This window comes from Atractosteus spatula, chromosome 4 (genome assembly GCF_055471065.1).
Source record: "Atractosteus spatula isolate fAtrSpa1 chromosome 4, fAtrSpa1.hap1, whole genome shotgun sequence".
NCBI classification, from domain to species: domain Eukaryota; kingdom Metazoa; phylum Chordata; class Actinopteri; order Semionotiformes; family Lepisosteidae; genus Atractosteus; species Atractosteus spatula.
In genome coordinates, this window is record NC_142709.1 from 46,546,622 (window position 1) to 46,690,800 (window position 144,179).

Below are 144,179 nucleotides of genomic sequence, written 5' to 3' on the forward strand. Positions count from 1 at the left end.
TAGTATTTGTGTCACAGCATCTTAAAGCACAAAATGCAGTAATGTTTATTACATGTATTATTGTTTCATAATTTTAATGTAATGTTTCTATACAGAAACACAGATAAATAACTATTTCTGACATATCTCAAGTGAAATTTTTAATAATACTTATCATATTTAATAATAATAATAAGTGTGTAAAATAAAAGCAGTCCGCTGAAACCAGGCTCCACACCAGGAGCAATACATTCACATATCACAGCATCCATTGTTGAGATTGCTACTCGACAATATACTCGCTACTATAATGTCATTGACATGCACATTATTCATATTACTAATCCCTTGCATTTTCAATTAATTTGAGAAATGTTATGTATATTCTTCTATTTTGTAAATAGTGTGGAAATATTAGAAATAGAAATATACAACATCTTTGAAGTATTCTAAATCTTCTAGGTGTTCAGAAACCTCAACTTCTAAAGAGATTCACTCAAAACTCTATTTCCGATTGCTTTCATCATGCTTGGAAGGGATCACACAGGATGTGAACAAATCTCGCCTCAGAGAGCCTCAGTGACTTAAATATTTTTCTTGACCTACCTCTCTTGTCTAGTTTGATAATGAGATGGAATATACTTTGCCTTTTGAGTTGTGCATTTTTGTAGATAATTATCCCATCATCACAACAATAATAGCACTGATACCTCTACTACTGCATATAACAATGGTCGTATTTATAACAGTATAGCAATGGTCATAATTAATTGGTTCTGAGAGTGTGAAACAAGATACCCAACCATGTTGTTGGATCCAGTGCTCTGGCTTCTTTAAAGAAACAGTGGGAAGAGATAAATTGTACTTGAATTAATGAGGGCTGGATGGGCTGATTTTGTTCATAACCTTTACTATGTTAACATCCTTGTCATCATCATTATCAATGTAATAATTATAGTAATGCTGCTGATACTACTGATACTTTTACAAGTGCTTTTAACATTAACCATCATTTTGAAATACTGTATTAAAACAGTTGAGCATGCAACTATGTAAGCAGAAAAAAGAAAGTAGACGACATTTAAAGACGTCTTTTTAAAGGGCCTTTTCATAGCAAAACAACATTCAGCTCAACTGCTTTTCTTACACTGCAGAACAAGTGATTCGTTGCTTTCCAGCTCACCTGAGACTCAAGCTGAGGCAAAACTGAAACATCAGTACTTACTGCTGTGACTTGATATCCTTAACACCCAATTTACAGTAAAAACTGCCACTTCCATCCCATTCTATTTATGTGTTTTTCATATTAGATATCCCCTAATTTACGTGAACAGCAAAATAAAATACAAATTTAAAAATAAGCTTAATTTATAAAAACTTAAGTGATTGTGGATTGTTTCATTTTTTATTATTATTTTCAGTTTTCAGGTTATTCACCTCATAACTGTAGTTATGGCTTTTAAATCATTAGTATAGAAGTCACCTGCATTATATATTGTGTAGATTTTAGCAAAAAAAACTGAAAGTCTTAAATGCTTAAATGTGAGCATTTCTTACTGAAATAAAGCATGTGAGGAAAAAAATCTAAAGCTGAAATATACACGAAGACAGGTTAACAAATAACCTTAGCAATGTATGTGTTCCATTAGAACATAATTTTAAGAGGAACTAAACTTGTTTCAAAATGATTACATTTTGTATATTTAATAATCAAACTAAATTACCTTACCATAATTTTAAAAGGTCAAAAATGACCAAAAATGGACACTGAAAACACATTGTTAATGTAACTCCTTCCAGGCTCGCCTCTTCTGTCAAATTCTCTGAGCTTCTGAGTCATGAGCAACTCCAATGTAACCCTGCACTTTGAGTTCATCATCGTGGGAATGCCAGGCCTGCAGGAGCACTATACTGCACTCTTCATCATCTTCTTTATCCTCTTTTTGGCCACATTCCTGGGTAATCTGCTAATCCTGGTGTTAGTGGCCACGGACCACCGACTCCACATGCCCATGTACTTCTTCTTGTGGAACTTGGCTCTCTTAGATATATTGATGACAACATCCATCATTCCCAAGATGCTAGCAGTGTTTCTACACCATGACAGAACTATCTCTTTCACAGGCTGTTTTGTACAGATGTACTTTATAATTTCACTTGGTGCTGCTGAATTATTCCTTGTTGCAGCCATGGCTTATGACAGATATGTTGCTGTAGTGAAACCGCTGCATTACAACACCATCATGAGCCCCAGGGTCTGTATTACAATGACGTCCTCAGTCTGGGTTCTGGGCTACCTTGCACCAGTTTTGTCTGTGGCACTGGCAAGCACTGTGCCATACTGTGGCTCTAATTATGTCCTCCACTGTTTCTGTGATTACCCCACTATAATGTCATTAGCATGTGGTGAGATTACAAGACAAGTCAATTTTACCCTGTTATTTGCTATGTTTGTTGTGTATGTACCTTTTTCATTTGTCCTGTGGTCCTACTTCAGAATTGTGTGGGCAGTGATAAAAATGAAATCTGTGGAAAGCCGTAAGAAGGCTTTCTCAATGTGTTCCTCACATATGACTGTGGTCTTCCTGTACTATGTGTCCTCTGCCATGGTTTATATTGGAATGAGAGTGGAGAGTATCCCCCCTGATGGACGCATCTTCATTGGTGGGCTGAATTACTTCCTCACCCCTTTGGTCAACCCCATCATTTACTGCTTAAGGAATGGAGATATCAAGGCAGCAGTTTACAGATACTTTAGGCTCCAATCTGTTTCTCACCACATTGTAAATAATTTTGTTAGCACAACAAAATGAGCCTCCTTTTCAGGAATTTAAATGTTCAGTTTCCTTAATGGGTTGAGCCAATATCTCCATACTACTGGTCTAAAATTAATTCCTATAAGACATTTTTGGGGGGTTTCATATCTCAAAACATATATTAAATTACAGCTGTGGCCTGCACTATCAGCATCCATCAGTCTAATGATAATCTGACTAATTGATGCTAATACCTATGAAAACATAAGATCTTTAATGTTCCATTCCTAATGCTGTTTTCTTTGTTGTAGGTAAAACTCATTAACCCAACTGATTTTTGCAAATATACAGTATATCATTAATAAAATAAAGAATTGCACCTGAGGAGATTAAAGAACAAAAATAATAGTTTCTTTCCAAAATAAGCACTTTGTTAATAAATCTTAATAAGAAATATTCTCATTATTTTCTGTACAAGTTGTTGCATGGCACCTTTGATAACTTAAGAGTCTGCACTGCTGTACAGCTAACCACTGGATAGGTAAATATACGACTAATTTGGGAATGGAAAAGGAAAAGTCACACAAAAGCATCTCCCTCTTCAATCTTAAAAGAAAAATATCAGTTTGTTCTAAGAGCTGCAGATAACTTTAACTTGACCCCTGGTTAACGTTACTTTTCCTATATGAACTGCAAGCATCTATTAATTTGTACTATTTTTCAAAATAATTTGAATAAAAACACAGAATGAAGTCTGTGTATTATTCTTTAAAGTGATATTTAAACTAATATATGCTCTTCTTAAGAAAATGTCTCATGACTGTTCAAAAAAGAACCCTTCCAAAAAAAGTTCAAAAAGGAATTGTACGGTAAGTACCCATGTATTTCATATGTTTATGATATGATATAAAACATAATGGTTTCATTATTGACAACAAAGTAGAATTGCATACAAACAAGCTTGTACAGTGTAGTTGATTCACCATGGGATATCAATGACCATACTCAGCTGCATGGAACATCAATGAAGTTCTAGTTTTTACTGTATTGTTTGAGAGTGGAGAATGAAGAACTGTGTAAAATTGGCTCACAGAGACAATTACACATCCTTCTGTTTCTCAGATATAGAAATATTATCAACTCTGCAATCGGCAGGCTAGGTACGGCTGAGCACTGAAACACCACAGACCATACTTCCTTTAGTTACGTCAAATATCAAAAGCCCATGCTAAAAAGACTTATATTCAAAACTAACACTATCTTATTTTGCTTTGTGGGTTACTTGTATTTTTTTTTATTATACACATTTCTTAAGGTAAGATCTACACCAAACTTATGAGAGGGGTGGATTTGATAGATTTTCTGCTAGCACTGATGATGCTATTTCCCTGGCTCTTCAGTGTCCTGGGTCATTTGGATGATACACATACTGTACGTCAAAATGCTATTCATTGATTACATCAGGAATCTTAATGACCTGGGCATCAACACCTCTTTGTGCAGCTGGATTATGGATTTCCTGACTGGCAGACCACAGACTGTGATGGTCGATGGAAAACTTTCTTCCTCGCTGACCGTCAATATAGTTGCCTGTCAGGGCTGTGTCCTTAGCCACCTACTGTTTTCCTTGCTTACTCAGGATTGTGTTGCCAGACACAGATCCAACTCCATTTACAAATATGATGATGACACTACCATCATTGGCTAAATCACCAGTAATGATGAGACAGCCTACAGGGATGAGCTCAGGAACCTGGTGGAGTGGTGCTTTGACAATAATCTCTCCTTCAATGTCAGAAAAGACCTGGTTATCAATTTTCGAAAGCAGGGTGGGGACCACACCCCTATTCATATCAATGAGGTGGCTGTAGAGATGGTTAGCAACTTCAAGTTCCTGTATAACTTCATTACTAATGATTTAACGTGGTCCCAGCATGTAACTGGAGCTACAAGGAAGGCACAACAGCTCCTTTACTTCCTCCAGCAGTTGAAAAAATTTGGTCTATCTTCAACTATCCTTACTACATTTTACTGGTGCACTATTGAAAGTGAGCTCACGTGGTATTACAGTGTGGTTTGGCAGCAACGCTTTGTCTGACCAAAAGGCATTACAGGGGGTGATCAGGTCAGCCTGTTCCATTATTGGTATACAGCTCCACTCTGTTGTGGACATTATTACTCAGGAAGGCTGGGAGTATTGTTAAGGATAACAAACATCCTGGTTTCTCACTTTTCTTTCCTCTTCCCTCTGGTAAGGATTAAAGAAGCATAAAAGCACATGCCTTCAGATTCAGAGACAGTTTTTTCCTGAACTCTACCCCAACCACTGGCTCACACTGATGTTTTTTTTTTTTAGGTTGTTTGTTGTTTAGCTTGTTGTTGTTGCTGGTGCTGTTCTGTGTTTATGATTTTGGTGATTCCTTTGGTAAGTTGGAACATGCATGCAAACGGGCATTTCATTGCACTTGATGACAAATCTGAACTAAACTGTACTTTTTATATTTAGGTACCACTACCATCTACTGTATGTACAATATGTATGTATTATGTTATACTTATACTGTTTTTAATTTTCCACTACCACAATTTACCTTTATTGTTTTCCAACCTATGGTAAAGGGACAAGGGTTATTATTTCACTTAGAATTAAGTTATATTAAGTATTTCTAAAAAATATCTGTGAGCCTGTACAGTCACAGGAATGTAGCGAAGGAGGCCCTTCTCTGTAGTCAGCCGCATGGTCTTTGCATGTGAGCAAATGAGGAAGATGAGCTTATCGTTTGGATAACTATCTTTCCCCGGTTCAGTTCAGATACTACCTTATGATGGATGTCCACTGCTGGAGTCTGGATATTTGGCAGAGGAACATACAGATGCAGCCATTCAAAACGAGTGGGGTATTTCGCGGTATACCCCGGTGGGCGTGTCGCATCAAAACGCAGTTTCACGCAGTAGCACGCGGTGTATCGCGTCATTTGACGTCATACCGGAAAGTATCCGGAATCACCTTGTAAAACCGCCAGGAGGAGCCAATAAAGCTTAACCTCTCATGCATAGCATTTGAGCTTTTAAGTTTAAACTGTGTATTACAGCATGTTAATCATCAGTCATTAAAAAGTTGGTATATTTTATGAAAGCAAGATTGTTCAGTTGGGCAAAAGTACACAACCTACCTTTATCATAAATATTTTAATTATGCAGAAATATTTTATGCATCAAAGCCTTTACCGAAGATATTACTCATATTATTAATAATGAATGACCTTGGACAAGCTGTAAACTCAAAGTATTACGCTGGTCCACATTATTTGTAACCGTCATTTTAAATGAAAAGACTTTATTTTGTCATCGACAAAAAGTAACAATACAGCATTTCGTTGATCTAACTAACAAGGACGGGACATTAGCTAGCCAATATGATAAAGGAATAAATTACTTTTTTTGTTTATTTCTTTAGCACATTTATTTGAACATTTCCATCGATTGTACAAGCACTGAAAAACTGTCCAATCCCTAGTTCGTCGGGCATTTTCTTTTAGTATAACAGACATAAAAACTCCCTTGCTTTTAACAGAGCGTTTCATAATTTCTAACAATGAAAATTATTTAAACTGCAACACTTATCATTTAACCAGAGCTCAAAATATCACAAGGATCCTCAAGAGCACAACAAAGACTGTTTTAAAAGATACTTGTACCAGATACATGAGAATCCAAACTTTTTTATCTACGTCTTTAAAATTTATCACACAGTAACAAGTCAAATTTCAGGGTCGTCCGTATACCAGAGATTATGGTACCGCTTCAGAAGGGTGTCAGCCAGTCAGATTCCAGGACCGGAATTATCTGTTTTATAATCCAGAATATGTAATCACGTATCTAAATAAATTAATAATGATATTAATTTAAGGATCTAAATATCTAAATCTATGTATCTATATAGCTGGTAGTATTACTGTATTTCACTTTCTTTGTAAACACGTTTTGTTCACACCCGAATCGCAGGTGGATTCTGTTTTTTGGTCTGTAATGGTCTGTAGCTTAAATCCTGCTTAACTAAAAATTAGACACGAGAAGAGTATTATTGGACAATGTTGTGAGGCTCTGGCGGAAGTTCTCTGTAAACTGAAGAGTTATAGAGGAGACAGGTTGTGTATCGCTTCTTTTGACACTTGTAAAAAAAACATTCCAATGTTAATGCGACACGGAAGATAATGTGGTGTACTGGTCGTTAGTGAAAAGATTTAATAATTTAATCTCTTTACTGTGCACATTTTAATCCGCTTAGTATTGAATATTTATATGGCATTTTACCACTAAAGGGAAATTTTAGTAGCTAAGCATAAAACGCAGAGGAGCATAACGAAGGTCATAAAGGTCATAAACGATATTAATTTAGGAACATAAACATATTATGTAAACTGTATGTTGCTGTTATTGGTATTTTAAAGAAAAAATACACACCAATACTCAATTTCTCCTACAGTATATTGACATTTTTTATATTTCAAAATAACACATGTTCGTACTGTGTGTACAGTACACAGCGGTACCGCAGGTTGAACTGTAGGGCGCAAATCCACCCGAGCCCAAAATCCCAAAATATTAATGTGCATTCGCCTGACGCTGCACGGTTTTCATCACTCTCTGCGGGAGTGCTGGCTGTGACGAATTAAACCGGTTTCACAGGTATTTTCAAAGTAGAAGGGGGCAAGACATCCCCCCCAAACCCCTTTTTTTTGCTTACAGTAGTAGTACTTACTGTACAGTACTTACTTACGGTAGTACTTCTCGCATTAAGAAAGCTAGGTGTTAGCATAAACTATTAGTAATCGATAATATTAAATCTAGCACTGTAATAAATTGTGCTAATAATAAATTCTATTCTACTCTGAGAATGTAGGGGGGAGGAAGAATACCCATGGTCTTTTCATTGATAAACTTGTGTCAAGCTATCAACAAAAACCAGCTGTCCAGCTGTCCATTTTCCATGTAAATAGTTCCCTGGTTCCCTGGTTCTGCACCCCTTGGTGTCTCTCTCTCTCTCTCTCTCTCTCTCTGTCTCTCTCTCTTGCTCTGTCTCTCTCGGGCAAGCGCTCTTGGCGGGCTTGTCTTGTGTTTCTCTCTTGTCTGGGCGTGGGAGTGCTGCTGGCGGGTGGTGACGTAGAAGAAATAAAGTGCAGTTTTTAACTCCACAGGTTTGAGTATTTGTGTTCGTCCTCAACGAACCCAAATTCATTACATTGGTGTCAGAAGCGGGAGGATTGACAGTTAACGGCCAATGATGTCGGACTCAGAGAAGCGCCGGTTCCCTCATCAGCCGAGTGACCCCCTAAAGCGCCTTTTGGGGGCGAGCAGCAGCTGCCAGGGGCCGGGACGACCCCTCAGCACCGCCAGTGGCCACAGCCCTTATCAGGGCTACCCCACGGTGACCTACTCAGCGGAAGGGGGGCCCTTTCCCGGGTCACCTCAGGCCATGTGGCAGGAAAGAGACGCCAGACCAGCGGGGTCCAGCCTGCCACCCCTGCTCCAGCCTGCGCCGGTGAGACCGAGCCGCTATAATGGGGAGATCCCATGGCAAATGTTTGAGGCCCAGTTCCAGATGGCGGCCTGGGCAAACAGCTGGTCTCAGGTGGAGATGGTGGGCCACCTCGCCGCCGTCCTGGAGGGGAAGCCCTGCCAGGCGTTGCTGGATGTACCTGGGGACCAGTGGTACAACTACACGGCGTTGGCAGCGGCCTTCCGGAGTCGTTTTGGCAGGAGAGGGGAGGCGCCGGTACTGCTCCGGGCAAGGTTGGCCCAACGCTGCTGCCTAGCGGGAGAGCCACAGTGTCCAGTCGCCGCAGACGTGGTCTACTTAGCCCGCCAGGGTTACCGTACTCTCCCGGAGGAGGCCCACCAGGAGATAGCTGAGGTGCAGCGCCACGTGATGCAACCAGTCCAGCCCAGGATACAGTCCTCGCGGACTGGGGCAAGGTAGAAGGGTTGTTTCACCCTCGCAGCCCCAAAGTGCACGGTGAGCGCCCTGGGGGTCCGGCTGCCTCGGTGCCCGGCAGGACACCAGGCCTCAGCAGGGTGATGGTTGAACTGGTGTCGACGAGGGCCTGGCAGGGTCTGCCCTCGATGAGGCAGGGAAGAAATAAGCCCCGGCTCTGGCCAACCCTTCCCACAGCAGGCAGGGTGAAGCACTCTTTCTGGCTTTCCGGAGCGGGGGTAGCGTCGCTCAAGGGTGGCCTTCCCCCCTTTAGGCCGCCCCGCTCCCGTTTCCCAACGGCGTCCAGAGTCCCCGGGGATCCAGCGCCTGGCACTCCCGGGCGATGTGCCCCCTCTCCCCACAGTGGTGGCAGATGACCAGCCGTCGTCGCTCCCCCAGCATTGCCGCGCTAGCCGTCTCCCCCTCCCCATCTGATTCCCCGTGCACTCCTCCGTTGGTGCCCACCAGTCTCCTCGAATTCGGCTTTAGCCTGCTCAGTCAGAGCCAGGGCCTGCTCCAAGAGGACCGGCGCGGCCAGCATCACGTGGCGCTGCACCTCAGTCGGCACCAGGGCCCAGAGAAACGCCTGGAGCGCTATCTCCCGGTGGGCATCTGCCTGGACACAGTAGCTCTCCCGCTAGGCAGCAGCGTTGGGCCAACCTTGCCCGCAGCAGTCCCAGCGCCTCCCCTCTCCTGCCAAAAAGCCCACCATCTCCACCTGAGACCAGCTGTTTGCCCAGGCCGCCATCTGGAACTGGGCCTCAAACATTTGCCATGGGATCTCCCCATTATAACGGCTCGGTCTCACCAGCGCAGGCTGGAGCAGGGGTGGCGGGCTGGACCCCGCTGGTCTGGCGTCTCTTTCCTGCCACATGGCTTGAGGCGACCCGGGAAAGGGCCCCCCTTCCGCTGAGTAGGTCACCGTGGGGTAGCCCTGATAAGGGCTGTGGCCAAGGAGGGTGCTGAGAGAGACAGAGAGAGAGACAGAGAGAGAGAGAGACACCAAGGGGTGCGGAACCAGGAAACTATTTATATGGAAAACGGGCGATCTCCCCAGACTGTACGCCCGTTTCACTGTTACCTGGATACCTCTTGGGGGATATCCTCTATATCCTCTTGGGGGGAATATCCTCTTGGGGGATATTCTAACAACAAGTGATTATAAGACGATCTGTCAAAGTGCAATGAAATACAATATGCTGGACAGTATGCTTCTCAAAGCGCTTTACAGGATAACAACAATAACAACAACAATTTTACAAGTCCTGGGAGGAAGAATATCATCAATATTAATAATAAACTTTATTTTATATAGCGCCTTTAAAGGTGGCTTTTAAAAAAAAAAGTTTTTTAAATGCATTTGCATTTGCACACAGAGCAGTGTTTACTTGAACATGGAGATGCCATACTGAAAAATTCCTGCACACAACCATTGCAGCAGAATTTGCATCATTTGGCAGGGCTATGATTCATACAAGTGGTGGTGGATTTGGAGACAAAATGTATTTACATTGGGTTGCTGTAAGTGGAGCACTAATAAGCCCAAAGCTCTACTTATTATTTTACAAAAGAATGCACCTGACAAGCTGGACAGTATGCTTCTCAAAGCGCTTTACCGGATAACAACAACAATAACCACAACAATTTACAAGTTCTGGGAGGAAAAATATGATCAATATTAATAATAATAATAAACTTTATTTTATATAGCGCCTTTAAAGGTGGATCCTCAAAGCGCTTTACAGGATAACAACAGATGAAACAACAGTGGCTGGGGGTTGAAAATACCTGTGAAACCAGTTTAGTTCGTCACAGCCAGCTCTTCCGCAGAGAGTGATGAAAACCGTGCAGCGTCAGGCGAATGCACATTAATATGTTGTGCTTTTGGGTTCGGGTGGATTTGCGCCCTACAGTTCAACCTGCGGTACCGCTGTGTACTGTACATACAGTACGAACATGTGTTATTTTGAAATATAAAAAATGTCAATATACTTTAGGAGAAATTGAGTATTGGTGTGTATTTTTTCTTTAAAATACCAATAACAGCAACATACAGTTTACATAATATGTTTATGTTCCTAAATTAATATCGTTTATGACCTTTATGACCTTCGTTATGCTCCTCTGCGTTTTATGCTTAGCTACTAAAATTTCCCTTTAGTGGTAAAATGCCATATAAATATTCAATACTAAGCGGATTAAAATGTGCACAGTAAAGAGATTAAATTATTAAATCTTTTCACTAACGACCAATACACCACATTATCTTCCGTGTCGCATTAACATTGGAATGTTTTTTTTACAAGTGTCAAAAGAAGTGATACACAACCTGTCTCCTCTATAACTCTTCAGTTTACAGAGAAATTCCGCCAGAGCCTCACAACATTGTCCAATAATACTCTTCTCGTGTCTAATTTTTAGTTAAGCAGGATTTGAGCTACAGACCATAACAGACCAAAAAACAGAATCCACCTGCGATTCGGGTGTTAACAAAACGTGTTTACAAAGAAAGTGATACAGTAATACTACCAGCTATATACAGATGCAGCCATTCAAAGTGCGCGGTACAGACACGTACCGGAGGTAATTGGCTACGGCGTCGCGCACTGTGACGCACGATGACGCGCGGTACCGCGGTACATGATTGGTTGACCGACAGGGGCACTCGTGGTCCGTTGGTCTGTCGTAGAAAGATTTACAGTAAACGTCTTTACTGTACCCGTTGTAGTATTGAATATTTATATGGAATTTTACTACTGAAGGGAAATCGTAGTAGCTGAGCATAAAAAGAATAGGAGCATACTGTAACGCGTGTGAAGGCCATAAACGATATTAATTTTGGAACATAAACATTCAGTATATGGCTGGTCTTGGTACTTTAAAGAAAAAATACACACCAGTATTCCATTTCTCCCTAAACATTTTAAGCATCGAAGTCTTTAACTAACGAGATACCGGAGTCAACAAGCATACTTTTAGAATTTGATTAAAAGGGAATATAATATGGAATCGCGTATCTAAAGAAATTAATAACAATATAATTATATTCATGTACCACAACACAAGAATAGTACACGCTGTACATTGTCTGTTGATAATGTTTCTGTAGTGCTTTTTCAGCACTCTGCATGTGACCTTGCCGGTGGCGCTGTGGGTTAGGTTCCTGACTCCCACATCACACGGTCTGTGATCAAATCCCATTGGAGCCATGAGTTCTTTTTTTAACAAACATTTCTTTGAAAAAATGAAACGTTTCCCTTGGTCAGAGATTAAATAAAACCTCACTCGCACCAAACAAATTTATATTTCTAAATATCATAACATGATCGAATTTAAGTCATTTTAATAACAATGAATAGTCACCTATGCGTTACAATATAAACATTTATATTGATTTGAATTTGATTGATTTGTTTAAATATGTGTTTTTTGATTCACAATCAGACAAATGCAACATAAATTGATATCTCTGTCTTCTAAGTATCTTAATAAACTTTCAGCATAACTTTCTCCCCGTTTAGATTTATTTTTCTTGGGATCTTGGGATCAAACGTGGAAAGATTAGATTGTAATCGTTTTTATTTTTTAAATACATTTTATAAAAGTGTAATCTATGCTAAAAAGTTGTACACCACCTGCTATAAAGATACATATTGTAATACTTTCGGGTTCGGATAGGACAGACACGAGAACTCAGACTTGCGGAGTTAAAGCAAGTTAAAGCCTTGATTTTATATATCACCTTTAAAAGTGGAATCTCAAAGCAAAGTAAATACCCAACACTGATTATACCCATCTGTCATGCTAATAAAGCACCTTGAATTGAATTGAATTGAGGGAGAGAGGGGGGGAGGGCGAGCGAGAGAGCCAGGACAGACAGGCAAATAAGATACACTCCACAGACATTCACAACAGCGACATATCATAAAACGTTTGCACATATAGTTAAGTTATTACTTGGTTTTCAAAGTGCAATGAAATACAATATTGTTGTTGTTGCTGTTATTGTTGTTTTTATCCTGTAAAGCGTTTTGAGAAGCCACCTTTAAAGGCGATATATAAAAGCGCTGATTCTTATGGAATGTGTTCCGCGGGGATTCAAAAAAATATTTTTTTTAATCGCGTATCTAAGGAAATAGCAGTATAACTTTGTTCATGCACAAACAGTGGCATGTTACATTATTGATTTGGGTGTCTCCTCTTACCAGAAAGCTCTAAATTGCATTTTGAGTGCAGTTTTTGACTTTTTCTAAATTGCAACCCATAAATAAAGCTGATACAGTTTAGACTTATTTTAAACTGTATTACAGCAGCACAATGGACAATGCAATGTAAATTGCAAAAATGCACTTGGAATCTGTCCAAGCACTACTTTGTCAGGCATTTTCTTTTACTGCAACGGACATAAAAACTCCCTTGCTTTTAACAGAGCGTTTCATAATTTCTAACTACAAAAATTATTTAAACTGCGACACTTATCATTCATTCCATTCCATTCCATTATTAGTCTTCCATTTCTCCCTAAACATTTTAAGCATGAAAGTTTTATGAAACGGTAACCAAATATGTGATTGCTGTATAGAATGAATTTTAATTTTGAAAAATTATTTAACACGAAAATTAAGCTGTTTACATCTTCCGCCTGAGAACAGTCACCCGTTGCTACACAACGCAGAAACACAGCCACTAACTAGCAAAGAGAGGACATTAGCTAGCCAATATGATAAAGAAATAAATGATTATTTTGTTTATTTCTTTTGCACATTTATTTGAACATTTCCATCGATTGTACAAGCACTTGGAAACTGTCCAATCCCTAGTTCATCAGGCATTTTCTTTTACGCTGCAGGCATTCTCCCGGTCTGGCGCCGGTCTGTGTCTTCTAGGATGCTTTTAACCGAGCATCTAACCCCTCTGATTGGAGAAAAAAAACGTGCTGGTTTGCTATACATACTGTACCAGGAAGATGATTTCTTTCTATTCGAAACGTGTATTTTAAAAGTTTAAGAAGTAAAAACCTTTCAGCGTACACAGATTTCTAAACTGATCAGGATCGTTATCTTTGTCTTATCCATAATAGTGTTCACCGCTCTGTCCAGCAAATTAATAATAAACTTTATTTTATAAAGCGTTTTAAATGAATAAGTAATTAGATTGCTCATAAACCTAATCACTTTTTCTACATAAACACAGCGTGATTGCTCTCTGAAAATGCTTTTTCTTTTTTTTAGGCTCAGATTTCAACTATAGATCGTATTATTATAAACTTTCTTGGAAAAATGTCTTTTATGTAAACCATGTTTGCTATTAATTCATTTAGGGCTAGAATATGTTCATTGTCTTCCAATCGAGTCGAGTTGACATTAGAAGCTTGCCACGCCCGGACTGTTACACCAACGCATTAGCATGTTAAAGCGATTTCATTGAGGAGCCTAGCTTTCTTAACTAGTAAGTACTGTACTTCCTTGGCTTTGGAGTGGGAAGGTGTCTTTCGCTGGAAATCTCGCCCCCTTCTACTTTGAAAATACCTGTGAAACCGGTTTAATTCGTCACAGCCAGCACTCCCGCAGAGAGGGGGGTTGTACTCGTTAATGTCTTAGCCGGAACACATCATTATATCTCATTTTGTATTTCTATAAAAATATCGTTTGCCCAGCTTAACACTATTGCTGTTATTGTTTTTATCCTGTAAAGCGCTTTGAGGAGCACAGCTTTCTCACCACTTAGATTACTTTTTGATACCATCCTTACACAAAGCAGAAACTTCTTGTATTTTCCGATGACATACAAGTGGAAAGATTACAGATTTTAATCGTCTTTTTTTCTGAACCAGGGAAAATCTGATCAAGTTTCTCTATAACAATAATAAAAAACTTCATTTTACATATCACCTTTAAAAGTGGCATCTCAAAGCAATACAGTAGATGTAAACCACAGATTACAAAGTAAATACCCAGACAAACGCAAACGTGTTTTTAATAAAATGCTTTTATTCATTCAGCAGAGAGAGAGCGTAAAACCTGGGCGTAACAGCTGTTCCTTTTTCTGATCACTCGCTCTCTGGATAAACGTCTCACCTGTCCTGTTCTCTGTTTTCCTAATTTGCTGATTATGCCTTCTGCGATCCACTCCTGCCCTCACACCTAAAGAAGACTATTTTAAATTTCTTTGCGCGGTCCATTGTGCAATTAACCCTTGTATGTGCTGTCCTTAAGGTGATATCACATAAAGGTGATATGTAAAATAATGTTTTTTATTATTGTTATAGAGAAACATGATCAGATTTTCCCCGGTTCAGAAAAAAAGATCTAAAGTATACTAGTTTGTCACTAGTATACTTTTAATACAGTCTTTGCTGTGCTCTAGAGGATCCCTGTGATATTTCGAGCTCTGGTTGAATGATAAGTGTTGCAATTTAAATAATTTTTGTAGTTAGAAATTATGGAACGCTCTGTTAAAAGAAAGGGAGTTTTTATGTCCATTGCAGTTTTTTTGCAACATGAGTATAATTACTGCGTGAAACTGCGTTTTGATGCGACACACCCACCGGGGTATACCGCGAAATACCCCACCCATTTTGAATGGCTTCATCTGTATTTGGCATTTAAGTTATAGAGGCGGAAAGACGCCCCCCGGGTGCCTGAGTTGTCTCCATCTTTAACCATTTCGTGTCCGAGTCGCAGTAGGTAGAGACACGTTCGAAAAAAAGTTCATCCCAGCTACAATATATTATTTTTAATATTTTTGTGGTAAGAGGGAGCAAAACATCAGTATTTACTGCTAGTAATTAGTGTACGATCTATAGTTGAAATCTGAGCCTAAATAAAAAGAAAAAGAGCATTTTCAGAGAGCAATTACGCTGTGTTTATGTAGAATAATTGATTAGGTTTATGAGCAATCTAATTACTTATTCATTTAAAACGCTATATAAAATAAAGTATTAATTTGCTGGACAGAGTGGTGAACATTATTATGCAGAAGACGAAGATAACAATTTACGTTAAAAAACATTTAATTAAACACGGGTTTGCGATTTAAATGGAAATGGGGGTGACGGGAACTCTTAATCTAAATAAAAATAAAATAAATAAAACAGGTTTCAATAGTTAATAACCACTTTTTATGCACGAAACACGGGTGATTTTTCTTCCTCCTATTCAGCTTAGAAATCTGTGTACGCTGAAAGGTTTTTACTTCTTAATTAAACTTTTAAAAAAAAAACTTTTACGCGTTTCGAATAGAAACAACATATGTTGTTGACTTCCTGGTGTGTAGAGCAGATCAGCACGTCTTTTTTCCCCAATCAGAGGGGTGTCAGATGGTGTCAGCCAATCACCATTCTGAAGCCCTACCATAATCTCTGGTATAGGGAGACCCCATAATTCTGTCCCATAGTTTAGATAGATACTTTATTGATCCGTTGAGGGAAATAAAGTAAATCATTTTCATTTTAGGAAATTATGAAACGCTCGGTTAAAAGCAAGGGAGATTGTCTGTTATAGTGGACATAAAAACAAGAGTTTGCTGCGGCGTTATTGGAAACCCAAATTTAACAAAAAATCACTGGCATTATATCCTAGAAGACACAGACCGGCGCCAGACCGGGAGAATGCCCGCAGCGTAAAAGAAAATGCCTGATGAACTAGGGATTGGACAGTTTCCAAGTGCTTGAACAATCGATGGAAATGTTCAAATAAATCTGCAAAAGAAATAAACTAAATAATCATTTATTTCTTTATCATATTGGCTAGCTAATGTCCTCTCTTTGCTTGTCAGTGGCTGTGTTTCTGCGTTGGGTAGCAACGGGTGACTATATTCTCAGGCGGAAGATGTAAACAGCTTAATTTTCGTGTTAAATAATTTTTTTAAATTAAAATTCATTCTATACAGCAATCGCATATTTGGTTACCGTTTCATAAAACTTTCATGCTTAAAATGTTAAGGGAGAAATGGTGTGTATTTTTTCTTTAAACTACCAAGATGTAAACTGTACTACACAGTACAGCTTACATACAGTAATATGTTTATGTGTCCTAAATTAATATCGTTTATGACCTTCAGATGCGTTATGCTCCTCTTCTTTTTATGCTCAGCTACTAAAATTTCCCTTTAGTGGTAAAATTTCATATAAATATTCAAAACTAAGCGGATTAAAATGTGCACAGTAAAGTGATTAAATTATTAAATCTTTTCACTACCGACCAATGCACCACGAGTGCCCCTGTCGGTCATTTTGGCCAGCCAATCACTTACCGCGGTGCACTGCGGTGGCTTGCGGGTAGTTGCGTGCGGTATGGGTTTTCTACCGTGCATTTTGAATGGCTGCATCTGTAGGTACATCTGGAGATTCTCCTAAAAGTCACAGGGCATGGTCAATCATCCAACACGATGACCAACCAATCAGTGACCAGGGGAGTATTGGATCAGCATTCACATCACGCTCCCTGTCAGCATTGACTTGGCCTCCAACCTTGGTTCAGGTGTTGTGAATGATCCAGCTAGCAGACTGAAATCCAGTAATGAACAACCAATAATGATCTCATATTGACCCCAAGCAATGTGGGATCTTCCACTCGGCAAGATGGCAGAAGGAATACTCAGCAGACTTCAGCTTGATCACCACTATTGGTAACCATCCTCAGCCAGTGAGCCAAAGAGTGTTAGACGACTTCCCCCACAGCCAACACAGACCATTGCTCATTCACATTGGGCTTCAATAGTCTCTCATACATAGCTCAGCAAAGAAGTGTTAGAATTTTCGCAAGGCTGATTGGGAGTTATACAGCAACACATTGGAATGAAATATAGTCACTATTCCTTCATGCTGTATCCCAATCAAAGAAGCTTACCAACACTTCCAGGGAGCAATCATCAAGGCAGCTAGCATGTCAATTCCACATGGTTGTAGACGTGTCTTCACACCCTGTTTGAATGAAGAGTCCAAGTCTCTTCTTGAAGAGCATGAAGCATCTGGAGACCAAGTTATTGCCGATCATCTCATTGAATCCATGGATTCCACCAGACAAAGTCATTGGGAGAAGCTCAACTTCACTCATTTAAGCCAGAAATGCTGGAGCCTAATTTGTCGACTGGGAGCTGCTCAAGAACCACCAGTTCAAGCTCGATCAGCTGTCAGCCATAATGCTAATCATCTCCTTCAGGTGGCGAAAGCACCTTTAAAGAAGAAACACCAAAGTCAAGTGCGAGACGAGTGGCGGCAGTACTGCCTCCTGTAACGTTGCCAAAGCCAAAATGTAATGTAGTGGCTCTCTGAAGGCACCAGTTCTGTAGGGTTTGGGCATTTACTGGGACAATTATTAATTGTAGCAGTAAATCACAAAATTGATTCTTGCGATGGCTTTAGAATCCAACCATGCGACATAACTCAAACAACGCACACACACAGGTACTAATACACGAGGATACATTTATTAATACATAGAATATGCATATAAACCTAACAGATCTTATCGAGAGGGTTATCAGAATACAAAAGATATATATTCATTCAGTTACAAAGAGTTACATATATCAAGAGGACATACGTTCAGTATATCATTCATTTAGACCGTTTCATAAATGAACTTGATTATAACTTCTACATTAGATACTTGAAACAAGTATATAACTCTTAGGAATTAAATTGATATCAACTGGTTGGGATAACAATTGAATTCTCGAGCTGTAATGCATTGAAGTTGAATACTCATCCAATTTCTGGAGATTCATATCTCCTGCAGGCACAAACAATCAGCTGCAGGCTTGTTGCTGTCCAATCCGCGCTCTCTGGCTCCGTGCCAGGCTGTGCTGTGCGGCTTGCGATGGTGCGCTGCTGATGCTCACTGACCGGCTAGTTAGTGTTGGCTTTAACTAGCAAAGTTTGTGCACAGGAGAAAAGATGACTGTGGGTCCCAGCAGGTCAGGAAGAGGACCGGTTCGTTCCTGATGAAGCGCTAGTTCTGAATAGTGATTCAGCTGTCCACAGTTCCGACCTGTTCACGAGGCTTGCTGCTGATGCTAACCTTGGGTGGATCCTCTGGTTACTCTCTGGCAACCTCCGCTCTAGACTCTTAGAACAAAGGAAAGTGCTGGCACTCGGACACACTGGCCGTTCCGTGGTTGTCCGGGCTGAGTCTCAGGATGGTCAGGAGGCGCGCTGCGAGAATGTCCTGCCCTTGGGAGCCTTCTGCTCCTGGGCTGTCCTGCCCTGGAATTCTCCTTTAGAATTCCCTTCGAAAAAGTTCACAGAATTCTCCCCGAAGTCTCTTCTGAATCTCTCTGAATCTCTCAGGCTCTCTGTGTTGCCTGTTTTTACCTGGAGGAACTTCAGCTCGTTGATTGGCTGAAAGTTCCATGGGCATCAGAGTCCCACGTGGGTTACTCGGCCCTACCAGTCCCTGATTGGTTGATCAAGGTGAGATATGAGTCACTTACTCCTGACACTTAGGAATGCAGTCCAGATGTCCATCTGGCACTCCCTAGACAGATAGGCGCCAATGGATGACCATTGATCATGATAGCCAGGCTTAGCTAAGTGCATCCCCCTTTGGGAGCTGTCCTAGGAAACCTTAAATCAGCCTGCATGAATAGTTTCTCTGTGGCTGCACCACAGAGATGAACAGAGAGATGAGGCCTAATTTGGGAAAGCTCAGAAACACTTAATTCTTTCTTATTAATAAGCCTCGCCGCTACACTCCAAAAGACAGGTGGACTAAATGGTGCCATCCCAGAGGCATTCAAGGAATCATAGCTCTACTCTGTGTTATGCAGTGTCAACTCAGGCAGTGCTGCAGGGTATGACAACATCCTGCCTGAGATCCTGAAACATTTAGGCCCGAAGATATGTCTCACTACTTTCTACACACAGATCATGCAGGAAAAGAATATCCCACGAGTATGGCACCAGGCAAAGGTAATTGCCATCCTGAAACCTGGCAAGGATACAAACAGTGCGGCTATCTACTGGCTGATTTCCTTGCTCTCCGTGTGTTTTAACTTACTGGAGCATTTGATTCTCCAGAGGATCAGCCCGTTTTTGGAAAATTCCATCATAGTTGAGAAGGCATGTTTCCGACAAGGATTTAGCACTTGTGAAGTCTTTTCTCTGACCACGTTCATTGAGAACGGATTCTAGTAAAACCTTAGAACTGGAACAGTTTTCCTTGAGCTAAAGGAAGCATGTGATTTTCCTCCAAGACAAAAGATTCTGGATTCACATGGGAGACAAATGCAGCTCTTGGAGGAAACAAACGAACGGACTACCACAAGGTTGGGTATTATCTCCAACCTGCTTCAACGTCTACATCAATGATCTACCAGTGACCAGGTCTCACAAATTCATCTATGCCGAGGATATTTGCCTCAGAACCCAAGGTCACACATTCAATGAGATAGAGAGTGTGTTGAACAAAGAAATGGAGACTATGGTGGAGTACCTCACTAGGTGGCATCTTCAGCCAAGTGTGAGCAAAACTGTCTCCAGTGTCTTCCATCTGCACAGTGGAAAGGCTATCCAGAAACTCAATATCTACGTGAAGGGTCGACGTATTAAGCACGACCCAAATCCGGTTTACCCGGGTGTGACCTTGGATAGATTGTTGACTTACCAAAAACACTTGAAGAGGACAGCAACTAAAGTCAGTACTCTGCTTAGTAAACTGGCAGGTACAGATCATCCCACACCAAGCTGGTTGACGTACAACTTAACATGTCTATGCGTACCATCACTAGATACCTGCATCCTACTTCATTTCCATGGCTGCCGATACTCAGTAACATCCCACCACCACACTTACATCAACAGGACGTTACTGCCAAGGTGTTGGCCAAAGTTTGCGCGAATAATAGGTTACCGCTTCGCGCAGACATTGTGTTTCATTCAATAGCACGCCTGTCCTCGAGACCCCCAGTCTGGTTGGATCCGCCTCCAGAGGATATGAGAGCTGATTTGGCTTGGAATGCTGAGTGATCAACAACAGAAGTCGTGAACCACTCCCTTGTGGCCAAGCCATCTGTTTATCTGCCATCTGTCCTTCTGGCTTCGACCTACCGCGACAGCTGTGGACAATGATGAACTGATTCCGGACAAGTCAGGGTCGCTGTGCAGTCAATCTTGTTCGATGGGGTCAGGAAACTGACCCAAAATGCAGCTGTTGTGCACTACAGACTATGGTGGACTTACACCTAGCTGATAATGATGCTGTATGCTGGTTCGGCACGCCGTGCAAATGCTAAAGAAAGAAAGAAGTGACCTGCAGGGTGAGGTTACCCACTCCACCTGGTAGCTTCTTGACCAATCACCGATGCAATACAGTTGGACTTTTTTGCCGACACACCTGAATAAAGAATTATTCAGAAGTAGTCGCTATGCCTGGAGTGGCACCGAGCCAGCAGAGAGGATTGGACACCACTGTGACAGACCCAGTCTACTGTTCCCCATCCTTCTGCACAGGAGTTATGAATCCACAGTCATAGATGAGTATAATTCAATATTTACCCTCTCAAGAATAAAATTGTTATACATATGTTAATATCTATTTAATTCATTTAAGTACCCATGGTTACTTAAAAGCGCCTGAATGCTGATTTTTTTTAATGAGTCTGATGAGGAAGTTAGTGTAACCAAAGATATACTAACATAAACAGTCTGTTTTTATGTATCTGTTTTTATGTATCTTTTCTGTATCAGCTTGATATTTTGAATATTTTAAGTACACAGTGCTTCTATGTGTCATTAAATGTATTCTGTGTGTTGTAAATCCTTGTGAAGACTCCTTGTTGTTCTGTAGATTGATTCCTAATAGCCAAAGTAAACTCACGCAATTTACTGTTAAATGAACTAAATAGTGTTCCAGTAAATTCACAAACCCCAACAATGGTAAAGACATAATGTAATGCAACAAATTAATTCTTAATAATTAAATAACATTGAATTATCCATTTCCAACATGTTTTATCCAATACAGTGTCACACAGGAGCTACTGTAGAGCCTTTCCCGGAAAGCAAAAGACACAGAGCAGGATACACCCTGCCCGGACAGGACGTCAGTCAATCACTGGGCACACACAGGCCTGCACCAGGTCCAATTTTCCCAAAAGCCAACTAACCTACCAGTATGTCTTTGGAACTTTGTGCCTGAAATTAAATGTAACATGAGAATCAGCATTGATATGGAGTAACCAGGGGCTGTTAGGCACAGTCTTATAGTCTTTGTGGCTAAGGATCGGTGCCTGTGGCTGGAAGGTTGCCGGTTTATATCCCATGGCCAGCAGAGGAATCCTACTCCTTTGGGCCCCTTAAGGCAAGGCCCTTAACCCCAACTGCTCCAGGGGTGCCGTATAAATGGCTGACCCTGCGCTCTGACCCCAAGCTTCTCTCCCTGTCTGTGTGTCTCATGAAGAGCAAGTTGGGGTATGCAAAAAGACAAATTCCTAATACAAGAAAATGTATATGGCCAATAAAGTGATCTTATCTTACTCACATCTGACTGCACATAAACACATTCAGAAGCGCTCTATGACAGACCCAACTTGTTCTACTCTAAATAGGTTCTCAGTGCACCTTGACTGCATCCTGTCACACCCAGCCCAGCAGCGGCACACAGCCCATGGCTGCAATGGGAGAATGCAGCATTTCCACAAGCAAGAGCATTTCTCACAAGGCTCTGACTCCAACATACTCGGGCCTTCCTTTTACCAAATCAGTTTTCAATCTTCTAATTTAGACCAGATCGCCTGCTTAATACTGCTTCAGAAATGGTGGTCTGTCATTTTGACCTACTGAGCTACTGCCACACTCAGCCCCGACTTCTGACACACAAACAGCAAACCTGATAACTTTGAAGACCCATCCCTGTAATTTTTCAATTTTCAATTTCATGCTTTACTGTCCCCTAGGGGAAATTTGTTTTACGGCACAGTCAAACACAACACAATAACAATACACATTATCAAAAGGGAAGAGAATACAGCAGTGTTACAGGAGAAAGAAACAAGAGACAAGAGACAAGGTAGTTACTTTGATTTGTTTAAGAGTGTGATTGCAGTGGGGATGAAAGATTTCCTGAGTATGTTGGTTTTACACCTGGGGGCACAGAGGCGTCTCCCAGATGGGAGAAGTGTGAATTCACAATGGAGGGGGTGAGACACACACTCCCTGATGCTTTTGGCTTTCTTAGTCACCCTCTGTTTGTAAAGGATGCTTAAGTTGATTTGATTATTCCCAATTATTTTGCCACTTATATTTACTATTTTACCCAGCCTATTACAGTTACCGGTACTTATGTTGCCAAACCAACAAGTGAAGCAGTATGTTAAGACACTTTCAATAAATGATTTGCAGAAAAGTGTAAGAATAGTTTTATCCGCCTTAAAGTACCTGAGTCTCTGTTGGCCTTTTTTATAGATCGTGTCACAACATTTGTAAAGTGAAAGTCAAATTCCAAAGACCCAGTACTTGCCTGAATCCTATCCTGCCAAAACCATTCCTATGGCAGTCTTTTCTGCATGAATCTAGCTTTGTTCCCTGTCTGAATCTAGCCCTGTCTCCTCATCCTCCAAGCATTCCCTGTCAGCCAATTTTTCCTTCTCATCCTTTTTAATTCTGTTTTTAAATGAGATTAACAGTGTCCCAGTTTATTAGAGGAAGAAAAAGTGACATCCCACAAAGTTGCCTAATCGGCACTTATCATCCAGCTTGTACTGAAATGAAAATGAAATTGAGAGGGATTTTACAGAATAAAATAGTATATTACATATTAATATATGATAAAATTATAAAAAATAGGCTACTAGAGGAGATAAATCCAGTAACACTAGTGGAATGAAGCTGAGCTGTATCTGAGAAAAGATTGAAAATGTAGTAATTCTGCCTAGGGTCCTAAATACTATATAGGCTCATGCCATAAAAATGTCACCAAAATATTTTTAAGAACATTTTTAAGAGGACTGTACGTAAAGGCTTAAGGAATACCTATTTGAATGTTTGGACCATGAAGAAACTTATATTTTCCTGTCCTCATAGACAGTGATGAAAAGTTGTGTTCTAATTGTGATTGATTCAAATTAGGTAAATCAAGTGTTTTGTTGTTTGAAGGATGTGTGCAGGAGGGATTGTGTCATCACTTCAGAAGGATGCTTATCACAGTAGATCTGTTACAGCTACACTACCACACAATTGAGGAACTCAATTCCTGCACAGTTACAGTGCAGATTCAACCAAGTCAACCATACAAGTTAAAAAATAAAAATAAGTGTTTGCTCTTACAGCATAAAACAACAGGTAAAGGTGTCACAAGCAAGCTTGTACAGCCTCCTGTCACAAACATGGACTGAGATCCGTGTCAGGTCTTGTAGTAGACCCTATGCGATGCGGTAAGAGCTGGAGAAAACAGGAGGTGTGGTAAAAGGGAACACACAGGGGTTTAATAGCGCACAAAATAATAGTGACAATCTGTGAGACAGTGAACAGGGAAGACAAAGAATGGCATCCAAATCCAAACGGGTCCAAAGGCAGGTCAGGTTACAGTCCGAGAGTCCATCAGCGAGAAATCCATCCTGGCACGCGACAAGGTTAAAATCCCCGGGAGGGGGGAACACACGGAGAGACAAAACATGGAGGTCCAAGGGTGACGGGGTGAGATCTTCCAGACCCCAGGCTCAGGAAGCGGGAGGTGTCGGGGATGAAGCCTAGGCCCTCAGGAGACGGACGTAGGGTTTCCTGGTGCTAGGCGGGCCTCGCGACATCCTTACCCTAATGATGAGCCCCGAGGACTGGAGGAGCTAGTCTTTAAATAATAAACCTAAGAAGGTACACCTGAAAGCTTAATCACAGAAACAATAACGGGAGTAGTGGAGCGCCCTCCAGGGAGGGATGTCGGCCGTGACACCTCCCCCACTGCACATAAGATACACAACCACAGACTGCACACTGAAAAATGGCATTCCACTAGAAAAATGGAATTAAGCTGTTGAATCTAAGGAATCCTTTAGAATACAGTAGGCTCTTACTGTGAAAAAGTCACCAAAACGATGGACATTTAACAGACAAGAGGACTCCTGCTATGTATAAAGGGTCATGGAAACAAAACTTAAAATTTGGATGTTTTGATTTTGAAGAAACTTCATCCAGGCTAGAAACATCAACACTCCTATGATACTCTCCCCTTTGCACATATGCACATTTAATGAAAACTTAGAGTGTAGTCACAGATGATACAACACAGCATAAAAGAACAGGCCTTCCACACTGCACATGAAATGCACAAGGTACACATCCACACGCTTCTCACTGAAGATACAGAGTATCTGTGCTGTTGAGAACTGCTGGCCACTCTACTGCGCATGATCCTGAAATATCATGTTCCACAACATTGCAGTGGTTCTATTCTCACTTAAACATAAAAGACTTTAAAATACAGGCACAAATAGAAAACATTCTCTTTAACTATCTTGGTGGGTAATTAAACCTCATTGTTAATTTTAGGGAATGACAACAATTGTAAAAATCACTAATTCCTAGATCTATGAGGGCTGAGGCCCCAGCAGCACACAATTGTAAGAAAACAGCTTTAACAATCCGGGTAATAGATGTGCTGCACACTGTTAGAGCATTGGAGCTCTAATGCACAGAGTGTCAGGGGAAGAGGCAATGATATTATAACAAACACATAATTAGCAGCTATAGAGAGAGTTAAACTCTAATAAAGGAGGAGAGCTTACCTGGTCTTCTGTGTTTAATAAGAATGAATTCAACTCACCTGAGGAAACACTGTATGAAAACATATTAATAAATCAAAGATCACAATTACTGTAAGAAAGACTGACATCACAGCTCCTGTAGGACACTCATTACTGATTCATACACCTAGTCTTTCCTCTCATCTACACTGGCCATGCTGGTCTCCCTGCGTCACCGGGGATATACCCCTGTCAAAGGGGCTATGTGATCCTTCAGGTGACAGACTTGTAATCAGAAAGTTCCCAGTTTCCCACATCTTAAGTCTCTCACTGTGTTTCCCCCATCATCCTAAGTCTCCTCAAGCTCCATCCTTTAGATGAGATGTTAAAGTAAAGTGAGGGCCTATTATCTGTCACTCCTCTGGAGTAGTGCCTGAAACACAGCTCATTCCTTATCCCTTGTAATTATTTTTGTACAAAAGTGTCTAATAACTATAACTTAGAAATATAATAATTCTATGAAACCCCATTTATTCTACATTATACACCTTAGAAATTTGCAATTTCTATGCCTCATTGAATAATTGGAATGGTTTTAGGTTAAAACATAATTTACTTTCAGCATTAAACTTTCAGTTTTCTGCTATGATGTCATTATAGATATACATGAAGCAAATGTTTTGAGTTCTACCTGTTAGGCCTGTTTCCTCCTGAGCACACTTTCTGTTTCTCCGGGTTAATCAGAGAACAGCTCTGCACTCAGCGGCCTCTGGGATCATTGTGAAAAGCTGCCCATAAAAGCAACTGAGCTAAGAGGAAGAGTTTCTTGTCCAGCAGGTGTGTCCTGCACTGGAAGAGCACAGAACATACTGAGACTCCAGGTATGTGACTCACTGTACTTACTCTGTTTGCTGTTTTTAAATATGAACAGTCACATTGCATATAAGGGTTTGCAGAAAAGGATTTTTGCACTGATATGCAACATATTTAATTTACATTTCATGAAACTGGAACAGTCACAATTCACTGCAACCAGTTCATGGTTATACAGTGCACGTATACTTTCCTTTTGTAATGCATTTTAATGTAATTAAAAGTATAAACACTCACAGATAAACAGTATAAACAGTAGTTACAGTATAAACACTCACAGATAAAATACTTAATAATAACAAAGATCTGAAAATAAAAGCACTCTGCTGAAGACCAGGCTCCACAGCTGGGACAATAGATCCACATATTGTATTCCACCGTTGAGATTATTGCTCAAATCATTATTCTCAGTGGCTATTTCTAAACAGCTACAGTATATTTTTACTAAAGTATAATTTTCAATCTTATAATGTGTAATTTATTTTGCTTATGTTGTAGCTGAGCTAATTTGCTGTGTTCTTTTCTTCTGATTCTTTTAACTTCTGTTATATTGCTTTGGTTCCATCCAGGTGCTCCATTTTCAGTCCACTGTCCAAAGTCATACTGGTAAATTAACTGGCTTCTGAGAAAATTAACTGTGCTGTGAATGTATCTGTGTGTCTATGTTTGTCTGTGTGTCTCATGCAATGGGCTGACGTCCTGTCCAGGGTGTATCCTGCCTAGCGCGTGTTGCTTGTTGGGATGGGCTCGGGGTCCCTTGCAGCCCTATATTTATTAAAGGGATTAGAAAATGGAAGAAGTAATTTAATTGTTATTACTAATACTTTTCAAAATCTATATGTGTCTTAGATTTGACTCATAAATGTCTTGTTTTTTGTGTTTTTTTATCATTGTAAACATAATGTGGAAAAATAATAAGCATGGAAAGATTAGACATACTGTAGAAATATACTACAAGTTTGAAACATTCAACATCTTATACATGTTCAAAAACCTCAGCTTCTAATAAGTTGCAGCTTAAAATGTATTTCCCATTTTTTATACTGCTTGGAATGAGGGAATTTATCACACGGGATGTGAACACATCTCAGCACAGAGAGTCTCAGTGACATAAATATTTTCTTCATTTTTTTATGTGTTGTTGGTTTGGGAGTCAGAATATTCCTTACTTTATTTTTGAGTTGAAGTTTTAATAATAATACTGAAACTTGCATTATTGCTGTTAGAAATCATAATTACTTAGTTGTGGGAGTCTGGAACAGGATACCAAGCCCGTTGTTGAAACCAATATCCTGGTTTCTTTAAAAAAAACAGCTAGAAAAGAACTTTGGATCAGTGGGCTACCAGTTACCAAAATGGCCAAATGGCATAGTGGCCTCCTCTCATTGTAACCTATATTATGTTCTTATCTTTATCATCATACACATTATAATAAAGCTGTGGCTTCAGTTTAGATTTCTATTCATGTTTTTAATTTTCATCATCTAGAAATATTAAAAGAGTGAAATATCCAACCAATTTAGTAAAAAAAAAAGGATAAATAAACCACTTTTGCTTCCCTCTTGGTATTTTCTTCTGGAAACAGCATTCAGCACTACAGCTTTTCCTGCACAGCATTCAGAATAAGTAATAATTACTCTGCAGGGATGTGTGCAGAAGATACTTCACGTGCAGCTCACCTGAGACTCGAGCTCAGGCAACATGAAAACAACCAATTTACAGTAAAAAAAATCTATTCCATTCCCATTCTACCAATGGGTCTTTTTCAGATTAAAGATTCCCTAATTTACAATATGTGAACAGCAGATAAAATATAGGTTATATTTTCATTTATTTATAAACTTAATTATTTAATTAGTGACTTACTATAATCATCACTTTTATATTGAGTCCTGAGTAGGATAGAAATTACCTGTATTATATATTTATAGATTTTTACAGAAATCGTAAGTGCTGCATTGTGTGTTTCAGACAGGATACAAGTATGTGGACATTAAATATCGAAATGTTTGTAAGCAGATTTTTTTATTATAGGTGAGGAAAAAATCCCAAGCTCAAAGACACACTAAACTAAATTAAATAATTGAAGCTAGAATAAATATATGAAGAAGCGGTTATTGAGTGGGTTCAAGAAAAGATTAAAACAGAACAAACTTGCTTGATTTTTTTAATTATCAAAGCAGATTACCTTACAGTAATTTTAAAGGGGCCTCTCTATGCTCAAAAAATAACACTGGACAACCAGAAACCTTAAATAAAAATATATATTTATTGTTACTCCTTCAAGGCTCCTCTGTTCTGTGAAAGACTGTGAAATTCTGAGTCATGAACATTTCCAATGTTACCCAGCACTCTGAGTTCATAATTGTGGGATTTCCAGGCCTGCAGGATCACTACATTGCTCATTTCATCGTCTTCCTCATTCTCTTCTTAGTCACCATCATGGGTAATCTACTCATTGTGGTGTTAATTTCCCTGGAGCATCAGCTCCACACACCCATGTACTTCTTCCTGTGGAACTTGGCTGTCTTAGACATGCTGATGTCAACGTCCATCATACCCAAGAAGCTTGCCGTGGTTTTACGTTATGACAGAACTATCACTTTCACAGGCTGTTTTGTGCAAATGTACTTTATAATCTCACTTGGTGCTGTTGAAATATTACTTGTAGCTGCCATGGCTTATGACAGATATGTTGCTGTCGTGAAACCGTTGTATTATAACAGCATCATGAGCCCCAGGGTCTGTATTAAAATATCATCCTCTGTCTGGCTGCTGGGCTTTCTTGGGACCATTTCGACAGTAGCTCTGGCAAGCACTTTGCCATTTTGTGGCTCAAATTATGTTCTCCACATCTTCTGTGATTACCCCACTGTAATGTCATTAGCATGTGGTGAGGTTACAGAACAAGTCAATTTAACCCTCAGTCTTGTCATGTTTGTTGTGTATGTACCTTTTATGTTTGTACTGTGGTCCTACTTCAGAATTGTGTAGTCAGTGATAAAAATGAAAACCGTGGAGAGCCATAAGAAGTCCTTCTCAATGTGCTCTTCACACATAATGGTGGTTATTCTTTACTATTTGTCAAGCGCTGTGGTATATATTGGGATGAGAGTGGAGAATATCCCTCTTGATCGGCGCATTTTCATTGGTGGGCTGAATTATTTCCTCAACCCTTTGGTCAACCCCATCATTTACTGCTTAAGGAATGAAAAAATCAAGGCAGCAGCTCAAAGATACTTTAGGCTCCAAACTGTTGTTCCCCATAGTACAAATAATTCGTTTAGCACCACTAAATGAGTCTCCCTTTCAAGAACTGAAATGTCCAATCTACTTAAACTGTTCTGCTAATTGTTCTGTACAATTCCTGGAAGCCGTAATGTCGTCTGGTGTTCGTTCCAAACTAAGTAGCCAATTAAAAAATGACCTAATTATTTTCATGGTTACACACATATACTGTAGGATTGGTAACGAATCTGTAATTCCTCTTTAGGTTCATTAACCAAAATGTTTACTTCACAGCTATACTGAAACCTGGTTGTACTGTAAATATTTTGATTATGATTTCACAATCTATGTTACTTAATGCCCAGGTGGATCATAAACCAAAAGAGACTTCCAGGAGTTGTGTTTGTGTGTGAATGTTGTAAATGAGCTAATTATTAATAAATGTAAAAAGGTGAGAAGTGTGTACATTTTTATCTGTACATATTTTTGATTGAAATTTTTGATTAAACAAAATCTGTACTGCTGTACAGTTGGCCATGTACAAGGTGAACAGTTTTGATGTGAGGTGGGACATGTTAATATATCATATACCTGGCATTGCAATATTACCATTTAATCACATTTTGGAAGGTGATGCTGGGATCTGTTAATTTAACCTTCAACAAAAGTTATGCTAAGATGCAATAAGGCTGACTTGCTTTAGCAGCCCCAGTGACTTAACGCTACATAACAAAAGGCAGGACCAATACCCACAAACATACCATAAACAGGATAAAGGAGATCAATGCCTGATGCATATCAAATGACAGAACCTAGAGCAGGATAGAACAGGACAAGAAGTGATTACATATCAAAGAACAGGACAAGCACTCAGATTGTGAGACAAACTTTTTTCTGACTGGGAAACCCTTGCAGTTTGTCTGTTCTGTGGGAGAGACCCAGCGCACGTTGCTGTCATTATTGAGCTCAATAAAACTGAATCTGCACAAGATTGTGGGCTGCTCCTCTGATGAAGAATTTCCCACAACAGATGAAAAAGAAATAGTCCACAAAAATATCATTCTGTCACTATTGTAGTCCGTCCCCCTTAAGGGCGCTCCGGGTCATTCACTTTTTAGCTGATTTTTTGCACCTGCTCCCTGTTCCAGCGTCCCTACAAAAGCCAAATGCTCACTCTGTTCCGGGATCTGCATTGGAACATGGACGCCCGGAGGCTTGCCTACCACCAAGTCGCCCTACGTCCGCGGCTCAAGCCTAGGTGTCCTGAACCAGCTGAGTCTAGGACCTGGAGCGCCTGGTTCCGTTCCCCCTTTTTCCCCCGATCCTTCACCGGATCCTGCTCCAGCTTATAACTTTGTCTAGCTCGTCTTGGATCGATCATCCGGCTCTGGACATCTGCCTGCACGACTTCCCTTCAGACTCCCTTTTTGGACAGTTCGCCTGGATCACGCCCCCCCCCCGTTCATCTACCAGCCCTGTTCCTCATCTCCTCCCTGTGTCTGTTCACTCCCTTCCGGATTCTGTCATCTGCACAGGGTCCTGAAAGACGCTTCGTAACACCTTCTTTTCCATCTTGGACAAAAAATATCAATTTGTTCCAGCTGTATGTAACTTTCACAAGACTCTTGGTGTCAGTGTTACTTTCCATATCCTAACCTTTAGCTGTACTGTAGAAGACTTTTTGAAGATAATTTGGAATAAAAACACAGATAAGAAGAGCTCTATGTATTTATTATTCTTCTTCCCCCTTTCATGAGCTCCAACACAACAACAAATAAACTTATGTGTACTCTTCTCAAGACAATGCCTCATGACTGAGGCATGTTGGAGACCAACTATGAGGACATGATTAAGGGAATGTAAACAAGAACACAACAAAGAATGTAGTAAATCCTTGTGGTACTGCAAAGCCTGGTTCACATTTACCACACAGAGATCTGTGAGTACAGAGTATTTATTTAATAATTAATTAATAACACATTAAAATGTGAAATAAATTAGCCTCCCTGCCAAATGAAAAAATGGTTTAGCTGTGAGGTTTGATCTTTTGCAATTTGCTGTAAGGTAAATCACCTTACAGCAAATTGCAAAAGCTCAACCCTCGCAGCCTCAGCGTCACATCTGAACACTTCTTTGAGCAGGAGTTTGAAATACTGTGAAATTAATGGTGGTGGAGTTTGTCTTACTGTCATCATCCCTCCTCTGGAGGGCGCTCCTACCTTTTCTATATTGTTCTTAGTTTTATTTGTGTCAGCTGTTTTTAATTCCCTTTCCATTATTTAAGCCCGGTATTCCATAGTTCCAGGCTTAGCTTGGGAAGACGGACACCCGGAAGCCAGGGAACCCTGAAGCCCGCTTACCACCGGGCACAGGAGTGGCCCGAGGGCACAGGCTTCATCACAGCATCCTGACCTCTGAGTCCGGGGCTTGGAGCTCCTTGTCCTGTTATGTTTTTAACCTTTCATGTTCCTGATTCCAGTTCTCTGTTCCTGTTTTTAACCATCTGCGTCTCTGATGGATCTCCCAATTTCTGGATGTTGGACTGTGCCTTACTACCCCCTTTGGACTTCCTTTGGACTCTTTCGCCTGCAAGTGATAAGCAGGTGCAAGTGATAAGGGAGATGCACTCATATGTGAGTGCCGGTGCTGCGGCTGCAACTCTACTCCCTGAGGAGGAATTGGAGTCCCCCCCCATCACACCTGTGAGGACCCCAGCGGCCAAGAGAGGGAAAAGTGACCTGACGCTGGAAGAAGTACAGGCAAACATTCTTGGCACGATAACAAAGGTTGCAGAGCACTTGAAAAAAATGATAAGGAACAATGCTGTAAAGGATGACGAGGGACATGCTGTGGTGAGCGGCCAGAAGGAACGGGTTTCTGAATGCCAAAAACCTGAGGTTCCCAGAGGATCTGTCTGCCACTGACAGGGACACCGGGAATCAGCTGTGGCCCCAGATCGAAGCCGTGCGAAGGGAAGGCAGGAGAGCCTACTTCGTAGGCACGAGGGCGTTCATTGACGGGAAGGATATCCATGGCCAGTGACTGTCCAGTACAAGAGATTTCACTGTAACTGTTATTATTGTGCTTAGTGTTGAACACTTTGGTGTTGTAGTCACTTTTAAGGGTTGTTATTATTCAGATTTGAAAACTCGCAGTTAGTTTGGTAAATTTTTTTTCAAGAGTTTTTTCTGTGTTGTGTTTGTCTTTTTCTATTTTCTCTATTAATGCCAGAGGTATTCGTAATATAGTTAAAGGAAAGGCGATTTTTCTGTTTTGTAAAAAGAAGAGAGCAAACTTTTATTTTTTACAATTAACGCACTCAAGTCAGTTCGATTTTCAGTTTTGGACGAGTCAATGGGGAGATGATATTTGGATTTCTAGTGGTACTAATCATTCAGCTGGTGTTCCTATCTTAAAGGGGAACTTTAAGGGGAAAATTCGTGACTATAACGGACATCATTCTGGATGGTGGATATTATTAATAGTTGACATTGATAAAAAGCCATATGTAATTGTTAATGTATATGCTACCAATAGCAAATCACAAAATAAACATTTTTTTTCAAGAGTTAGAGATTAATATAAAACATCTATCTATCCTTAGATAGATGACCCCTGTAGTGTTTCATAGCCGTTCAGGGACGCCAAATATGTAATCATAGTGGCTCTCTGAAGGCACCAGTTCTGTAGGGTTTGGGCATTTACTGAGACAATTTTCAATTGTAGCAGTAAATCACAAAGTTGATTCTTTTGATGGCTTTAGAATCCAACCATGCGATATAACTCAAACAACGCACACACACAGGTACTAATACACGAGGATACATTTATTAATACATAGAGTATGCCTTAAACCTAACAGATCTTATCGAGAGGGTTATCAGAATACAAAAGATATATATTCAATCAGTTACGAAGTGTTACACATATCAAGAGGACATACGTTCAGTATATCATTCATTAAGACCGTTTCGTAAAGTGAACTTGGTTACAACTTCTACATTAGATACTCAAAACAAGTACATAACTCTTAGGAATTAAATTGATATCAACTGGTTGGGATAACAATTGAATTCTCGAGCTGTAATGCATTGAAGTTGAATACTCATCCAATTTCTGGGGATTCAGATCTCCTGCGGGCACAAAGCAACAGTTGCAGGCTGTTGCTGTCCAATCCGCGCTGTCTGGCTCGGTGCCAGGCTGTGCTGTGCGGCTTGCGACGGTGCGCTGCAGATGCTCACTGACCGGCTAGTTAGTGTTGGCTTTAACTAGCAAAGTTTGTGCACAGGAGAAAAGATGACTGTGGGTCCCAGCAAGTCAGGAAGAGGACCGGTTCGTTCCTGATGAAGACTAGTTCTGAATAGTGATTCAGCTGTCCACAGTTCTGATCTGTTCACGAGGCCTGCTGCTGGTTACTCTCTGGCAACCTCCACTCTAGACTCTTAGAACAAAGGAAAGTTCTGGCACTCGGACACACTGGCCGTTCCGTGGTTGTCCGGGCTGAGTCTCAGGATGGTCAGGAGGCGCGCTGCGAGAATGTCCTGCCCTTGGGAGCCTTCTGCTCCTGGGCCGTCCTGCCCTGGAATTCTCCTTTGAATTCCCTTTAGAACAGTCCACAGAATCCTCTCCAGAATCTTACTGAATCTCCCAAATCTGAATCTTGTTGAATCTCTCAGGCTCTCTGTGTTGCCTGTTTTTACCTGGAGGAACTTCAGCTTGTTGATTGGCTGAAAGTTCCATGGGCATCAGAGTCCCACGTGGGTTACTCAGCCCTACCAGTCCCTGATTGGTTGATCAAGGTGAGATATGAGTCACTTAGTCCTGACACTTAGTAATGCAGTCCAGATGTCCATCCGGCACTCCCTAGACTGATAGGCGCCAGTGGATGACCATTGATCATGATAGCCAGACTTAGCTAAGTGCATCCCCCTTTGGGAGCTGTCCTAGGAAACCTTAAATCACCCTAATGGTCTCTCTGTGGCTGCACCACAGAGATGAACAGAGAAATGGGGCCTCATTTGGGAAGCTCAGAAACACTTAATTCTGCCTTATTATTAAGCCTCGCCGCTACATATCCCCCCTTTTTGAAGGTCACGAGGTCCTGAGGCGTTGTTGCCTTCAAAACAAAACAGAGTTAAGTGATGTCCCTTGCCATTAGAACATTAATCTTAAATGTCTACATTACTCCTCGAGAATTCATACCGGAACCAGCATTGGATACAAACAGGATGAATAACATCTGGAGTATGTATAAACACGGTAGGAGACATTATCTAAGTCTAGGAATTACACATCAGGAAGTTCACTGTCAATATCTGATACCTCTGTGGTAGATATTTGGGGAGAAGTCACTTCCTTTCTTTTGGCATGCTACCTTTGACTCATTCATGCTACCCGGAGTACATCTTGATGTAAGAGTACATCATTCAGAGTACACTGTCAGTCATGATCCAGCTACCCGGCAGCAGTGTTACAATAACACCAGTTCCTGTTCCCAGCCCCCCGATAAACCACAACACCTGTGTTGGGTATCTGCTAGGGTGGTTTGGAGGTTTGTTCCATTAAAGCAAACTAACTACCTGTACCTCTTCAGGGCTTACTGTTTCTTGGATTTCTATCCAATTCAATAGTGTGGCACCTGAAGGCATCCACGACCTCAAGTTTGGTCTTATATTGTCTGGTTCCAGACCGTACAGTGTTAAGTTCAAGCTGTACTATGGCCTCCTCGGGAACTTACAGGAACTGTTTGATTAGGTAGCTGCATTGCGGTAGCTGTATCATGCCTGTCACAAGTCATAGTGTCAGTTAAATGTGGTGTGTTGACCAGCCATTTACGTCCCACCTGCTCTTCATGGGGTTCATTAACCTCCCTCTGCCCATTAGTAGCTTTACACCCTTCATTGGTGAATCGTTTAGACACAGCCAATGGATAGCTTTGGTAGCCATACCCATCTCAAGATTTGGAACCGAATTCAATCTTGGATTGCCTTCTGGGTGAGCTATGAGCGATGGGGTTAATGTCACATACTCCTCTACTGAGAAGAGTGGAATCAAGTGGGTTGGGATTTGTGCCGTGGTTAGACTGGCTACAGTGGCACTAAACTCCCTTAACAGGTCTTGTGTCAACATTCTGGCCTGTTGCACACAAGCATAAACCCACTGTATAACACCAACAATCATGTCCACTGGTTGGGGAATAAGGTTTAACCCTGTTGCATAGGAAGTTGCCTGTAGGATTTTCCCTAAGCTTTCCAACTTTTGCTGCTGTCGATACAGTCTGTCACTACCCTCTGGCATCTCTGACACCTGCCTTCTTGGGGCAGTCAGGATGAGAGTGCCAGCAGCACACAAACCTACCAGAAAAAGCAAACGTGCAACAGTGGCGGCAGCAATCAGTCTTCCCAAAAGTCTTTTCAGGTGGCTGACCCCAGTCATCTCCTTCTGAGTGACTGTTGCCTTTCTAAGCTGGCGCAGTGTGTACATGGTGTCTTTCTCAGTATGCCATGTGGCATCTTGGGCACCAACATCCTGGAAATCTGGGGAGATCTGACACAGCTGCTGATGCTGCTCCTCCTTTTCCAGGGCATCTGCTTTTTCGATTTGTTCATGCCTGTGCTCTAGGAACCCTGCAGGGGGCGGTGCAGCGGTGGAGCATGCCTGAACCTCGGCTGAGTGGTCATCTGGAGCACCTGAGTGATCTGGGATTGTTACCCCATTCTCACGGTTCAGGTCCACCCTGCACACTTCCTGATTGAGGAATCCCTCTATCGGCATGTTTACAATCGTTCGCTGGGCGTGGGTGTAGGACACCTGCTCGCTCCCCCCTTCCCTCGCTAGGGGTTCAGGGAGCTGCCCCAGCACTGGGATAGCTAGTTCACTGTCTTCGAACTCGCTATCACCCACCAGGCCCATGTCAGTGCAGGCGGGGATTCTGACACCCCTCTTTGCGATGTCCTGCACTGGCAGGCGGGTGACTTGACCATCCAGCTCCAGTCTGGCTGAACCACTGTTGGTCAGACTCAGACTGACAGACTGAGCTGGTGGCTGTAAGAAAACCGGCTCGGCTTTCATTCCCTGTCCCTTCTGGGGGACTGGGTGTGTTGGCAACCCTGCTGTCGAGGCAGGAACAATCAGGTCAGTCTCACTCACTACCTGGTAGTTGTGAGAAATAATGTTACCTGACTGCAGGTTCCCTGGGTCACAGCAGAGGGAATCGGCATCTGGGATCAGGTGTGTCCACAGCGCAGTAGTCTCAGCGTCCAGCTGGACCTCCTGTCTAACCTGTGAATGTTGCACCAGGGGCACCTGGCGGTGGCCCTGTGACAGCTGCTCAAGCCGATCCTCACTAATAGAGGACCTCTCAGGGCTAAGGGTGAGGGCTACATCACCAACCTGCTCTCCTGCCATCTGGATCCCTTCCACCACTGCAGGGTGGTGGTCCTGACCCCTCTTGGGTGCCAGGGTGCACAGGGAAAGCTCCTTTTCATCGCCAGGTGGGGAGATCTGCTCCTCTTTAGGGATGTAAAAGGTGTGTGCTTTACCTGGTGGATCAGGCGGCTGCTCGGAGCACCGCTCCTGTGGCATGGAGGCTGTTGGGACCTTGGCCAGGGCACGACTTCCCTGTATATCCGGGGAACAAGAAAATATTTTTATTTCTTGTCCAGAGGGAACAGAAGGAATCTCCACATAGGCTTCTGTGTTCGGTGGGCACTGTGTGAGCACAGTCTGCCTCTTGGCCCCCCTTTCCTTCTGTACAGAAGGCTTAGGAGCCTTGACCTGTTTCCACACTTTGCCTTTCTGGTGATCCACCAAAGGTTCCACTCTGAGTCGCATGCCCTTTTCTTTTTCAACCCGTTTGAGCTTGCCGTGTGACATCAAACACCTTTCAACCTCAGTGTCAATCAGTGTCTCACTGGGTAAGACATCTCCCATGGCAGCCTTGAGGTAAAAGCTTCCTGCTTTTCCTCTGTGTTTTACTGCCTGCTCTGTGACTTCAGGGGTGGAGTCAGCACTCGCTTGGGAGTGGCTGACCTCATCCAGGCAGGAACCCTTCCGCTCAATCAGATAGACTGAGGGAGGGAGAGGGGGCGGGTCTCCGCCTCCTCCAGTGGAGAGTATCAGCTCATTCACGCTTCCGGCAGCCTTGGGGAGCGGTTGTCCCTGTCCTAATAAAGCTTGTTCAAGCCTGGCCAGGCGGGCGGCTACTGAATCCTTTTGTTCAGCCTTTTCTAGCCCTTTCCCTTCCCCGGTGTTCTCATGGCACTTAGGACGCTGGGTGCGGTCCTGTGTGAGTGCTTTGGAACGGGGCTTAGCCAGCTCAGGAGCCTGTGCTCCTTCGAGCAGGGGGGAATTAACCCTGCTGGCTCTGACGGCGAACACAGTCGCTTTAGCAGCTTTTTGCTCAGAGCGACTTTGGACATCATACTCCCAGGCTTTCTGCGCGAATCTCTTAATATCAGTCACTTTCATGGTCTGTGCATCTGTATGCATTAAGATCATCTTTCTGACTGATGGGTGGAGATTCGCAATGAATAAACCCTTGAAATGTGTGTTCTCTTCGCAACCCTCATAATTTCGCCCTGCAAAATAAGTTCGTCTAAGTCTCTCGTAATATTCGCGAGGGGACTCTGCTCTCTCGTGCTTAATGTTAAGGGCGGCGGCTATCGCGGCAGTCGGGTCAATAAACGCACTGTATTCTTCGATAAGTGCTTGACATAGCTGCTCAAAGTCATTACAGACTTCTTTCATCTGCCTAGCCATCCACTCATGTACAGCTCTGCTGGTAGTTTTCCTGACCAGAAACACTTTCTCCTGTTCTGTGGCGTTTGGCAGGAACTGCAGGTTATACCTGAGGTCTTGAATATAACTCTCGATATTATTCTCTGACACTGCGGGGTCAAATCTCTCTATGTCCTTCGCTAGCTCTCTCAGAGAATGGAGATTTATTCTTCTAGCTTCTCCGCTGACGGAGATATGGAAGAGATCGTGGTCAGACTTGTCGCTGCTAGAGAGAGTGCTTAATAGCGACTCGAATTCAGACCTTTTAGCAACCATCGTTAAACTTAAAGAGTATTATTTTTAAGTACGAAATCACAGTTTTACCACAGAAAACCACAAGATCAAGTATGCAATCAACCTGGTAGATTGCAAAAGATCACAAAACACTCAAGCACTGCTTAAAGAGCAAGGGGAACTTTTTTTTTTCTTTCGGCTTTCAGCACACTGTATTATCGTGTATGAAACCCGCGGCGTTTTATATGAATTATTCCGCTTGGTTGATTCATTTCAGTCTTGCCACGCCCACCCAGGGACGCCATAAATGTAGTGTTTCATAGCCGTTCAGGGACGCCAAATATGTAATCATAGTGGCTCTCTGAAGGCACCAGTTCTGTAGGGTTTGGGCATTTACTGAGACAATTTTTAATTGTAGCAGTAAATCACAAAATTGATTCTTTTGATGGCTTTAGAATCCAACCATGCGACATAACTCAAACAACGCACACACACAGGTACTAATACACGAGGATACATTTATTAATACATAGAATATGCATGTAAACCTAACAGATCTTATCGAGAGGGTTATCAGAATACAAAAGGTATATATTCAATCAGTTACGAAGTGTTACACATCAAGAGGACATACGTTCAGTATATCATTCATTAAGACCGTTTCGTAAAGTGAACTTGGTTACAACTTCTACATTAGATACTCAAAACAAGTACATAACTCTTAGGAATTAAATTGATATCAACTGGTTGGGATAGCAATTGAATTCTCGAGCTGTAATGCATTGAAGTTGAATACTCATCCAATTTCTGGGGATTCAGATCTCCTGCAGGCACAAACAATCAGCTGCAGGCTTGTTGCTGTCCAATCCGCGCTCTCTGGCTCCGTGCCAGGCTGTGCTGTGCGGCTTGCGACGGTGCGCTGCTGATGCTCACTGACCGGCTAGTTAGTGTTGGCTTTAACTAGCAAAGTTTGTGCACAGGAGAAAAGATGACTGTGGGTCCCAGCAAGTCAGGAAGAGGACCGGTTCGTTCCTGATGAAGACTAGTTCTGAATAGTGATTCAGCTGTCCACAGTTCCGATCTGTTCACGAGGCCTGCTGCTGGTTACTCTCTGGCAACCTCCACTCTAGACTCTTAGAACAAAGGAAAGTTCTGGCACTCGGACACACTGGCCGTTCCGTGGTTGTCCGGGCTGAGTCTCAGGATGGTCAGGAGGCGCGCTGCGAGAATGTCCTGCCCTTGGGAGCCTTCTGCTCCTGGGCCGTCCTGCCCTGGAATTCTCCTTTGAATTCCCTTTAGAACAGTCCACAGAATCCTCTCCAGAATCTTACTGAATCTCCCAAATCTGAATCTTGTTGAATCTCTCAGGCTCTCTGTGTTGCCTGTTTTTACCTGGAGGAACTTCAGCTCGTTGATTGGCTGAAAGTTCCATGGGCATCAGAGTCCCACGTGGGTTACTCAGCCCTACCAGTCCCTGATTGGTTGATCAAGGTGAGATATGAGTCACTTAGTCCTGACACTTAGTAATGCAGTCCAGATGTCCATCCGGCACTCCCTAGACTGATAGGCGCCAGTGGATGACCATTGATCATGATAGCCAGGCTTAGCTAAGTGCACCCCCCTTTGGGAGCTGTCCTAGGAAACCTTAAATCACCCTAATGGTCTCTCTGTGGCTGCACCACAGAGATGAACAGAGAAATGGGGCCTCATTTGGGAAGCTCAGAAACACTTAATTCTGCCTTATTATTAAGCCTCGCCGCTACACCCCTAAGGGTTAATAGTATTAGGAAATCATTGGAATTGAAAAACTTGCATATGGGTTTGGGGGTAAGTGGCATTTGGAGATGTCTGAACCCGGGAGTAAGACAATTTTCATGGTGTAATTGTAATTTTTCAAAACAATCAAGAATTGATCTGTGGTTGATTTAGAAATAATTAAAAAGTCTTACTATTGATGTTAATATGGGTCCAGTAGTATTAACTGATCACAAGGGGATTTTTTTTTATCGGTTTCTACGTCTGGCCGTTTAAAACCTTAAAACTTGAATTATTGGAAGTTTAATAAGTATCTCTTGGTGTTAAGGATTCTGCCAGTGAAACCGTAACCAAGTAATGAACCCACTTGCAGGAGCCGATAGAGCCAAGTCGTGATCCAAATACCGTACACGAAGGAAAGAGCTGAGAGTCCAGGGGAAGCCAGTGATCCAAACAGGGAGAGAGTAACCAAAGCCAGACCGTAATCCAAAACCGTAGACGAACGAGAGAGCCGAGAGTCCAGGGGAAGCCAGTGATCCAAACAGGGAGAGACCAACTGAAGCCGAGCCGTAATCCAAAAAACGTAGTAAAGGGGAAGAAACCAAAGTCAAAACCAGCACAGTACAAAGAGGTAGAAGGCATAGCGCAACTAAGTAGCTCGAAAGGAAAACCAATACTGAGAGAGGAGGTAGGGAAAGACTAGTGCTTAAATACAAGATGAGACGGAGGTGTGGTGGTGAAAACGTACACTGATAGGTAGACTAATGAGCTAAGACTACGCCTTCTTCTGCCTCTTTCGTTGCCTGGAGGCAGGGATCGTAACACTTGGATGATGAACAATTTGTTAAGGATGCTACTTCAGTGATGAGAAAGAGTTATGAAGAAGCTTTACGGGATAAATCATTTTCTAGGAATTGGAAATTTATGAAGTTCAAAATAAGACAACTTGCACTTAAAAGAAGAAAAGGTTTACTTAATTCTAAAGAAGATTATTAAAGATATAGTTGATCTCACTTTAACTACAAATTATAATCAAGAAGTTAAGGATAAACTAAATTTTCTTCAGTTGCAGTTAGATCAGGTTTATGAACAGAAAGCAAGAAGTGCGTTTGTAAGATTGAGAAGAAAATATATGGTAGGGAGAAAATAAATCTAAATACTTTTATAATTTAGAAGATAAAAGAAATCTGAGTTTAATTCAATGAAAAAAAATATTAATGGTACTATTTTAGATAATCCTAGAGAAATAGCCTCTTATGATGCTGATTTTTACAAAAAAAACTATTCAGCAAGGAAGGAGAATCTCAAAATGGATGCTTTTTTATGTTCTATAAGGAAGGATGCCAGACGCTAGATGAGGCATTTCAATCTTATTGTGATCAACAGATTACAAAAAATGAAGTTAAGATTAATATTAATAAATTAAAAGATAATAAAGCCCCCATGAATGATGGGTTAAGTAGTGAATTCTTTAAGTTTTTCAAGATAAATTGACAGATTTTTTTATTTGAAGTTTTTATTGAATCTATACAAAAGAAATAAATGCCCCCCTCTTTAAAACAGGGTGGGATTTCTCTTATTCCCAAACCCAATAAGGACAATTAAATCTTAGAAAATTGGAGGCCTATTCAATACACTATTGAATAATGATGCCAAATTATTAGCGTTGATATTTGCAAATAGATTGAAAAAAGGTTTAGATCAGATTATTGAGGAGACACAATCTAGGTTTATGAAAGCTAGACATATATGCAATAATATTAGTCTAATCTTGGATTTGATAGACTATAGTGATTTTATAGAAGATGAAAGTTATATACTTTTACTTGATTTTTATAAGGCCTTTGATACGGTAGAACATACTTTTATTTTTAAATGTTTGGAATTTTTTGGTTTTGGTATTTTCAGAATGTTATTAAATGTATTTATATGGTTATAATAGTTCAGCTACTGTAAGTTACATAATGGGACTTATCCAAGGATGCCCTATTTCTCCTTTTTGTTTTTATTAGTAACTCAGGCTTTAGCTCTTTATAATAATAATAGTGTTATGAAAGGAATTCATATCTTAGGTAGAAAAATTAAAATTTGTCATCCTGCAGATGATACTACTATATTTCTTAAAGATATTAGAGATAAGGCAACAGACATACAGTAGGTACATTTTCTTTGGTGTCAGGATTATATTTAATTATCAATAAATTTGATTTATTCTCTCTTAAGGACTGTTGTTGACAATATACCTGAAAAAAAGGTGGTGACTTATTTAGGGATTATAATTTCTAAAGATCAGGAAGAAAGATGTGGATTCCATTTTGATCCTATTTTAGACAAAACAAGAAAGAGATTTCAGTCTTGGTTAATGAGAGATTTGTGTCTGACAGGTTGGGTTTTATCATCAAAACCAGAAGGCCTTTCTTGCTTTGTATGCTTCTCTTTCATTGGATGTCCCTAAGTATATTATTAATGATTTTAATAAAGTACTTTATAACTTCATTTAGAAAAATAAACCTCATTATATAAGAAAATCTCTTCTAACTCAACCTAGGAATCACGGTGGATTGATTTTCTTAGATTTTTATGCTGCTAATATTATCTTTCAAAGCAGTTGGATTAGAAATTATACTATAAACAAAAATAATATATGGAATTTTATTCCCAAGTTGTTTTTTCAATATATAGGTGATCTAGAATTTTTGATAAAATGTTATTTTGATATTAATAGAATTCCTCTTAAATTATCTAACTTTCATAAACAAGTTTTATTATGTTGGAATTCAATAGATAAGCACAACTTTTCACCAAATACATATTATTTTTGGAAAAATAAAGATATAAAGTATAAAAATAAAAGCATATTTTTTCCGACTTGGTATGATAGAAAATCTGGCTAGTGGCCCAATTGTTAAATGAAGAGGGCAGACTGTTTACATATACAGAATATTTGGAAACAATTAAGATTCCTATCACTCCCTGTGAATATACTATAAACTTTGATGCTATTCCTGAAAATTTACTTTTGGATGGAGTAGATATAAAAGATAAAAAATGCAAAAATAATTATATTAGGAATTTGTGCAATTTATATTTTATACCTTCTTGTATCTTTTTTTAGAATACTATGTTTAGGAATATACATTTGAAATTAGTTTGGACAATTACTGTCTTACAAATAAAGTTAAAGAAAGATCATTCATAGATTTTATAGACCTTTTAGTCTACTGTTAGTGAGATTCAGTGATAGGATTGTTTTTTTTCTTCTAATTACAGAGAGAGCCAGAAGAGGATTGATTAAAAGAGGCAAAAAAGAAACAAAGTTGAATGCTGTTGTTGATAAAAAATACATTATAATACCAATACCTTGCATTTACATTACAAAGCGCATACCATTCCAAAAGGATCTCAAAGCCATTAGCAATCTGTGGAATGACTAACGTCACCCACCACTGAAATATTTCACCCACCTGCATGAAGTCAACAATTTTACATCAGCAACCTCACTACACTACAGAGTTTTAAGTGTACGTCATAATACTTTGTACTTTTATTACTATATGGTTACATTTTTTTCACAGTACTGTACTCATTGAGTGCAGTGTTTCATTTGCAGTTCTCACATTGGGTTCTTTTAAAATCTTAAGTGCTCCTTGGTTTCCAAGATTAATCTGTCTAAGGTGGGATATCCAATTATCTCTAAAACGTTTGAAAACTTACTTCTTGGTTAGGTTCACAATATTACACAAAATATTTTGTATATTTATATATTCTGACTGAAAGTAAAGCTTTCTAGTATGGAAAACAACATGGCTACAATCTTGTTTGTTTCAATGTTTCAGTGTTCATTAGTACTCTTTGTTTCATTTGCAGGAGTTCAAATCAGGGCTTCAGAATTTCATTATACTCTTATTGGCTGGAATGGTGCATTTAATGTTTCAAACACATATTATGCACTGCAATAAGGAGCCATCCAGGAGTCAAAAACTACAAATGTCCTGATTCAAGGTCTGATGTCCATTGTGCAGCTGGCCCAAACATGACACCAAAGCTCTAGTCAGCAATGTGTACATTTTAGTGTCTGCAGATGATGTTATGATAACATCAAGCCTCGGCATTCTCACTGGTTACTCTGTCTACCCCAAGATATCTGATCATCTCTCACACGTGACATTTGTATGCTTATCTCTTGAGACGGATTGTGTTTGTTTAGCTTAATGCTACGATGTAGAACATACTTATGGATCAATATTTTTCCCAGATCCCACAATTGAGACACCCAGACCTCATTCTTTTCTTGTACAGCATGCCTCAAGGGGACAAGAGGTTACCACCTTACTGACTAAGATATATGTCAGGCTTCAACTGTTGTATTGGAAATATCTTTTGCACACTTAGAAAGACGACTGTCCTGGCCTCATCCTGCACCCAGTAGAATCTTTGTCTCACTCTGTCACGTTTAGAGATATCTGTCAGTTTGTGCACAGAAATTATGGTACTTAGTATAAAAAGCAAAAACCTCATAAAAATAAAGAGCAGCAAGCAGGCACATGGAAAAGGTTGTGCACACACCAGACAGAGAAGCCATTGTAGGCCAGTGGCATAACAGATAACATGTCTGACTGTGGACCTGAAGGTTCTAGCTTTAAATCCTGGCTGACTTGTGTGGTGTTACATTAGGTCTGTTACTTGCTACAGCATTTTTACCCCCAAAATGTGTCTGTTTTGCATTATGCTGGGCTTTTGTAGTAAAAACGTTTGGAAAAGTTTCAGCAGATTGTAAACTGAACATTTTCAAGGTTATAATGGAACCTTTTTCCACCCAAATACCTCTCATCTGGCGAAGTGATATTTTAGAAGAATTTATCTTGTTGGAAAAGATGCAGCCACATCGGTCGAGTTCGAGCACCTATTTTCACATCAATTTCAGTACCTGTTTCCTGTTAAATCCTGTATCTATATTTTTTTCAACTCCAGTTTGTGGGTTTTCTTATACTCTTATATGACGCGATGGCACAAGATTCGATTAGTACACATTGTGCATGTTACAGTCTTCAAATGACAGACTGCAGTTGGTCTTGGCATTTTGATTTTTTCTTCCTTACCTTACAGATATTACGCGACGCACAGAATATCTGAGTTCAATAAGAATGACGTTGCAGATTGCACAGGAAATCATAACCTCACCTACTGCTATCTCCTACTTTACGTGGGTCGTTTAGTGACGGTTATCCAATTAACTTGAAGATGTTTTAGACATACCTCATGAACATACAGATGCAGCCATTCAAAGTGCGCGTTACAGTCACGTACCGCAGGTGGTGTCGCGCATTGTGACGCAAGATGACGCGCGGCACCGCAGTACGTGATTGGTTGACCGACAGGGGCACTCGTGGTCCGTTGGTCTGTCGTAGAAAGACTTACAGTAAACGTCTTTGCTGTGCCCGTTGTAGATATTGAATTTTACCACTGAAGGGAAATCTTAGTAGCTGAGCATAAAAAGAATAGGAGCATACTGTAACGCGTGTGAAGGCCATAAACGATATTAATTTTGGAACATAAACATACAGTACTGTGTATGGCTGGTCTTGGTACTTTAAAGAAAAAATACACACCAGTATTCCATTTCTCCCTAAACATTTTAAGCATCGAAGTCTTTAACTAAAGAAATACCGGAGTCAACAAGCATACTTTTAGAATTTGATTAATAGGGAATATAATATGGAATCGCGTATCTAAAGAATTTAATAACGATATGATTATATTTGTGTACTGCGACAGGGCTGTGTAGGGCTGTTTAGCCTCCCTTTTCATGTGACTTCCCCTGTAGCCTACTGGTCTACGTGCCCGCTTACCAACTCACGGGTTGTGTGTTCAAATCCAGCTGGTGCTGGACTTTTCTTTTAACAAACATTTCTTCGAAAAAATAGAATAGCGATATTATGGACAATCAATTGACTTTTATATTTCAAAATATCACAACATGATCGATTCTAAGTCATTTTTGATAACAATGAATAGTCACCTTCTTCCCTTCTGACAACGGTCCCTGCTTCTGCTTCCTGCTTCTATTGTGTGTGTGTGTGTGTGTGTGTAATAGAGTAAATTTTTATAGAGAAATTGAGGCTGGACAGTATGCGATACAATATAAACATTTATATTGATTTAAATCGTGTTTTGATTTAAATCGCAAACGCGTGTTTAATTATATGTGTTTTTTTAATCATAATCAGGCTAATGCAACATAAATTGATACAGTATCTCTGTCTTATTTTTAGTAAATAAAGTGCATTTTTGCACACTATATGTGCAAACGTTTTATGATATGTCCCTGTTGTGAATGTCTGTGGACATGTGCTGGCTGGACAGGAGGCTCCACTGTACACAGAGAGCTTAGAAGACAAAGATATCAATTTATTTTAGTCAAAAATTTATATATCACCTTTAAAAGTGGAATCTCAAAGCAAAGTAAATACGCAACACTGATTGAACCCATCTGCCATGCTAATAAAACACCTTGAATTGAATTGAATTGAATTGAGGGAAAGAGGGGGGGAGGGCGCGCGGCAAATAAGATACACTCCACAGGCATCCACAACACCAACATATGAAACGTTTGCACATATAGTTAAGTTATTACTTGGTTTTAAAGTCGGGAGACATTAGAGGCTTGCCACACCCGGACTGTTAAACCAACGCATTAGCACGTCAAAGCCCATTGAGGACCCAGGCGCAATAATTGTTTTGTCCCTTGATTTACTGATCTGCATTAATTATGGAAATCGAGTTCCTGCTCTGTGCAGACGACCTGGTCCCGCTGTCGCCCACAGAACAGAGGCTGCGCCAGAACCTGGCACTGCTGGAGCAGCACTGTCAGACCTGGGCGCCGACAGTCAATCTGGACAAGACCAGTTATGGTTTTCCAGAAAAAAAGCCAGACCTCAGGGAAACAGGTACAAATTCACACTTAACAACACATTAACACCTAACAATGGGAGCAGGGACGAATTAGGCCAGTACCCACTATTGTTAAACATACAGAAAAGGATATTAAAGTATTGAATATTAGTATTGGCTTTAGTATTAGCCATACAGAACATTAAAGTGCCCCTTTTCCATTCAGCGGGTGCCTGAGCCGCTGTGTCCTATCTTCTGACAGTCGCCGTTGTGAACAAACATTTCTTTGAAAAAATGAGACGTTTCCCTTGGTCAGAGATATAAATATATAATATATAAATAAATTAAATTTAACTAACGTGAAATAGCGTGTGAAAAAGTGGTAGTTTAAGCTTTTCTGCTAATATAATATGGAATCGCGTATCTAAAGAATTTAATAACGATATGATTATATTCGTGTACTGCGACAGGGCTGTGTAGGGCTGTTTCGCCTCTCTCTTCATGCGACTGTACCAGGAAGAGGATTTCTTTCTATTCGAAACGTGTATTTTAAAAGTTTAAGAAGTAAAAACCTTACAGCGTACACAGATTTCTAAACTGATCAGGATCGTTATCTTTGTCTTATGCATAATAATGTTCACCGCTCTGTCCAGCAAATTAATAATAAACTTTATTTTATATAGCGTTTTAAACGAATAAGCAATTAGATTGCTCATAAACCTAATCACTTGTTTTTTCTTTTTATTTAGGCTCAGATTTCAACTATAGATCGTATTATTAATAACCATAATAACAACCAACCAACAAAAACAACCATATAAACATAATACCAACCAAAAACATAGATAACGACCACAATACAAAATCAAATATATCAAACCATTATACTCTCGCAAATTCCTCCAATTATCATAATCCCGCCCCTTATGCAAAACCAAACCCTCCTCCCATCCCAGTTTATCCTCTTTATCATAAACAAAATCCACCTCAATTTTCAACATAAAGCATTACTGCTTACTGGGTTTTTGAGGGGGGGGGGGTGTCTTTCGCTGGAAATCTCGCCTGCTTCTACTTTACGAGTACAACCCCCTCTCTGCAGGAGTGCTGGCTGTGACGAATTAAACCGGTTTCACAGGTATTTTCAAAGTAGGAAGTACAGTGTTAACTGGTAGCTGGGCTCCTCAATTAAATCGCTTTAACATGCTAATGCGTTGGTGTAACAGTCCGGGAGTGGCAAGCTTCTAATGTCAACTCGACTCGATTGGAAGACAATGAACGTATTTTAGCCCTAAATGAATTAATAGCAAACATGGTTTACATAAAATACATTTTTCCAAGAAAGTTTATAATAATGCGATCTATAGTTGAAATCTGAGCCTAAATATAAAGGAAAAGCATTTTCAGAGAGCAATCATGCTGTGTTTATGTAGAAAAAGCGATTAGGTTTATGAGCAATCTAATTACCTATTCGCCTAAAACGCTATATAAAATAAATTTTATTTAGAGATGAATGATCAGTGTCGCAGTTTAAATAATTTTCGTAGGAGGGCTTGGACAGATTCCAAGTGCATTTTTGCAATTTACATTGTAATACAGTTTAGAATACAGTTAGTCTAAGCTCTATCAGCTTTATTTATGGGTTGCAATTTAGAAAAAGTCAAAAACCGCACTCAAAATGCAATTTAGAGCTTTCTGGCAAGGGGAGACACCCAAATTATAATGTAACATGCCACTGTTTGTGCATGAACAAAGTTATACTGCAATTTTCCTTAGATACGCGATTAAAAAAAATAAATTTTTTGAATCCCCGGCGGAACACACTCCATAAGAATCAGCGCTTTTATACAGTATATCGCCTTTAAACACATATATTTAAACACGCGTTTACGATTTAAATCAAAACGCGATTCAAATCAATATAAATGTTTATTTTGTAACGCATAGGTGACTATTCATTGTTATTAAAAAGACTTAAATTCGATCATGTTGTGATATTTAGAAATATAAATTTGTTTGGTGCGAGTGAGGTTTTATTTAATCTCTGACCAAGGGAAACGTTTCATTTTTTCAAAGAAATGTTTGTTAAAATATAAAGTCATACAGTAGTTCCATGGGATTCAATCACAGACCATGTGACATGGGAGTCAGGAAACTAACACACAGCGCCACCAGATTTGATAACGCTATAAAAACGCTATAAAATAATGTGACTAGGCACAGAACAAGTTTACAGCACAGTACAATAATAAATGCTGACCATGACTTTAGAAGCATAAATTACCTTAAAATTTAAACACAAGCTGTCTTTAGCCCTCTAAGCTGGTTCTTACAGAAATGTAGAGATCCAGGCTCAGAACACACAGCTTCATTAGCAAATACATATGCAGGACAACTAGAGAAGACGTTTTACAGAGGATGGATTTTTAGAAACATCCCATCAGTGACATCACTGAAGTCAACTCCTACTGTAGGTAACTGTCATGTGGATAGTTTCACAAGAATCAGACAAAGGTTTAAGCATCGCTTGTTCTAGATAAAACTGCAAAAAAAAACAACAACCCATAATGTACTTCTTTGCGGCTCTGTTTGCCCAAATCATATATTCACAACGTGAAATTAGAAAATAATATTACGTAACCAAAATCCGCAATATGGAAACAGAACCTGTGTAATTGTTGACAGATGATGTTCTCGTAACATTTTTACAAGACAAACTACAACATTTAAAAAATGACTTGTATGTACTTGATATCTCTAATCAATCCACGGCGATATTGTTAAAGCAGTCCCCGCACAAAACGAAACTAAAATGCCCTGGGCATACCGTTTCGCGCCTCTTATCAGTTGCTCAAAAGTAATTTGACCGTATGAAATGCATAATATAAACCTAGAAACATATACAGTACGTGAGCAGTATTTACGTAGTATCGGTGTCAAGACATACCTCTCAAATACTGTAAATCAAGTTAAAAATATCTCAAGACCGATTTCCCTTCAGTGGTAAAATTCCATATAAATATTCAATACTTAAACGGGCACAGTTAAGACATTAAATATACATATACATACTGTATACAGTACAGTTTGCATACGGTAATATGTTTATGTTCCTAAATCAATCTCTTTTATGAGCATGTGTAAGGCATGGTGAATCGATTCTCAAAAATTACTGTACTTTGCATGATTGGAAAAAAATGCGTGATTGCGAAATGCTGTGGTGTTACTTTTACAAAGACGGTCAATGAAAAAAAGAATGTGGACCAGGGCAATACTTTGAGTTTACAGCTTGTCCAAGGTCATTTATTATTAATACTATTAGTAATATCTTCGTTAAAGACTTTGATGGCTACAGCTCAAACATGAGAGGTTGAGCTTTATTAGCTCCACCTTGCGGAAATTCCGGATACTTTTATTTTGCTAGCGGTATTTACCGGTAACTTGCGGTATTTACCGGTAACTAGCGGTAGACTGCGTACAGTGTACCGGAAAATAATGCGGTATCGCCCGTGCATTTTGAATGGCTGCATCTGTATTGTATTAGTTTCCCTTAAGAACCATTCAAAAGCCATCTGCGAAATGGTGGTTTTCTCTTTTGTCGGATGTTGCATACATTTTGCTATTAAGAAGGATGGCAAACATTGGTTTCTTTCACAATGCCCTGTACCAATTTCTGATTATCTGGACCTCATTATTCTCTTAGGTGTTTTAAGGATGAAAAAACCAGGCATCTACTCAGCAGAGGAGTGAAGAGCACACCAGCGACCCAGCCAGGAGTCAAACCTGGAATCTTTGAATCCGTAGTCAGACGCGTTGCCCATTGCACCACTGGCCCACATGGGTTGGCATGTAGAGATGTGCTTTTCGCAACGTTTTTAATTACCAATTCATTTTTAGATCTGCTGCGCTTTTTCTCTTGAGCCGCAATAATCTTTCTGCAGAAAACGAGAAATAAACCTAAGGAGACACTGAGTAATTAACGCTTTCAAACTGATCCTTTACATTTGCTATGAAGGAAGGATGTTAATGAATTGCCATCATGAAGCCTACATTATTGCACGTGTTTTGAAACAACACGTGTTTTACAGTCAGAGGACACAATTGTGTTTTGCTTGCTTCCCTGGTTTAAGCCTTCATTAGTATTTGTCTCTCTTGATGTATCGAAACATGAAAAGACAAAGCTTGTGCAATGCAATACAGAGTAAAATTGGTGCACTTCATGTTTCAAATACGAATTATGCGCTACAATGAGAATCCCTCCAGGAGTCAAAACTATTTGTATATTATCATTTAAAAATAGCTCTCAGAGACCTCTCACTCACTACCACCCGATTTGGACCAATTTACCAATATGGGAACAACTGGCTAAATTTCATGCTCTGCTTCTACATACTGGTATCCCAGAAATCCTTAAATTCAATTTTTGAAACCGTTCTTCCTTTTTCCACTTGATCTGCGTTGTATAAACTCTGCTGCATGTCATTCAGATGAATGGAGTGTCTCGTGGGGTGGGTTACTCCATTATTTTGCTTTAGGATCCTTTGTGATTAGAAGATCAAGGCACTACTTGTGTTTAAATGTAAGGAGCCACTAAAAGAAAAAAAAAGATGTAAAACTTCTTTCCTAAGAAAACAGATACATGTTTAGATAATAGCAGATGCATTGTAATGACATGAACTGCTACAAACATATCTGAACATTAAAAGATATATGAAATACAGACCTATATAGTTGGGCGGTGTGTAGGCAGGGAAACTGACTCGATCGACAAACTGTGTCTTGTGAACAACAGTGTCATCTGCTGGACTAGTGCTGAACTGCAGAAAAACTGGGAATTCCCATCCTGCACTGTCTGTTACAGGTCTTCCTATCAGTCCTTAGTCACCAGGTAGCATCTAAGTATTGCCAGTTAACATTCATCTGGGTTGTATTTTCTCTTTTACACCATATAGAAATAATGTTCTTCCATTATAAGGCAATGGAATTATAAAAAGGACATTTACTGACATGGAATTTTGAACACCAGAAAAACAATAATTCTGTATGACTCTAGCATTGCTGGAAACTCTGCTATGGAGCTTGCAGACACAATCCACCACTAATAGTGAGGCAGATTCCCAAGCGAACCTGTTAAGATAGGGGATTGCCATCATCTGCCTTGGCAGGGAAAGGCAGTGTCCTCTTGGGCCCTGACCCCTGGGATAAGGCCTGGTCCACAGTTGGCTGATTTAATTAGTGCTCTGCTGTGGGGCCTCCAAGGATGGTCAGATGGCACACATGACACCAAGAGGAGACACACTGTCTCCGAGGCATGGATTGTGGCTGAGAACAACAGTACCTCCACTGAGACCAGCACCAGCTGGAGACGCCAGTCACACACAATGACAGCACAGAGCACCAAGCCATTTCACAGTGGCAGGCCTGGGGAACTGCACAGAGTTGCCTGCATTGCTCATAGTCTCTTCTTATCACACAGACAACCACTGTATCCTTCATTAAACAGCTCATATCTCTTCCTGTAAGAGGTGCACTGGTCAAGCAAACATTATAGAAAGCATCACTTTATTACATTCCATCTAGTTTTCTGCTCTGTTGTTACCACTCATTGTTCCTTATTGTGAACATGTTTTCTAAAAGGCTGTATAATTGTTTGTGACTGCAGTTTGTTTTTTTCAGAATGATCAGCTTATCGTTTGAATTTGCCCCCAAAATGCACATGCACTGTCTTGGAGAAACCATCAAATCCTGTTAAATCGTCTGCGGATAAAGACAAGTGAGAAAATATAGATATTATACTGAGAGAGGTATATGGACCCTTCTGTTCTTGATCCCGCTGACTGGGAAGTTATCATCCCTTTTAAATTGTGAACTTCAACGCCCGAGGAGCATGTGGAAATTATGAAAGCATTGTGATACAAGAAACAATACAGACTGCTTGATGCCACTGCAACCAAAGAACAAAGGCTGGAGGAAAGGCAAGCATTGGCAAATGATTTTAAAGCAGAAACCAATGTGATAGCCCTATTATCCGGACACTGAAGACACTTGTGACACCAGGACAGCAGTCTTCAAGAAAAAAAAGGAATACACACCTGTGAAGAAAGATTCTGGATAAAAAAGCACATGTAAAATTGAAATTGAAAGACAATTTTAATATATTAAAAGGTTTATTTGAATTCACCACGAAAGTGCACATAAAATCTCGAAACAATATAATGACCTTACAATGACCCACAAGTATCAGACCACGCTTTCGGACTGAATCTTTTACACCCACGCAGAACCACAGTATGTGAGGATTGGTCAGTGTTTATTTGAGCAGACTGTGCACCCAAGAGAAAAGGCCTGGTTTGGTGGGTTTGGTGTGTTGAGACTTGCCAGCTTTGGCCCTCTCCCTCTCCTTTTCCCTCTCCCTCTCTGCTCTCAGCTCCTGGTCAGCGTGCAGGGTCCTCTTCAGCTCCCTCTCTAGGTTGAAGTGCACCATCTGACGGCTCAGCAAGGGTACGATGAGGTTGAAGTTGTCCACCTTCTTGTTGAGCTTGGCCAGCTCCTCGCCAAAGGCCTTACAGTCCTGCTGCCAAAGCTGCTGCTCTGCAGGAGAGAGGGGGTCCCCCAGCCGGCCGCGCAACGCCAGGAGCCTAGCCCTTAGCTTCTCCACCGTTTCGCGGATCTCCTTCTGCGCCACGATCCACTCTGGCTGGTAGCCGTTGTCGATGAGGATGCGGTTGAGGTTGTGAGTCATGGGGTCGGCGTAGGGGTTGTGGCTGAACTTGCTGAGAGGCTTGCCCGCGCCGCGCAGGTTGCTGAAGTCCCCCTTAGCCATGGACTCCTGGATGAGGTCCTCCACCAGCCGCTCCACCGCCTGCGTGATCTTGACCTGCCGGCTGCGCCGCCGCACCTCCTGAGCCATCACCGCGCCCTCCTCCCCCGCCTGCCGTTCAAACTCCCGGCGACGGTAGTCCAGCACCTGCTCCGTGGCCCGGTCCACTCGGAACTGACGGTATTGCCGCTCCCGCTGGCTGGGCGTGCCCAAGCCCACCCCCTCAAAGCTGAGGTACTGCCTGTGCTGCGGCGCCTGCAGCCTGGACTTGCCGTCTTCCTCCTCCTCCTCTTTCTCCCCAGATTGGCGCGCCTTCTCCTTTTGCTGCGCCAGGTGTGCCAACACGGCTCGGTATGCTTCCTCCAGCTGGGAGAACTTGTGTGGGTTGGCACAGAGAGCACCGCTATCAGGGTGGTACTGCTTGGCGAGCTGTAGGTAGGCCTCTTTCACCTCGGCAGGGCTGCTGCCCCCCTCCCTGGACAGCTGCAGCAGGCGGTAACTGTCCTGCAGGCTGGGGTTCATCCTGTAACTAGCCAGCCAGCGGGCAGGGGGGCATCGGGAGGGCAACAGGGCCTTGTGGACCTCCAGGGCAGGATGCCACAGCAGCCAGGAGCAGCTCATCCTCACTGACACTCCAGCTGAGGAGCAACTCAGCTGCCAATTAAGACAGAAGAAAATCAGATTAATTAAATCATGAAAAGAGTAAGGGAGCCACAAATAGGCAAACACCTCGTACGAGACGTACCGTGACAAGAATATTTGTTTTACATTAGCATTTTCATTCATTTTAAGTTGTATAACAAAACTCACATCCAGTAGCATCATTCTATTTTGTGTTTGGTGCCTCTGAAATTTAGTACTGTACAAGATTTAATACAAGAAAAAAATTATCATGAAAACCTGAGATAAGATCATTAAAAGGAAACATGTCACATGAATCTGCAACAATGGCATGGATGAGTCAAGGATACACTAGTCTACTTTTACCAGTCTTATGATCTAGAGCTAATTCCATGCTGAAATGTAAGTGTTTAATTTTTCTCCTATTAAGAATTAAAATTATGCTCAGCTTGTACTTTGCAGTCAACACATGCTGATGCAGCTCCCCACTCAAACTGTTCCCATCCGGTTTCATTTATCATGTTTAGGGCTCTGAGTTTTTCATAACATGTTTTGTCAAAAAGTAATTCAATCCATTAAGTCCTCCAGCCTTAAGACTTTGATATAGTCTCTTTTCAAGCCACACCAATGACAAAACATGAAATCTTATGATACTCCCAATTGCTATAATTATTCTTCCCATTACCACAAACTATCTAATGAAAAAAATAAAAATTGCTATAGATATTTTACGGAATGCATTTGTATTCATGAATATTTACAGTATTCTAATCCTGTAACTGTACAGGATTGTAATGGATAGTTGTTGGCGTGTGTATGTGTGTTTCTTGCAAACAACATGCCAAAAACAAATTTCAATCTGTTAAAAATGTTACCTTAATAACAGAATCTTAGCGGGTATAACTATATTATTAGCAGTAGTAGTATATTGGGAATGTGACTCCTATTTCTATACTTACAGTATAATCCCTGCATTTAACAGAAAAAATCATTGTTAAAAAAAACATAGCTCTCTTCCACAGAATTGGAAAGATCAGAAGAAATATCGCTTTAAACATTTTTTTTGTCTTTTAATTTGGGAACTTTAGTTCTTCTTGCATTTTGATTGCCTTTTCACATTCCCAGCATGGAACATGTTTTCTGATAAATTGGTCTGGAACACTCCTAAAAACTTTGAACAGTTACAGACAAAAGGAGGCTATTCAGATGTCCCTAGTAGAAGTTTGTAGCTAAATGATCCAAAGATCTGTTCCAGCTTTTTCGTATAATAATCCAGGGTATATCCAGAGTATCACCTTCAACAGCTTGCGTGGGTAGGTTGTTCCACACTCCTCCAACCCTTTGTGCAATTTTAAATGCTCTAATCCTTTGCCTGATGAAATGCCTTCAATTCTATTCCAAAGAAGCCCACAGGTAAGAAATGACCTGCACACACATTACAAGAAGCTGTGACACAAGTATAATTTTGGTGTTTGTGGCTAATTGCTCCTTGCTAATCCGAGGTATTTTCTAAAGATTTAAACAGATGACTGCTGACAGATAACTATGACGAGCTTTACTGCCCTCTGGGGGCTCAGGACTGTATTGCAATGTCACAGAACAACAAAATAAACAGGCTTAATTATGCTGCTCAGACTGCATCACTGACAAAAGGAATCAAAAATCTATTTGAACTTAGTTTTGCAGTCTCATTTTACAACTTAGTTTATGTAATTTGGAATTCATGGTTCCTGAAATCTTTACGCTTGTACAATTTCAGGAATTCAGACTCTGGTTTATACATGTTGAAACATATTACCAATTTTACAGTGGTTTTAAATAACCACTTTTTTTGTCATGAGCCAGAGCCTAGCCTAGCAGGATACACCCTAGATGGGATAACAGTCCATTTCAAAGCTCATCCACACACACAGATGTAGGGGGATCACTTAAGAGATGCCAATCAATCCAGATGTGTCCTTGAAAAATAAAGGAAGGGTGAAATGCGACATCGCCAAATGGGGTTTCTCCACGGCAAAGGAGTGCTGGAGGCTGTGGCCTAAGACTGTACAGGGACTAAAGAGGAAAACCCTATTCCTTTGAGCTCTTGTGGGAGGACTGGACAACTGCAGTTCCAGAGCCAGGACAGAGAGGACAACAGCAAGTGGTAGGGCTTGGAGGAACTCTTTTATTATGCACTTTATAAGTAGCCCTAGCATCCACTTCCTCGGATTGAGAAAAGACACTCGCCTTTTAAGAACTTTTTGTAATATAGTAGAGATCGCATGGCTTTGTTAGAATGTGTACTCATTGTAAGATAGCTCACGTAGGGAGCTGCGTCAGCATCCGTAGGCTGCAAAGGAACAAGTAAAAGTTAATTCCATGCTGAAAAGAGAAGAAAGGAAACACAACAAGCCGTAATGTCGTGTTTCCTTTCTTCTCTTTTCAGCGTGGAACAAACCTTTACTTGTTCCTCATTGTAAGATGTCTATTGTGAAATGAAGTTAATTTTACCAGAAAAAAATAAAAAAAAACAGGAGACCCTAAAGAAAACCAGGAGGTGTGAGGCAGCAGTTTTCACCTCTGTGCCTTTGTACTACCTAAAAGCATTCCCAAAAAGAATATGACATTGAGCTGCACACCTGATGCCTTCCTGTTCAGCAGGGTCCAGGATGGTAAATCCTGGTCCTTGGAGGGCTGGCGTTTCTGTGGGTTTTTATTCCAATTCCGTTCTTGACAGGTTAAAATTTAATCAATTTCCCTTTAGGATCAATAAAGTCTAATCTATCTAAAACAGCTGTTTTCAGCACAGACACTTTTCAAAAAGACTCTCCTCAACTTGCTGTCATTTCTGAATAAACAGCTCTTGCTAGTTAATTGCTTGTTGATAAACACATACAGCTGGGAATAATACTGTTATCAGACATGGAGATATCAAACTGAATCAAAGACAACGTTCATCCAGGACTGGGCTTGGGATTGTCTGCCCTGTGATATTCCATTGCTGATCCTACAATGCCAGAAATAAGATCCCTTTAAATTCCACTCTCACAGGTCAGTGAGACACCTGGTTTTCATGTCTGCTGAGCTGTTTGTTAATTTATCTACTTACTCGGCAAATACCTATCCTTAAAACCTAAGTAGATTTATACTGTAACCCCCAATATGCTGCATTGCCATTTGAATAATATAGTACCATAAATGCTAAAACGATACTCAACTGGCCTACAGAACCGGAAATGTAAAGATTAAAACTAGTTTTATTTGCTAAAGCAAAATTGTAACTGTAAATACGCAAAGCAATCAGTACTGGTACATCATAATGAAAATCTAGTTTTCACTGTTACATAATTAGCGCTTGCAGAGTTCACAAAATGCAGAAAGAACCCGGGTACTGCACGACAGTATTGCACTTCATAAAATAATATCTCAAGAACGTAACAGCAAATGACACGTTATATTTTGCAGTAGTGACAATAACGAGCAATAACGAAACACAGGGTTTCTACCACTATGGTTGACCTCAGTGTACTGTGATTTCCTAAAATAGTGCCTTTAAAGGTGCAAAAGTCAGAAAGACGAAGGTAAAACAGACCGCTGTCAACTAACCTTGTCAGAAATGCATTAAAACAAAGAGCTTCAGATTCGCTCACAAAAAGCCAGTCTTCTATGTTCACACCATTTCTGAATCGATTACCTAGAAAAGTGCCAATTGCCTAAACATAAAAAGAAAAAAAACGCTCGACTTTGTTATGTAAAAGTGCAATGCGGGATATGTAGTTCATCTGTCCTTAATGCGCTATGGGATTAGTAGTACATCGTAACACTTGCAGTAGAATTGTGGTCTATGTAGTCAACGGTGATTCGCCTAGCACTATTCTATCTGCATTACATAAATTAATAAACGGGAATATTGACAACATTCTGTCATCTGTAATGTTAGGCATGTATACATATTCAGAAAAGGTACAGTTATATGACAAAAAGTAAACTGAAGATTCGCTTCGATAAATAACAAACACAGGTTATATGAGCACTGCAACTTTTTTCTAAACGTATTTGTTTTAAAACTAATTTTCAGCCCAAATCATTTTTTCTATATTTATGCGTACCTCTAAAGCTTTCATTCAACTGTTTTCCAGTTTGAGAAGTTGCGCTGTGAGAAACCACCTTTAAAAGCGCTATATAAAATAAAGTTTATTATTATTATTATTATTTCTTACTTTTTTATAAGAAACCACGCCCTCTTACTCCTGACCCTCAAACTCAAGGCACTTATTCCACGTAATGCCTAGTTTAGCCTATCAAGAGACGGAGACCCTGTCCAATGAGAGCGAAGCAGGAAGAATACACAGGAAGCACAGCTGTGTGTTAAAAATAGCAGAAGAGCGGTTCAGGATTGCTGTTGGGACTGTAATGGATCTGAAATGATCTGCAGACAGAGGTGAACTTCTGTTGATCCCGATTTACTGCAGAAATAAAAAACACATTATCGATAGGCCACGAAACCGATGAACACGTTTGTTTGAACGAGTGTCAGAAGTTACTCAGGGATACTATTTTCGAAGCCTCATAACTCTTAACATTTTTGTTTTACGATAACTAAATTAACTGGGTTTCAGTACATTTATTGAACATAATAAATTAATATAAAAATAACATTTTCTCGTCTGGTTTGTGATTTCAAACACTTCTTGAATAGCGGCAACGTCTTTGCATGTTATTTCAATGAATTATATTAAGAATAGTTATTTTATATGAAGAGCGGTTTACTCCCGGTTTTACAGACCACCCAAATCAGCATACAGAGATTTTGCTGACAACTAGAAACTGAATCTTCATGTTACCGTATTTACAGAATTGAAAGTGCTCTTGTTGGTGTTAACACATGAACCACTGTGTCTGTTTCTGCAGTGCTGGGCTCTACTCCCACACTTGGGCTGGCTGTCTGGCTTGGACTTCATAGCCCCGTGGGGATGGAGTTGGACGGGGGAAATGGATACAACAGTGAGGGGGAGGAGGGAGCTGCCGCGATGCTGTGGACGATAGACGAGGCCGTGCAGCGGCAGACCCTCCAGATCGGGGCGTCGGCATGTGGGGCTACAGCTGTGGTGGACGTGCTGCAGGTCCTGGGGATCAGCGTGACGCCCGAGGACGCGGACCGCTGCGTCCAGACACGCCTGCGTCAAAACGAGGCCCCTCTCCCGGAGTATCTGCTCTCCCGGAGCCAGGCTGGTACGAGCTTTCCTTTTTTTTCAGTACTGACAGCGGATAAGGTTTAAAGTGGCCTCTAGGCGTTAGTCAAAATACTAACTGAATACGGACATTGTGAAAGAAGCTGACCCAGACGCGATTGTTTATTAGCTCTCACGTTCTCATGAACAGGTCGCACAAGTTCTTATTACGTGTTGTCTGCCAGAACACGTTCGCATTAGAACATACATTCTTAAGAGCAAGGGGTGTCAGCCACAGTGCCTGCAGTCTTTCAGGCTCCCAATCCAGGCTCTCAGCTAATTCATTAACGAGTCTAATTACGTGGGGGGGATTTATTACTCTTGTCCAGCTTCATATTCAATTTTGTGGAAATCATCCTGAAGCAACAGCCTCAACTGAATTCAACTGACAAAAAAGTGTAAAAATCTTAAAAGAGCCCCAAGTTGAGTGTGATGCCGTGTCCTTGTGTGTGGGACAGCGCCTCCCAGTGGTCTGTGATCTGTGCCTTCAGTCTGTCAGCGGCAGAGTGTGGAACGTTGAGCACTGAGCAACAGTGAGCCTGGAAACTGCAAGGTCCCAGAGACAGGAGCTGCATTTGGAGGTGTTGGGCACAGTCCTGGTGTACCAGTGCAGAGTAGGAACAGCTGCACCTTCACAGGCAGAGGATTGTTAGTGTTCATTTACCCTGTGCTCATTGTTTACGAGAGCTGACTGGAAGTGATCATTGCCTTCCCTCAAGTCTTAATATATTGCAGATTTAAAGAGTCCTATAAACCAGGAGTCTCAGACTCTGTTGCTGGAAGGCCTTGTGTCTTCTAGTCTTTGTTCTGACCTGAATCTTCAATTAGACAATTAACCTAATTATTTTCTAAATTAGACACAGATAGGATTTTTCTTAAGGTCTTTTGCAGGTTTACACAAGGCATTAAAGGTACAGTTAACTATAAACCACCTTGGAGCTTAATTGGATTTATATTCCAGTTATGCAGCTTATAAAACAATTAGACCATAAATGTAACTGAGGATGTGGTTGGAACCACTGGTATTGATCCTCTGGGTCTGCAGGTGTTGCAGTCCATGCTGTGCTGTTCAGGGTTGAGGGCTGAGGGCTTGTGTAGCTCTTTCTGCTGTCCCAGTTTGTATATTCCCTGTGAGACTCTCTGTGATCAATGTGTGTATTCCCTGTGAGACTCTCTGTGATCAGTGTGTGTATTCCCTGTGAGACTCTCTGTGATCAGTGTGTGTATTTCCAGTGAAACCCTTTGTGATCAGTGTGTGTTTTTCCAGGGGCCACACACCAGCAGCTGGTGGAGGGCGCGGAGAGGGCAAGTGGTGGACGGGTGCTGGGCCGGTTTTTCCCACTCCACCCATCCCGGCAGCTGGCTCTGGTCCCCTGGCTGGCCTCCTGGATCCGGAAGGGTGCTGTTCCTGTTGCCACCATGAACATGCAGCTGGCAGTGCCCGAGGGTGAGGAGGTGCCCGATGCCTGGCACCACCAACTCATCTTTGGCGTCACACCCAATGCCGTCTACATGACCAACCCCCTGGATGTGGGTGAGTGAGCTGCAGTGGTGGGAACTGACTGGCCTGTCCCTGAGACACCGCTGTTTTTCTTCTTTAGTTCTCTCTGTTTGTTCTGTAAAGGATTTAAGGTTGAAATCATGTTCAGTCAGTGTTTGAGTGCAGCGTTTGACTCAGCACTGAGTCATTATGTGTGTGCAGAGAGACCCTCTCTGATCAATGTGTGCTTGCAGTGAGACCCTTTTCAATTAAATATCAATTACTGAATGCACTGAGACTCTCTGTGATCAGTGTGTGTATTTCCAGTGAGACTCTCTGATCAGTGTGTTTATCTCCAGTGAGCCTCTCTGTGATCAGTGTGTGTATTTCCAGGGAGCCTCTCTGTGATCAGTGTGTGTATTTCCAGGGAGCCTCTCTGTGATCAGTGTGTGTATTTCCAGGGAGACTCTCTGTGATCAGCGTCTGTATTTCCAGGGAGAGACTCTGTGATCAGCGTGTGTATTTCATGTGAACCTGATCTGTGATTAGTGTGTATTTCCAGGGAGCCTCTCTGTGATCAGTGTGTGTATTTCCAGGGAGCCTCTCTGTGATCAGCATGTGTATTTCCAGGGAGACTCTCTGTGATCAGCGTGTGTATTTCCAGGGAGAGACTCTGTGATCAGCGTGTGTATTTCCAGTGAGCCTGATCTGTGATCAGTGTGTATTTCCAGGGAGACTCTCTGTGATCAGTGTATGTATTTCCAGTGAGCCTCTCTGTGATCAGTGTGTATATTTCCAGTGAGCGCTCAGGTGGTGCAGCAGCGTCTGTGCAGTGATTCAGTGCTGTTGGTGAGGAGAGAGGATGTCCTGCAGAGGCTGACAGCTGATACACCGGTCTCGGTATTGCCTCAGGGACACACTGACCCCTGCTGGGACATTCTAGACGTGGCAGGTGAGAAGAGCCCAGGGCCTGACTGTTAGCTTCTCCATTTGTCAGTCTGTCTTTCAAACTTCATCTTTACTTTTTTTTTCTGTTTCGGCCTGCAGGAGTGTTACTAATGACTGTCCTAGGCCCTTCTTTAAAGCTGCCTTGCCAGTTTTATAATGCTTTTGTACTTTTCTTAATTTAATTAAATTAATTAATTAAATTTTTACATTTCTAATAGAAACTAAATTTATCACTTCTGCCATGGAGTTCAATTCATAGGTAGTGTTTTTCATATTGTGAAGCTTGCACTTGATGATGATGATGATGATGATGATTACTAGTATTGTGTCTCACAATGTACTGTGTCCTGTGGCAGGCCAGGTAAGGCAGATGGTGCGTGAGGAAGAGGAGTGTGAGACTGGGGCCCCCAGAATGACGCACATTGTGATCCCAGCAGCATACGAGTCAGGAGTCACTCTGTTTGCCCTGAAAGACACTGCCCTTGGACAGGAGCTCCTCTTCGCCCCCGATCTACCCCTGCTGCATTCGGACACCCACAGAGTCTGCGCTGAGAGGCTACACTGAACCCCTCTGCAACCTCTGTACTGCTTCCCATGAGCCATGGAGAGGAGTACTAGATTTTAATTAATTAATGTGCTGGAAAACCAGAACACACCCTTGATAACCTGTTATGAGTTGATGAAGCACCGGGGATCAATGGGCAGGGGGATGCTTGTCTGTTCTTAGAGAGTTACCCCGCAGAAGACTCAAACCGAAAAATGTGATACCAGACTTCCTCGCTTCTCACACAGCCTACTTTCACCCTGATCAGATTGTATTACTGGAGCTCTCCATACCAACTCTTGCCCATCTTAAATAATGTGCAGTAAGGCTTAATTATGCTTCACTCCCATAATTCCTCTGGTTTGATTTCTCTTCATCTCAGATACAGATTGTGAATAGATTAAATGGAAAGACTTGAAATACTGTCATCTTTATTGCTTTATTTGTATAGTGCCTTTCATGCCAAAGCAATCCTAAAGTTCTCTGAATACAATGAAAGAAAACGTCAATAAGATTTACAAAAATCATATTTGAAAACTTGATAGAAATACAAAACACTACAAATTAAATATGACAATAGTGTTAAAATGAAAGTTAATGAGAAAAGGCTGACTTATAAAAAAATCATGAAGGTTATTACCTTCTCAAATTAGTAAATACCACATTTTGCAGAGATCTGTTGAATTAGGGTTAAATCACATCTCGCTTGCAAGACCTCTTTGAATTATTAAATAAAGATTAATAATAGCCAAAAACTGATTTAGGAAACCCCTGCCAAAGTTTGAAGGACATTTGAGCAAGGATAGTGTTATCTCAGTAAGGTGCTATACAGGTTTTGCTTTGATTTGACCTGATCTGGCACTAGAAAAGGAAATACAACACGTGGTGTCTGAAAACTACTTCCCCCATGATGCTCTGTAAACATATGCTGTGTTTGAGAAAATACGTGATCCAAACTTTTTAGTTTTTTGCGACACAAAACTATGGAGAACGCACGATTAGTTAGGAGTACACGAGTACACTGTGTTGGGTCTGGATGATGATGTCATAGGCTTATTTGGATAGTTCACCGCCCCATCCCCACGTGTTCAAACTCGCAACACGAGGCGTTTGCTGTGTGCTTCAGTTCCGTATCTGTGCAGGAAGACACTGCTACATTTGGGACCCCCTGCATACGAAGTGTTTTCCCACCGACTTTCCGGAAAGAAACTACACTCACAAAGCCTCAGGCGCGTCCCCTAACTTTGTTTCAGGTAATAACTTTTGGGGGTTGCACGTGTTGTTTTGAGAGAAAAGTATTACTTTACTTTGGACACGATTGTTTCCCGCTTTGTTAAACGTGTGCGTTCTCAACTTCATGACTCGAGTTTAATATGAATGTAAAAGTTTATATTGTATTTATATACGACTCATAATTTGCAGTTTGTAAAATTACCCAGGAGAGAACAATTTGCCGCCTAGAGCTCATTTAAATATATGCATGGGTCAGTTAATTAAAAGTACATCAAAATGCATGATAGACACGATCGATGCCTTCTTGGACAGGTAAATTGCTACAGAAATATAGAAAGGACCCCGGTAATCATATCTTTTTACTTTGGATTAAAACCTGCAACCCGTGGAGCACAAGAGTAAAAATGTGTGTTTATGAGTGATTTGACTGTCTAGGAAAAGATTATTTGCATATATATTTTTGTATTTTAATGAAATGACATTTCGTCTTCTATGACCTCGTGAGGCGCATATGAGCCGACGAATTTGCAATTACTGTAATGAGAAGTCATGCACAGCGAGTTAAAACGCTACATTCCAACAGTAATCGCGACCCCCTGTCTAGGCTTGAGAGATGTGCTGATGTTAGGTCTGTAAAAAGAGATTGTAAGAAGGGTGGACGAGTTTAAAAATTGCACAATCGCATTGACAAATTCCAATTACCCAAATCAGTAGTGATAACCGCATGAGCGTAGGTCAGAGGTAGACCTTAACCTCTTCTTTCAGTGATTATTTGTATTCACTGTATTCATACGGGAATCTAAGTTGCCCGTCTAAATTCATGTCTCTAGTTGCCAGCATTATTGCTGAGATTTAGATGAATTCTTAGTGGTATTCAGTAATAATTGTGATCTGGGACATGCAAGTTTTAAAACAAAAATCTCTCTCCAACCAACCAGGGCTTAAAAACTGACATGTGTTGTATTGTTTACAATCGGAACTGCCAAGCTGGTTAAGAAATATTCCCAGGATTTATAAGGACACGATTTACCACCCGTCCTTTTTTAGGAAACTGATTATCCCTGGTGAGTGTCCTGGAAACTTGAATGATGTCCCAGAATCAGAGGCTGTAAAACAGGACAATGCAATAAATATTAGGTGTGCCGGATCAACCCCTTCTTCCAGCCAGAACTTCATCCTGGGATAGTTCCTGATTCCCGATTCCTCATTCAGCTCCCTGCTGAATGCAAGTGAATCACGACTGCAGAAGGTGTCATTTAGAACCAAGACAAGTTTGAAGAGCCTTTCCTGCAGTAATCCAGATACGGTAACTGCAAACCTCAGTGTGTAGAGCTAAGAATACAGGATTGACTAGAAGACGTTTGCAGCATTTTAGCATTGGATTGGCATTTAAGGGGAACTGCAACCCTATTTTTTCATTTGGGGTTTATAATGAATTGGCAATGATGAGTGCATTTCCAACCACAATGAAATTACCAAGTGCAAGATAATGTGTACAACCTCCAATGTACTGTACATCAAAAGAGACCATTTCAATGTGTGCGTAGCGCCTTATTGACGTCATTGTCTGTGATTCAGAACGAAGCAACAAATCTTCCGGTGATGAGAGAGCAGTCCTATTACCTTTAGATCAAGCAAATTGTGCAACTTTATTCATTTTAAAATTGTTTAATGAAACCGACACATAGAAGGCAACTTGTTTTTGAGATACTTTTTAAGTATTACAAAAAAGACCAACCTGCAAACCAGCTAAAATAGTCATTTGTTTTCAAGTTTTGCAAAAGTGCTCTGTCATTTACTTTGGTGGTTATTTTATGATGTATCACACCTAAAAGAAAAAAGTCATAGCATGACTTGTATTGTTGGAGAACTTGTTGCACCATAGACCGTGCTGTCGTCTGAACAGCTGATTTTAAGTGCAATTGAATTGTGTTTAACATATTGAGACGGTTTTGTCGGCAAATGCTACTTAACTCAGCATGCAGATCACTTTTGAACATTTCTGGGGTGAAGTGTCTGCTGTACAACCTGTACTTATTTGATTGTACCTCATGCTGAATCTCGCCAAGAAACTTGTCGATGGGCAACATCAGTGTCCATATTTATTACCCATCTCTTGGCTAGTTGACGATCCCTTGGAAAAGAAAACTGTTGAACTTTCTGCTGATCCAGTCCTTAGTTTTATCCGACCACTAAAATGTCTCAAATGCTCGACAGTGAAGCATCGTTTAAAATATATACAACATAAAAAAGAGAAAGAATTAATATTGTTAGGAGACTGTTTCTCATTTGCTTGCTGCGACTAGTGAGCAGGAAGGGCCGCTTTTACGTCAGAATTTGCGCAAATACTCGCTCTTGCCTGTGGCAAGCCCAGCAGTTTCTAATTTGTCAGTGACCACATGGCAGCTGTACAGTACTTATATGAAATTCACAATTTTGCATTTAATTAGAAATGTGTACATTTTGCAATACCTTCTAGACTATAATACCCGGTCTGAGAAATTGGGACTGCAGTTCTCATTTAAGCCTGTGCCTATGAGTATATTTTCATTTCCCCAATTAGATTTCATCCATGCTTTGTTCCAGTTGTAGAACTTGTTTAATAGTCTTCAGGATGATCAGAATGCTGCATCTTCAGTGCAAAATAAAACTATTAACACAAAGGGTTGATGGAGACTGGAACAAGCTACTTAGATATATGCCTATAGCATTGATGAGCTCTGTGTAATGTAATCTGTCCAGTTTGGCTCCCAAAGATATTATCCTAGAGGAATTATCACGTGTTTCCTGTTTGGTATTTAGCATCCATATGAATAGGGCCCATAAGTGTGGCAATTATACACTGGTGTCCTTTTACACTGCTGAAAGATTTAAGGACAAAAGTGTTTTTAATGGGAGACTAGTCCCACGTGAGTGATGCTTATTAACGGGAGATGTCAGTGATTTGCTTCTGTCTGAAAGGTCACGGTTAGGCTGTAATTCAGAACTGACATTTTAAAAATGTTTTATGCTGTGTTTGATGTTTTCTATAGGTCAGTCCTGCATGCAGTTAAGTTGCCTGGTTAGAAAATTAAACGCACCAGAATGCCCTGTTTTGATTAATAGTTTATGAATAAAGTATGAATAATTTTTGGAGTGGTGGGGGCAGTGAATCTATACAGTTTCTCTGGAGTGTCTGCCTACCTGTCTGGAATGGCTGATTGGGCTAGTAAGCTACAAGTACAGTGAATCTTCTTTATTAACAAACCAAACTTTTTTCGTCTTGAATAGGCAAGATGACAAGGTGACCCGAGTATTCAAAATCCTCCAAAGCATTGACAAAGTCAGCGCAGTGGGTTTGAGCAATGAAACAGAAACCAGAGAACGCAAGTGGAAACTATGTGAAATGGGGGCACTTCTTTACCCAAAGAGTTGTGGGAGTCTAGAACAAACTACCCAGCCATGTGGTTGAAGCCGATAACCCTATTCTTTTTTTTTCAGGAAATGGCTGGATGAGATTTTTGAATCAATTAACTATCAAACAGGCTAGAATGCACACATGGCCTCCTTTTTCATGATCTTATGTTGTCATATTTATTGGTTTCTGCAGAGTTCCACAAAAGCTGTGGGGGAGTATAACTGACTAATACTTTATGTATCCAAAACGGTACCCAGATTGCAGATTTCTTTGTACTGGTTTTGAAGGGTTGTACTGCATATTTTTATTTAGTGATGTGATAGTGGGTAATTGTAGTAATTTTGATTTTTTTAATAGTAGTATAGTAATTTTCATTGCTCTATGTGAATATTCTTTCTGCCATTCCAGGTCTTTGAGTGCTAGGCCTCTCTCAGTCTGTCTGAAGGTGTTCATTTGTTCTGTTCAAGTGTTGTCTCCTCCTTCTTTCTAGTCTGGACTGTTCCAATTTGAGGGGCATTGTGGGAAATGTTCTGGTTCTCCAAACCGAGTGCTTGAGTACCTTCGGGGCCTCCATGTCAATGTCCAGGTGTGTTGTCTCTCTCTCAGCGACATGGCCGAGCGGGTGCTGGTGATTGGCAGTGGGGGCAGGGAGCATGTCCTGGCCTGGAAGCTGGCGCAGTCTCCGCACATCCAGCAGGTCCTAGTTGCCCCAGGAAACGCCGGCACAGCTAATTGTGGCAAAATCTCCAATTCAGGTAAGAGTTGATGCCCTAGCGGGGCATTTTTAGAAATAAGTCCTTTCCCCAGCCCTGTGAGAGGAAACAGGGTAAGATGCACTGTGTAACTTTTAGTAAACTGTATAATTCAGGCAGCCAAGCCTGTTGTCTGACTCTGTGAACGGTTTAGCTGTCCAGCTGACTTTGTGATTTTCTGGGACACAGCTGGATAGTGGAATATGCATTCTGTGATTGATGCTATGTACGTATAACCTGTTATGCTCTGTGGTTAAATATGTTTTGTTTGGATGTTTACGAAAACGAAACAGGTTGGCCAGAGCTATTCTTGAATTATAAAAAAAAACCTTTGAGAATGACTGTATTTAGAGCACAGCAGGAGCTAAAATTGTCCCAGTTGATGCTCTCTGGAAAAGGGCCCATCTGTTAAACTCATTTCAAAACTTTTCTGACCTGCAGGAACCCTGCAATCTTTCTGTTTTTTTGGAGAGCAAAGAAAAAGTAAAGAAGAATAAAAAGGTGTTTTAAGGCTTTTTACATAGGACAACCAGGTCTGAAGTAGTTTGTCATGGTGACCTGACCCATCTCTCCCTTTGTCCTCAGCGGTCTCTGTGAGTAACCACTCTATCCTGGCGCAGTACTGTAAGGACCACAACGTGGGCTTGGTGGTCGTGGGGCCAGAGGTTCCCTTGGCCGCAGGTTTGTAACTCCCCCTGCAGGGCGGCAACACTTAGCCCCTCACCCTCACTTTCCCCGTATTGACCACTGGTACCACAAGGGTTTAGCAGTGTACTTTGAATAAAGATGAACCACATGCTCAGATTAGCCAAACTCCCTTCAACTCTCCTCAGCAGGACAAAATTAAATAACTTCTTTCTTTGGTGAGCTGCAGCTCAAGGACAGGGTCCTAAGTGGTTCACCCAGGATAGGCATTTGCTCGGCACTCAGGATAAGCTCTATGATCCAGATGTCATGGGTTCCAGATAGGCAGGGGAATGTAAATGCTTTATCGGTACAGTGAGAGTAAATTGGGAGATGTCTGAATGCAATCATGTTTATTTATTGTATACATAGGATACTTAGATCACTTATATAAATTGGTAACAGCCGTGATACTAATCCAGTGCCTTGTGGTATTCCACTAATTACATTAATTACTAAGTACCTCAAATGGAGCATTCACGTCTTTACTCCTCTTTCTATCAACCAGTTCTCAATCCATTCCACACATACACATTTCCCTAGATTTTTAACATCTGCATTTTGAGAATTCATCTTTATGATGATACCATATTGTATATTTTATATATGGTATCTGTATGCTCTGTGTTTGTCCATTACTGTTATTTCCTGCTCAAAGAACTCTAAAAACGTCTGCCTTTTCTAAATCCACAGTGACTATCCCCAGAGGATCTCTGTATCTCCATATAGGTGATCCTCTAGTTTAGTTCCAGTTATAGTTTCCTTACCTTTCAAGAAGTGTTTATCTGATTGTAATTGTTTGGTTCAGCTTGGTCCTTTTTGTGGATGGGTGCTATTTGAATAATGTTTCAGTCAATTTATTGCTGTAAATGACATCTCTTGTTTCTTTAAGAACAATCAGGCCCTGGGTTTTTGTGTTATGTTCTTCTAGTGATACTTTTGTCATTTGTGACTGCCTCTTCCACTCTAATGCTATAGTATGCATCAGTCATGCTGCCTTCAAACACCAAACCCCTTCATTTAACTTCAAGCTGTGAATTGTGAGTGTTACCCCATCTTTAAAGACAGCTGTGTTGTTTTCAAACTGTATGTAAATGGGGCATGTATACTGTAGGTGCTATATGCTGATTCTTTAGCCATTCATTTGCAAATATATCGCTGCTATAGGATCCAAGATACGGTTTGTGATGCTTTCTAGCAAATGCATCACCCCAACGCATAATTCATAAGGCGGCTTTCACCGCATACAACATAAACTCACGAAGCTCCTTTGTGTCACATTGTGAACACAGAGCTTTACCTGTGTTTTAGTGCTAAATGCTTTACCATATTATATTCAGAAATAGTGAAGTGCAAACATTCTAGTAAAATGCAATTTGTGTAAACTACAAGGGAAAGTGTCTGTAAAACCCCCAAAAAGAAGTTCTTGTTGGATGTTTCAGTCCAAGAACGTCGCAACAAGTTCTGCATAGCAGCACTGAAAACAAGAATAAATTATTCTGCACATTTTTTTTTTATTCTTGTCCTGCACGAATATATTTTCAAAGAGTTGTTTTCTTTCATCTGGTACTCTGTATAGTATTAAGGAGAAAAATAAACTTCACTTCAAGAATGCAAACTGTTTCTGAGACCCAAAATCCCCCCTTATTTACATTAATATTCAGGGGGAAAAGTGATTCTTTATATTGCTTTGCTATGAAGTGGACTTTTCTAAAACATGTCCCTAGTGTCTACTGGAGTATGCCTCCAGTAGTTGTTTTAGCAGCTACAACAAGCTTTATTGGCATGAATGACGAATTACATTGTTGCCAAAGCAACAGCAGAATATTAACTGAATTATATTGTGTTAGAAGTCTAGTTTTGATCTTCTGTAGAGAACGTTCTGGATCTCCTTTAGAGGGGTGTTCGAGGCTGTTATGCAGTCATAGCCATTATGTCCATCATTATCAGGGTGTCTTGCATATTTCATCTCAGTGGTACCTATTTTGAACACATTTCTCTTGTGTCCCAGGGGTGGTGGATGACCTGACGGCTGTTGGGGTGCGGTGTTTCGGACCCTTGGCAAAGGCAGCCCAGCTGGAGGCCAGTAAGAGCTTTTCCAAGAGTTTCATGGAGCGTCATGGCATCCCCACCGCCCGCTGGGCCTCCTTCACCGACCCGAAGGAAGCTTGTTGCTTCATCCAGGGGTGAGCAGGGGGAAGGGGGAGCTCTTTCACTGGAGGTCTTGCGAGATTCAAGCGGTCTTTTCAGAATCCCAAAACATCCTCCGCAGTTGTTTTAATGATGTACATGTTTGTTCTTAAATCAAACCTGGCTTTTCCCACAGGTCTCTTAAAACTAACACACTAGAAGACAGTGACATTTTACAACTTATTTGCATTGCTTAAGCAGGAAAAATAGGGGATTTTTCTCAATGGATTTTCTTTCGGAATGAATCATGGCCAGAATGTTTGACATGGTTGATAGGGCACCTCTGATACAGGTACATGTTCAGAAATGTCCTACACTAACAGACTAAAGGAATCAATCCTTTTTGGTCTTGAACAGAGAAGACTATGAGGGGGATACAAGAATGAGCAATGAACCACAAGACAAGAGAGTAAATCTGAGGACAGGGTTATGGGAGTGTAGAACAAGATCTGTCAATCAATTAACTGAGATAAATAAACCAAATAGCCTCCTATCGTTTGTAACCTTATGTTTTTATGAATGCTCACGCACTGGGGTTTGTAAGTGGGACAGCCTTTCATGACAGGTTTGGAGACTGAGAGAGGTTTCACATAGTTCCCTGAGCCTCTGGCCTTGTGTTCCAGAGCGGAGTTCCCTGCGCTGGTGGTCAAGGCCAGTGGGTTGGCCGCTGGGAAAGGAGTCATCGTTGCGGCGGACAAGGAGGAGGCCTGCAAGGCTGTCCAGGACATCATGCAGGTCGGATGGGCTGAGAGTCTCATTCTCTCTCTCCCCATATCTACTGTATATGCCACGCTTAGTAGTGGGAGGTAGAAATTCACTACTAAATAGAATAACAGATTTGATTTTGTTAACCAACGAAGTCTGGGCTCTGGATAAAGGTTACTTTTTTCCCTTCATGGTCTTCAGCTGATCTCTAGAGGAGTGTCTGAACCATTACTTTATATTCATGACCAGCCAGGTTCTCTTACCACTGCAGAGATTTAATGAGTTTCACTTAGTATTAATCAACTATTGATTGAAATACTGTACATTAAAATATGTGTACACATCCATTTGTAATTCGGTAAAAGTAGAGATCATTGTAAAGGAGTGAATCATTTTGCAAGACTCTGCATATATTACTGGTTATATTGCAAATCTGATATGTGACTCAGTGTAAATATAGCAGAATGTTTAAATAAAGGTAACTAGGAATAATGTAACAGTATCAGGCTATGTGAATTTTCTCTGCTGTGTGAGAAGTAGTGGCTCATGGTCTGTGCATACTCACACCCATGTCTGACTGTCCGTGGGTACTGGACTGGCTCAACCTGTGCATCGCTTTGTCCGACTTTCGCTATTTTTTTCCCCCAGGACAGGGCATTCGGCTCGGCTGGGGAGGTCGTGGTAGTGGAGGAGCTGCTGGAAGGGGAGGAGGTGTCTGTAAGTCCTGCTCATCCCTGTTCCTACACACTCAGACATCACACTGTCCCTTAAAGCACTGTCACAGTGCTTTAATACTCTGTGGTGCACTTAGCGCTCTTGTCTAACCCATACATATTTTGCGTAGTAAAACAGTTGTTCTCAGCTTACATATTTATTCAGAAATGATGCAGCTTTTCAATAGCATCCTCCTGCTGCCAAATGCCAGTTAATGGCTGAAGCACTGGTGCAGTATAAGGGAGGTCTATATCAAAGAAACATTATACATCAAAAGGATGAGACTGTTTCAGTATTATACAGTTAGTTTTAAATGTAAAGAGATTACATTTTTATTGATTAAATTTGCATATTTACATGGAACTATATGTGTCTGTGAACTGCAGAATTCACGGGAATGTATTTTTCATTTAGCTTGTCCATCCTGAGAGCACAGTATGTGAATAATCACTGATTGGTTTGTTTGCTTGATTCTGGAAGATTGCTACCTGTCAAACAGACTAGTTGGGCCGAATGGCCTCCTCTTGTTTATAGCCTTTCTTATGTCTTAGTGTTTTGTTGTGTAGCATCATTTAGACACCTGGATTTAGCTGTTCCTGCCTTGTCCCGCTCTTCCTCTCTTTCTCAGTGCCTGTGTTTCAGCGATGGCACCACAGTGGCTCCAATGCCCCCAGCCCAGGACCACAAGCGTTTGCTGGATGGTGACCAGGGTCCCAACACAGGAGGCATGGGTGCATACTGCCCTGCGCCACAGGTGCATACTATGACAATCATCATGAGCCAGGAAAGATAGGCTGCTGTTAGCTGTTCTGTGCCATTGCACCACTTTGCAGTCAGGCAATTGGCATTTGTGATCGTGTGATTAATATGAATCACAAGTACAATGTGTTCTATTTTGGAGAAGTTCCTCGCATACATGTGATCATAATAGAAGGAAAGATTTTTGTGTTCAGAATAGTGATTTCAAAGGAGCATAAGTATTAGATCACTTTTAATCTATCAGTATGGAGGCGCTGGGTGCAGATCAGGATCAGGGCCTGGGAATGGAGGGCTTAGCCTGCTTCGGGATTGCAGGAATTGAGCCTGCGTCGGGATCAGGGTCTGGGAATGGAAGAGTTGAGCCTGCGTTGGGATCAGAGTCTGGGAACGGAAGAGTTGAGCCTGCATCGGGATCGGGGCCTGGGAATGGAGGGGCTGAGTCTGCGTCGGGATCAGGGCCTGAGAATGGAGGAACTGAGCCTGCGTTGGGATCAGGGCCTGGGAATAGAAGGCTGGGCATGCCCAAGGATCGGTGGAGAGAATGAAAGTAGTCGGTGTTGAGTTGATGTTGGTTCTGACTGCTCAAGCAGGTAGATGCTTTTCTTGAAAGATGAAAGATATGTCCCTGTAATCTTGCCCCTTTCATCTGTCTATCAGGTGTCCGAGGAGCTGTTTCAGCAGATCAAAGAGACGGTGCTGCAGAAGACAGTGGATGGGATGAGGCAGGAGGGGATCCTGTATGTTGGTGAGTATGGATGTGTCTCTAGATGTGGGTTTCTCTTTTTCTGCTATCACAACAGCTGGTCTGACAGGTATCTCATGTCTGTTTTTAGGGGCTTGTGTATCATCACTTACAAATCATGGTATTAGTTAACACTTCTGTGTGGATGACATTCACCTTGCGGTCTGACTGTTAAAGGAGTTTTTTATTTAAATTTTCATGTAAACTCACTAAATTGGAGTTTGCCTTGATATTTTGGGAGGATGTGCATTAAAATGGTCCCAGGCAAGCAGACCCATTGACAAAGAGGGTAGAAATCTAGAATGCTACAGTAAGGACGGGTCATTTCCAGATATTGAAGATAACACATTCTCTTTTTCTCTGCGTGTCTGAAGGAGTGCTGTATGCAGGGCTGATGTTGACCAAGGAGGGACCCAAAGTGCTGGAGTTTAACTGCCGCTTTGGAGACCCCGAGTGTCAAGTGAGTGGAGGTTGGAGTGCATTTTTGGGCTACAAGCCTATGTTGACCATGCTCTCCTGGGTGAGCCCACCTCTCTTAAGCTGTTACCTCATGTATGGACCTTCAGTTCAAACAAGGCTGAATGATTTGTATTTGTGTTAATCGTACAGGTATAACATACTGGTGAAACCTGAACCTGATTGAGTCATTTCTGTTAAGGACAGAGTTTCATACCGTGGCAGAATGGTTCTGTTCTTGGATTTCTGTAATCCCCCTACAGTATGTGTCCAGAATGCCTGTTTGGCAAGCACTTCTCTGTGGTGCCCAAGTAAGGCACCATGTGCGAATGTCTGTTGAGACACACAGATGCTGTGTTAAGTCTGAGTAGTTGTTGTCATCATCTGTTTTCAGGTTCTGCTGCCTCTGCTCCAGAGTGACCTGTACGAGGTTCTCCAAGACACTTTGCAAGGCAGACTAGCCTCCAGCCCTCCCCGGTGGCTGGACAAGAGTGCTGCAGTCACTGTGGTCATGGCAAGTGGAGGTTACCCTGGAGAGTACAAGAAAGGCTTTGAGATTACAGGTACTGTGCTGCCCGAGACTAAGTGTACAGGCCCCATTTAGTATTGGAGTTAGTTTTACCAGCACATTACTTTTTACACCCCGTCTATAAAAGAGAAATATGATTGTCCTAGAGGCATTGATAAAACTGCTTTTGTGCTGACGTCAGACATTTTTTAAATGTTTTTAAAGGTGTCCCTTGAAATGGAAGGGGGCTGCTTGGCACTGCCTTTTCACCTGTCAGGTTTTCAAGCAGGCACTTATTTTTAGACACAGTGAAGCTGAACGTTTCTTCTGACTCTGACTTGGGAAACCTGTCTGTGTTTTTGAGTTAGTGAATTTCTTCTAAGTGGATAGTTTGAGGATTCTGAATCTATGTGGTGAGGGCACTGTGGGGAGTTTGGGCTTCTCATGTCACGCTGTTTGCTGACTCGTAGCTCTGTCCCACAGGGCTGTCCCAGGCTGAAGAACAGGAGCTGCAGGTGTTCCACGCAGGCACTGCGCTGAAGGAGGGGAAGGTTGTGTCAAACGGAGGACGAGTGCTGACTGTCACCGCTGTACGAGACAACCTGGAGAGCGCTCTGCGGAGTGCCAACCAAGGAGTGGCCACAGTGGGCTTCCAGGGAGCTATTTACCGCCGTGACATCGGTCACAGGGCCATTGCCTTCCTGAAGCGCTCCAGGTGTGTGTGAGGAGAAGGGGCAGGGGGTGGGGCTCTAACCCCTGGGAGAGGGATTGGACAGCTGGTATCTGCGTTGCTGCAGTGTTTCTTAGTCTCATGCAGGAGCTCCAGCCTTTGATAATATAGTGCCTTAGACAGATCAATTAAGTCATGAAGAGTTCAGATTAACTGACAAACAAGAGTCTTTGACTCTACAGGACAAATATTGAGTCTCACCAAATTCAGGCAATAGTCCTGAAGTCTAAAACACTACTGTTTCTAATTCAAGAATGCCTGTTTTTATACTGTATTGTGAGAGATTTTCTATTTTGATTTTGAAAATGCGTAATACCGTTTTTTCCTTTGTACAGTCTCCCAAGACTGTATTGTCCTGGAGTACTAGGATATTCCTGTAGAGAAGAGGGGTTTTATATTGACAGGAAAAGAAAAGTGCCATTTATTCATTACATTCATTCTAACGTGGAACGGACAGACAGGCATTATGTCTTTGTCCACTATTCATGTCTCACAGTGGAAATAACCAAATCAATAAAATATTGCTTCTGCAACAGAAATTGTTCATGTTTGTTCTGATTTTTTTTCCCTACACTTCTGAAGTGAAGCCCGATTTCTCAGCCTTGTTTGTCGACCTGTCAGAGATACAGGTCCATGTTCTCTGTGGAAGACGAAGTTAACCAGATTTAAATTGGAGCGATTAATTTTTTCTTTGCATAATTTAATAACTTGTTGATTTGTTGGGACATTGCAGTTATTTGCTCTATTTTCAGTTCCTCTGTTACTCAGAGTGTACATACTGCAGTGCCTGCTGGATTATCTGGGTTTACAGAGCTGCTGGGATATAACACTGGTACGAGGGGGAGAAATTCCCTTTAGCTTCCTCCTGTGGTTTGTAAAGGTTGTTTTCCCTGACTGTGAAATAAAGCTTTTATTGATTTATTGGCAGTATGTGCACTGGCCCTGTAAGAAAGGATAATGCATCAGAGGGGCAAGAAAATAGACAATATTAAAACTTTCTAAACTCATTCCAGCTGGAAACATCAGATGCCAAGGCTGATATACTGTCCTGGATTGTTGCCAATTTTTAAAGACCTAGGGAAACTAATGCTTCTCATTAACACCATCAACAGGGGGTGTAAGTCACAGGCTAGTAGAATGTGTGGCTGATGCTGGAAACAATACAAGCTCTACATCTGAGATGTATGACCTATGGTGGGTTGCAGCAGGGCTCAAGTCTGGCAAGAAGGGAATTTATGGCATGATTCACATTTTCATCTCTCAAGAAAGCCGTTGTTACATGAGCAGCAGTGAATGTTGTCGTGTCAGGAGGTGCCCGCAGGAAGGGCAGGAAGTGATTTCCCAGGACTTGATTAGTGTAGCGCCATGCACTTGGGTTATCATTTAGCACTTCAATTGGAGTTCTGTAGCACCTAGACCCTCCAGCCCAGACCAAAACACTTGGAGCTCCTCATCAATGAATGCGTGGTGCTGTGACTTGTGCACTCCCAGATCATGTCCTTTCATTGACGAATTGTGTCTTGCCAGGTAGAGCATTTCTGGCTGTGAACATCCTTTAGAGAGTGAAAGTATGTTAACTTAGTCCAGGCTCCAACGTACTGGTAACACAAAGGCTTTCTGTTAATAAGTGGGGCATATTGGCTCCTTTCTGTTTTGCCTTTTCTGCTCACCAAGCTTGAGATTCAACAGGTTTAATCATATAATCACTTCCCACTAATAAAGTGATTTAGTGTGACATAGCCATGTGTTCACTGTCGGATCACTCACGGTCATGAATAACAATCACAGTTATTTAAAAAAACATCATTCAACATTTCTAAAAAAATATACACGGATAACTAGTTTTAATACTCAGTAATAATACCTAACTACCCTGAGAGTAAATTACATTATTTACAATGTGGTGCACACTGAACCTTGGAGTCAAAGTTCATTTTCACTGTTTACACCAAGACCTGGGAACTATGTGGTAATATATTTTAGCTGGAGTGAACTGTCCGAAAACGCCTAAAACAGTACAGTGTAGTCCTGGAATCGTGAGGGACTCGATACTATCACTGTATTAATGATTTTGGCATGTTTTGCACAACCCTGATACAGTTCAGATTTTGCAAACTCTAAGCTCTGGTGCCAAATGTTTGTAAATGATGTATAAAAAAGCAACATACCTTAAGGTTTGCCTGCCTGTGCTGATGTTTCCAAGCAAGGTCTCATTTGAAATATCTGCAACCTGGTGTGGTCTTGTACATGATCCTGGGCATCTAAATCTGTGACCCTGCAGCTGTGTAGCTGATTCCTGTATTTCCCCTCCTCCCCAGAGCTCTGACCTACAAGGACAGTGGAGTGGACATTGCTGCTGGCAATGCACTGGTCAACTACATCAAACCTCTGGCCAAAGCTACAGCCCGCAAAGGTATGACTCCAGTTGTGTTTGAGCTCTCTCTGCCAGAACCACTGGAGCTTATGAAGGACCTTTACTTCCTCACTGTGAAGTAAACTCCACAAGGCAGAAGACAAGGAGCCAGGCTACACCATTTTCAGGTCTTGTGTTAAAGTTGACTGCTGTGCTCAAGAGTGATAAGTATTGACAACTTTCGGTGGTGGCCTCTAGAGGTCGGAAAGGGAAACATTGCTTCTAAGAACTTGCACGGTATTGCCATTGGCCTTCTTGTTTCTTCTAATTGAAATAATTCGTGGACCATCTTAGCTGCTTAATGTCTGATTTGAAAGCAGTTCCATTCTTTCCCTGGACGTCTAAGGGTTTACTCACCTGAGTTGTATATGCCGTCTCTCCTCTAGGGTGCAGTGCTGAGCTGGGGGGGTTTGCAGGACTCTTTGATTTGAAAGCGGCAGGTTTCATAGATCCCATCCTGGTGTCTGGAACTGACGGAGTGGGCACCAAGCTCAAGGTACGTCACAGGGCTTTTTGTGTGCTGTAGTATGAGATAGTTCAAGCAGGGAGCTGTGTCGGCACGCGTAGGCTGCAGAGGGAAAAGTTAAAGCCTTATTCCACGCTGAAAAGAGAAGAAGGAAACAACGTTTTGGCTGTGGAGCCTTCTTCGAGTGTGAAGTGTGAGTATGAGTTAGCCCTCTGAGGAAGTGTTTAAAACGGAGAAAGTGTTGTCATATGAAGATGTATGGTGTGTGGTCTAACATTAATTAACTCGCTAAATGCGGATGTTAACAAGGTCTGGACGTGGGAGTCTCACACTACAGCCTTTTATAAGAGTAGTCAAATACAGATCTTTCTATTCTGTAGTACTGCCAGCCTTTTAATTGTGCAACAGCATTAGTTTGCAGCTAATAAATCACTCTGGTTGTGCTTGAACCCCACAGTGGAATCTGAAGGGCTGATAATTAGATTATCTTACTCTTGTGTGACGTCTTCTAAAGTATAGATATACAACAATTATAGGGAATGTTTTTACATCAGGTCCCACTGATTCATAGGTTTTATAGGAAACTTCCATTCTTTCAGGGGAGCAACTGCTCACTTACAAATTGATTCGGACTATTCGGAGCTCAGATGTACTTGGAATAAGGATTACTGGGTAGATAAAGCGCCTTTCTTTCTCTGCCTGTCTGTAGATTGCTCAGGCCTGTGGTCAGCACAGCACTCTGGGTCAGGACCTGGTGGCCATGTGCGTGAATGACGTTCTGGCACAGGGGGCGGAGCCCCTCTTCTTCCTGGATTACTTCTCCTGTGGGAAACTGGAAGTGGGCGTGGCCTCCTCTGTGATTGGCGGGATCGCGGAGGCATGTCGCATGGCAGGCTGTGCCTTGTTGGGTGAGGGAGGGAGAGGACCTGGGGTGTGTAGACAGAAAAGGGGAGTGGGTGGAATGAGGAAGGAGCAGAATGAGATGATGGGGAGAGTGGGCTGGGTAGGATTAAGGGCAGGTGGGTAGTTGAGTAGGCAGTGCAGTGTAGAGAGGTCAAAATGCATCATGCCCTGATATTTGAGATTAAAAATATCCTAGCATGTTTTCTGTTTTTTGGTGACCGAATAAGCTAAACACAGTAAGTAACATGAGAACTACTCTTACCTAACTAGAAGAAAGCCATCTTAGATGATAGAAGCCATTTATTTTTTAAAGAAAACAGTGCTGTCTTATTCTCACTTTCATAAAATGTTTAGTTCAGTTAAGTTCCACATGTAGCTGAATGCTTCCTCTGATCCTCCTCTGACTGCAGGGGGTGAAACAGCAGAGATGCCGGGGGTCTATGCCCCAGGAGAGTATGACCTGGCTGGGTTCTGCGTGGGCGCGGTGGAGAGGGGCTGCCTCCTGCCCCGGCTGCAGGAAATCGCTGCAGGAGACGTGCTCATTGGCATCGCCTCCTCCGGGGTGCACAGCAACGGGTTCAGCCTGGTGCGCAAGGTGCTGGAGCGAGCAGGCCTGCAGTATGGCTCTCCAGCTCCCTTCAGCCTCCCCGGGCAGACTGTGGGTAGGTGACTGGCACAGACAGAGCCTTATTAACACATTGGCTGCAGCCATATTCATCAGCCCTGTCTCAGCAGCAGCATCAGGTTTCACACCTTGTACAGAGAATGTTTTGGCAAAGCACTACAGCCTGCAATACTGATACCATTGTCTTTAACAGATTCATCAGTTAAGTCTCCTTCTTTCTTCCCATTGGTCAAAACTCACTTTTTTTCACTTCGATACACCTGCCTGGATGATCCTGGGTTCATTGTTTTGCAGGTGCAGTGAAGAACACAATCAGTGTCGTAAAGCTGGACTGCTGACTGTACTCTCTCTCTCTCACCACAAGGGGAGGCTCTGCTCACCCCCACAAAGATCTACAGCCGGCTGCTGCTGCCAGTCCTGCGCGGCGGAGCAGTGAAGGCGTACGCCCACATCACTGGTGGTGGGCTCTTGGAGAACATCCCCCGCGTCCTGCCCCCAGAGCTGGCTGTGGACCTGGGTAAGACTGGGCCTGCAGGAAACGGGATTCCCAGTCAGCTGTCGGAAACAGAGCCAGCCCAAGTCCTAGGCTTCAGGAACAGCTCAGTTGGAAGTAAACTGGACAGGCAGGCAATTTCAGGACCCCCACAATACAGAATGGGTAGTATGGTGATCCAGAAAGGGGCTGTAGGAACAAGAATATCAATAACCTGTGGAGAAGAGAAATTAACTTGGGTATTCCTGAGACGCTGATCTTAGCCTTGCTCGCTGTTGGAAAGAGTGTGATGAGATCTATTAGTCCTCAGCCCGAGCAGTCTACAGAAACAGTCTTTTTTTTAAACCACTCCAGCAGTCATGTATTTGGCAACTTCCCGTCATTTTCCAGGATGATCCATGCTTATACACCAGTGCTGATATAACTTTCCAAGGCGTGTGTTTGGACTGCAGAGCGAGTGTAAGCGTGCAGTTTGGGAATGATGCATCCAGCAGGTATCTGATGATCATCAGTATATCTGGAATACTGCAAGGGCTTCACAATTTTTCTACTGATCTTTTTTGTTGCAGATGCCTCGCAGTGGCGCATCCCAGAGGTCTTCTCCTGGCTGCTGCGGGAGGGGTGTCTGTCGGAGGAGGAGATGGGGCGCACCTTTAACTGTGGGCTGGGTGCGGTGCTTGTGGTAGGGCGCCAGGAGGCGGAGTCTGTGCTGCAGGAACTGCGCAGCCAGGAGGAGGCGTGGCTCGTGGGATCCCTCACCCAGAAACAGCCAGGTGAGACTGCGCCCTTCCACACAGCTGGAACCGGCAGCCCACATTGTGTCAGACACAGACACTCATACCGGGGTTTTAGAGGTCAAAAGTCAGAGCAGGTGAGATATCACTTGAGTTCTGGAAAAGGCTCTGCTGCGTTATTCTACGCAGTTAACCAGAATTACCATATTATTGTATTCCGACTTCAAGAGCAATGCTTCACCTACTGTACATAAAAAACTCTGAGATGATGTCCAGAGTCAATCTAAAAATTATAATAATATATTCTTTACACTCATATAGCACTATTCTGCAAACTCCACTCAAAGCGCTTTACAGGTAATGGGGACTCCCATCCACCACCAATGTGTAGCCCCACCTTGGTGATGTGACGGCAGCCAAAGTGAACCAGCTCTCTCACCACACATCAGCTATCAGTGAAGGGGAGGGCAGTGGATCAATAGGGAAGCCCATTCATAGAAGGGAATTATGAGGAGGCCATGATTGGTTAAGGCCAATGGGAAATTTGGCCAGGATGCCGAGGTAACACCCCTACTCTTTTGGAGAAACACTGGGATTTTTAATGACCACAGAGAGGACTTTGGATGGTTTTACATCTAATCTGAAGGATGGCCCCTTTTTGTGTCCTCAACACTACACTGGCTTAGTAGTACCCACGCAGATGCTTCCTACTGGTCCCACTAACACCTCTTCCAGTAGCAACCCTAGCTTTCCCAGGAGGCCTCTCATCCAGGTACTGGCCAGGTTCACAGCTGCTTAGCTTCAGTGGGTTGTCAGTGGTCAGTTGCAGGGTGATATAGCTGCTGGCTGTAAATTATAAAGAGGTTGATGCTTGCCACAGGTAATAACTGTGATGGTGGAAAGGGATTTCTCATTACTAACAAATTACAAATTTGCGCACCTCTAAAGTTCCAGTAAAAGTTGCATTAGCAGTGTGCATCTGTCCACAGGGGCTGAGCAGGTGGTGATTCGAAATCTCCAGCGTTCCCTACAGGCAGGTATCCAGATGCCTGCGGACAGCAGCACCCTTCAGAACAGTGCATCTAAGGACAGCGCCCCCCGCAGGAGAGCCCGTGTGGCTGTGCTCATCTCAGGAACAGGTGTGTCCATCCTTCTGTCTTCTTTGTCATCGTGGCATAAGAAGAATTCAGACCTTGGTTGATTGTTAATAGCCCCTTCGTCAGAGAACCTCATCTTTCTTTTCGATGCATAGCGATTGTAGGTTGAGCACTACAAGCCTGGTTTATGTTTACTAGGCCACTACAACCAGAATGCAATAAGCAGTCATGCGTGATTGACTTGGAGCTCACAGAGACAGCAAGGATTAGTTGGCTTAGTTAGTCTCAGAGAAACAATGTGCCTATGCCCTGCAGACTGGTGGGGACATCATGAGGGACGCTTATCTCTTTCATTTGGCTAGCCTCTTGTACTTCGCTGCAGAATTTAACAGTCTTTCAAAAGATGAATACTGTAGTTCAGAGTTATTACCCACCTAAATTGGTGGGAATAAAATAAGATTGGCAACTCAAACTTAAAAAGACAATGCAAATATGCTAATGCACTATTTTGTGATAAAATAGGAAAAGGTATGTGTATTGCAGCAGACACCAGGGACACATTTGTTAGCATAACCACTTTTTAATGTCGGATCCAGAGCAACATATTTCACCACAATTGTATTAGGGTGTCTGTTAGCTTAGTGCCATTCACCGCTGCTTACATAACTTCCTGTCACTCTGCAGCGGTGTTGCTGTTCAGGTGTGAGGTCCTAAATGATGTAAACGTGTGTCTCTTTATCAGGCACAAATCTGCAAGCTCTGATTGAACATGTCAAGAAGCCCACCAGCTCCGCCGAGATCGTTCTTGTCATCTCCAACCGGCCTGGTGTCGAGGGGCTGAAGAAGGCAGTGCTGGCCGGCATCCAGACCAGGGTCAGTGTCCCTGATCTTGTGTGTCTCTGTCCTCCCTATCTTTCTGTCATACATCCCATTGATTAAATACTTACTGCTCTGCAAGACATGATGCCAAACACGCCGACGTTCTTCAGTCTGTTTTTACCAATTGCCCTACGGTCTTTGTGTGCATGAAAGCCCTTGTGTAGTACACGTCGGATGTCCAGTGTCACCGATCTGTTCTCTAAATGTCAGTAAGCAATGTGTTCAGCCCGCCATGACCACTGATGCCCTCTGCTACGGACAGGTGGTTGATCACAAGCTGTATGGGAGTCGCGCTGAGTTCGATGGTACCATCGACCACGTGCTGGAGGAGTTTGGTGTGGAGATCGTCTGTCTCGCGGGGTTCATGAGAATCCTCACTGGCGCCTTCGTCAGAAAGTGGAATGGTAATACTAAAAGTAAAAATAAATTAGGATCTGGGTCAAAGGAGCTGCATTTCTAATATTCATTTTATAGGTAGGAGATCTACTTAATTACAGAGAAATTAAACATTTTTCACAAATTGGAAAACCAGGGATTTCATGTATTTACTGAAATATGTAGGGATTTCAAACTCTTACTGTGTCATCCATACAAGAAGAATGATATATAGAGTAATATAAAGAAAGACAAAATTTGGCTTTACACTAATGTAGCTGTCCTTTTTGTTCAGTGTCCACCAGCAACTGATATCTTCTGGCTTTATGATGAGAATGCTTATTCTTATGTTGAGATCCATGGAATTGGCTGGAATTGTTTCACTAATTTGCAGAGGCTTGGAAATTGAATCCAAGTGTTAAGTTACTTTTAAATGCATTTGATACACACATTATCTGCACACACATTTGCATTGATAATTAATTGTAATAGTTCGGCTGGGCACCTCCTTCATTCCCTGAGCTGAAATGTATAGTTCTTTTTTCATGTCGGTAATGTTCAGTTTATTTGAGTGGATGTTTGACAACCACTCTTTCAGTCTGAGGAAGCCTCAGTCTGCACCAAACAGGTCAACACTGTCAATTGATGATGTACTGCTTAGATTTTTAAGGCCATGATAGTGAGATTTTTTTATGTTAGCTAGCTTAGGAGCAACTGCAAAGAGATCAGTTGTATATTTTTATGATCCATGGCCTTACTGGAACAATCACTCTTCTGTGCAAGGATTTCCCACTGCAAACACAGAGGTGTCAGCTCTGTCTTCTGATTTATTATTGCTTATCAATGTGACATTTTCTCCATTACTGGAAGTTTTAAATGAACCATGTGACATATTCTTCCTTGAACCGGCCTTCAGCGTTGATAGTTTAGCATACAAGAAGAACATTTTGCTGATTTTGTGTACAGAGCAGCTGGTGACTTGCTGAGGAACTGAGTGAGAAATTACAAAATCTTGGAAGAGAGCTCTTCTTTGTCTATTCAGACTGGGAGAAAGCTCACTTTGAGATAAAAGTATAACTTTGGAGGCCTCTGAGATAAAAGTATAATAACTATAGGTACAGTTTGCTTAGCACTATTTTAAAACCACATATTCCATGACCAATCAATATTTTAATTTGAAGGTTTTCCAGAACAATTGTGGTCTGGACCTTTCCTGTTCAACATATTGGTATCAGTGCAGTTCATTCCAAATGACCTCTTAATTATTTCATGAAGCCAGCTACCCACTTCACTGATTTGAATTCAGTTGTTTCAGCTCATTTGAAACTGGTGATTTAAAAAGAAACTTGTCACAGTGGTGGTCCTTCAAGACCGGAGTTGGCCTCTCCAGGCAACTGGGAGGAAACTCGGTCCCCGTTCTGTGTGGAATCGGGACAGGAGCGCAGGACTGTGTCTCGGCTTGCGTTGCTGCAGTCTGACCGCTCTCTTCTGCTTTACGTTTTAGGGAAGATGCTGAACATCCACCCTTCCCTGCTGCCCTCCTTCAAGGGCATCCATGCCCACCGGCAGGCGCTGCAAGCTGGGGTGCGCCTCACCGGCTGCACTGTGCACTTCGTGGCGGTACGCCTGGTCTCTCTTAGTGTTTCTCTGCAAACTGCCAATCCAGCTCATCTTAGACTTAGAGAAATTATCTTAATTGGCAGGGTCAGTTAATCGTGTGTCAGTGAACCTGAGAAGGGTTACCAGTAAGAGATGGCCATTAAGTCCATTTGACAGCTGTTTGGTATACTTTAAATCATTTGAAACTAACCGTAATGCTGATAGGACAGAGGTCCCAGAATGGAATGAAATAGCACGATTTCTCTCACCTTTATTTACCCTATGCCTCAGTACTAAAGTCTGTCGTGATACAAATCCTCACAGCTGAAAAATTATTAGCAGTTATGTTTCCTGTAATGATACTGTCAACCTGCAACTTAAGCGGTCACAGCTTTACGTTGTCGGCTCAGGAAAATATTGAAAATAATGCTTTATTATCTGAAAGATTCATCAGGCATTCCTACGAAAGCTAGTTAGTGAGCCTATACAGTCATCTTATTTACTTTTATACTGTTTGTATATTTAGATTTAACATCTTTCATTACTGTAAGAGGTTAGTAGGGTTTTTTTAAGGGTTTTAGGTTACAATTTGGCTTTACCTGTTACTTAAAATCACTAATTCCAATGTAAGTTATGAGTGTATTTCTATGTATTTCTATTTTGTTAAGATAAATATGGGAGCAGTGAGGAGCTTTTCATATTCCACTAAAGTTGGTCTTTTTAAAAGTTTGTCACTTTTTTTTAAAGTGCCACAGATTTACAAACTGCAGAATTTTTTTTCTTCCCTGCAGTTGTATTATTGTTCAGACTTATATGGGTATTGTTGAAGCAAAACCTTGTTTCTGTCATTAGTACAAATCCTCTATCACCAGTCATGTGTTTCTGTAAGTGAAGTTTGAAGTTTGACAACGTTGTCTGTAAAGCAACAGTACTGCAAACCCAGCTCCTGTGCTCTGTGATATTTCATTCAGCTAACAGTCTCTGTCTTCTGTAGGAGGAAGTGGATGCAGGGGCTATCGTTGTCCAGGAGGCGGTGCCTGTGCTAGTGAATGACACAGAGGAGAGCCTATCGGAGAGAGTGAAGGAGGCAGAGCATCGCGCGTTTCCAGCCGCCCTGGAGCTGGTGGCCAGTGGCGCCGTGCAGTTTGGAGATGACAATCGCATCATTTGGAGCAGAAGTGAAGTCCCATAGACCTCATCCACAGACTGAACATCTCAGTATCTCATCTTTCTCCTCCTCCATAAAAGGATATTTCCGCATAACTAAACCCGACCCCTCCCCACTAACAGACATCTAACAGCAGCATGTGAGTCTGGCCAAAGAATGTCTGAAAACCACTGACCCGTCATAACAGTGTGTTGTATAAGTTGCTAATGTAGTGGTTGGGGCACTTTTCTAAGTACAATCTTGCCACTACAAATAACAAGGCTCTAACATGATTTATTTAGCTACCATGGTCCTTTTGCGATCAATAAAATGTTTTCTTGTGATTCCTCTTTCATAACAAAGCTCCATCTGAAAAGAATCCCCATGAAAGCCATCCCCTAGACCAAAAGCAGGTTGCTAACTAGCTGAATCCACCCAGAAACCAGACACATCCCACTGATAACAGCATGCCTGGCTCTTACCCAGAGATCTCCCCCACTCCCCAATCATCATTGGTCATCTTGGTCTTCAAGTATGATTCTCCCTCCCCAGCAACACGTGAGCCGTCCACATGGTCTCCATATCTTTTATGCACATCGTGGGGTCTACTACATGGGTGATTCTGTAAGGTCAGGATGAGAACCTCCTAGCAGGCTTCTCTAAAACATCCCTTTTGTACTTTACAGATGCCAGAATCCTTTGGGCAGGGAACACTTGAAAAATGGTACAAGTGCATGATGTTTGTGTAGCTACCAAGGTCCTTCAAAGATGGAAAGTAAATGTGTGTTTGTATGAGTGTAAGCAAATGGAAATTATGGTTCTCACTGAAAAAAAGTAGTCAATAGCTCTCAACTTTCTGTCATGTTGTGATGGAAAGTGGTTACATTTAAATGTGTGATGCAGATGAGTACTGCTCAATACCTGCTGCTGAAATGCCTCTTGCGGATAGATATCCATGTCTTTTTTTTCCCCCCAAGGCGCATGGTCCCATTCTATATTAAACATTCCCTGGTTAAAAAAGTGAGCATGTTGTCCATATTGTGTGTAGTAGGTGTAAGTGAATATTTGATATTTCTATTACTAAAATTTCAAGGTTAGCAGATGTCAGAAATAAAATGTTCCTGTCACCATTTATCATGATCTATCAAAGAAATATTGAGCAAGTTGGTTTTAAAATGAACTATTTGATTGCTTAAAAACTACTTTTGTATATTCATGCCCTTACCTCATTTCTACCGTGATGGTTATAGTACAGCTTGTGGCCTAGCAATTCAGACTAACACCTTCTGAATTGGATCTGTACCTGAGGAACCCTCCACCTTACTGTTCAGAAAAGCTCTACCTTTGTTTTCATCCTCACTGAAGAGCAACAAAAGTGAATAGGGGTCATTCCAGGCAAGAGGTCATTTCCTCTACAACTATGAGCTCCAATAAACAGAACACAGAGAATCAAGATCTGATACACTAATGTTTTCCAATATGAATTCTATTAAACAAAAAAATAAAACTTTTTATTTCATGATTAATATAACTACACATTATTGGAAAAGAGTAGAGAGGGCTGCTGCAGTTGTTAAGCTGTTATCTGCCCCTGTCTTCAGAGACGTGCAACCCAGTCTCTCTGGATTGTGATACTGCCTGACAACCTCTGTACCTATAGCGTGGGATTTCACAGAGCCAGGAACCATATTCTTCTTTAAACATCTGACAGTCATTTGAAAGTCACTGGCCTTGCAACACAGCCTTCAAATCGCACACTGTTTCAGGTAATATTCTCTCCTTAATCCAAAATGCTGTGGGTTCTTGGAGTCCCACTGCCCACAGGACAGGGAAGACCAGCATGAAGCCCTGCATGCTGGGTGCTGTAGTCTTTGAGCAGTGAGTGCACTGCCCTTGCTCCAGCAGGGAGAGATGGTGTACTTCTGGAGCTCTGGCTCCGGTGGAGCCAGGTCAGGATTTGCAGAAGCGCAGGATAGACAGGGCCTCTCGTCCTGCCTGACGTGAAATACAGACCTCACCCCGTAGCCCAGATTGCCCCAGCAGCTGCAGTATCTCCTCTGCAAAACGAAGGAAGCAGTGAATGCATTGGCTGCCTTCCCATCAAGCTGGATTGACAGATATGGGACAGATAGCTTACGTGATTCTACTTGTAACACTTGGGTAACACTTGGTAATGTTAACCAATCAGATCTGGAAAATCTTTCTTACATCCCCCTCTGTAACCCTGTTAAATCTATACACAGACTCAGTAACTTATTTGCATATTATAGAAAAAATAATATTATAAAACATGCTATTCGCTTACATCCAAGTCAGTGCACTGCACCTGCAAATTTATGCATGCACAGTTCTGGCTGCATTGTGTTTGTGTCAGATTCCCAAAATGACCAGGCATGAGAAATTCTATGGATGTTAACATCGTGACCTAAATCTGTTACTGGAGGAACAAGTGCATTTCATCTATAATGTAACCTTAACGCTCATGTTTAACAACAGGCATAAAGGGATGTAAATGAGTAACTTTGAATTGTATGTTTTAAAACAACATTTTTACTCTTAAGAAAGAATGTCCATCTTAAACTGGCAGAAAACAGGTCTCACTTCTTACCTGGGTCATTGTCCTGCACAGTAACTAAGTAAAAAAGACCCTGGCTGGACAGCAGCTGTGGCACCAGTGGAAACAGCCTGTCCATCACCTCTCGGCCCCGCCTGCCCCCAGCCCAGGAAGCCTCAATGCTATGGCTGCCCACCTGTGAATGGAGAGACAGGACCATTAAGCTAATCCTTCTGAAATGCTTCACTTTTCTGCAGCAAGCAATACACATTTTCCCCTCTTCACTAATGACGTATGCTTACAAAGATAAAATGTAAAATGAAAAACACTTTGTCCTCTTCAGACATCATTATCAGTCTGCTTCTCCTGTCAAGGGCAAGCAGCACTCATTTCCATGGCAACAGCACCAGAAACAATGCAGCTGCAGACCTGGTGTGCAGGGCCGTCTTCTCACCTCCTCTGTGGGGGTCACAACGTAGGGAGGGTTGAAGAGAAGGACATCCACGTTCTCCCGCAGCCTGGGCAGAACAGCTTCCACCTGTGACAGAAAAACAGTACTTGGTCAGCACGGACTGAAAACAACAGAGGCAGGAGTTTAGGGATTGGGAGGGAAGGAGGGAAGACAGGCTAGCAACAGGAACTCAGGAACTGGAGAGAGTGGCAGCACTGGACAGTGTGTAGAGCCAAGACTGGGAGAAGCAGTGTGGGATAGCAGGTACAGCCGAGAATAGGAGGTACTGTGGGACAGCGGTTAAAGCTGAGACAGAGAGAGAGGGAGGCAGCAAGGGATAGCAGCTAGAGCCGAGAATGGGGAAAAAAGGCAGTATGGGACAGCGGTTAGAGAGAGAAGCAGCAGTGTGGGATAGCACTTAGAGCCAAGACTTGTTGAGAGGGAGGCAGTGTGGGATAGCAGGTACAGCTGAAAAAGGGAGGCAGCATGGGATAGCAGTTAGAGCCGAGACTATGAGAGAGGGAGGCAGCATAGGTCAGTTGTTAGAACTCAACAGCCAAAAATCGATCCTGAGAAGAAGTTTGGACTAATGCCTAAAGCTGAGAGGCCAGGTCAGAGAGAGGGGAGCAGTTAGGGCTGAGACACTTGGACAGGTTAAATGTGTTGTTAAAGCAGAGCTATAATGAGAGACTCAGAAACAAGTGTAACATGAGAGAAAACACCAAAAGCAGGAGTGCAGTAGACAGTGACAGAACAGTGCTCACCAAGTCCGTGATGAGTGGCTGAAGGGAGACATCATTACAGCGAGCAGTTTCCATAGTACACATTACTGCTGCAGGGTTCACATCGGTACAACTGCAGAGGACAGAAATCTCAGCTCACATCAACACGCAACACAGGGTGAGTGAGCACAGGGGCATACCATCCTGTTCCGACTGATTCCCAAGACTTTGAACAGCACAGGGAACACAGTGAAATACAGGGAACAGCTGCTGAAAGTCTCTCAAGTTCTTCATTTCAAATACTACTGATCTAGATCAGCACCTGGGGGGGGGGTATTGAGACCGTGGTTTCATGAAGACATGAACTCACTGAGGTAGACTCACAAATACACTGCTTTGGGTCCCACGATGGAGGCCAGGAACGCAGAAAGCACACCAGAGCCACTGCCCACCTCCAGACATACAGACGGGCTGAAGACAAACACAGTGACCTCCATTAGCAACCTGCTGTTCTCATGACAGAAAGATACACTATGATACACTACTACAGGGATTGCATTCACTTCACAATTTAGCAATTGAAGACTTGGTGATGTTAAATACAGCCTCAACACACAGGTCTCCAATTCACACTTATTATTACTCACGGAGGATGGACCTGTTTCTATGACACAACATGGAAACACTGTGTGCAACGATGCAGTGTGTAGCATTTGGATTCTATCCTTTAAGTAATGTCAATTAGTTTTAAGTAAATATTTTAAGTTATATCAATTAGAGAGGATTGCAAATTCTGAAGGCAACTGGATGTGGTACACAACACTCAGAACACAATTCTTAAAGCAAATGCAAGACGACTACAGGCCTTAAAGCAATCAACAATCAATGCACATTTTCTTTATATAATCTATAAAATGTTGCATATCGGTCCCTTGGTGAAGAATGTAACTGCCTATTATGTTACTGTTTTTCTAGGAAATTTCAGTCTCAACTTACTGTATGTCATTTCAGCTTTTGGCCATATTTTTAGGAACAGAAGTCCAAGGACTGCTTGCAGTACAGTATATTTTCTGCTTTTCTGTTTCAATTGAGTTTTCTGTACATGTGCCTACACCTCCTAAATCAAACTGCTTTGCAATACTAGTTGGTTTCCCAATGATTCAGAATCCAGTCAAAATCAATATCTTGACCCTGGGTTCAATGGATATCCGGACTGTGTTCTAGCTGGATGAGTTCCAGGAGAGAAAGGCAACTGTAGTGCAAGACAGTCAGACTGGAGAGAATGTGGGTATGCACTGCTCAAAACAGTCAAATCCATAGTGAGGAAATAAATGCAATAAGTAATTAACAAGTAATTTGCCAACATTTCTGTGAATCCATAGCAGTGCTGCCTGCAAATCAGACTGGAGAATATGAGCCACTCACTCCTCTGCCAGCTATAAGAGGAAAATGGCTGTCCTGGAGTCAGTATCTGTTAAGTATCATATACTGAGAAGGAAAGGGAGACCGCTTACTTCAGCTGACGCAGCATCTCCGCATCCCGCTCCAGTGCGTCCATCATCAGGAAGGAGTCCTCCGCGGGGTCATACACATCGGAGAAGGGCCCGCGCCCCACGTGGGGGCACACGGGGGTGGGCAACATTACTGCACCTGGGGCACGCAGAATGGCACAGGGAGAAACAGAAAGAGACAGCGCAGAATGAGAAACACGCATGCTGCCTAACCTCAGATCCTTCCAAGCAGACTGACAGGAAGAAAATGTACATGAACCATTTGCCAGTCCTGTTTTTAAGGAAAATAACATGATTAAATAAATTCATCCAGGACGTTACATCTCAAAGGTGGCTAATTTAAGAGTCCCTATGAAATAACAAGATGTAATAGGAGACTATTGTGATATAATTCCCCCAGGCGTCCCTCTGGGAAGGTCGGCCCTTTATTATAAATGACCTCTGTACTACTTGTGTTAAGAACATAAGAAAGATTACAAACTAGATGGGGCTGTCTGGACCATTTGATAATTAGTAGCTAATTCAAAGCCAACACCATCCAGACATTTCTTGAAAGAAAACAGGGTTTTGGTTTGAAAAACACTGCTTGTTTCATACTCCCACATCTCTTTTTGTAAAGAAACACCCACTGTTCTCTGATTGAATTGCACTTGTCCCTCAGTTTCCACTGGTGCTTTCTGATTTCTGATTCATGTTTCCACGAGGCCAAAGAAGTCCACTGAGCAAAATCCCTTTGAGGACTAGAATCAGGTACCCTTTGTAGTCTGTTCAAAACTAAAAAGATTCAAGTCCTTCAATCTGTCAGAGTCAGACATCTCTTTAAGCCCCAGAATGCATTTTCTTCTCTGGACTGAATCCAGAGCAGCAATATCTTCTCTAACATGTTGACATTTTGCACAATTTCCTAAAGGAACACTAATTTTAACTGTACCGTTAGAGTGAGTGGGCTTGGAGCTGCCAAAGAGACAGCAGATTCACAATGGCTCTGGCTAGACACACTGCACCTACAGATAGATCTTCCCTTGATTATGCAATATTTAGTGTCTGCTTCCAAAGCATGTAAGTGGCAGCCTAACACAACACAACTTACTTTCTGAATGTAGTCAAAAGGGACCTTTCAAAAATCTAGTCACGCTCTTGAGTGAAGGAATGGGGACCAGGAAGCAGCACCTCTGATCTCTCAGCTTCAACCCGTGACACCATGGTTAGTGCCAAGGCCCTGGGTTCAACTGCTGAGGTACTATCTCAGTGGAGTTTATATGTTCTCTCCATGCTCACAAGGGTTTCCTCCCACAGTCCAAAGACATACTAGTATGTTAATTAGCTGCTACGAAAATTGGCCCTGGTATAGTGCCTGCATGTCAATGTGTGTGCCAGGGTATATCCTGCCTCGTGCCCGTTGCTTGCTGGTGTAGAGTCCGGCTCCCCTGAGACCCTGAATTGGAAGAAACGGTTAGAAAATGCATGGATGGATTGCACTTATTCACTATAAACTATACATATGTACAGGGTGCTGATATCAGTGCTTCATATTCTTACTATAGACTGTTTTAGTTCTTACAATTGTTTTTCTGGTAGCCTAGCATTAGTATAACTTAAAATAAATGTGATTTAATCGGTTATATAGTGGTGATTAGAGGCCACATAACGTCTGCACTTTTGTTTAAAGATTTTCTCCTGTACAACTTAATCGGCTACGTTGAATATACCACAAAAGCTTTGTAATGATGATCCGACCACATCTCCCTATTCCTACTCCCAGCCTATAGACCACTTCTCAAATGCACCAAAGCTCCAGTTATAACTGTAAAAACATGGACCAAAGAGGCAGAATCAATGCTTCAGGACTGTTTTGAGTGCACAGACCGGAGTGTTTTCAAAGATGCAGCCTCCCACGGATCCCACACCGATATTGACATGTATGCATCATCAGTCACCAGCTACATCAGCAAATGTGCTGATGATGTGGTGAGTGTTAAAAAGATACGCAAACTCCCAAATCAAAAACCTTGGATGAACACTGAGATCCGCTCCCTGCTCAAAGCCCGTGATGCAGCCTTCAAATCTGTTAATGAGAAAGAATTGAGAGTGGCTAGGAAAAAATTAAGAGCTGGCATAAAATCTGCCAAGAAACAGTACAAATCCCAGATAGAACACCACTACAACACCAACGCTAACCCACGACGCATGTGGCAAGACATAAATACAATCACAAGCTTCAAGAACAAAACAAGCCCTGTAAGTGCTACTCACCCCTCTCTTCCAAACAAGCTTAACACCTACTACGCACGCTTTGAAGCTCATAACCCTGAACCAACCACCTGGACCACTGACTCCCCTGCCTCCCCACCCCCCACACTATCCAAGCTAGACGTGTGGAAATCACTAAGTAGAGTGAACACACATAAAGCTGCTGGACCTGATGGTATCCCTGGCCTGGTACTCAGAACATGTGCCTGGCAGATAGCTGATGTCTGTACTGACATCTTCAACCTGTCCTTGGCCCAGGCCACTGTACCTAGCTGCTTCAAGACGACCACCATTGTGCCAGTACCAAAACAATCAGCCCCCACACGCCTGAACGACTACCGCCCTATTGCACTCACCCCCATCATAATGAAGTGCTTTGAAAGACAACTTATTCCACACATTAAAGCCAGCATTCCAAAAACACTGGATCCTCTCCAGTTTGCCTATCACACAAACCGCTCCACAGAGGATGCTATCTCTATAGTTTTACACACTACACTAACCCACCTGGATAAAAGGAACACCTATACAAGAATGCTATTGACTTTAGCTCAGCATTTAACACCATCATACCCATAAAACTTTCTACCAAACTCAGGGCTCTAGGTTTAGATACAACCCTCTGCAGCTGGATCCTAGACTTCCTCACCAGCAGACACCAGACTGTCAGGATCGGCAACCTCACCTCCAACACACTCACCCTTAACACCGGTGCCCCTCAAGTCTGTGTGCTCAGCCCACTGCTTTACTCCCTGTTCACCCACGACTGTACTGCCAAGTTCAGCACAAACACCATCATCAAGTATGCTGACAATACCACAGTCGTGGGCCTGATCACTGACAACGTACAGGGAGGAGATAAAACAACTTGCAGACTGGTGCCGAACCAACAACCTATGTCTCAACATCAGCAGAACCAAAGAGCTGATTGTTGACTTCAGGAGACAAGGAAAAGTCCACTCCCCCATCTACATTGAAGGGTCTGCGGTGGAGATGGTGAATAACTTCAAATTCCTAGGTGTTCACATCTCTAAGGACCTTACATGGTCACTCAACACCTCCAGTCTCATCAAGAAGGCACAACAGCGGCTGTACTTCCTGAGAAGGCTGAAGAAAATACACCTGCATCCACAGATCCTCACCAACATCTACAGATGTACGGTGGAGAGCATACTGACCAGCTGCATCACAGTCTGGTACGGCAACTGCACCACATCCGACCGTAAGGCACTGCAGTGGGTGGTCAAAACTGCCCAACACATCATCGGCAGTGCCTTACCCTCCATCCAGGAAATATACAACACCAGGAGTCTGAAAAAAGCCACCAAAATTATGTTTGACCCCACTCACCCCAGTCATAACTTGTTTGCTCCCCTCCCATGTGGCAGAAGGTTCCGGTCACTCCAGTCGAACACAACTAGACTCCAAAATAGCTTCTTCCCCAGAGCCGTCAAGTTGGTGACGCCCCCACTCCCTCCCATCATACTATGATCTCTTCTAACTTCTTCCTATACCCACAAGGACTGTACTCCAACACCACTACACACATGACATGTAAGCCAAAATTGTACTGTCCCTTCGATAGCTCAGTAAAACTGTATTAGTTGTAATATTTATTAATCACCATACTATTTTTGCACTGTTCCCCGAATTACCTTGCACTGTTTTTTTCCTGTTATATTTTCTCCGTTTGCGGATTTTGCACAGTTTTGATTGTTATTGTTATTGTGTTAGTCTATTGTCTTACCTTCTCTCCTATTTATATACTGCACCTGAGTGACTAATGAGAAACACTTTTCATTATACTATGCACCTGTGTTAGTATAATGACAATTAAGTTTAATTAAAGAATTAAGTCAAATACAGAGAGGAGGAGACACATAAATCTAAATCAAGGCCGCTGCGTGTGGCCCCGAAATGCCAGGAAGGCCGCCAGACACCCCCAGAAATTAACAAGGAATCTCGACGACATAAACCCTATTTGGGTCTTTTAACATATGTCTGGGGGCTGAAATGCTTTTAACAGGCATTACCGAGGCAGCCAGTAGCCGCAGCTCCTGTTTTGATCGGTGTGGGATAAGCCGCTTCGAATATAAATAATAAAAAAATTACCCTCACTTGTTTTTATTTTTTAAATAAAACTTTATAATACGTAACGACTGGCGACAGATCTATCGGTTTAAACTATATTTGTGACACCCTAATGAAGATTGTAAAATCCGCCGCACGCTACTGAAATTAACACACGATTGTCTCGACTTCTACCCAGAACAAAAATGATTTATATAAAATGTTTTATCGGAGGAGTTATAACACTTTGTTCAATGTTAATTATGAATTATAGCACCCTACTACTGCTACATCACACGAATACTATGTGTAACGTGGTTAAAAAAAAACGTCAGTTTTTTATATAGATTAATATACGTGCGTCTCCGCGAGTGCCACAGTAAAGCTACATTTATCCTTTATTTTCAATTGACTGATAAGGGTGCATTCCATTTCATGGAGTTCTGTGAGCAATTCATTGTTCAGCTTATTTAAATAAAATCAGAAACAAAATCTAAAAGTCAGAATCGTCTTACTTACGTAAAATACGATATACCTGTTAACAGACTCCTTTCATGCGAAACCATCAAAAAGGTAAACTGCACTGTATTATATTAATTCTAAACACAGGCTTATTTAGCTACAGCATACATCAACCTGCAAATGCATTAGTTATCATTTAAATGTAAAAGGTTTTATATACAAAGAAGTCTACTCCACATCTCCGCATTATACTACTAATACTGGTCTGCCACAGTAAAAAATTCCACTTCCTGTACTGCGCTTGACTCAGTGCATTGTGGGAGGTGTAGTTTTTAAACTGCCTAAGCAACCCATGAAATCTTTCACGTTGGAACTATATTACTTAAAATGACGAAAAAATCCTGAGACACGGGCTTTTTTCAAATGTACTGTATGTGCTCTTCACCTGAAATGTGTGTACGTGCCAGGTTTTTCACCATTTCATCGTAAACGCGTAAAATGCGTTTATAGCGTAACACCGAGATATGTATGATATATGTGTAAAGTATGATATGCATTAATGCTTTGTTTTTCTTTATTATTACGCTATTACGTTACTGGGTTTTAGCAAGATATAATAAAGTTGCTTTCCTGGGCACCCGTAATAACCACTGGTTGGTGGTGTCTGTGCGTGTGATAGACTGATTACAGAATTTAATGCAGTGGGGAGGGGCTCTAGTAACTGGTGTTAAAAACTAAAAATATTGGGTTGGTTTCCACCCCTTTACTGTCGTGCCTGTGAAATGCATTAACAGATTTACACATAAGCCAATGTTCTGAATCTGTTAGCCGCCTGAAATGCAAAAAAAAATATGATTTTGGAGTATTTTATCGTTATTTGCTTTTTTAAAAAAAACAAATATTAACATTTCTAATTTCTAATAAAATTTCTTCATCCAGTTCAGGGTCGCAGGAAGTCGTAAACCTATACTGGTACACAATGGGTGCAAGGCTGGGTACACCCATCCATAGATGGGATGCCAGTCCATTACAGGGCACACACACGTTCACAACAAGGCCAATTTACCCAGAAGCCAATTTGCAAACTTGGGGAGAACATACTAACATACTATATGTCACTTTTTATTTTAAAGTTACTGAGGTGTGTTTGCATGTGCTCAGAAGATCCCCTGGTACAAAATGACTGGAACAGTAATAAAATATATAGTCAATTTATGTGACATGACAGAAAGCCGTGGGAAGAGAAAACATTTGGCACCTGTGAACTCTAGTATGAGAGTGGTAGCACAAGTATTAGTAGGTGTTGGTAAATCCAACCTTGAGTCCTTTGACCACCTGGCATTTTCTGATTCATGTGAAGGTGTCATATATAGGCTTGGGCAATGATATTGAAATGAATGAGAAAGCAGACACACCACATATACTGTACAGAAACATCCATATGTCCATAACCATCTAATCCACCCAGCTGAGCTGAATCTAAGCTGGCAGACGATGGGTAGGTGATAATATTATTAGATCACTTTATTGGCCATAAACAATTTCTTGTATTATGAATGTGTCTTTTCACATACCCCAACTTGCTCTCCATGAGACACACAGACAGGGAGAGAGAAGCTTGGGGTCATTTATATGTTGTCCCTGGAGCAGTTGGGGTTAAGGACCTTGCTCAGGGACCCAACAGAGTAGGATTCCTCTGCCAGCCATGAGATGCGAATCTGCAACCTTCCAACCACAGGCGCAGAGCCTTACCCACAGAGCCACTGCACCGCCCCTTACCACCTGGACAGAATTCTGGACAGGTTTCCAGTCCAGCAAAGAACACACATATTCACACATTCATGCACACAGGGAACAAATTAGAGACACCAATTAACACAGAAATCTGTCCGAGGAAACCAGAATACCAGGCAAAAGATGTACTTGGACACAGGCAGAACACAAGGACTCCATGCAGAAGGTGCCCCAGACCAGAATCAATCCCAGGTTGTGTAGCCTATTGTGCCCAGCCCGGGTGCCATCCAGACATGTGAGAAGGAGAATAGGACAGTTTGGTCATAACAGATGTGTCTACATGGTGGACCAACACAGAGACACACACTGGCATGTACAGCAGCACCAGCAGCCATGGTTGCAGCAGACTATAATGTAAGGTGTGAGTAGGCTAGGCTGAAGTAATAGGTCTTCAGTCTGGATTTGAATACTGAGATTGATTCAGCATCTCGAATATGGGGTGGGAGGCTGTTGCATAAGCTAGGGGAACTAACTAAACTGCCTTAGTTTTGCAAGTAAGTTTTTGGTACTGTTTTAACATGAGAGTTAAACGAGAGCCTTGTGTTTAATATGACACCCAGGTTATGTGCTGAGTCTTTAAGGCAAATTTTTAAATCCTCTGAGTTAAGTTCTGAAGTTATAGTAGTCCTATCAGTATTGTTGCCTCCAAACAACAGAACCTCAGGTTTATCAGAGTTGAATAACAAAAGGTTTTCACACATCCAAGCCTTTACTTCATTAATGCAATTAACTAAAATGATAGTAGACGAGTTGTCATTAGGTGTAAGCGAAATGTATATTTGAGTGTCATCAGCATATGAATGAAAGTTAAAAATTATGTTTTCGTATTATCCTACCTAGCGGCAGCTCCTCGCTTGTGGAATAGCCTCCCTGCTCATCTCAGACAAGCAGTTTTAACTGAGAACTTTAAAAGAGATCTCAAAACTCTTCTCTACCAGTAAGACTATCAAATTCCTGTACTATAAACTAATAATTTCTTATATTTTTACTTCTTAGCAATTTTTAGTTTCCTTAGCTTCTCTTTTAGCTTTTCTTTCGTATCACTTTGAGATGCATTTTGAGATTCACTGTAATGAAATGTGCTATATGTTGTAATTGTATTATTATATTAGCTCCCCCTCAGAGTTATGGACAGTGCCATTGCCGTATAACCTTGAGTCACAACTTCCCTTCCCCCTCTGTACCCTATATAAGAGGGTCTGCCTTAGCACTTTGCCCTCATTGCACCACTTGACAAGCTACGGGAGCTCCCTCTTCCTGCCTCCTGTCTATTCTCTCCTGTCAGTATTGTTTCTGCCAAACTGGTTTTGCCACATTGGTGTCAGTTGGTGGGATTGATTCAGCTTCCTGCCAACTGAAGGCAGCATGGAAAATGTTGAAAAACACAGAGCAGAAAGCCAGGACTCCCCACCTGGGGTCAAGCACAGAAAACCAAGGAATGTACCTAAATACGCACCAGAGCTGTGCTGGGACATTGGATTCCCCCAGACCGACCAACTGAGAGGTAGGGCTGCAATTGCTGAATTTATTAAGAGCTTTAAGAGTGAAATTAGTCCTCAAAAAGAGAAAGTGAAAAGATGGTTCACGTCGTCATTAGAGGGACTTTGTCAAATGCACTGGTGAGTGAGGGATTGCAGGCTGAAGCAAGAGTAGAGCAGGCCAGACGCAATAGTCAGGAAAGGCTGGGGACCATGCTGCTGGCGGTGGGGCATTACATATTGAACAAGGCACCTGGAAGGCTTTTAAGAGGAGGTTTGAATTAGTCCTTGACCTTAACAGCTGGACAGAAGACAAAAAAGGCTGTACAGCTAGTTGGTATGCACACATAGAGGTTCAGAGATTCTGCTCAACTTGTCGTGGGATGAAGTTAGGAGTTATGAAGCTGTCCTAGAAGCTTTCAATTACCATTTTGGTGGGGCAGAAACAATGCTGGTGATGTATGAACCATTCAAACATTACATGCAACAGCTGGGAAAAAGGTTGGGGTGCTCTGCCGCAGGCATTCTCTACCATGCATGGCCTATCCACACTTCAACACAGATACCCAGGGAGAGCTAACTAATTACTGCTTCATGTATGACCTCAACCCCAACTGCCTACACCACTAAGTCTGCTTAGCAGACCCCTCAACCCTAGAAATGACCCCGTAGAGATCTAAGTTGGAGTAGATCTTCCAGGAACACACACTGTCCCCCAATGCCTGCAGTAGACATTGAGATGTGCACACCACATAGTCTAAGCTCTACCTGGAGGTTACTGATGGTGAGGAGAGTTGGACTTCATTGGGGGTCCCAGGCCCAGCTAGACCTCCAGGGGGGGTCCACTTATCAGCTAGGGGGCCTGTTTAAGCACCTTTAGCACTGAATGGCTCTCTGAATTCACAGGCCAAGTGCAGACCAGCTCCTTCTCAGCTCCACCTATGCCAAAAAGCCACTTGGGCGACATTCCCAGCAGTTTTCATGTGGCCAGAAGGTTTCCATGTGGCCAGAACACTGGAGAGGGAGATGTGCCTTACCGCAACAGGGAACTTAATACAGAGGGTGGGCTCCTTTTTAAGCCACCACATCAGTGAAGCTGGAATTACCATCCAGGAAGACAAAGTTAGTGTAGTATGGAAGTGGCAAGAGCCCTTCAAACTGGAGCAACTAAGAACCTTCTAAGGGCTGGTGCTGCACTACCATTGCTTCGTGGCAGGCTTGGCCACTATCACCTCTGCCATCACTTGGAAAGGTGAGTTTGAATGGATGGACGTGGCAGGAGGCCTTTGACACATTGTGCAATGCTCCAATCGTATTTGCTCCAGACCTCAGGCTTCAATTCATCCTTGATACAGATATCAGAGATGAAGGACTGGGAGCTGTACTGTTGCACAACTCGGATGAGGGAGAGTAAGTCATTGCGTCGTACAGTGAGACACTGACACCCACAGAATGCAAGTATTGTGTAACCTTCTGAGAACTCCTGGCTGTCATGGATGCAATATAATACTTCCGTCACCATATCTGTGGGCTTTCCATCATCCTCCACACACACCATGTGACTCTTCTTTGGTTTCTGTCATTTAAGGGGCCTGAAGATCAGGTTGTCCACTGGATCACCAAACTCCAGGTATTCCAGTTCATGGAGCAGCACAGACCTGGACAACACAACCCCAAATCACAACCCCAAATCAACAAATGATAGCGAGATTGAAAACCACAAGCTGAGAAGACCCCAGACTGGGAGAAGACACAGGAAAACGACCCCAAACTACAGCTGGACCAATGGTGAGTGCAAGACGGGACATGACCTATCTGGGAAGAACTTATGGGAGAACCGCCATCCACTAAAGTCCTCTGGGAGCTATGGCCAGGCTTGGGACTGAGCAAGGAGCTCTGTAGCGGTGTTGGACAAATCCCACATCCGGAGAGGCACTGTGGCAGGTAGTCATAACCACTGCATAACAACACCAGGTCTTAAGAGCCCACCATGGGCCGCACGGGGTGAGGACACTTTGGTGTTTCTTAGATGCTCTAATGTCTCCAGCAAGCCTTTTACAGGGAGAACATCCGGCATGATGTAAAAGTTTATATCACAATTTTAATGCTTGCAACACCAGGAATGGCCCCACGGAATAGTCAAGAGCTGCCCTCCAACCCTTTCCTAGGAGAGAAACCAATGAAGTGGGTGGTTGTTGACATCCTGGGACCAATTCTTAATATATTAAGGGGCAAATAGTTCGTGCTAGTACTGATAGACCACTTTATGCGCTGGCCAGAAGCTTATGTCCTGCCGGACCAAGAGACCAAAACCGTGTGTGATGCACAGAAGGTTCTTCAGTCGGTTTGAATTCCCTTAGGAGATCCTCTCTGATCAAGACAGAAACTTCAAATCCAGGGCATTCTCCACTATGTACCAGCAGCTGAGGATCAAGAAAACATGGACCACCACTCTGCATCCCCAAGGAAATGGCTTAGTGAAACAGTTTAATAGGATGCTAGGAATACAACTGTGCCTTGTGGTAAGCCAGCACTGTGCTTGGATGCTGCATCACTGACATGGATCCAAGAGGGACATTGTGGATATACTGTAGCTATTGTTTAGGAGGATTTTGCTGGTCTACAGAGATCTGCATGGAGTACTGACATACAGAATACATGATGGATGGATTAATACCTTTATTCATTTTTTCCTTTTTTTAATTCTATAATGTTAACATACCCAAAGGGGTTGGGTAGCCAGTTGTCCTTGGACCCCTAGAGGGTTTTTTTCTCCTGACTAAGGAGTTTTTGGTTTCTCTCCTCCGTTTTCTTCTGGTCTTTTCTGTTCTGTATTCACGGCATGTATGAATATGGTATGTATGGTCACTTCCTTGTTTGTCTTGGGGCAATCTTATTGTGAAAGGCGCTTTATAAAAATAAATTGAATTTAATTGAATTGAGATAGAGAAGGCACAGTCATCCATAGTACACAGTTTGGTTGGATTAAATTGACCTGATCATAAAGACCAGGGTGAGGTTTGAAAATGGCCTGTGAGTGCCTTTGCATTTTAGAGTCTTAAAAACTAGGAGAAATTTAAAATCCACTGGTGGATGGGGAGCCATTTATGTAGCTCTTTTCATTCCAAAGGATCCCAAATCACTTTACACATAAAGGGAGTCCCACTCTACTGTATATGTGGAAGTGTTGTACCCACCTGGGTGCCACATTGTACCACAGAGAAGGGATGGCCAGATTACAAAAGTACAGAGTGGAATGTTTCCAGCACAGTGAGGCTAACACCACTTTTCAATTCCTGAGGTGCTATCTGAAATGATTTTCATTTCAGGTGCCAAATGTTTTCTCTTCCCACGGCTTTCTGCCCATGCTCATATGGTTTTCCTCCAGGTGCTCTGGTTTCCTCCTACAGTCCAAAGACATTCTCTTAGGTTAGCTGGCTTATGGGAAAACTGGCCCTGTTGTGAGTTTTAGCATGAGTATGTGCATATCTGTCTTCCCTGTGATAGAGTGGTGTGTCCCATCCAGGCTGTATCCTGTTTTGCACCTGTTCCTTGTCAGTTTAGGCTCCAGCTCCCCCTTGACATAGTATTGGATATAGAGGTTAGAAAATGTATAGATGAATATGTCAAAACATTTTTTTAGATTCAGTATACTCAAGAAGTATATTAATTGCCCTTACTAAGAAGGTTGAAACAATCTACCCAAGGACACATGACTTGGTATCAACTACTGCTTTGGTTAAAAAAAGATAATTGTCAGGCTCTCCCATGGCAATTTGACTCTTCCACAAGTACTGAGGTCTGATTGTTCAGTCTTATATGTTGATGTGAGTTTCTATCTCTTTATCCATTATAATTTACAAACTGATGTGCATCCATGTCTGTATCTCACTACAGTCTGTGATCCATTATGGAAGGCCATCATATCACATGGGAACCAGTTTCTGATAATTGCCCCTGAAATAAGGCACTTGATTGAATAATTGGTGACAATCCAACTAGTGGTTGAAATGTTGTGCTTACTGCTGCAGAGGGTGGAGTGAACAGACATTTTGAATACATACTGTAAATGTGTTTTTGAAAATGCAGAGGAAGAAGCCAGCACCAGATGGAGCCAATAACTGAATGTACAGTTTTGCACATTAACAATCCTGTTTTCTTGAAATTACAGACATTCAAGACCCATAAAAGTCAGGCTGTAAAACTTTTACGTTTGCAAACTACGAATGATAAGGCAGCAGCTTGTTTTTAATTTGCACATTCCGCACGTTTTTGGAGGGCTTGGATTTATTGGGCCACACGTACAGAACTGGATTCTGCTTTTGTGTATAATTGCCTGGTGCTGCTGTTTCCCCAGTTTTGCGTAGTTTTATGTTATATCTTTTTTAAAGTTTTGACTCCAGCAATATTTTAAATGCTCTTGATGTGTAGAGAAAACTGGTTTGGCCTATGAGTCCTCTGTTAGGGCTAACCCTTGTCAGTTGTGTTTGCTATGTGCTGAATAATTGTGAGTTATGATCAGGACTCTTTTAGGGACTTACAGTATATCCACATTTGTCAATGACACGTTTGTTCTGATTTTATGGGGTTCTCTGCTATGAGGGTGTTTTCCGATGCTTTCTGGGGTATTCTTCGGACACTTGTCTTCTGTTTCAAGGGACTAGTTAAATCCATCCATCTTGTAATCACTTTGTCTATTACATGGTAATATGGGAGCTGGAGTCTATTCCAGCAAGCAGTGGGCATAAGGCAGGATGCACCTTGAACAGGATGTGCATTGTAGGACACACACAAACACCCACACACTGACACCAGGGCCATTGTTAACCACTGCTCCACTTGCCACCCATAAGTTAAATATCTGAGTTAAACTTATTAAGTCCAAACATCACCACTATTATTAATAAGCTATAACGTATTAGCAATGCATAGTTGTTAACTGAAAAACAGACTGGAATATGCATTGGTGCAATCCTAGTGAAGGTTACTCAAAACGTAAATCACTCCTACAGGTCATAGGAGTTTAGGGGACCTGGATCAGTGTGTGACTTTTCTCTGTCTTCACCTGTCCATGCTGTCTTTGTAAAGATGTAGCACACTTTTACAAGTATAAGAGCTACAGGGTGACCTAAATACTTATCAAAATAAAAAAACGTATTGATATCTCTCAATTCTTAAAACCATCGCTAAGACCAATTCATCAGACAGAAAAATGAAAAATAATAAAAAGCATACATGTTAAATACAGAAGAAAAATACAGAAGCACTTTTTGTAGATGTGTTGCACTATAATCATTTGCCCACTTCTTCCAGGTGCATTGAAGGATGATGATGATATATTTATGCACTCTGCTTCTGCCAAAAATCACACTTCATTGCTGCAGCAGTCTGACACTTTTAGCTATTTAGCAACCCTGTAACTATTAGTTTGCAGATATATTTTTAGAAGCACATTGGATTTCTGAGGGTTTTTTTAAGCGTGCTACAGTACATCTTTTCAAAGACAGCACAGAAAGGCAAAGACAGAGAAAGGACAATCTGATCCAGGGCCCCAGTATTGTTCACATCACATCACCCCCAATTTCAGCGTCCATGCCGCCAGGGCTGCCCGCTGAGTGTGACGCAGGGCGCAGGACTGTTAACCCTGGCTCTGCAGGAGCGTGGCACCTCTTCAAGCGGAGTTTTTAAGTGCCCAGCTGAAGAGCCACTGGCAGATCCCATTATCGTTTACAGCTGCGAGTTCCTGGCCTGCTTTAAATGTAGGGCTTGCACCTGCCTTGGCACTGGAGGGGGGAGGGTGTTAGAAATCACCAGCTTCAAAAGAAAAGAAAGAGGTACACTTGGCAACCCTGGCCAATTCTTGCACATTGAGCGCACCAGTAACAGTTATCTCCCCTGCGGCACCTTGGATAAAAGATTCCATCCCTTTACTGAGCCAAACATCACCACAGGAGTGCCCTAAATGTGCTGTAACAAGCCACAGGCAGAGGTCTTTATTGGGACTCCAAGCAGAACAGCTTTTTTTTTTTATGTTGCCCCTTAAGGACAGTGCTGGTCACAAATCCCGAGAGTGTGAGGACCTGCTAAAGAGAATCTGAGCCCTGAATTGGAAAAGACTTATATCTTCTAAAGAGACACACCTGCGTTCTGGATGAGATTTAAAAAATTGCATTTGCATAAAAACAACACACAGCTTTAGTTGGGGCATTTGCTCTGCCTAGCATTCAAGCTTAGCAGTGCAGCAGCTTCTAACAGTGGCTAAACTGAGAGTCTTTTCTGAAACCAAAAAGGACATGATGAACAAAAACTGCTTCATTCTTATCAGATTCTTATAAATTCTTAATCCATCTATCCATCCGTTTTCTAAACTTTTCGTCCCCTTCAGGTTTGTGGGAGAACCGGAACCTATCCGAGCCTGCAATGGGTGCAAGGCATGATACATCCTGGACCATTGCAGGGCAGACAGAAACAGACACAGACACACACTCAAACCAGGGACAATTTTCCCAGAAGGCAATTTAACTGTCAATTTGTCTTTGCATTGTGGGGGGAAACCAGAGCACCCAGAGGAAACACAACTGAATATGTAGAGAACATACAAACTCCACGCAGAAAGCACCCCAGCTCCAGAATTCAACCCAGGACCTTGGCTAACCACTCTGCCACCATGCCACCCAAAGCCTTAATCCAATTATTATTTGTTGTCACGCCCTCTGCAGCCAGAGGGCGCTCCTTCTCTGTCCTGTCTCTCATTTCCGGTTCTCTGCTGTCCTTCCGGTGTTTCTCTCTCTCTGGGGCTATATATTTCCAGGTCTTGCCCGCCTAGCACCAGGTCGCCCCACGTCCGCTACCTGAGGGCATAGGTTTCTATATGGCATTCCCTGAACAGCTGAGCCCGGGCTAACCCCCGTCTCGCCGCTACGCATAGGGTCTTTTCGCTCTCCTGTCATTCCATGGTTCGTCCCTTCCGACATCCTTGACAATTTGTATTATGAACTGTATGTACAAGACATTTTTCTTTAGCTTTTTACTTGTTTAGAGGCCCGATGTGTGCTGCGTTTTTATATCTGCTGCCCTCAGCTGGACAGCAATGTATATTGTGCACAGAGCCTGGTACATTGATCTTAACTCTGCTGTGCAGTTCCAGCCTGCTCTTTTGCAGCCAGGTTAAGCCTGGGAACCCAAAGTAAGCGTTAATGGAGACAGAATATAGACTTGAATACTTGTAGGAATGTCTGTTTCTCCCTCGGCTCACACTGGTTTCACAGGGATCCTTTTCTTATAGACCCTCTCACACTTTCACTTCAGTAGCTGCTGATTTATAAAGGCCTATCCCACTTTCTAACAATCATCAGTGTTCATCACTTACAATATCTATGTACTTTTTTCACAGCCTGTTGAGAAATTCACCGAAGAACTTAAATAGGTTCTGTGCGCTGAACAGGAGGGCTTAAAGTCGGCAGAGGCTCTTTCCAGCTCCTTCTGCATTTTTGGTTCGGGCCTCTAGAGGGCAGTCAAAGCCCACTAGAAAAGCAATGTTTTCCTCCCTCCGTCGTCCAAGTTTCATCCTTTTTTGCTTGGCCTGGTTCCTTCTGTAATGTTAAACTGTGGAGAGGCTGAAGAAGCTGTGCCAGCTGGATGCTGTCTTCCCTGGTCTGAGGAGGCTGGACTGCATGGCCCCTCTGAAAGGACAAGAGGGCCAGCAGTGTGACAGTGCAGTCAGGACATAAACACCAAAGCCAAGGCAGCTTGCAGCACTGGAATTGTTGCCCTTCACTTGACCTCACATTTAATTACTACAGAGGTAACAAAAAAGCAGACAGGTGGGCCTTCTAAATAGACATCACGCTCCAATCCTCTATAAAGTGACTACTTGTGCACATTCATGTGCGAAATTCAAGGCAGAATCTTTTCCATGAGGACATACAGCTGTGGATACTCAATGCACAGTTTATTCACTGGGGATGAGGTTAAGTTGGCAGGAATTAAGTTCAGACACTCACAACTGCAGAGTTCCTACTGTACGAAAAGCCTCAGGCAGCAGTGGGGAGGAGTGGTTAAGATTTTGGGCTCAGAATTGGAAGGTTGTGGGTTCCAATCCCAGGTGGGATAGTATATTTAACTTTAGGCTTTCACTTTGGCTTCTGTTGTAAGAGCTTTATAAATCTTTCTAAATGGGTAACAATTTAAGTATATTACCACTATAATATATTACTTTAGGTTGACGCAGTGGTTAGCATTGCTGCCTTGCACTCTTTTGAAATGACCTGGGTACTATCTGCGTGGAGTTTGCATGTTCTCCCCCAGTTTGTGTGGGTTTTTTCCAGGTGCTCTGGTTTCCCCCCACATTCAAAGGACATACTGGTAGGTTAAGTGGTTTCTGGGAAAACTGGCTCTGGTGTGAGTGTGTCCGTGTGTGCCCTGCAATGGACTAACGTGCTGTCAAGAGTATATCTTGCCTTGTACCCTTTGCTCGCCGGGATTGCTTCCAGCTCCCCATTGACCCTGAATTGGATAAAGCTGTTAGAAAATGTATGGATGGGCAGGAAGGGCAGAAGTCAGCAATGCTAAGCAGCTTTAAACAAATGTGTCAACGAAATTGTCATAGTCAAGTGATCATTGCTAGCTAGAAGCTGTTCAATAATTCCATAATGGGTTTAAATGCTCTCTCAGGGGGCATGCTTTCATTTTAGATGCAGAATACAGTTACACTATTCCAAGGACTGTGTTTTTTTCCTGCAACGTGGTTGTTCACAGACATTTGACTGCTCTCACAACTGCTATTGTCTCGGAGTACCGGTCTTTACCCTTTTCAGGACTGACGAAATCCCTGCAGCAGGCCGTGCTCTCTCTTAATGAGGACACAGCATCAGCCAGGATTAGGTTAAAAAAATGAGCATATCATTGGGATGTTAGAGGAGTAAAACTGTTGCTATAAAATTTGATTTAGTGTCCCTCTCTGCAGCTGGAGCAGCTTACCGGCTTGAGCTTAAACATGATGCATTAAGACTGGGACTGTGGACGTCCTGTTCTTGTAACTCAAGAAAAACAAACGCCCTTTGAACGGAGATGCATATTAAAAACGGGGCCATAAAACAGCATTGGACTTGGGCAGAAGACATACAAGTGGAAACTCTTGTTCTGACCTAATCTAAAACAGCGTTGGAGAATAAGCAATTTGATTAGCTGAACCTGTGGACAGGGATGAATGTAACACACAGAACAGCTGGGAACAGTCAGTCTTTTGCTGGAGGAAAGGTAAAAATGGGACTTCTCCAAATGCAGAGTGTTTAACTGAATGACAAGTTCAAGACTGAATCCAGCTACTGGATATCAATGACAAAATTGTTTACGTAACAGGGTCGGGAACACTGCTGCTGATTAAGTACGGCTGTGCGTGATCAGAAGATTTATCACCTTGGTGGATGGGATGGAAGATGTTTCTGAAGACAAAGGAAAACTATTTTCCCTGTGTTGTGTAGAGAATCGCGGCTCTACGGGGTGTGATCTGTGTTCTCAGCCACCATGGTGTACAAACAGCTGCAGCTTGTTAAATTTTAAACCCACTGTTGCATTCAAACTAAAAAAGGAGCCAAACAGCTGCAAAGAAATGAGAAGTGGAAGGACAGGGGAGAAGCTTATACACAAAGAAAATCTAAATGGAATTTGGCTGGTAATGTGCAGAAACTTAGAAATGTAAAAAGTGAGTTTAAGGGGGAACTCTACAAAGTGTGTCTGACTCTGGCACTGAAGAGAACAATATTTATTCAGTGTTATGTTGGTGGAAATCAGCTGCCCTGATTTTCATTGAATTGTTGTGCTGAATTTACTATGAGCCTCTGCACTTAACTGTTAGTCGACAATTATTTAATTATATATGAGACATATTAGTGAATGCTTGTGTTAGCATGAGTACAGGAGATACAGACTGAAGAAACTGTATGGATGCGTGTATATTTTTTTACCTGCAATAATTGCTTCATAACAGAGCCTAAGCTTTTTTGGGTGCAGTAATTGACTTAATTGGACACAGAGTTGATTTCTGTTTGTAATGTAAACTGCACCAGTTTCCCTACTGTACAGGATGGTTTCAATACTCAAGGGGTGTGGCTTCAGTATAAAAAAGGAGGGACTTAGTCATGGACGGGACGGGTCCCAGTGCATTAAGGGTGGAGTTTCACTCTGTGATAGGTGGAGCCTCACGAAGTTGTTTTGTAGAACTCCATTCTTAGGAGAGAAGACCTTTTCTGTAAAGAGGCTGTGGTGTTGGGGGATAATTTTTGTGCATTGGGAGGGTCTTAATGTTGAGAATGGCCTTCAGCATTCTGTTTCTATATTACATTGTATTGTTCTCACTCCAGATACAAACAGAACTGTTTGCCTGTTCAGTGTGATGAATGGTGACCCAGTCTTTCATGACACAGTGTCAACTATACTCATCCTATGCTAATTATCAATTACCATCCTCCTTCACCCTTTCTGAAAGACACGTGTTATCCTGATGGTAAATCTTTTGGATTTCTGATGTTGTCACAGGGTTCTGAACTAGTAACTGAAAGCTTGTGACACTGCTGTTGAGCAAGTTATTTCAAGTGAATTGATTCAGCAAGATATCTTTCTGCATGAATCATTGCAAATGAATGGGTATTGTCGTATTGAATAAAAGTGTCAGCCAAATCAAAAAATAGTTAATAAGTATGTAAAGTGTGAGGAATAACCCAGAAAACAATAATAAAAGCTTGCAGAGCTATAGCACTGCCGTTCTTTTGTTTTGTATGACAAACTAGTAAAACCTACTGATGTGCAAGGGAGCTCAACCATTTCAAATTGAGTTGCTTGCACAAGCACATTAAAGTAATATGCCAGGATCATGGACCAGATACTGATTTCTTATGAAAACTAGCTTCTGTAGCATTGGTTAATGGCAACTTGATTGAGCTGGCATTGCGGTCAGGATTTCTGAGGTTTGTCTCTAAAATAAAGGCTTCATTGCTGAACAGAAAGCTGAGCTATAATCTGCAAGTGGTCAAAGGAAAGGCGATTCAAGAGCAACCCAAAAGTATCTCTCAAACAAGGCTGGGGTTGTCTGGGGTTGGGCAGAATGTGAAGCAATATGCTACTGCAATCTAACAAGCAGAGGAATGCAACACACCAGCACATCAAACCCCCAAAACACACCAGCTCGTCACCCCTTATTCCAGCCTTTCTAGATAGAGAGAAACAAAATCTTCCTGTATGTGCTCTCAAACAAAAGGAAAACATGACTGCATCAATTATTGAATGATTGCATACCATGAAATCAACAATGGAAGATGAATGAGTTTATTATTAGAAGGTAGTTTACATCAAAAACAGAAAAAAGATAGTGGATTAAGGTGAAAGTTGAGAGAAAGAAGCAGGGAGCATGTTGAAGCAAGACTTAACATCTGAAGAAAGGAATTAAGCCATATTTCAGGATGTTAAAAAGAGGTACAACTATTGGACAAGAGCCAAGGGGTGTTACCTCTTAGGATTATTTTTTAAAATTAAACATTCTCTGGGAGAATTTAGTAGATGCCAAGCAAAGTGGCATTCAAGTGGCTCACAAAAGCTCAATAATTCAAATAATGATGTCAGGTAAAACCAACTGACATAATGCGATGAGGTATCTGCGTCTCTTGCATCATACAGTTCCATTTAAGAGACCATCTAAGCTATTGAAGCTGTACGTAAGTAATAATGTAATGTAATAATAATAATGTTTCTTTATTAGCCCTATACAATTTCTTGCATTAGGAATTCATCTTTTCGCATACCCCAGCTTTTCTCCATGAGACACAGACACACAGACAAGGAGAGAAGCTTGGGGTCAGAGTGCAGAGTCAGTGTGCAAAGCACCAGATCCATCCAAATTAACTGTGAAAGTTACTGTGTGTAACGAAAGCATTCTTTCAGGACTCAATGCAGACAACACACTCCGGGGAAGAGTGAGGAAAACACGGGGAAAAAAGCATGCAAGGGGGCTGGAAGGAAAACAGGGGGCATGTCCATGGTGCACTGGTGTTCTGGGGGGTGAGTCCAAGGCAAACAGTCCAAAGATTGTCCATAGGGAAATCCTTGATGAGGCAAATGTCCAGAGCTGGGTGGTCCATCCAAGACGAAGACAAACGGAGTTAAAAACTGGAGCGGGATCCGTTGGAGGGTCGGGGGGAAAAAAGGGGAATGGGACCAGGCGCTCCAGGTCTCGGACTCGGCTGGTACTGGGAACCAATGCCTAGCCTGGAACAGGTTGAGTGTCTGGCTTAAGTAAGGAGGCAGGAACTGGGAGCAGGTGCGCAAAATCAACTCAAATGTGAAAGAGCCGGAGCGCCCTTAAGGGGGAGGGACTACAATCATGACACTGTGTCATATAAGAAATTTATAACAAGGCTTTCAGAATGAGAATAGACACATTAATCACCTATGTACCTGTAAAAAGGTGGTAGGCCCAGACAAATGGCTGACTGAAAGCCCAGGGAGCAGTGGGGAATGATCCATGGTCCTTGGTCACCTGATCAATTCAGAGGAGATAGTTGGTCAGGTGACAGTTAATAACCAGGAAGTGGAGGTTTCCAGGGATTGCAGACTTCTGCTGACCAGGAAAAGAGCAGAGCCTCTGAGGTGAAAGGGAGCAGTGAAATGACCAACAAGCTCATGGGGTGCAATTGTTTGAATTTTTGGGAAGTTTGAATTTTAAGAGATGTTGGTTTAATGCTGGTAAGCTGCTCAGCTGCCTAGTGGTTAATAAAGAGAATTAAGGAGATGTTTAGTTAGAGCTTGAAGTGAGCTAGGGTTTGTTTGCACTATTTAAGGGTCTAAAGAAACTTAAAAAGTCAAGCCTTCTGAACCTTAAAACAGAGTTGCTGAGGGTTGCTTACGTGTGAAGATTCCTTGAACCACACTACCAGAAGTAGGAATCTATCACAGTACCCATTACAGTACCTACTGTAGAACTACAATATAGGGATATAAATAGCAGTTATCTTCCAAAGAGGACATGGATATGTATAAGAGAATATTTTTGTAGTAATTTGTAGGCCTGCCTAATCTCTTACCAATGCTCTGCATAAGAACTAAGTATATTGTTTCTTTTTGTAATGCAAGTAGTTATTCATGTTCTAAAAGGTCTAAGTGAAAGAGGTGGACAATCTGGATATAAGACCAGAATATGTCAATTATCCTGACTCCTTTAGAGATACATTCAGGTAATGTAATTTGACAAAGACTGTACCTGAGGATCCAAGCTGCTGTGAAGTGTACACAGTACTATTGTACTTCTCAAAAACATAGCCTTTTGTGACATTCCTTAAAAATCCATATATAAACCTGCTTCACTGGATAAAGTACAGCTAGTGTATTCCATGTATTCCATTCTAATGACCTTTGAAAACTGAGATAGCTGATATCCATTTGACAATGCTTTGATTATGCTTCTGAGCAGATTTTGATTTTGGCTAATATGTTTCACAACAGAGAATTTCCCATCCCAGTGATAGAACTTTCCATTGCTCTCCCTCTGGTCAAACAGTGAGAAGAGTCTTGGACCCTGTATCAAAGCACAAATCTGAGCTGTGGACGATGTTCCTTGTTTGGTTTAATTACAGGAGTGTGAATGGCCTGGCTGCTGGATGATCAGGAGGCTGTTGAGAAATACCGCTCAGGGTTCCCTCGACAGAAGAAATATACTGCAATTATGTTTTGTTTACTCTTGGCAGAAGCCGTGCTCCCATAATGTGCTGTATAAAATTTCACAATTCCTCCACTGCAGCTTAATTAATCTCCATTTTTGTTGAGCTGTTCTGTGAAGTCTGTGCTGGGATCCATGCTCAAGCTACTATTGTACTTCTCAGGCTCTGGGAGAGCCACTGCTGTGTGCTGGCTCAGCGAGCTTTACTTTTATTTATAAAACTGCAGGGAGTAGGTTTTATCTCCCCAAATAAAATGTCTCTTCCAACTTTTCTCCCTGGAACGAAATGAGTTACAAATAATATGAAATGATGTGAGGACAAATATTATGAAAGGCTGATTTATAATCAATTATAAACTACGACATCATTAAATACATACAGAATATAATCTTGGTAATCTGATAATAAAATAAATTATCATTAATATATCCATCTGTGGGCAGCACAGTGGCACAGTGGTTAGCACTGCTGCCTTGCAGTGCTGCGGCCCTGGTTTGAATTACTTATCTGTGTGCTATCTGCATGGAGTTTGTATGTTCACCCTGTGCTTGCATGGGTTTCTTGTTGGTGCTCTGGTTTCTTCCCACAGTCCAAAGACATGCTGGTAGGTTAACCGTCTTCTGCGAAAGTGGCCCTGGTGTGAGTGTGTTTGTGTGTGACCTGCGATGAAACAGTGTCCCATCCAAGGTGTATCCTGGCACCTGTTGCTCTCTGTGATAGGCTCTGGCACCCCCTTGACCCTGTATTCGATAAAGTGGTTAGAAAATGGATGCATGATATTCAGCTTTCACGATTTATGGACACAGGGTCATTTCCTTCTGTTCCATTCCATAATGGGGTGGTCAAAATAGGGAAGCTGGCTGAGCAATCAGCATGCCTTTTTTGGAATTGGGAAGAAACTAGAATACCTGGAGGGACTGGAGGAAAAAAAAAGAGAAAACATGCAAGTATGTTCACAGAAGGGAAAACGAGTCCAGAATCAGAATTGAATCCAAATTCAAGACTTTAGAGATATGAGGCAGGAACACTGACCACCATGGCTCTGTGTCAGCCATCTAAACATATTAAGTCTCTGATCTGGATTCTTAAGAAGCATATATTGACTACTGGATATTGGTTTACTAGAGCCTATGACATGCAGTACATTATATGAAATTATCCAGAGCAAATGCTGGATAATACATTTTAGTTAACATGGCAATTATGGATTAACAGTTCAGTCACAATGTTTTAAAAAATTAAATAAGAAAAGTGGATCTTTTCTGTAGCCTCCATAAATAAGTCTTGAGCACCTCCAGAGACCTGGGGCTCTTTACTGCAATCTGTCCTTATCCTGACAGCGTCTGTCTTTTATCTCAATTAACATCTTCAGTCAAGTGAAGGAGGAAGATACCTGAAAATTTGTAACTTAGCAGTAACTAAGGCTATATTTAAAGCATATTTAAAACATTTTAACAAAATGAATAACATGGATCCTGGACATCCATAAAAATTAATGAGCTCATTGGCATAAGATGGCAGGAATTATGTCTGTGGAGGATTGTGGGTGTGTGGTCTTGGGGTACCTCCAGGAGAAGCCAGGTCATGCTGTACCCCCCCCCCCCCCAGCATTTCTCTGAACACACTGTTCCTGTTTAGGACCTTTCTGTCTTTCTGTAGTGTTCTAATTATTACCAGGAACGTGAAATGGGAAAGAAAACTCAATACAACATCTGCTGACAAACAAGAGGCTCACGTGAGAGGAGAACAGCAAATTAGACATGAAATGAGCACGTGTACGGCAAGAGCTGAAAGATCCTGGGAGAAGATATTACTGCATGCTATTAGGCTCCCTGCTCCGTTTAAGACAGAATGTGCTTCTCTGTAAGGCAGAGCCTTCGCTGCCCTGCCATAGGTGGAACCTGTAGGTTCTGTGCAGGGGAATGGAGTTAGCACAGAGCAAGGAATCTGCGTTTGGAAGAACAGGGAAAAGCACTCCCAGACTCCACTATTTCCACCTACCTTCTGCTTTTAGTTACCTTACCCTAAAAAACAGCGTGTCCTGCCTCTGTCCCAACTGACATTTGCTCAGTACTTTTTCATCACAGCAACAAACCTGAGAAGACCCACCTGTGAACCAGCAGGAACACTGATTCTGTAGGGTGAAACGGTGTCTATTTAACTGCACCCCAGTGCAGTGCATCTTACTGACTCTGTCACTCAGATCTTGGAACTGGGACAGGGCAGAGGCGTTAACAGAGAAGTGAACAGGAAGATGTAGGGATCTGTCATTTTATGGTCCACCACTTCTGATTCTCTTAAAACTAACAATAAAGAATCGATAAAGAGAACCAAGGTGTATTTTGCAGGGTAAGGTGTTTTTCTGCCCTGTGGTTGTAGTTGGTGTTTCTGGGTCTCTTGCCTTACTGCGTTCGTGCCTGAGGGGAAACACATGTGAACCAAATGTGCCCCCAGTGAACTGTAACTATGGCACAACAGTGGTGTAACATTGTACAAAACTTCTCGTAAAAAAAAAAGAATTGCCTTCTTAAGACTTTATCAGCTTCCAATAATCCCCTCTCCAGTAATCACAAATTTGCACAGATGAAACAGTTTATTTGAAAATGTTCCACAAAAACCTGTATCTCATGGAACAGCATAAGAAGGCAGGGAAAAATGTCAATGTGAGGAACAATTAACCATTTCACACTGGTTGTTAGTTTGTTGAGGATGTCATCCAACTCTTTTGTTTTGAAAGATCCCAGGAAATCTACTTTGGTAATTTGGCAGGATGGTTTATTCCAGACACACACAAATCTTTGTTTAAGGGATTTCCTGTTTAGGTCAACACTTTACTGATACTTTAAATGCTTGCATTAGGTTCTCTCCCATTCTGTGTGACATTCCTTTAAAAGCCATGTATTAATCCGGTCACTCTTCCTTGAAATGATTTCAGAGAAGCAGTGTCCTCTTTGCTACATGCCAATCAAATTTATTCAAAATATCCTGATATTCAATATCCATAATATCGAAGAATTGCTACAAAATGTCTATAGATTTTAATGCATCAATTTTCACAATGTCCTGTACTCTAATGACCTCTTTTCTTTGTTATTCCCACATTGTCTAGATGAGCACAATGATGAATAAATATAAATACCTAAATCCCTAGATTGCTTTTTCAGTACTTCAGGGTCCATCTATCCATCATTACTACTGACTAACAAAAACAATTGTGAAAGATTTAGACTCTAGTAACAACCCCCATGTACAGCTATGGCAGGTGCTCGAGACTGTGAGACTGCTTCTGCACAGCCACAACTGCAGCTGCTAATACAAAATATGCCTTACTGGAGACCCATTATCCAAACTGCCATCCTCAAACACCCTTACAATGATAACAAGTTAGTTTAATTGCACCATATACAGTAACTGTAGTTCATGCATCAAAAAAAGCTTCTTGGTTTAGGTACAGGTGAGTGTTCTGATACAGTAAATCCTTATTTGAAAATGGAAATTCTCATACAGTATATAGAAAAAAAAACAGTGAATGGCTTGCTGAATCAGCCAGTAACACAGGGGTGAGAAACACATTTGGTATGTTGGCCCGAATTCTCATACATACCATACATTATTTAAATACTAGACAGATATTATTTTAGTGTTAGTTTTATTTATCTATAGTATTTTGTATTTGTGGTGTTCATTTTACAATAACATTCCTTTAAAATGTAATTAGCAGTAATGTCATATCCACTAAATCTCAATTAAGCAAAACCTATTAATTGTCCTCTATGTATTGTATGTTGTAAGCATGAATTGTAATTATTTAAAATATCATAGTAGTCATTATTGTAAACTATATAAATCAATGTTTTTTTTAATAAAAAAAGTGTCAGAACATCTTGTTTAATGATCAGCCCCACCTGTAAACTCTGTATGAGGGCCTTGTAAGACGAGCACAGCCACCCAGATAATAAGTTAGATAGTACGATTTCCTGTTTCTGGCCTCACAGGTTGAACCACTGAGTGCGGTGGGCCATATCTAAACAATGGGCCATGTAAGGGAATGCCATCTTTTTGGCAGTGGCAGTTGATTCATGTAGGGAACTATTGATGTCATCTTCAGGAGTCAGCTTGTTCTAGTTGATAGTAATCTCCTTACATGGCATGATGGGAACCTACCCTTGTTACAGCAACACCAACCTTTTTCTTTCTATGTAACAAGGTTTAGCCCCTCACTTCAAATTCAATGCAGAACAAATCTCATGGTATTGTTCCTCTGTATAGGCTCATATTAAACCAATTAAGTACCTTGGAAACTGTGCCTTGTGCAGACCTACAGTATACTTCAGTATCAAGCATGGACATGTAACACGGATTACCTGGCAAATGCTTAACAGATGGTATGCAGGACATTCCTTTGAGATATGTACAACATCTCTGTGAGAGTACATCACAAGATACAAGCTTGTGTTTGATCTTATAACAAACACTCCCAAGTATTCATCAAGGGTATAGTGGTTCTTGACCTTACTGCTTGACCATCTATTACTTATCTTCATGCCAGATCTGCTTCTGTTGTGTTAAAAAAATATGTCTGGATGCATAAATTAGGAAGCTATCATAATATAACAATAGCACACTGATGCTAATGTGTCTGCCTGCTTGACTATTATAAATATAATTAGAAGTTTTTTAGATGGTTCTGCTGCTGCTAATGTTTTACCAGTGTGAAACAGTTGCCAGACCTAAGTATCAGTCATGGGATAGTGTATATTCATATTAAAAAGGTCTTAATTACTAAGTAACAGAACTTACTAAGTAAGAACTTAATATTGTAGCTCCTTCACCTGGCACTGCGGCCAAAGAGCGCCCAGCTGGCGCCCAGCGTTCTCTCTTTCTTTTTCACTCTCTCTGCTCGCGCACAGGCGGTATGGTTGTGCTTGCTGTGCCGGACGCTCGTCAGAAAAAAAAGCACCGTTTCTCATTCAAACGAGAGTCTGAATCACTGTGTCAGTCCTCCCCAAACCCAAAAACATTACAATTTATACAGTATATATCCCATTACTCACAGCAACATCTGCTCTTCTCTTCAAAAAATCATAGACCTGAAAGGTGTTCCTTGAAAGACAGATATGTATAGTGGGGTAGAAAGTATTGACCCTTGTTGGAGGTTACTGGGGGAGTGGTGGTGTACAGAACAATTCAATTATTGTCACAGATTTTCTATGACATTTAGGTCGGGCCCGTGACTTTGCCACTCAAGGACATCCATAGTGCTCTAGGTTTTGCCTATATTTTGCTCCATCCATGCTGCTCTCCATTTTGACAAGCCTACCAGTCCCTGCTAATGAAAAGGAACCTCCAACATTGTGCTGTTCCACCACCATAATTCAATGTGGGGATGGTATTTTGTGACTGTTGAACAGTGCTGTTCTTTTGCCAGACATAACACACAGCATTAACTCAAATACCTCAATTATTATCTCATCAGATCTTTTTGCATATTCAGGAGAGGACTTCATATGTATTTTTCAAATATGGCTGCCCTCTCTCCACTCTAAAATACAGCTCAGATTTGTGGAGCACCAGAACTATTGGTGACTCACCCACAGTTTCTTCCATCTCAATTATGAGACATCATACTGTAGGTCTTTGAGGGTTGTTTTTAACTTCTTGACTGCTTCTCTGACCAAAGTCCTTCTTGCCTGGCTGCTGGGTTTTTGAGGACAAGCTGTTCTTTGAAGATTCTGAGTAGTGTCCTCGACTTCATGATAATTGATTTAACAGTGCTCTGTGGCATACTCAGTGCCTTTGAAATCTTATCATATCCTTAGCCTGACTTGTGTATGCCCAGAACTTTGTTTCTTTGAGGAAGCTCTTAATTCTTCGTATTATATCCAATGTCCAACAGTGGGAACTCACACTGATAGGTGTATTTAACCTTAGAATGACATGTGTTCAATCTGAATGGCAAACCACCTTAATTGTACAAAGGTTACAATCAACATATTTTGCTAATTCTGAAGTCTACTTGTTGAGGGAGTATTCATATTTTCCCAATGAGGATTTTTAGTGTTTTTATTTTTAGCTATTTTTTTTAACTCCAAACTCTTAAACACTTTGTTATTGTAGAGCCCACGTGGGGAGCTGTAGCCATGCTCAAGCAAGGCAGGCTGGGAATGGCGGTGGAGGGGCGGGACTACCTGCCTGTATATAGTGGGACAAGGGCTGGAGACGCCCTCTTCCCTCTTGTGTCTGTGTAGGTATGGTGCAGTGCTGTATTTCCCCTGTCCCTAGGTGTGTAACCCCCCTCAGCGTCTTTAATAAATGTCCTGCCAACCCGTACCAGAGCCTCGATCCTGTTTCTTTCCATTGGCTAACCCTGTGAGCGTTACAATATATTAGGGGATGGAGCAAAAGGGAAAAAAATATGTAAGTCTATCGAGTTTTCTGGTTGTAACACAACAAAATGTGGTTTGAAATACTTAAAAATACTGTATGCACAATATACAGTATCTTTGGACTGAAGCAGTATTGTGTGTGTTAGGCAGTTACTGAGGACCAGATGTTTCATGTAATCTGTCGCTGTCTGGGAGGCCATGACAAGGAGGACTCAGGGTGGACTGTAAGGTCTGTGGAGCTACAGGGGAAATCTATATCAGACACTTCTGGACCTTTGAGGATGCAGTAGAGGAGCTATATCTGGCTGGCTCGTACAGCCCCATTTGCAGCTAAGCAAAAGGGGTACCTTAATTAGTCACATGCAGAAATCCTGTCTTTTCACTCAGTCTTGTGGAGTCAGCAATATAGGGGCTCCCTTACCCTCTCATGGCACGCGTCAATAGAGTCAGTGTCAACAAAAGGGTATTTTTACAGAAACCAAAGAAAAGAAAACAACTGCTCTTGAATTCTAGGATACTGGGGCACATTTCACAATTACAAATAAAGAGCCCATTCAGAAAGAGTGCTTAACATGGCACACAGTCCAGCATGTTAGCAAGAGAGACCCCAGGATGGAGATTTTTGAGGGGAAGGGGAAGTTACCTTCATCCATAACAATTCTCTAGCATCTAGACTTAATGAATCCTGCTCTACTTTCTACCACTTTCTTCTACTTTTTTCTACTTTCTTCTACCGTTTCTTTACAATAAATTATACTCTGATGATAATATTTAAATAAAGAATCAGTGAGGGCCTTTTATTGTACTTTCATATTAATTTGATTTGGTTTCTATGTATAAGGCCGATCCCACATATATTATGGCTTATTACTGCACAGCTCATAAAATCTATACATTGGTTAAATCTCATTGCAGTAACTGACCACTATTCCTGCAACAGAAGAAGTTGATAGCTGGTTAAGCTTATGTCCAAGATGTACTGTAAATAAAGAATCAGTGAAGGCCATTTTATTGTATATTCATATTATTCATTCATTCCAAGATGTGTGTCCAGCCTGTCTCTTGCTCATCACAGCAGGGCTCAGACAACTATATTTTTTAGGAGTGGTGTATAATTCAGTCTGTAATCTTTTTGGAAGCAGAAGTATCAGGACTCTGTTATTGTTATTTGTAATTTTTTGGAGAAGGTTCCGAGATGACTTGAGCTGCCAGTGAAGAACAATAAGTGAATTGTCTGGCTAAGAAAAAAAAAGATACCCAGGTATGTTTTCTCAAAATGGAATATCCTTTCAGGTTTAAAGGATATTCCTTTAGGAGTTTGTGCCCCCCGTAGCTGATACTAAAGAAAATCGCGAAACCTCAGCTCTTCAGCACATGGGTGTTGTTTCCAGCAGCCAACCTGAAATCTAATCCAACAGCTGGGAGATGATACTCTGGCCCTGAGAGCATGCCTGGCAGGCTGATGTCTAACACTCCCAGAACCTGCTTGCCTGATGGCACCCTGTCCCAGGTTTCCTGGCTCCTGCTGCTGCTCCTCTGAGCCAACATCAACAAGGATCTGCATTCCTGGCCTTGGCAAAGCATACAGCTGGCGCCTTGCTTGGCAAAGAGCAGCTTTACTGTTTACCAACATGGCATCCCTACTGAGATAACAACAAGAAAACAAATCTGCAGGTAAAACCAAAAGCTCTCTTTTAATGGAAGACCACGTGAAATGCTATGGCAGATTAGGCAATGTACTGTAGTGTTAAAGCTAGTGGGAGTCAGTAATTATAAATGTTTTTTACTTAAAACGGAAAGCTTCTAATAACTTTTTTACAATGCCAAATAAAAATGGCTTGACTCCCGTTACTTGAAAAGTGAAAGCATTGTCCAATCATCCTGCTTGCCATCTTGAGAAGATGGTGGAAAAGGGGAAAGGTACAGAGGGTAGCCAGTCTAGGGATTCTTCCTCACAGATCTTGTCTGTGGAAGAAGCATTTGCTGCAAATACACATATCTGAATGCTGAGAGGAATTAAAAATACAACACATTGAACTTGCACATCAGCTTCCTTTTCTATGCTCTTGATGTTTCTACTTTTCCCTTCTGGGTTAAAAAGCTAAATGTGCTGAAACCAATCTCTTGCAGTCTTCATGGCTTGTTATTTAAAGTTTTAGAACTTACATTTCTACATTACCTGTCTCAATAACAAGCCCTTGTTTCTTGCTGATTCTCAGGAACTTTGGCCAGGATATAAGTCTTGCCAAATCCGAACCCAAGCGTGCAGGTGTCACAGGGATAGCCTACAGTGACAGTGAGAGTTACCTGCAAGTTACAAACACAGTGGTGAAATGTTGGTGCTTTTTGGCTTTCAAAGCTTTGGGCAATTGGCCACTCAACCACACCTTGTATGTGCATGTGTGTGTGTTGTGGAGTGGGGCGAAGAGATGAAGCTAGAGTAGAGCCAGAGATACAGGACAAGGCTTAGATAACATTTATTCTGCTGCCACCACACTGCTGAGCCAGCGCCATCTGGGTCAGAACTGCCACTGAACGATTTCTCCTCGACACTCACACAGAGAGATACTCAACTGTGTGGGGGAGTAGTTTTTTTAGGGAAGGGAGGGGAGGGGGGTCTGGGGAGGACAGCCGGAACATTTTGGGAAAGCTATTCATCAAAAATTAAAGCAGCATGAAAGCAGACTTGTAAAACTGCTGATCCAGACTTTTGAAGGAAATTGAGAGAGTGCTCGTGTGTGTGTGTGTGTTGGGGAGGGAAGTTACAGGCACAGCAGAAGAGAACAAGAGGAAGGCAGCAGCACTGCAAAGGAATGGGGGGTGGGGGAGGTGCCCATAGATTACAATAATTTAAAAAATCAAATGAACAATTCAAGTGTGCCTGAATCGTGGACCTCTGGTTCAAAGTGCCAAAAGGCACCTGAGATCCATTTGCAATCTGCTACACATAAGAAGTGTTTCCACGTCAGAGAGAACAATGGGCTGCATTGAGGCAGAAACTGAGGAAACACCACATTGATAATGCTGCTGGAAGGAGTTCTAGCAAACTACCAACCTCTTCATAAGAAATACAGGAGGCAGCCAGTTTTTAAACTCAAAGCACAGCTCCAGTGATTCAAAGCGAGATTTTCAAGCTGAGTGATTATCCACCATCAGGTGCCCTATTGCCTTTGTATACATTTATAAAGGAGATGAAAAAAACAAGATACATTATGCTGCTGATAGAGTACCAGGGTTGAGAGTTGTTGGTCATCTTGTACAGACCTTCTTGGATTCATACTTTAATGTGCTTGGTCTCCTATTGAAGGCAGTGAGGAGGAAAAATGTTTTTACCCCCTCGTTTGGTTTGTGAAAATGGGCTCATGTCTTTGTGTGAGGGAACAAAGCATTGTTCTGGTGGTGGGAGGAAACAGCCACCTCCTAGTGAAAGAATCAGGGAGCTGTCTTTACTAGAGAGGCCTATGCTTGACTGTCATTGGGTGGGCAACGCTAGTCTGTGTACAGAGAGTGAAATGTAGAGCATCTTTATGACTCCAGAGACATTTTAATTCTCTAGGGATAAATTTCATATTAATGATGACTAGCTAGGCAGGCTGGTTTAATGGCAAAGTCACTTTTGAAAAATAAGTAACATGCTACAGTATGTTGCCTATTTAGTCCAACAGTCCTAGTGCTGGATTAAATTGTATCAATCAATGTAAAATCCAAATATGTACTTTTTATTTTGAGCAATTGGAGACTGCTCCATATATTTTCCCAAATCATATCTAAAACATGTTTTTGTTTTAGATAATAGTGCTTTATCAGTAGTGTCATGATATCATGTGATTATTGACATTTTAATGGGGATTGGCTCCTGAAAACTTGCAGATCTCCAGACAGTCTGAGCTTTGCTGCTGTAGAAACACAGGAAACTAGATTAATCATTTTTACAATGAGATAAAACTATGTTTTTTGTTCTTTTTATTCATCCAGTTTCTTGAGGAAACTATAATCCCTGATTAGCACATTTTCAAGAGGGGATGCTGTCTGGATTAATTAGCACTAAAGAAAGAGCTGCTTTAAAGACAGACACCACTAGATTGTGCCCAAGATTGTACATGTCAGCTCCCATGAAGTACAAGGACAGTTGTAATACAGAGCTTTGACCATGAGTCATATTTTGCTACTAAGAGAGTCCTTTCATTTGCTTGAGTTTGGCAGGTGAGAGTTACTAAGTCTTTTTTTTAAAAATAAAGTACTTAGAAGCATGGGAAGCAAGGAAAATTTTCATCCTGGATGATTTCCAAAACAGTGATTTCCTGAGCAGGAGTGCAGCATATTAGATTTGGGCTGCTGATGGCCACAGGCCCTGGAGTGAGGTCTGTAACAGCCTGTCTGTGGTCAGAGTTCGGAAATATATCCACCATAAACATATGCATGATATCAAGGGGAGCACATCTACAAGCCTCTGTGCACACTCTTTGACCACAGAGCAGCGCGCAGCCCTTCTCTGCCCAGTCTACAGTGACCATCCCCTGGGTCATTACAACACACTCTGCTGCTCCCTATCCTTCAGTGCTTCATGCGTAATCAGCAGTAACTGGAGGGAGGCATATAGACTCACAGAACCGGCCATAAAAATCTGATCTTCTTTCTTAGCTCTTTGGTCTGGTGTCCTTTGAAAGAGGACTGGCAGTGCAGGATATGGAAATTCCTGAAACTAGATATGGTGTGTTTGCTGTGTGCTAATAAGTGGTTTTTAAAAGAGTGAGGAAATAAACTCTGTGGGATAGTGACGTGTTGAGCAGGCCCGTTTCATACAGGGACTTGCGCAGTGACCACAGCAGAAAGGAACAGAGCCTTCTGTTCATGTCGGAATTGTTGCATTTCCTGTAAAAGAGCAACAATGAACTGTGGTGCTAGGGGGTTTTATTCCACTTTTTTCATGGCAAATCAAGGAAAACAAGAACCATGTTTGTGTAATTGTGACAAATGCTGCTGTCGTCTGCCCCTGCTCAGATTCAATCCCTGTCTCCTGTGGGCTCCGAGCTCACACAGCCCTGCTCCCTAGAGAGTGATTAACTCCATCATGCCACAAGACCGGGGGGGGGGGTGATTGGCACAGTGCACAGAAAAAAAAGGGTATCTTGCTTTTTATCTGTTACTTGAACAATTGTCATCCGGCAACTAGTCAGGTGACAGAACAGCAACCACTCATTCTCCCGGAGGTTTGTCTGATAGGTTTGCACTCTCACACCATGCGAACACAACACATTTACTTTGACATGTGTCCCTGCTTTACCTCTTTTCAAATCATGGTGGAAACCGTAAGGTGTAGGTTTTGTGTTGAAACTAAACAGTGTTGTAGACCTTTAACAGGTAAAACCTGTGCCAAAGCAGCTAAAAAACTTGTCATGCTGACACACCTCTGATGCTTTTGTATAGATTGCTTACTCAACAAAATTGTGCTAGAATACAGTAGAAATTACAGGTATTATGGAAAATAATATATAAAGTATACTGACATCATCATAAACAGCTAGGGTTTTTCAAGATCAGGAATTCAGTATATTTTCTAGATCCTTTTAAATAATCAACATCTCACTACACACAACTGGTGCCTGGAGAAGATACCTTGGACTCCCAGAGATTTATTTTTCTCCTTTAAGGCTTATCCCATTTCAGTGAAAACTTCTCTGGAGTTTTCTGTTGATCTCTCCTCTGTTCCTGATGGTTACATTGTTATTCTAAGATACACTAAACTACTTGACATCCACTTACGTTCATTTCCTTCTGACATGTTGTATTGTATTGTATAATCCTGTCTGGTATAGTCTGGGTAATAAACCGTGAAAGCTGTCTATGGCAACTTGTAGTGGGGGGAATTATGCAAGAAATTAAATTGAATTTAAATTATCTGAAGAATCAGTTAATCTGTTCTTTATAACTTATAAGTGCAGAAACCTTTGCTTAACCTAGGTGGTCTCAGGGCGACAATGTGGCTGCAGTCCACGTGTGATACAGCATTTATTTTAAGGAATCTGAGCATATTGAATAGTTAAAATAAAAATGAAAGCAACACTTGTTGAGTGGATTTGGTTAGTCACCTGACTTAAAATTGTGAGGTGACTGACCAAAATGTAATTTCTACTTCTTCTTTGAACAATCAATTTATGTTCTGTGCCAGCATTCAGCTATTTTTGTTTCTTCTCAGTAGTTTGTTCTCTTGTAGTGGCAGCACCTCGACTCCGGTGTTGTTACTGAGTACTGTCTACCTTTCGTAAGAGTCTGACTCCAGTGCTGTCTCAACTGCCTACCGGAGAACACTGCAGACAAAATCAAAACATATTGTGTGAAAAGAAGGCAGGAGAGATCTGCACTCACTACTGTACCTGTACTAAACCCAGGGACCCCACGCTGCTAATGAGAAGCACATGAATCCTGAAACTCAACCCTTCTCAATGTTTGAAAACATAACAAAACATCACAAGACTTTGACCTAGTTCTGAAAATGTGTTGAGAGGGGGCTACCAAGCTCACAACCTGCTGAGGGACAGGGCTTCTTTGAGGATTAATGGAGCTGACTTCTGTTCTCACTTAATCAACAACACCCAGTGTTAAACCTCCAGAAGCATATTTGGCACTGTCCTACTGCTTATACCTGCAGACCTCAGAAACTGGGGTTCAGATAACACTAAAACAAATTTAAATTAATATCTGTGTAAAATACAGTAACATAAAAATGCTAAAATACAGTATTTAACTGCCAATACTGTATTTAGAAATGTAAAAAAATATTGATTATGTAATGATTGTATACAATACAACACAATGTATTCCCCATTCAGAAGCAATTTTTGCATTCATTAAAATTAGCTCACTTCAAGACGGACAACCTGGCACTGGGAGTAAAGCAGGAAAAAATGAATTACTGTCAGCAAGCTGCGATTTAATTAAATTAGGGTATGTTTGCAGAGCACTGTTTTCCAAGCAGTCATTTCTCAATGAGTGGGAATGACGATGATTAGGACATGCTGGAAGCCTGGAAGTTTCCAAAGCCTTCTGCAAAACAGTCATCGGCATCTCTTGCAGTGGTTGACTGCCGAAACTACTACTGGTTCTCCGAATCCCTGAAAATGCCTAATCTTCTCCATACAATGAGTCAGTTGGGCCATGGTGTAGGCTTCCGCACAGTAAGTGAATCCGATTGTGTCAGGGAGGAACATCTGACTGGAAACTATAATATTACTTCAAATTCTTAAAGTTTAAGGAACTATTCAGCCACCTACAATCACTTGCCTTCAGAGGTCACAGATGGGCTAGATCCTCCCTGATTTGTATGACATACAGTATAATATGTCATAACCAAAATTGCTCTTTCCAGGCTTCTGGAAAAGGTCAGTCAAAGAGGTAAATAGTAAGGGAGATCTGACCTGCCTTGCTATCCTCCCTTATTAGCCCTGTAATTAAGCTAGTGGCTGCACAAGTCACAGGGAAAACTGATGGAGCAGTACCCTGTTGAAAGTAAAGCCCAAGTGTAGTTGTCTTTATAGCATGCTGGATGATGTCTTGAGGAAATTATGACAGATATACTTATAGACCATGCAGTCTTTTCCTCTGAAATGATGTGGCAGGCATGTTTAAGAGAGAGTGATAGATAAGATTTTATTGTCCCCTGAGGGAATTTTTTTATGGACACACAGCACTCCTGTACATTTAAATAGAAAGCAAACAAAAAAAAGAGAAGAAAAGAAAAACATTGCACATTATTCTATTACAAAAAATGTTGCACATCACTCTATTGCACATGAACAGTATAACACATAACAACATGTAACATTTATAACACATCACAAAAACATATTGCACTCAAGTGGGTTGTAACAATGACATGGTGCTGCTGCCCTGGACATGAAAATACAGACAGTAATCTCCCAGTATTGGACCCCATCACTGCACACTCATCAAAACATCAATGATCAATGACCAAAGCCCTTTCTATTTGATGAAAACGCATGGAGAGCACAAGCTCCAACTCTGTGTTTCTTAATCAGTCAGTTTCCTTAGATTTACAATCCTATCAATCATCAAAAAGCCTCTTGTCCTGGCGAGTACAAGGAATCTACTTATACCGATCCTATAAAAACTTGGTTATGCTGCCTGCTTCCTTACTGTGGATAGAATCTCCTGTAACAGGGATGAAAATGCTATATGTGCTTTTTCAGATGTTTTAATATCATAATAAAATGAGCCTCATGAAATATTTTTCTTTGTTTCAGACCCCCTAAGTCTCTCATGGCTGTATGGGAGAAGGTGAAAAAGAAAACAGAAAAGCAGAAGAGATGATCAGAGTTAAACCTCCAGCTGTTGTGCAGCCTCAGCAGCCCGAAATTAAACGAAAACAGTTTCTTCTTTGCCGCTCTTTTTCTCTCCCCTGCTGTCCGCAACAGAGCGAGACTCACTCATCATCCCTATCGCTGGGACCAATGCTTTCCTTCCAAAAGCAGCTTGTGAACGTGGAGTAACAAGATGGAAAATGAGTGATCAGAGTTTTTAATTTGTTAGCAGTTAGTTTAGATGGTCAGGAGGGATTAATGAAACACAGCATAATCTGATCGCACTCGCCTTTAAAGATATGAACTGACTCCACTCCAGCAACTTGAGATGGACACAGCAGGACTTCCTGCTAAACTTTGTAGTTGTTTTTTTTTTTTCGAAATCAGTGTATACCAAAAAAAAGGATTGCTTTAGTACTGTAATTTAAACCCTCCTGGAGTTGTTATAGACCAGAAATCTTATGGCAGGTCTAATAAGAAAATTATTTACCAGTTTCATTTCTTCTCAAAGTTCTGGAACATTAACAGGAAGCTTTGCTGCCCAGCAGACACAGTGAAGCTGAATTCCCCAGTGTGTAATGGAAACATGTGGGAAGGAGAGTTATTTCCAAGATGGAATGAAAGTGGTTTATCATAAATTATTATTTCTCTGTTTAGATAAGTGACGGCGACGTGTATGCGCTCTTGGATCAAGTGATTTCCTATTTTGATGTATTCACATATTACTTTGAACTATCTTAACATGTTTTTTAAAACTAATTTGTTGAAAGTGTCTTAACAAACTGCTTTACCTGTTACTTTGGTAACATCAACACAACAAATTGTAACAGGTTGGCCCAATTTTCAAGGGACAAGATTTGCCACTCCCACTGCGCACCATGGCATTATTACAGTCCGTGTATCCTATACTTACAGTAGGAACTCTAGTGCTGGTGTGTGTGAGCCACATTAATAAATCTTCAACTTGACATTGCAACTTGTTTTTTTATTGTTGAAGAAGACAGAATGAGCTGACATGTGGTGCTTTTATGGACCAAGAAGTATGTTATTGCTTTCCCAATGAGACCAGTAACTGTGTTTGAGCTGTCTTTTCTCTACCCCAGTGTATTTCCCACAGAATGAGCTCAGTACAGTGTGCTGTCAATATACCCATGTCCACATTGTCTGGGCTAGTTTCAGCCATCTGGTTAACAATCCCAAAAGGATTTTGATTAACCATAAGTCTTCAATAGGATAACCAGAGACCAATGTTGAAGTTATATAGTGGTGTGTCCTGGACTGAAATATAAAAGCACCCTTTTACTCAAATTATTGTAAATGTTATGGAGAGAATCAATAATTACCAGGGTTCTTCAATAGCGAGTTTGATGAAGTTCTTGTATCAATAAGGTTGTGACTCCCAAACTAGCAAGGTCAGTAGGATGACCTTTTCTCACCTGTACTCTTTTATATGCTCTATCAATGAAGATTACAAGAGAGTATACTGTGTATGTGTTTTCACAAAAATGAGTACCAGAATGGACTGTAGTCTAATGAGCAACTGGATTTCTTGATTTGCCTTCCCGAACGTCATGGGTGTGGAAAGTTCTGGAAATATATCAACTCTTATCACAGGTTTGTGTTAGGACATCCAGGGGCTTCTAGATTGGAATCACATGGAGATTCTGTGCTGAGGGTATTGTTGTTCTCTAAAAACCTGTTTACTATCCACAATGTCTGAGCACGGATTGTGAGCAGATTGTGTGGTTGCTTTCTGTGGGAGTTTGTCCTTGTTGCATCACTGAAAGACTTAACTAGCTGGGTTTCAAAAAACACTGAATGAATTAGCTGAGGTCAGTGGGTTAAGAGATCTACTTACAGAAACAATGACTTGCTCTTCTTATTGCTTCACCTTTGCTGTTTTTCCAGATCAAAAACAATGCCTCTGAACTCTCCAATGTACACAAAACACCAACATTCAGTTTCCCAATCAAAGACAAAACCTTAGTACTCTGGGACTCAGTTAAAACATTTCTCATCTTGTCTCTGAATCTTATTAAGACCAGTAAACACGATCCAGCTAAAGGCATTTTGATTTGACAACCTAGGTTCACCCAAAACACTTTCGATAACTAGTCTCCCATGCTTTCAAAAGCCAAATTAATCAAAGACCAGGATCACAATTCAGAGACTAGAGTCAGGTGGAACCATGTCTTCTTCCATTGACTGCACACTTTCCTGACATTTTACTCTCAAGAAATCTAAATCGTAACTTAGACATCCAGTAGCTTTGATGTTTAACACTGCCAAGAAATCTTAATTCTATGACACACAAAGCAAGCACACACTTTATATATTTATCTTAATTTTATGACACACAAAGCAAACACACACTATAAATATTTACCTGAATATTTGACTAGTTCATTCATCTGACATAATGGCCCAGATCTCTTTATAATGATGGATTTCAACTAAGTCTCTTTGAAAATGAAAATTACTTATGGGTTTTCTGAGGAACAGAGGTCCCACATATAGTATCTAAATGTTCTCTTCCAGCAGGAGTTCTTTTGTTTATAGTGAACACCTCACTAAAGACAGGAAAAAAGTTCCAACACTGCTCCTTGCCAATATGGACTCAGTGCCCCAGTTCAGTCTAAACACTGAGTGTGTTCATGCTAAAGCAGGCAGCACAGAGCCTGTGTTCTCAGACTTATCACGCATGTATCAAAGTACTGTACATGTGACCATTGCAAAGAAATACACATTAGCTGGCCATCCAACTAAAAGCTTAGTTTATATTTTTGCTTCCTGCATGTAATACTCAACACTTGTCTATATGATACGTCATCTGCCAAGTGTTTGTCCAGTCTCAGTTTCTATCTAAATCATTTTGAATTCCCTTGGCAGCTCCTACAGTGTTAGCTAATCCTGTTTTTATATCCTCTGCAAACTTGACTACTTCACTAACTATACTGTAGGAAGACACTTCAGAGGGTGATGGTCTGTTTTCTTCCATGAATTTCACCCCCACAGTAATGTTTAACCTTTATCTGTACTCTCTGTTGTCTATTATACAGTTTTGTTTTTGTTTTTGGCACAAAAGTAGTCTTTAATATGAACGGAGGTGTTAAAAAGAAGAGATTATGTTAATGATCGGTACCACCAGATATTGAGTCAGTTAGATTGGATTGGTAAAAGTGATGGATTAGCTACCACTTCGCTTTATATTAGCATCTTATGTATAGTTTAACTTAACTCTTGAGTGCTTGTGTTCAAGGTTTCTGTGATTCTAATCAATACAGTATGAATTAACAATGGCTAAAGGACAAATGTGGTTTCTTCTTTTCTACACTGTATTAACCAAGTTGTTATAAGAGCAGAAAACACTAGTTTTCTAGGCTTTTAGTAAATTGCTGATGCTCACAACTGGCATGTGTTTTTATTTATTATTGTGTGCAAATTGTGTAAGACTTTTGTACAGCAGTACAATTATACCATCAGAATAAGAAATGGCATAGTGGGACAATGACCTAGGAGATGGAGCATATTCATCACTCTCAGCATCCCTAGACAATGCATAGAGGCAACATAAATGGCAAACTGAATACTTGCTTACAAATCAAATAGTGTAGGATACAAGAAAAGAGTGGTTAACATGAGATACAGTTTGTCCATTTTATTAGTTAGACCACATCTGGAACACTACATACTGTACACATCTGACTGTCACTTTAAAAAACGGATCAGGAAGCATTAGAGAAAATCCAGAGAAGAGCAATCGGGGACTGTCAGTGAGGAGTTATAAGGCCAGGCTGAAGGAGCCTGATCTCATCTGTCTCAGTACGGTACAAGATGCCTGAGATGCCAGATCTATGGTTAATGAGGAATTATATTTAACCAGTGGTTTCAGCTCCACTTAACTTGTACTCAAGACTAATTCGATCACGAAACGAGAACAAAGCCAATATCCCATACTCATCTGCTTTATGAAATAAACGCATCGAGTAAATTCCACCTCTGCACTCTATCACAAATCCGCCAAGAAAGTGGGCTTATTCCTTTGTGTTTTCTTGAGGCTCCCTATTTCAACACCCTCTTTCACATCTGTCAAAGTCTGAATTAACAAAATACTAAACTGCTGATACGTGAATACTGTCATGTGATATACAGTACAGTCACACAGCAGATGGCAGTTTTATCCCACTCCTTATATGATCTTATCCATTAATATTTGGTACCAGCCTTCTATATTGCATTCAAAACTCACAAAAAGCAAGGAATTTGCAGATATATTATATTATTATTTTTCATTATTTCACTCTCAATTTAATTTGGGAAGGTCATAAATTTTCACAACACTTCTATATATTTGTGATATATAGAATAGGCAGGTGATACTGAGAGATACGTGCTTGAGGCACACTTACAGGCATCTGTACATTATTACTTTGCTTAAAACACATTTCAGATGTTTAAACACGTCTGGTTACAGCCTTTGAAAGTGTTCCGCAGTATCAGTGTGTTGTGCTTCTGAGACAGATTTATTAAGAGCTGTAGGCTCACACATGGACTATTGCTCTGCTTTTCGTTGTTTTGACAAACAGATCATCTTCATAGAAACGTCTTTGATATAGGACTTGGGCGAACAATGGGGCCATCTGAACAAAAACAGAATATAAAACTGCCCATTTTTGGCCACTAAGTGTATCATCTAATCATACCCAATCAAGGCTTTAATGGCTAATGCTTCATCACATAATATTTCCATGACCTTTTATGCATCTACTGTATACTCTTAAAATGACATTACAGCCAAGCGACTGAGATATGATTGCATGATTACCCTTAGGTGACCTTTAGTATTAAGGCTGTGCACAGTAAAAAAATTGATTGGATTTCTTCGTGTTCCATAGTGATATACACACTATGTACTGTACCATAGTGTGCAGTTTCTTTCTTTTGTTCTAATACATTTAAAGGAAAGTACTCTTATGACAAAGACAATTGCATTGTCTTTTTTTTTTACCACCATTATCATAGCAAGTGGTCTGTAGGATCTTAGTTATATTTCTGTTGTGTTCCTTTATCACACATATTAAGAACTAACTGGTAATTTATGTTTATGTTTTGCAGCACACAAAGGAGAAACCCATTCTGGGGTAGAAAGACTTGTGATTGCAGCCCTTAAAAGCTTTGATTGTAAGGCCCTGTTTTGTGCAGTTTCTCTGAGCAAATGTTCTAGTCAGTCTCCCATTTAGCACTGTCTTTGGACTCTGCCCTTACAAAAATGTTTTCCATCACAATAGTGTGTGTTTATTGTTTCAGATAGAAAGACCCAGTGGACATGAAGCTCTTTGATCAGGGATTAATTGGCATGCCATTCAAAGCTCTGCATTTCTCCGTCTTGTTAGCCCATGTCCGGTCACCAGCATGCATCTATCTGTCAGAGTGTGCAGTTCCTGTCTGCACTGTTTATGTTTAGCGTGAATGAAAAGCAGCTTGAAAGCTTGGCTGGCCTTTTGAGCATTGTGCAATAAGCAAGTGTATCTCAACAGTTCCTATCACAGCAAAAGCAATGGGATACAGAACTTTCTACGTAGAGGATAATCTAAAATTGCAGTATCAATACTATAGCTATAGAGCATGAGATCCCAATCAAGGTTTGTAAGTTCTGGAACTCACCAGGTTTTTTATACTTATGTTACTAACAGCTCTCAACATGGGAAATGAATTTAATTGATCCAATTAGTGTTTAACCAGACAAAGTACCTTTACCTCACTGATTTGAAAAACGCAATCTGCTAATAATAATAATAGTAATCTGTTGATAACAAAAAGACATACACAAGCCTAATTTGAACACCAAGACCTGGAGTTAGGTGCCTCCAATAAAGAACATAAACCTCAAACATAGTGGAAAAAAATAATAGCCTTCTGCTTCACCTTCTATTCTTTTTTCTCTTAATGCTCCTGGAGAAGAGTGATGTATTTAAGGAGTCTCTTCTTGTCACGCTCTTATAAGACTTGTTTCTTGTGGTAGGCAAACGCAGTATTTTCACACGTTTTCCATTGCTGGAGCATACGTTGGCTTTTTCCTTTTTTTTTTTACTTTTTCATTGTGATTATACTGTTACTTCACTGTGTTATATGTGCTTTTACCAGGTTAAACTAGTTGACTTTAAAATGGGCAAGCAATTTAGAGACAGCTCTTGTAAATGCAGATCTGGTGACAGCAATATGTACATACATTTGTACAGCAAAATGTTCCTACTTGTCAACACCTTAGCTGCCTGGTACTGTATATTAGAAAGGGACAGAAGAAGTATTTTGATTGTTTTGGTTTGTGTTTTTTTTTTGTTCTGTGCACTATAAATAAAAGGCCATTAGTTTTAACCTTACAAATATGAATGTGTGTCTGTTGTTGAACTCTTCAGTTTGAAAGATACAATTATGGCACACCTAAAAGGCTGTTGCACAACCCATCCTTTCACCACTTAATATTACCAGTTAAAGGCTGTATTAGCTTTACTCCTGGAGCATGTTGGAGCCTTGAGTGATAAGCTGTTGAGTTTTTAAGGATTCTTATCAATTCTGGGAACTGTGTGAAAGGTAAGACTGCCTTTACAGCCGAAGCACCTCAGAGGCAGATGTGCCTTGAGGATGAAAGTGAACTGTAGAAACTAGAAGGAGCCAATAAAACTGCAGGAAGGAAGAACTGATTCAATCTATGCCAAATAGCTCACTTTACCTTCCACTCTCCTTGAGCTTCCTGGAAGGAAAGCTTTTGACAAGGTTATTATCTCATATGAGCCAAGTATTGCTTTAATGCAGTTAGTTGAACATCAATTGACGTGAGTTACCACGCCCGAGTTGCAGAATTTCTGTGACTGAAGCTGTAAAATCTCTGTATTGGGGGTGACATATAGATGACATATAATTGCACCACATCCGTCTGCTTCTCTGAAGGAAGACCACAGCTTGCATGGTTTTTGAAATGAAGCTGTCATGCAAAATAGCGAGTACTCGGTGAGTGCCAAATAGGAAGTTTCTCACATCTGGTACTTTAATTAGAAAGACATTTGAAGGAAATGACCTCTCCCACCCGCTTCCATCTCTGGCTGTGTCATCAGTCCACTCCTGGCCAGACTTCCTTGCTCGTAAGGGAAACTGCCAAGGTGAAGCTGACGCTGCCTCCTACTGCACGCCCACTCCTAGACACAGTGCCAGGACGTGGAAATCCCAACCCCTCCCAGTGCATTGTGGGAAGCCAGTGTTCTGGAGTTCACAGCCAACTGAAAGCAGGTCCTAAGTCTCTTAGTGTCCAGAGCGCTGTGTTGTCCATCTTCATCAGTGAACTCATTCCAGCAGAGAATCAGGTAGGTTATAGAGCTGAGACTTGGTTTTCAGCTGCATACATTTAGTGCTTAGGGGGACAGGCATTTGTACACTCATAAGAAATGTGAGCCTAAAACCCTTTTTCTTCTGTTTCAAGTTTGCAGTGGAAATAAATAATCTTGAAACCCCATTTAAGCACAGGGATTGTCGAAAAGCTCAGAGTGCTGGTTCCTTCCAAAACTTTATGTAACAAGGGCTAATTAATCACTAGACAGGAAAGTAGCACGTCCTCTGTCCAGAAAAAAAGATGGCCCTACTGACCTGAGAGTCTGACAGGTACTGTACATATTTGTGATTATGTCACACCCCAGTCTCTGCATCTGCTTTGACGTTACTTACTGAGAAAGAGGTGTGTATGAGCGCTAGTTTGTGGTTAAGAGCCTAGTGCCAGTGATGGGGTTCTAACAGCCAGACAGCTTAATGTAGCTGTCATCCATCCCAGAAGGCTCTTCTTTCCCAGAGAGCCAATGTAATTAGGGTTAAAAGAAACAAGTGACACTATGTGCTAATCAGGAGCTGCAGCGGTGCAGAGAAAAACTCCCAAGAATGATGCAAGAATAGATCCACTGAATTTTAATAACGCCCTGTTTAAAGAGCCTGAGGGATCTGACTTTTTTATTATTTATTATTATCCTAATATATACTATATACCACAAGATGCATTTAATATTCTGACAGAGTGCTGTGGGTATTGTGCTTATGCAATGTGTCTGAAAAAGCACAGGATGTTTACATGTGTATTTCCTTGGCCTTCTCAGTTTCCAACTCCAAGTTTTTCCGAGGATTTCTAATCAACACCTCGGGGGTTACGGTATCTGCTGACGCACTTGAATGTTGTGCCTTGATACTTGACAGTTGGTTGAAATAAGCTGTTTTTGCTTCAAAGAAAACAATAACTGAAAACTGTGACTTTTGTAATAATTTTATCTTTTTCATATTCAGTGTTTTCCCCACAGCAATATGGGGCCAGTGCAGCAGAATGTCTAGCACCTCTTGGCAAGCTCACAGGAACCAGGATAACACTAACAGAAAGGACAACCACAACTGATTAGACAAGGAAAATGTGATGCAACAATCTTGCAGCTTGATCTGATTAGATTTCAGAAACTAAACAAGACTGGATCTGGTCAGTCCTGGGATGGGAGACCTCTAAGGAAAACCAGGTTGAGCTGTAATTGTTGTTGGTGGACCAGTAGGTGGCGCTCCTCCCCACAGTAAAATATTTACCCGAACAATACCCCAGTTTGGTGACTAGAGATCTTGTGCTCTAAGAGGTGCAAATCTTTGAATGAGAGACATCCTGAATGCTTGGTCATTAAAAACCTTATGACAATGCTCATAAGAGTAGGAGTGTTAACACTGGTGTCCTGGCTAAATTCCATTTAATAATAATAACATCATCACTTTATTAACCCTTTACAATTTCTTGCATTAGGAGTTATCTTTTTGCATACCCCAGCTTGCTCTCCATGAGACACACAGAGAGCCTGGGGTCAGAGCACAGGGTCTGCCATTGAACAGCGCCCCTAGAGCAGTTAGGATTAAGGGCCTTGCTCAGGAGCCCAACAGAGTAGGATTCCTTTGCTGGCTGCAGGATTTGAACCGGCAACCTTCTAGCCACAGGCACAGATCCTTAGCCACAGAGGCACTGCTCCACCCCGGTATATGTGCTTTTACTTACAGTATTTAAAAAGTGCACTAATACAGAAAGTTAATACAAATATGGCATAAAAGGGCAGGAAAAACAAAACAGTGAAACAGGAATGTGATGGGAGTACACAGAGCGGAGGGACTGTGCCCCTTGTACAGTTATCAATGTAAATGTAAGGAAACTATATAAGGAAATTATTTCAACCAACTTGCCAGCAAAGGCCAATATTGGCCCATTTTGTATACTTGTAAATAAACACACTAAAAGTGAATTACTGTAGGTGATTGGATAATTGGGCTGAGTGTCATATTCTTGCAGAAGAAGGGTTGCATGGTATTTGGTGGTTGAGTTTTTGATTTGTAAGGTTTTGCTTGTGTCCTGGAGGATTCTACCACATCTTTCATCGTAGTGCTTTGTGTCATGATGCATTTTAATGTGCTCTATGAGATACATTATTTAGGTTGACGCCTATCAGAGTCACTGCAATCATTATTCAGTTTGAATATCTTAAACCGGGGCTTGAGTTTTTTTTTTGCCTTTCAGCCAAAACACCAGATGGTTCTTATTCTCTGTGAAATAACAACATGATATAAAGCCACCTCTATAAAGATCAGGCTTTCCACTAGTTATAAGTATTTGAAGCTGCAAGTGACTATCTGACCTACAAACAATACCAAGCAGAGAAAAACAACACATATATATATAATCTGATGTTACATTCTTGTAACTAGGCACATAGAAATATTACATTTTAAATTTAAAACCCTCATAGGTTATTCATTATGTAAAACATATCCAGCATGAAAGAGCAAGCAATGTTGACAATGGTATTGTGCTTGATTTAATAATAATAATTGTTTACACTTATATAGCACTTTTCTGGACACTCCACTCAAAGCGCTTTTAGGTAATGGGGAGTCCCCTCCACCACCACCAATGTGCAGCCCCACCTGGATGATGCGACGGCAGCCATAGTGCGCCAGAACGCTCACCACACAGCAGCTATCAGTGGGGAGGAGAGCAGAGTAATGAAGCCAATTTATAGAAAGAAATTATATTAGGATGCCATGATTGGTAAGGGCCAATGGGAAATTTGGCCAGGACATCGGTGTTACACCCCTACTCTTGTCAAGAAACACCCTGGGTTTTTTTTTAATGACCACAGAGAGTCAAGACCTCAGTTTTACGTCTCATCTGAAGGAAGGCACCTGTTTACAGTATAGTGTCCCCATCACTATACTGGGGCTTTAGGACCCACACAGACCGCAGGGTGAGTGCCCCCTGCTGGCCCCACTATCACCTCTTCTAGCAGCAACCTTAGTTTTTCCCAGGAGGTCTCACACCTGCTTTGCTTCAGTGGGTTGCCAGTTGTGAGTTGCAGAGTGATACGGCTGCTGGCTGAACAGTATTTCTGTTTAAGAACAGTATTTGTTCCAAAATCCACCAAAATCCAGGCTTTGTGAATTAATACCTTTAAAAAAAAACAGTAGTAGTTAAGTTACAATCCAATTAGTACAACACAATTCTCAAACCCATGTGAATGTAACATTTCCCTCTTGTTCTCCATACCTACTGATATTTTTTATTTCTTCTGTCTGGCAATTAGTCATTCTGTCTACAACCATAATTCTTTGTTTGGTACAGTATATTTAGTTTTTCATAGCCAGATGCTGTACAATTCTGATGCTACAGTTCCGGGTTTGTGTTTACTGGCGCACATTCAGAATAAGGCCTGTTTCTCGTATATTTTATAAATCTCAAAGAGAAGTACAACTTACTGCCATTTCAGATTTGCCTTTCAAAAGTGGAGGAAGAAAAGGTCCTGATCCAAGTTTTCAAAACCACAGAGGCACTGACACAGACTACACCGTCAGCTTCTTCATCATGAACAGTGAAACATGAACTAGAGGAAACAAGTGGGAGCTTCTTGGAAGTATCATTTAAAACGGAGAACAGGAGGCACACTTTTTCTCAAAGGGTGATGGGAGTCTGGAACAAGCTTCCCCGTTGATGTTTTTGAAGCCGATACTCTGGTTTCTTTGAAGAAATAGGTGGATGAATTAACTATTAACTACCTGGAAGTACATTAAAAACAGAACAGGAGGCCTCTTCTGATTTGAAACTATTCTTATGTTGTTATTAAACAGTTGCTTAGTCCAATTGGTATGGAGGGCGCCACTCATTCTCAAAGATCAATGTTGTGTGATCTGTGTATCAGCTGAAGACTGACCTGGAGCTATTACAAGCTAGGCTACTGTATTTGCAGGCTACAAAGCCGCAGATGGTCCCTGTATATCCTCTCTACAATTTACTGTAAACAGGCTGGTTAACAATTAGGGTTTGAGAGTTTCTCAACTCCCAATGAGATGCACTTAGGAACCAAAACTGAGATATAACAGAAAAAATTGAAAGTGTCTGAAATCAGCACCAATAATTGGTGATTAACAAGAAAGTTTGATTTGTGCTTTAAAAAAAGCAGGCAGAAACAGATGGGGGGACAGCAGTGGTTAAGATAAGGGGTAAGGCCAGTATGAGGATGCTAGTTCAAATCCTAGCTCTGCTTTGGCCTATATGTCTATTAAAATTGTGAAGATTTTGCACCTCCTTTTTTCAAGGAGACAAACCTAAGGGCCTACCATTTGTGACTCTGCAGCCCATGTGATTGAATTTTGCATTGAGTTTTGGACCAATATACTGTATCTAATTGAGTATTAGTTAGGCTTTTTCCCTCAGAACCTACATCCTACTTCCTGAGAGTCCATCTATTACCCTCATGGTTGCTCCATTCGTTGTTTCATTGTATAGTTACAGAGTTGTGTAACAGAAGGTAGTATTTGCGTGTGTGTGCTTTGGATAGAGTTTCTCACGTGGTACAGTGTTGTATCAAAGCAAAAAAAATAATTGTTTGACAAGAAGTATTATAATCTATAATTATGGTTAAGGAAGAATTAAATCAATTTATTAACTACTGGTATTTATTTCACAGTTTTTTTTAAGAGATAGGGTAGACTCTACCACAAACCCCCAAAACCGCAGGAAATGTTAAATTACGGTACAGACCCTGAATTTAAGTTTGCACTTAAACAATGCTGCAAATGTGCCCTGGCTGTATTTGAGTCTTTTTAAGGGTTTCTGTCTGCTCAAAGGGTAGGCTTTCAAATTAGTAGAAAGAAGCCAGACTGCCATTGTGAATAGGTGACAAAGACGTCTTTACAAAAAAACTACTGGAATTCTTGTTTGCATTAACCTGAACAATCTGACCCCTTTAATTAAGAAGATAATGGCTTCCACCAGTTCATTTATTTCTTACATTATTGTCATAGTTTTTGATAATAATCAGAAATGTACTGTGGCTCCTTTCCTGTTCTCTGCCATTGTTTCTCCTCCTCGCTGTCTCCCAGGCTGCTCTTTTCTTCACCGGATGGCTGCTGGAGCAAGCCGCCCAGGGACTTAATGGCCATGAAATGAGTTTCAGATGCTGCCGTTGTCACATGGAGTCTTTTCTGGCTGCCCTGTGCTGGTGTTTCTGGCATACACCAGCCAGCCAGCATCTTACTGGAATACTACTGACTCTCCGTGAGGGGAAGCAGTGCCGGAAGACAGGAAGTGCAGCCTGGCAAGGGCACTCACCAAGCGGATTTGCATCACAGCTGTAAAGTTTGGTCAGGAAGGGAAATCCAGCCTCATTTCCTGGATGTTTCCCAGGGGTCTGATCAATGTAATATGTTATGAAATGGGGAAACACTAGATGGGAGTGTGACAACGTAGTTTGCCCAACAGACAGCTCCCTGAAAACACTGATCAAACCATTGAAGTCTACAAATAGTGATACTCATGTGGAATTTGAAGGAGGATTCCCCCAAACCCTTACAACTGAGTTGATCCTTATACTTCATGTTTAGCCCCTTGATTTATCCTTCACATCTTCACATGGTTTATTCTTACTATTCTCTAAGCATTTGGAAGAAGTATATGACATTAGAAATGTTGTACTGTAAGCAGAAAGCAGATAAATTCCAGGAGGTGTTAATCATTTTTCTTTTTCTACAGTGTCCTGGTAAAGTCACAAAATGCAGGAAATGGGTAAAGAGAGACCCAGAGGCCATCAGGTTTTGTTATTTCCATCAAATATTTCCATCAATATTGCAGCAGAATGTGGCCTTTGGTGTGATTTAAATCTTTACATTGTAACCCTTATGGTAAACCATAGTCAAATACAATCCAGAGACACAAGCCAGTCTTCCACCTAGATACCTCTGTCTTGTGTGAGCCTGGGGATAATATTAATCCCTATTGATCTAGAGTTTGGCTGACAGGCTCACTCTCTGAGGTCTGTCGGGCCATTGTGACAGACCTTATAAACAGGCCTGTAGCTCTCTATAAACCATTTCTGAGCTCTCTTACCTCAGCCCTGAGGCATGTGTGAAACAAAGGTTTCGGATTTTTCTCAACTCTTAAGGCAGACAAGGAGCTGCTTGCCAAGCATGTTCTCTGAACTTTGTAAATTGTGAAGGCAGCGGCTTCCTCGTGACAGCTCCCTAAATCACCCCTGAGTGCTGGGGTGATGCTTTGACGTAAGGGAGAGGCAGGATGACGCAGTGTTTGTGGCACAGATATCAGCCTGACTTAAGAGTAATGGGGTAACAAGGAAGGAGGAGGCTAGGGGAGTGCTCAAGACTCCTCTCTGAACAGGGCTTGTACAGCCCCATATTTGCTTCTGCCTACATCTGGCTTCAGGCTCTCCAGTGAAGAGATCCAGTTCTGTGCCATGATTTGACTGTGCTAAGGTTGTCCAGGTGAGACCTGTGTGTCTGTAACTCACTGTATGAGGAGGATAGTCAGCTGACCTGGCTGCAAACTGGAACCATTAAACCTTCTGCTAAAGCAGTTTGAGTGCACAACACCCAAAATCAGATAAGCTCTCTAAGAACAGTCTGGTGTGCTGCCAAAAAAAGTAGAGTTCATAGAATGGAATTTGACTGCACTCATTCAAAACTTACAAATGGCCTTTTTTTAAAAAAAAAAAAGAAATAAGCTTGCTATTTTAAAATGCAAAGAAGTGTTTTCTCTGAGTATGCTCTCAGAATTTGGAGGGAGCAGTATCTGTTTTCAGTTTATGACGTATCTACAGTTTTTAAGAATCCAATCTGTACACTGAGGATGATAAGAAGAGCAAATTGTTAGATGTGTTCTTGTAGAAGTAGATCAGCAAAGCTATTAAAAAACTGTGTGTTCTGAAATTGAACTTCATCTTCTCTTCTTAACTGTCACATTCAATATCCAGACCATCACTCATTTTCTTTACATTTAATGTATCCAGCCAATTTAACATTTTCTATACTGAGTTAAATAAGTGCACAAAAACATTGAACCCTCAGCCTTGAGCTCATGACCATTGCAAATCAAATACCCTTGTCTACTGGCATGTGTCACACCTGGATGACTAAAGAAGAGGCAATAGTTTCTCCAGCTGCATAATAAAAAGCACACACCGACAATGATGAACCTGGACATTTTTCTTCATGCAGTTTTATTTTGTTTTTATTTAAACATTTTATTTATGTTGTTCTCTAATGACACAGGCGACTGGAGACATCTCCATGAGCCAAGCAGAGGAAATGTTTTTTCTTTACAGCATGTTCTTGCTAGAGACAAGCATTACTGGGATGTGGTTTGATGCTGAGTGATTTAAATGTTAACAGGCTGTAACCAGAACAATCTGTAAGGCCCTTCTCAGGCTCAGGCAGGGAAGTTGTGCCACGTGTCTTCAGAACCCACTCCGCTGTAAACACGCCCAGACGGAAGGAGCTCAACCCACCTGCACCTCCCATAGCAGTCCAGTTCTGCTAATCCTACTTCCAGACCTAAATTATCAGCAAAGGCAAAGACAGCCAACAGTAGAACAAATATGAACAAATAAATAAGTCCTTGGGTATTAGTTCTGGGTCAAAATATGCTCTGCAGGACTTTGCTGTTCCCATTGATGAGAAGAGATTTCATACTGATAGGTTACTTGATTTGAAGTAGAGCTACACCTAACATGTTCTGTTAGCGCTGGTTGAATTTGGCAAAATGGCAGTAGCAGGTCTGTCAGGGAAGATCATAGGGCAGTCTCTAATGTCCGCTCCTGGTGCACACAAGGACAGCTGGCACAGAGATGAAGTTCAATCCGCTGCTTCTGTCACTAAAGATGTCCTTTTGGCATCTGGAAGAAGTCAGCTTCTGCTATAATAAAAGGTTGAGCAGCCTTTGATCTTATGAAATCTAACTGCATCTTTAAAAGAAGTTCAAGCTTCTTTTCTGGGGTCCCTCAAATGTCACATTTACAGAGTTATCAGAAAGAGGTGTTATTTTTCAATCTCAGGACCTTCGCCCTTTTGAAAGCATATTTATGATCAAAACTTTTCGAAAGTGGGTATAGATTTTTGTATTTGACTTTGTGGAACCAAGGTAGAGAAAAAAGTTGCAAGAGACAACAAACACCGGTTGTTTTAATAAATACTGACTGCAGAGCTAAACACTTTCGAGAATTGTGGGTGCCACAGTCTCTGGCTCTGTTATTTTCCAGAGTAAAGCAAAAAGAAAATTCCAGATTATTTGGTGCCAAATGAAAGCACAGGCATTTTGCTTGCAAGAGACGCAAAGGAAATGTCAGTCAGCCAAAACCACAGAGCAGCTGACAGAGGAGAATAGAGCTCACAGGAGAGGGACAGAGAGACGTGTGCCAGCAGGCACTCGCAGTTTCTTGTTATTACAACCTGAAAAAAACAACAAACAAAAGGCTGTGATAAAGTCATTAGCATAATGTGAGATATTCTGTTTTCGTCTTCTGTCTTTACACCATTTCTCTCCTTCTCACGTTTCTGCGCTGTATCACTGCTGTCCCAGTTAGCCGGGTGGCGCCCACCTAGACAACAAGGCACAGGCTCAGACCTGGAGTTCATTGAGAGTACACACGTTGAGTATCCTACATCCTTGCCCATGATCTTCGTGCTTGTCACCCACCAATATTTCTGCCTGTAGTGGCAGAAATTATTGCTCTGCAATTTTAGATTCTCGGCGAGCAAAGGGTGTTAGTCT

General features: G+C 41.6%; 5 protein-coding genes across 14 annotated transcripts; 3 read left to right on the plus strand and 2 right to left on the minus strand.

Annotated features, from left to right (window-relative positions):
- Window positions 1-1,817: 1,817 nt before the first annotated feature.
- Window positions 1,818-2,792, plus strand: LOC148836424 (olfactory receptor 2AT4-like). Its single transcript, XM_088914184.1, has one exon. The coding sequence runs from the start codon at window positions 1,818-1,820 to the stop codon at window positions 2,790-2,792; it is 975 nt and encodes a 324-aa protein (XP_088770310.1).
- A 50,498-nt stretch (window positions 2,793-53,290) lies between these two features.
- Window positions 53,291-58,284, minus strand: dnajc28 (DnaJ heat shock protein family (Hsp40) member C28). Its single transcript, XM_088913762.1, has 2 exons — window positions 58,172-58,284; window positions 53,291-54,616 (listed from the first exon to the last, which is right to left on the minus strand). Exon 2 carries the CDS (start codon window positions 54,581-54,583, stop codon window positions 53,453-53,455), a length of 1,131 nt encoding a protein of 376 aa, XP_088769888.1. The 5' UTR covers window positions 54,584-54,616; window positions 58,172-58,284; the 3' UTR covers window positions 53,291-53,452.
- A 637-nt stretch (window positions 58,285-58,921) lies between these two features.
- LOC148836426 (uncharacterized) lies at window positions 58,922-63,188 on the plus strand. The gene is made up of 5 exons (XM_088913674.1): window positions 58,922-59,006; window positions 59,477-59,797; window positions 61,064-61,330; window positions 62,076-62,228; window positions 62,581-63,188. The coding sequence occupies exons 2-5, from the start codon at window positions 59,539-59,541 to the stop codon at window positions 62,787-62,789; spliced, it is 888 nt and encodes a 295-aa protein (XP_088769800.1). The 5' UTR covers window positions 58,922-59,006; window positions 59,477-59,538; the 3' UTR covers window positions 62,790-63,188.
- A 676-nt stretch (window positions 63,189-63,864) lies between these two features.
- On the plus strand, window positions 63,865-87,389 carry gart (phosphoribosylglycinamide formyltransferase). 2 transcript variants are annotated; one of them, XM_088914598.1, is made up of 22 exons: window positions 63,865-64,021; window positions 68,005-68,153; window positions 68,736-68,831; window positions 70,846-71,020; window positions 71,648-71,759; window positions 72,378-72,446; window positions 73,072-73,197; window positions 73,860-73,947; window positions 74,319-74,404; window positions 74,795-74,963; window positions 75,392-75,623; window positions 77,957-78,051; window positions 78,438-78,547; window positions 79,227-79,425; window positions 79,831-80,082; window positions 80,410-80,562; window positions 81,108-81,311; window positions 82,262-82,411; window positions 83,112-83,242; window positions 83,511-83,652; window positions 85,128-85,243; window positions 86,217-87,389. In XM_088914598.1, exons 2-22 carry the CDS (start codon window positions 68,009-68,011, stop codon window positions 86,412-86,414), a joined length of 3,048 nt encoding a protein of 1,015 aa, XP_088770724.1. In that variant the 5' UTR covers window positions 63,865-64,021; window positions 68,005-68,008; the 3' UTR covers window positions 86,415-87,389. The 2 variants fall into 2 exon arrangements, with proteins under 2 accessions (XP_088770724.1, XP_088770725.1); XM_088914599.1 differs by lacking the exon at window positions 63,865-64,021 and having other exon boundaries at window positions 67,927-68,153.
- Window positions 87,390-87,849: 460 nt separating this feature from the next.
- Window positions 87,850-96,652, minus strand: hemk2 (HemK methyltransferase 2, ETF1 glutamine and histone H4 lysine). Of its 9 annotated transcripts, none has more exons than XM_088914807.1 (7): window positions 96,463-96,652; window positions 91,611-91,746; window positions 90,481-90,567; window positions 90,139-90,229; window positions 89,378-89,461; window positions 88,978-89,119; window positions 87,850-88,426 (listed from the first exon to the last, which is right to left on the minus strand). In XM_088914807.1, the coding sequence occupies exons 1-7, from the start codon at window positions 96,491-96,493 to the stop codon at window positions 88,320-88,322; spliced, it is 678 nt and encodes a 225-aa protein (XP_088770933.1). In that variant the 5' UTR covers window positions 96,494-96,652; the 3' UTR covers window positions 87,850-88,319. The 9 variants fall into 9 exon arrangements, 8 of the variants coding, with proteins under 8 accessions (XP_088770933.1, XP_088770932.1, XP_088770930.1 ...); XM_088914806.1 differs by lacking the exon at window positions 96,463-96,652 and adding an exon at window positions 95,208-96,425; XR_016091002.1 differs by lacking the exon at window positions 96,463-96,652 and having other exon boundaries at window positions 89,353-89,461; window positions 91,611-94,438.
- Window positions 96,653-144,179: the final 47,527 nt, after the last annotated feature.

Coding starts and splice junctions, on each gene's coding strand:
- hemk2 (XM_088914802.1), bottom strand. CDS start 91,900: ATGTTATTTTCCTTAAAAACAGGACTGGCAAATGGTTCATGTACATTT. Junction 90,568..91,610: donor GAGATGCTGCGTCAGCTGAA/GTAAGCGGTCTC, acceptor GTTTGTCTTCAG/CCCGTCTGTATGTCTGGAGG. Junction 89,462..90,138: donor AGCCACTCATCACGGACTTG/GTGAGCACTGTT, acceptor TTTCTGTCACAG/GTGGAAGCTGTTCTGCCCAG.
- LOC148836424 (XM_088914184.1), top strand. CDS start 1,818: ATGAGCAACTCCAATGTAACCCTGCACTTTGAGTTCATCATCGTGGGA.
- dnajc28 (XM_088913762.1), bottom strand. CDS start 54,583: ATGAGCTGCTCCTGGCTGCTGTGGCATCCTGCCCTGGAGGTCCACAAG.
- LOC148836426 (XM_088913674.1), top strand. CDS start 59,539: ATGGAGTTGGACGGGGGAAATGGATACAACAGTGAGGGGGAGGAGGGA. Junction 61,331..62,075: donor GACCAACCCCCTGGATGTGG/GTGAGTGAGCTG, acceptor GTATATTTCCAG/TGAGCGCTCAGGTGGTGCAG. Junction 62,229..62,580: donor GGACATTCTAGACGTGGCAG/GTGAGAAGAGCC, acceptor GTCCTGTGGCAG/GCCAGGTAAGGCAGATGGTG.
- gart (XM_088914598.1), top strand. CDS start 68,009: ATGGCCGAGCGGGTGCTGGTGATTGGCAGTGGGGGCAGGGAGCATGTC. Junction 71,021..71,647: donor GCTTGTTGCTTCATCCAGGG/GTGAGCAGGGGG, acceptor CTTGTGTTCCAG/AGCGGAGTTCCCTGCGCTGG. Junction 74,405..74,794: donor TTGGAGACCCCGAGTGTCAA/GTGAGTGGAGGT, acceptor ATCTGTTTTCAG/GTTCTGCTGCCTCTGCTCCA.